Genomic DNA, 143556 nt, shown 5'->3' on the forward strand with positions numbered 1-143556 from the left:
ATGTCTTCATCTCCTTCCCTGGCCACAGAAGACTCTGTGACATCAAAGAGGAGTTCTATAGGATTGCAGGTAAGAGGATCTACAAATTACAGGACAACTGTTAACACATAGTAGGATACTCATTACTTTGTGTGACAGGTTTCCCCAATGTCATTGGTGCAGTGGACTGCACACACATAAGGATAAAAGCCCCCTCAGGTGCCCATGAGGCCGATTTTGTGAATAGGAAATCCTTTCACAGCATTAATGTTCAGGTGAACATAACTTTTTGATATTGTCCATTGACGAACACTCTGCATTGCCAGTGATGTGCATTGATTGGTGTAATATTCCTCATCTTATGATTTCAGATGGTCTGCAATGCTGACTGTGTGATCAGCAATGTTGTGGCAAAATGGCCTGGCTCAGTCCATGACTCCAGAATCTTTCGGGCCTCTGAAATCTATCAGTGCCTATCACAAGGTAAGCCACACAACCCCTATTTATAACCATCATGGCTGTGTCAAGAATATCACTGTGTTTATGAGGTAGTAATGATGAGATTTTGTGTTGACAGGTGAATTCTCTGGTGTGTTGCTGGGAGACAGGGGGTATGGCTGCCAGCCTTTTCTCCTGACACCTTTCACAGACCCCCAGGAAGCACAGCAGGCCTACAACCATGCCCATGCCAGGACCAGGGCCAGAGTTGAAATGACCTTTGGCCTCCTGAAGGCACGCTTTCACTGCCTTCACAAATTAAGGGTCAGCCCTGTTAGGGCATGTGATATTACTGTGGCTTGTGCTGTCCTCCACAATGTGGCCTGCCTGAGGAAGGAGAGGGCCCCCAGAGTGCCACCAGCCATGGACTGGGACAATCCGGCAATCTTCCCTGATGACGACAGTGGTCGGCTGCTGAGGGACCAATATGTGTTGAATTATTTTAGTTAGTATGTGTGCTTTCAATTTTGGTTAAATATGTCCTGCGGTGGCAGAGGAATTTGGGTTTTTTTGGGTTCGTTTTTTGACGCTTTGGCCTCTTATGATGTTTGTGCGGTATACTGTGTGTAATACAAGGCTGCAGGGAGGCTACTGCATCCATTCATTTGTCTGTTCAGTTGATGTGTATGGATTTGTCCTGCATTTATTTTAGTGTGCAGACATGCAGGGTGTGTTATATACAGACCTTTGAATGTGTATGTATCATTTTGTATAATATGCTTGGATTCTGTGCTTTCCATCTTGTAGAGTCACTGTGACTTCAGTTTCGAAAGGAGCTGATGGTTTACCTGCTTTGTTTTGTCCTTATTCAATAAAGGAACATAATGTTACACATTGTGTTTTTATATTCATATGGAATGTGTATTTGTTTATATGACAGAGTACTAGGGCCACACTGAAGAAAAAGGATAAAGTCATAAATTTATGAGGCTGGTTCTTTCTGCAGAAAAGCTACATATTGTTTTTACAGTTTTGATACTTATGACAATGTGATACTTAATATTCTGGCACATCAGCATGTCTTTGTTTATGAAACCATACTGAAGTACAATTTCACGAAATGCCCCACATCTGTCATTTTAACAACTGTCCTCCTTTAAAACAACTGGTTACAATATTATGACTTGTGTTTTTTTCCCCTCTGTGGCCCTAATATTCTATCATTTTATATATAGCCTTATAGTCTATGGGAAACTGTAAATTATCTAATGATAGCAACATCATCTAAAAATCATTTTTTATCCAAAATCATTGAAATTAATGATCACAAACGTTTAAATAATAACAGTGGGTCTAGTTATATGTGATAACAATGTATAGTGAGCAGTGAAATAACTATTGGTTTCCATTTGTGGTGACTGCTGACTGACATTAGGGATGAGATTAAATAGATCCTGGAATTTAGCCTGGTCTGGAGCAGGCTAGCTCCACAGAATAAATCTCCATGGTAATTTATACCATAACATATCCTCCTGCCCCCTATCCATCTTTAGTGCAACCGGATTACGGATCAATTGAGCCAGGATCACCAAGATATCCTGGCTTAATCCCTTATCCTAGTTTTGTGCAACAGGCCCCTGATCTGTCGGACTAACTAAACACAAATGCTCTGTTTGTAAATTATGGGCGTGATCTTAAATTCAATCTGGAGTGTCAGAGTGCGCTTGGGCGTTCGTCAATTCAGAGCGTTGTCAGATTGTCAGTTCGTATCGCTCTCGGGGCGTTCAGAGCCACACTGGACGCTCTGGCGGAGGAGTAGGGTTGATTCAAGCGTTCTGACCTCACAACGGCAGTCAAGCATTTAAGCTAACTGGTTAACATTGGCTAGCTTGTAAGCTACTTCCAGTACAAATGAGAGAACTCTGACCATTTTACTCGCCTTAGCAGACCTGGTAAGGTTGTGTTCGTGTTATCCAGAGCATTAACTGTGCTGCAGGCAACAATTTAATTACGCTTTTTTTGCCGAAGTTTACTGACACCGGCCGTATTCAAGGGGTGTTGAGCGTTCGTTTATCATCAGCTATTAAGCCCTCTGGCACACTCAGACGAGAGTGCATTGAAATCGGAGTATATAGCCAGAGCGAATTTAGGAACGCACGCTATGTCTGAGTGTTGGAGTGTGCCCCTTACATTTAAACTACAATAAAATCGTTCTGTCTGGTTTGCTTAATATAATAAATTAGAAATGTTTTGTACTTTTACTTTTGATATGTAAGTATATTTTAGCAATTACATTTACTTTTGATACTTATGTATATGTTAAACTGGAAACACTTATCTCCCTCACTAGCTTTAAGCACCAGCTGTCAGAGCAGCTCATAGATTACTGCACCTGTACATAGCCCATCTATAATTTAGCCCAAACAACTACCTCTTTACCTACTGTATTTATTTATTTTGCTCCTTTGCACCCCATTATTTCTATCTCTACTTTACACTTTCTTCCACTGCAAACCAACCATTCCAGTGTTTATTTTTATTTATTTATTTTTTATTATTTTTTTACTTGCTATATTGTATTTACTTCGCCACCATGGCCTTTTTTTATATTTTTATTTATATATATATTTTACTTGCCTTCACCTCCCTTATCTCACCTCACTTGCTCACATTGTATATAGACTTATTTTTCACTGTATTATTGACTGTATGTTTGTTTTACTCCATGTGTAACTATGTGTTGTTGTATGTGTCGAACTGCTTTGCTTTATCTTGGCCAGGTCGCAATTGTAAATGAGAACGTGTTCTCAATTTGCCTACCTGGTTAATTAAATAAAGGTGAAATAAAATAAAATAAATAAAAAACTAAATACTTTTAGACTTTTACTCAAGTAGTATTTTACTGGGTGGCTTTCACTTTTACCTTGATAGGAAAGGACTCAAGTATCTTTACTTTTACTCAAGTATGACAAATGGGTATTTTTCCACCACTGCCTGCAATGCTTCCAATGTTAATTCCTGAACTCCCAAAAACCTTTCAGCAGCACGTACAATTAATCTTTAGAATCGGTATCCTTCAACTGGTGAACGACGTTATGAATCTCAACAGGTTGCGGGGCATCCACTGCCATAGCTTCCTCAGCACCAATCGCTCTTTCAACTATTTCCCGCGCCTCCCAGGAGAACTACTGTACAGTTTCTTGATGTGGATGTTCCCATAAATAAGAAAAATGGATACATGCCATTGGTCAGAACTGGTGTTATGAAACTGATGGAGACTATTTGGTAAAAAAAAGATATATTTATTTAACTAGGCACATAGCATACATAACAGGCTAGGATAATTAAAGTGGCAGGTTAGGATAATTAAAGTGGCAGGTTAGGATAATTAAAGTGGCAGGTTAGGTGAATTAGCGTGGCAGGTTAGGTGACAGGTTAAGGTTAGGAAAAGGGTGAGGGTTAGGGTTAGGGATTTGTTTACCATGCAGGTTTGGAAAACTAACGTGTCAGGTTATGATAATTAACGTGGTGGTTAGGAGACTGAGATTAAGGTTAGGAAAAGGGTTATGGTTTAGCTACAATGCTACAGTTGTCAACAACTGTTGTCCCCAACGCAAAAGAAACAGTCACGGACCAATGGGGAGCATCAATTGGTGTAAACTTGATTTCATGAAACACCCGATATCAGAGAACGCCCCTAATAGCGGTCTGCAATTACACCCTTCTCGGATCAAGGGGGCAGGCTTCCAGTCTATAAGCATGCTTTACACTGTGCTCAGAGGGCATTTTCCGTACTGCAGTTCAGCTGAAGCACGGCCCAATTCCCATTGATGGCCCCATAGCGAAGTCACATTTAAAAAAAAAAAAAAAGTTTTTTTATCATCAAGTTTGTTAACAAAACATCTATTGAATTATTCAAGTAATTGCCTTAGAGTCAGATTTTTTCCCATCACTCACAGCCAAAGTTATTAACTATTTTAGATTCATGCTGTGAGGTGGGTGAGCTTATGCCACATGCAGATGTTGAAAGGATAACACACCTCTTGACCTGCGTGTGCATAATGTAGGTTAAGGAGCAGCCTCATCTCATAGACTAGATGTAGTCTAGTAAATATAAATCCGGGACTCTCAAGATAGTGTGATATGTTACGTTTTCATGGTTACATAAGACAGATGGTTACTTAATACATGGAATTTGGTGGTGCTGTACTGTAACAGTGAGCTGAGCCAGTTGAAACTATTGATGCCAGGGATATATTGTTGGTGACTGTGTGTTCCTTTATTAGTTTTGTGTTTTTTATTCATTTATTTCTGGTACTCTCCTACCTGAGAGGCATGAGGCCTGTGTGGCGTTGCACTGTTAAAATCATCCCAGTGTGGAGATGAAACACCTGTGTGTTACAAAGCCACATGCTCTTTCCTCTCTGCTCTACCTAGGTGTTTTAATGTGGGTAATACAGAGATAATACTAATACAGAGATAACCACTGCTCTACCTAGGTGTTTTAATGTGGGTAATACAGAGATAATACTAATACCGAGATAAAACACCTAGGTAGAGCAGTGGTTGTCTCTATTAGTATTACCAACATTAAAACACCTAGGTAGATCAGTGGTTGTCTCGGTATTAGTATTATCTCTGTTTTACCCACGTTAAAACACCTAGGTAGAGCGGTGGTTAACGTGGGTAAAACAGAGATAATACTAATACAGAGATAACCACTGATCTACCTAGGTGTTTTAATGTTAGTAATACTAATACAGAGATAACCATTGAACATGCATTTTCCATTATGTCATTGTGTTTACCATTTCAGAACCTTACATCTGTAGTTTGAAGCATATACAGGGCATTATATAAGAGCCCTTGACTTTTTCCACATTTTGTTAAGTTACAGACTTATTCGAAAATTGATTAAATGCATTTTTTTCCCCCTCATCAATATACACACTATACCCCATAATGACAAAGTGAAAACAGGTTTTTAGCAAATATATAAAAATGAACACCTTATTTATTATTCAGACCCTTTGCTCAGACTCGAAATTGAGCTCAAGTGCATCCTGTTTCCATTGATCATCCTTGAAATGTTTCTATAACTTGACTGGAATCCACCTGTGGTAAATTCAAATGATTGGACATGATTGGAAAAGGATCACACCTGTCTATATAAGGTCCCACAGTTGACAGTGCAAGTCAGAGCAAAAACCAAGCAATGAAATCAAAGAAATAGTCTGTTGAGCTTCGAGACAGGTTTGTGGCGAGGCACAGATCTGGGGAAGAGAACAAAAACATTTCTCAAATCTCTGTTGGCTGGGCTCCCCGCTTGTGCCGTCAAACTCCTGTCCCACGTTGGGCGCAAATATTTTAAGGGTTCCCGAGTGCCGCAGTAGTCTAAGGCACTGCATCACTACACCCCCTGTTCGAATCCAGGCTGAATCACATCCAGCCGTGATTGTGAGTCCCATAGGGAAGAGCACACTTAGCCCAGCATCGTCCGGGTTTGGCCGCCATTTTAAATAACTATTTGTTGTTAACTGACTTGACTAGATAAATAAAGATTAAATAAAATAAAAAATTAAAAGTGGGATGCATTGCCAGCAAAGCCACGACACAACAAGACACTAAACAATACATTAATTGCACTGAAACGGTGCCCACAAACTGTTACATAAAGCTGACCCAACAGCATAGTCCCAACAACTTACCACTGCTACACCTGGCTATCAACGGAGCCTTGTCTGGCAACGAAACAGTTCATTCAGCCTCATTTACTGCTTTAAAAAAAAACATGGCTGGCTTACTTAAACAAATGTGGTTTCTACTGACAATTGAGATGTACAAACTATGGCATAAGGGGATGTAAAGCGGATAAGAGAAAATCTGTAATTTCGAATAAGACATTAATGAGCGAGCTACGATGGACGTAGTCAATATAACTATTTGTGCAGTCCTTTTGAAATGCAAAGCAACAGAATTCAGAACATGGACCGTTCTTACAGTGTTCTCCCTGTACGACCAGTCAGAACCGTAGGATAAATAAAAGGGCAGACACGCAGACAATGAAAATTCTTACAATATTCAATGATTACATTTCTCAAAAACAGGTTATAGGCTACATGTGAACCACCAAGTCAGAACAGGAGACAAAATGAAGAGGTGAAAATAGACCAAATTATTAGGGTGAGGCACATGGGCTACTAACATTTTACTACACAACATACACTACTATTACTTTCTTAGCTACAGTATACATATCTCCCTGGCATATTACATCATTAATGCAGCAGCAGACAAGACATTTTTGGACTCACCTTGTTATGCTGTGCTCACTTGAACAGGAAGGTGGCACGGCAGTCCTTCGTGGGCATATTTTGTCATCAAACTTTGTCATCAAAGTCTGGCATTCTCTGGATTTATGGTGCTTTCAAGACAACTGGGAACTCGAAGGTAAAAAATAATGGAATCATGATGACGTCAGTGATCTTCAGGTAGTAGCTGTAGAAAGAGGCCTGAGTTCCCAATTTACAATTCCGAGTTGGATGAAAGTTTAAAACTTATTTTCCCAGTCGTAGCTTGTTTTTCCCCGAGTTCCCAGTTGTCTTGAACTCACTCAAGTCAGATTTTGCAGAACCGAGTTAAGTTGTTTTGAGCGCGGCACAAATCAAGCTTCATTGACAGCAGGGCCAATGTTGAATGTTTACAATTTTAAACGAGGAAAAGAGCCCCTTAATCTTCGACTTGGGACCACAGAGCCACTCCACTGAATAGCAGGCTAATGATTGCTTTGCAATGCTTGCAGTTAGCCACTGATTCCTTCCAAACCACTCATTGTTGAATTCGCCATTTCCAACTTGTTGTGTAATGTTTGTCCAATGGCCGATGAGCACCGATACGTTTTATCTATAATTTCTCATTATTTCTCTTCATATGACAAAGATTAAAAAGGATTTGCCAGTAGATTGTCAACTTGATTCATGATGATGACTGCTAGCTCAGATTTTGAAAGTAAGATGTTGACATGATCAGTCCAATCAAAGCGACTGTAGATATCACATGATTTGACGTTATTTTATCTGTGGACAATGACCTTGAGCCTTCTTGGATGGGCACTTCTAATGTAACTCTATGGCAGCACCCAAGGGGCTTGAATTTTCAAGTTCTACCCTTAGACTTGGCAGTGACGCATTGTCCCCATGAATGACAGAACACTGAGCCAATCACGGCACAACGCTCCGTATTTTCTGCTGGCTTGCCCCACCTCCACAGAAAGCAATGAGCTAGGCTGAAAGACCTGCATTTTGGAGCTGCCTTACTCAAGAAAACAAAAAAGAGACAATGTTTGTATACTAACATATTAACAACTCAATTACATGTTTTTTAAATTGTTTGAAAAAAAATATCATTTTTTTCTCACTTTTTTATTGCTAAAACTGTGGGGCTCAAAACAGGTGGCTCACCTGCCCTGAATGATGGGTCGCCACTGAACTTATCTAGAACACTGCAGTCCATCTGGGTGTTTAACCTTCCCAAGTTCCCCCATGTCACCCTGCTCCTCCGTACATTCCACTGGCTTCCAGTCGAAGCTCACATCCACTACAAGACAATGGTGTTTACTTACGGTTCAGCAAGAGGACCTGCCCCATCTCTACCTTCAGGCGATGCTCAAACCCTGTATCCCAACCCGAGCACTCAGTTCTGCCACCTCTGGTCTCATGGCCATCCCACTGCTACAGGAAGTCAAACTCCCTCTCAGTCCAGTCTAAGAACTTCTCTGTCCTGGCACCCCAATGGTGGCACCAGCTTCCCTCTGATGGTAGGACAGCAGAGTCCCTGCCCATCTGCCCGAAACCCTACATCTTTAAAGAGTATCCCCCCAAAATAATAATAATAATGTGACACTGACTAATTAAGGAGAAATGTATTTACTGTGATATGTGGTTGTCTCACCTGGCTATCTTAAGATGAATGTACTGGTGACATCACAGGGTCAGAGAGAACTCCTGACTGTAGTCATACAAAAATACTCCAGGCACTCAGCCCATAAGAACCATTCATACTGTCAGATCTAATATGAAGAACTGAATACAACCATAACAACCATTCATACTGTCAGATCTAATATGAAGAACTGAATACTAAAGAGAAGAAGAGGTTGACCAGTACATATTCATGTACTTTATTTTTCATTGGCAGATCAATCAAATTTGCTTCAATGCAGTTATCCAAACACATTCATGATCAGTAAAATAACTCATCTAGTTTTAAAGACAATTAATAAACACATGGATTCATTTCATAAACTGTGTATCATTAAATAAAGTTGTAAAATAATCCCCCCAAACTAATGGTGAAAAGTGATCATCACACCATCTCTATCTGATACATGTTAGGGGCGGAAGGTAGCCTAGTGGTTAGAGCGTTTGGCCAGTAACCAAAATGTTGCTAGATTGAATCCCCGAGCTGGTAAGGTAAAAATCTGTCGTTCTGCCTCTGAACAAGGCAGTTAACCCACTGTTCTTAAGCCAGCATTGTAAGTAAGAATTTGTTCGTAACTGACTTGCCTAGTTAAGTAACGGCTCAATAAAAAAAAGTGTCTACTAACTCATTCCCACAGAATACTGCAGAGGGACAACCTGGTCTCAGAGCAAAACGTATTATATATTACAAAAACATCCGTGCCACTCATTTAGTAGGTTACATTACATTGGCCTACCAATATAAACTGAACTAAAATATAAACTAAACATGTAAAGTGTTGGTTTCATGAACTGAAATAAAAAATTCCAGCAATGTTCCATGTGCAGAAAAAGCTAATGTCTCTCAAATGTTGTGCACAACTTTGTTTATATCCCTGTTAGTAAGCATTTCAGCCTTTGTCAAGATAATCCATCCACCTGACAGGTGTGGCATATCAAGATGCTGATAAAACAGGATGATCATTACACAGGTGCACCTTGTGCTGGGGGACAATAAAAGGCCACACAACACAATGTCACAGTTGTCTCAAGTTCAGGGAATGTGCAATTGTCATGATGACTGCAGGAATGTCCACCAGAGCTGTTGCCAGAGAACTCAATATTTATATCTCTACCATAAGTCACCTCTAACGTCCTTTTAGAGAATTTGGCAGTACATCCAACCGGCCTCACAACTGCAGATCACATGTAACCACGACAGCCCAGGACCTCTTCACCTGCAGGATTGTCTGGGAGGGGGCTGAGTAGTATTTCTGTCTGTAATAAAGACCTTTTGTGGGGAAAAACTCATGCTGATTGGCTGGGCCTGGCTCCCAAGTGGGCTTATGCCCTCCCAAGTCCCACCCATGCCTGAGCCCCTGCCCAGTCATGTGAAATCCATAGATTAGGGCCTCATTTATTACAATTGACTGATTTCCTTATACAAACTGTACATCTTTGAAATTGTTGCGTTTAGATTGTTGTTCAGTATAATACGACTTGTAGGACGTATCGTATGTTATGAATTACAATTCGTATGTTATTTTACGCATTGCTATTCATACAATATGTTACGAACTAGTAATATGTATGATGTGTTACGAATTCCAATTTGTTGTTGCTAACGTTAGCTAGGTTAGGGGTTTAAGGTAGAGTTAAATGGGTTTAGGGGAAAGGTTAGCTAACATGCTAAGTAGTTGCATGCTAAGCTAACATGCTGACATAGCTAAAAAGTAGTAAGAAGTTGCAAAGTTGCTAATTAGCTAAAATGCTAAAGTCCTCCTTGATGAGATTCAAACACGCAGCCTTTGGCTAGACGTTTGACTTACACGCCCACCCCTCCACAGAGCAGGAGTAAGGCTTCTCCCCTGTGTGTATACATTGGTGTGTTAAGTCGCTATGGTGAGAGAAACTCACCCAAAAGTCAGAGAAGACGTAAGCAGGCTTCTCTCATGCGCGTGTTCTCTGATCAACATTTTGCTCAGTTGCTGTTTTGAAGCATTTTACACAGGCAGAGCAGGAGTCTGGCTTCTCTCCTTCATGTATATGTTGGTGTTTTTAAGGTATCCAGTCGAGAGAAACTCACCCCACAGTTAGAACAGGAGTAAAGCTTTTCTCCTGTATGTGTTCTCTGATTAACTTTTAGCTCATTTGATGTTTTAAAACATTTTCCACAGTCAGAGCAGGAGTATGGCTTCTCCCCTGTATGTATTAGTTCATGTGTTTTTAAGTGGGACAATTTAGAGAAACTAGTTCCACAGTCAGAGCAGTAATACGGCTTCTCTCCTGTGTGTGTTCTCTGATGAACTCTTAGCTCAGTTGATGTTTTGAAGCATTTTCCACAGTCAGAGCAGACATAAGGCTTCTCTCCTGTGTGTATAAGTTGGTGTGATTTTAAGGTGCCCAGATGAGAGAAACTCGCCCCACAGTCAGAGCAGAAAAATGGCTTCTCTCCTGTGTGAGTCCTCTGATGAACTTTTAGCTGAGTTGATGTTTTAAAACATTTTACACAGTCAGAGCAGACGTAAGGCTTCTCTCCTGTGTGTGTTCTCTGATGAACTTTTAGCTCATTTGATGTTTTAAAACATTTTCCACAGCCAGAGCAGTAATAAGGCTTCTCTCCTGTGTGTGTTCTCTCATGAACTTTTAGATGAGTTGATGTTGTGAAGCATTTTTTACAGTCAGAGCAGACGTAAGGCTTCTCTCCTGTGTGTGTTCTCTGATGAACTTTTAGCTCAGTTGATGTTTTGAAACATTTTCCACAGTCAGAGCAGGAGTAAGGCTTCTCCCTTGTATGTATACGTTCATGTGATTTTAAGTGGGAAAGTTCAGAGAAACTAGTTCCAAAGTCAGAGCAGAAGAAAGGCTTCTCTCCTGTGTGTGTTCTCTGATGAACCTTTAGCTGAGTTGATGTTTTAAAACATTGTCCACAGTCAGAGCAGTAATAAGGCTTCGCTCCTGTGTGTATACGTTCATGTGTTTTTAAGTGGGAAAATTTAGAGAAACTAGTTCCACAGTCAGAGCAGTAATACGGCTTCTCTCCTGTGTGTGTTCTCTGATGAACTTTTAGCTCAGTTGATGTTTTGAAGCATTTTCCACAGTCAGAGCAGACGTAAGGCTTCTCTCCTGTGTGTGTTCTCTGATGAACTTTTAGCTCATATAATGTTTTAAAACATTTTCCACAGTCAGAGCAGGAGTATGGCTTCTCCCCTGTATGTATACGTTCATGTGATTTTAAGTGGGAAAGTTGAGAGAAACTAGTTCCACAGTCAGGGCAGAAGAAAGGCTTCTCTCCTGTGTGTGTTGTCTGATGAACTTTTAGCTCATTTGATGTTTTAAAACATTTTCCACAGTCAGAGCAGTAATAAGGCTTCTCTCCTGTGTGTGTTCTCTGATGAACTTTTAGATGAGTTGATGTTGTGAAGCATTTTCCACAGTCAGAGCAGATGTAAGGCTTCTCTCCTGTGTGTGTTCTCTGATGAACTTTTAGGTCATATATTGTTTTAAAACATTTTCCACAGTCAGAGCAGGAGTATTGCTTCTCTCCTGTATGTATTTTTAGGTGTATTTTTAGCTTTGAAAGAAATGGGAAAATCTCTTCACAGTGTGGGCAGTGATGAGACCTCTTAGCTCTGTGATCTTCCTGCTGTTGCTCTCTGGATGTAGAGAATGTCTCAACATGGTGTCCTGTATGAACATCAGAACAACCAGTCAGTTGGTGTGATATACATGTTAATCAAATGTATTTTATGAAGCTATTTTTACATCAGTAGTTGTCACAAAGTGCTTAACCTGTCTGGTACAAGTACACACTAGCATCCCACCTCGACAACAGCCAGTGAAATTGCAGGGTGCCAAATTCAAAACAACAGAAATCCCATAATTAAAATTCCTCAAAGATACAAGTATTTTCCACCATTTTAAAGATAAACTTCTTGTAAATCCAGCCACAGTGTCCGATTTCAAATAGGCTTTACGGCAAAAGCACACCAAACGATTATGTTAGGTCAGCACCTAGTCACAGAAAACCATACAGCCATTTTCCAGCCAAGGAGAGGTCTCATAAAAGTCAGAAATAGCGATTAAATTAATAACCTAGCCTCTGATGATCTTCATAGGACTTCATGTTAAACAATAAATGTGTGTTTTGTTCGATAAAGGTAATCTTTATATCCAAAAACCTCATTTGAAATTGGTGTGTTGTGTTCTGAAATGCATTGTCTCAAACAAACATCCGGTGAAAGTGCAGAGAGCCACATCAAATAACAGAAATACTCATCATAAACATTGATAAAAGATACAAGTGTTAAACATACGAATACCAATAAACTTCTCCTTAATGCAACCGCTGTGTCAGATTTCAAAAAGGCTTTACGGCGAAAGCACACTTTGCGATTATGTTAGGTCAGCGACTAGACACAGAAACCCATACAGCCATTTTCCAACCAAGGAGAGAGTCACAAAAAGTCAGAAATAGCATTAAAATTAATCACTTACCTTTGATGATCTTCATCTGGTGGCATTCCCAGGCCTCCATGTTAGACAACAAATGTTCGTTTTGTTCAATAAAGTTCATCTTTATGTCCAAATACTTCCGTTTTGTTGGTGCGTTTAGTTCAGAAATCCAAAAGGCACAATGCGCTCTCTCAACACCAAGAAGAAAAGTCAAAAAAGTACAATAAAAGATAGTAGAAACATGTCAAATGATGTTTAAAATCAATCCTCAGGTTGCTTTTGTCATAAATAATCAATAATATTTCAACCGGACAAAAGCTTCGTCAATGGAAAAAGGTAAACAAGAAATGCGCGCTCCCGATCACGTGCTTGGTTCATGGATGGAAATTTCCACTGTCCTCTCATTGAAAGCTGTGTATCTCTTCATTCTTCAGAGTAAAAGCCTGAAACAATGCCTAAAGATTGGTCACATGTTGGGAAGCCATAGAGATCGTGAACTGGGTCCTAAGTCTTCGTATGGTGGATAGGCTTTCAATGGAAAAACATCCTTTCAAAATAATAGTACTTCCTGGTTGGATTTTCTTCGGGTTTTCCCCTGCCATATCAGTTCTGTTATACTCACAGACATTATTTTAACAGTTTTCGAAACGTTAGAGTGTTTTCTATCCAAATCTACTAATTATATGCATATCCTAGCTTACGGGCCTGAGTAGCAGGCAGTTTAATTTGGGCACGGTTTTCATCCAAAATTCTAAATGCTGCCCCCTACCCTAGTGAAATTAACAAAAACCCAGCCTAAAATCCCCAAAGAGCAAGCAATGCAGATGTAGAAGCACAGTGGCCACAAAAAAAACCCCTAGAAAGCAGGAACCTAGGAAGAAACTTAGAGAGGAACCAGGCTCAGAGTGGTGACCAGTCCTCTTCTGGCCATACCGGGTGACAGGTAGCCTAGTGGTTAGAGCAACTGAAAGGTTGCAATATCGAATCCCCGGGCTGACAAAGTAAAAATCTGTCGTTCTGCCCCTGAACAAGGCAGTTAACCCACTGTTCCTAGGCCGTCATTGAAAATAAGAATTTGTTCTTAACTGACTTGCCTAGTTAACCTGTTTCGGCGCATGTCCAAACGCTAGCGGGACACCTACGACAACATCCGGTGAAATTGCAGAGCGCGAAATTCAAAATACAAAAATCGTAATATTAAACATTCATGAAAATACAAGTGTCTTACATCATTTAAATGCTTCTTGTTAATCCAACTGCGTTGTCAGATTTCAAAAATGCTTTACGGAGAAAGCATACCATGCGATTATCTGAGGACAGCGCCCCACGTCAAAATACTTTTTAAACCAGCACAGGCGTCACAAAATCACAGACAGCAATTAAACAAATCACTTACCTTTGAAGATCTTCCTCTGATTGCAATCCCATGGGTCCCAGCTACACAATGAATGGTCGTTTTGTTCGATAAAGTCCTTCATCATATCCCAAAAATGTCAGTTTAGATGGCGCGCTTGATACAGTAATTCACTCGGTCAACATGCACACAAACCAATCCAAAAAGTTACCAGTAAAGTTTGTCTAAACAAGTCAAATTATGTTTCTAATTAATCCTCAGGTATTCTAATATCTAAATAAACAATAATATTTAAGACGGAGAATAGTGTGTTCAATATCGAAGATAAATAACGAAGAGCACGCTCTCGTTGATGCGCACAACATGACTACTTTTCTAAAGGGGGACACCTTGGAAAAACTACAAATAATTGTTCATTTAAAAAAAAACAAGCCTGAAACCCTTTCTAAAGACTGTTGACATCTAGTGGAAGCCATAGGAACTGCAATCTGGGTCCTATCTATTTGTATATCCCATAGGCAAGCATTGAAAAAACATGTGACCTCAAAAAATAAATATTCCGGATGGATTTTCCTCGAGGTTTTCGCCTGCCATATCAGTTCTGTTATACCCACAGACATGATTTTAACAGTTTTAGAAACTTCAGAGTGTTTTCTATCCAATGCTATCAAGTATATGCATATCCTAGCTTCTGGGCAGTTTACAGGCAGTTTACTTTGGGCACGTCAGTCATCCGAAATTCCGGACAATAACCAGTATGCTAAGGAAGTTAAATAAAGGTTAAAATAAAAAATTAAATAAAAAATACACTACCATTAGTGGTGAAATAAATGAATAAATTCTAAAGTTACAAATGTCCTTATTTTTTTAAAGAAAAGCACATTGTCCATTCAAATAATGTCAAATTGATCAGAAATACAGTGTAGACATTGTTAATGTTGTAAATGACCATTGTAGCTGGAAACGGCTGAAGATCTCGTACAACGCTGTGTACTACTCTCTTCACAGAACAGCGCAAACAGTCTCTAACCAGAATAGTGTCTAGAAGGCCAGCATCCCGGAGTCACCTCTTCACTGTTGACATTGAGACTGGTGCTTTGCGGGTACTATTTAATGAAACTGCCAGTTGAGGACTTGTGAGACGTCTGTTTCTCAAACTAGACACTCTGAAATACTTGTCCTCTTGCCCAGTTGTGCACCGGGGCCTCCCACTCCTCTATCTATTCTGGTTAGAGCCAGTTTTCGCTGTTCTGTGAAGGGAGTAGTACACAGCGTTGTACGAGATCTTCAGTTTCTTGGCAATTTCTCGCCTGGAATAGCCTTCATTTCTCAGAACAAGAATAGACTGACGAGTTTCAGAAGAAAGGTCTTTGTTTCTGGCCATTATGAGCCTGTAATCGAACCGACAAATGACCCAGATACTCAACTAGTCTAAAGAAGGCCAGTTTTATTGCTTCTTTAATCAGCACCACAGTTTTCAGCTGTGCTAACATAATTGCAAAAGGGTTTTGTAATGATCAATTAGCCTTTTAAAATGATAAACTTGGATTAGCTAACACAACGTGCCATTGGATCACAGGAGTGATGGTTGCTGATAATGTGCCTCTGTACACCTATGTAGTTATTCCATAAAAAAAAAAAAAATCAATTTCCAGATACAATAGTCATTTACAACATTAACAATGTCTACACTGTATTAATGGTCAATTTGATGTTATTTTAATGGACAAAGAAAACATACTTTTCTTTCAAAAACAAGGACATTTCTAAGTGACCCTAAACTTTTCAACGGTAGTGTATGTATTCATTTCAGTAGGCTGTATGGGAATGGGAATAAAACTATTCTGAAACTGGGTAGGAGTCAAAAACTAAAAAGAGGCAAAAGTTGTGAAAATGATGAGCTATATCATCCTCCACTCAACATCACAAGGGTGATAGTAGAATTTGTATGTTTAAAGTAATGACTAAAATATTTCACCCTGAAACTGTATCACTGTGTGTGAAATCCATTAGACACATAAGACTATAAGTGGATAATGTGTGCAGCGTAGGCAGGATAGAATTAGAACATTGTGTTCCTTACAGGACATTCTGTCCCCACCCGTGGAGTGGAGAAACTGTTAGGCTAGCAGAAAATTATGAAACATGTTGCAGAATATGATAAACAATGTAAGTGTACAGTGGAACAATACAGCCCGCCTAAAGTGGGGTGGGGTTCTCGACTGATGTGTGTATAAAAGAAGGGCTCTGAACTTGAGAGGGCAGAGCTCGCTGAATAAACAACTGATCATTTGTATGCTGGGACTCTGTTTATTAAACTTAGAGCCTTACAACCTCTAGGATACAGATGGAGTTATAAAATAGTTCAGTTAGAACATTGGGATAGAAATTCTCATGACAAACGGTTAGTAACTACACAGACTCATTTCATAGAACTTCAAAAACACTGGCAGTTTGTCTACTCCACTTCTTTAGTCTACACTCTGAGCACTCCAGATAGCCCAGTGAATAAAACAAATGCTGGCAATACTGGTGTCATCCATACAAGTCTCAGTAGCATGAAATAACATCTACAATGCATTCAAAAAGTATTCAGACCCCTTGACTTTTTGTTTTTGTTACATTACAGTCTTATTCTAAAATTGATTAAATTGTTTTTTTTCCCTCATCAATCTACACACAATACCCATAATGACAAAGCAAAAACAGGTTTTTAGAAATAACTTAAATATGACATTTATGTAAGTATTCAGACCCTTTACACAATAGTTAGTTGAAGCACCTTTGGCAGCGATTACAGCCTTGAGTCTTGTTGGGTATGAAGCAACAAGCTTGGCACACTTGTACTTGGGGAGTTTCTCCCATTCTTCTCTGCAGATCCTCTCAAGCTCTGCCAGGTTGGATGGGGAGCGTCTCTGCTAAGCTATTTTCAGGTCTCTCCGGAGATGTTTGATCGGGTTCAAGTCCGGGCTCTGGCTGGGCCACTCAATGACGTTCAGAGACTTGTACCGAAGCCACTCCCACGTTGTCTTGGCTGTGTGCTAAGGGTCGTTGTCCTGTTGGAAGGTGAACCTTCACCCCAGTCTGAGGTCCCGAGCGCTCTCAAGTAGGTTTTCATCAAGGATCTCTCTATACTTTGCTAAGTTCATCTGTCCCTTGATCCTGACTAGTCACCCAGTCCCTGCCGCTGAAAAACATCCCCACAGCATGCTGCCGCCACCACCATGCTTCACCGTAGGGATGGTGCAAGGTTTGCTCCAGACATGACGCTTGGCATTCAGGCCAAAGAGTTCAATCTTGGTTTCATCAGACCAGAGAATCTTGTTTCTCATAGTCAGAGTCCTTTAAGTGCCTTTTGGCAAACTCCAAGCGGACTGTCATGTGCCTTTTACTGAGGAGTGGCTTCCGTCTGGGCACTCTACAATAAAGGCATGATTAGTGGAGTCCTGCAGAGATAGTTGTCCTTCTGGAAGATTCTCTCATCTCCATAGAGGAACTCTGGAGCTCTGTCAGAGTGACCATCGGGTTCTTGGCCACCTCCCTGACCAAGGCCCTTCTCCCCCGATTGCTCAGTTTGGCTGGGCGGCCAGCTCTTCCATTGAAGAATGATGGAGGCCTCTGTGTTCTTGGGGACCTTTAATGCTGCAGAAATGTTTTGGTACCGGTCCCCAGATCTGTGCCGACACAATCCTGTAACGGAGCTCTACAGACAAATCCTTCAACCTCATGACTTGGTTTTTACTCTGAAATGCACTTTCAACTGTGGGACCTTACATAGACAGGTGTGTGCCTGTCCAAATCATGTCCAATCAATTGATTTTACCACAGGTGGACTCCAAACAAGTTGTAGAAACATCTCAAGGATTATCTCACAGCAAAGGGTCTGAAAACTTACGTAAATAAGCATTTATTATATTTATTTTTTTACATTTGCAAGAATTTCTAAAAACCTGTTTTGGCTTTGTCATTATGGGGTATTGTGTGTAGATTGACGAGGAAAAACATGTAATCAATTTTAGAAAAAAGCTGTAACGTACCAAAATGGGAAAAATGGGAAGGGGTCTGACAGTGCCCTCGGAAAGTATTCAGACCCCTTGACTTTTTCCACATTTTCTTATGTTACAGCCTTATTCTAAAATTAAATAAAAAAATATCCTACACACAATACCCCATAATGACAAAGCGAAAACAGGTTTCGAAATTTTTGCAAATTTATAAAAATAAAAAAAAAACAAGACAGACTCAAAATTGAGTTCAGATGCATCCTTTTCCATTGATCATCCTTGAGATGTTTCTACAACTTGATATATAAATTATTAAATATACACTACCGTTCAAAAGTTTGGGGTCACTTAGAAATATCCTTGTTTTGAAAGAAAATCACGTTGATTGTCCATTAAAATAACATCAAATTGATCAGAAATACAGTGTGGACATTGTTATTGTTGTAAATTACTATTGTAGCTGGAAACGTCAGATATTTTATGGAATATCTACATAGGCGTACAGAGGCCCATTATCAGCAACCATCACTCCTGTGATCCAATGGCATGTTGTATTAGCTAATCCAAGTTGATAATTTTAAAAGGCTAATTGATCATTAGAAACCCCTTTTGCAATTATGTTAGTACAGCTGAAAACTGTGGTGCTCATTAAAGAAGCAATAAAACTGGCCTTTGCAACTCTGCCTAGAAGGCCAGCATCCCGGAGTCGCCTCTTCACTGTTGTTAGGATTTGTGTTTATTGCACTATAACCCAATGCTATATCACATGTGATTGAATATTAGCAACTGTTGGCCTGGGCGCCTGGGTGTCTGTGTGTGTGTGCTGGAAGTAACAGTTAGCCCCAGATAAGTGTGCTGGGAAGCTGTGGTTAGCCTTGAGCGAGAACAGTGTGCTCTGTATGCAGGTGCAAATAGCTCAGACAATGTTGCAGAGCTATCTGATCTCAGTCTCTGGGGTAAGGGAGCGTAATCTACACAGCAACAGCGCCGGGACACCAAAGAGCGCAAAGAGGCTGGGACTAGCCTGAGCGCCGGCGATAGGCTGAGCAGAGTTTAAACCACGCTCAGCCTCTACTGTGATAGGCCAACAGACGGGTTGGAACTAGTCTGTCACAGTATAAGAACAGCTGTTTACTTACATCCTGCCAGTTCTCTGTTCTGCCCTGCGAGGTGATACAGAGAGCCCGTATATACGAAAATTGCATTTACCATTTATCGCTTGAGTTTAATAAAAATACTTAAAGTATATTCGGTGACATTTTGTCCTGATACCAGATTTGAATTGACGCAAATCCCTTATACTGTTGACGTTGAGACTGGTGTTAAGTGACCCCAAACTTTTGAATTGAGCTCAGATGCAGCCTATTTCCATTGATCATCATTGAGATGTTTCTACAACTTGACATATAAAATATGAAATATATATGTATCAGATATAAATCATCAGGATGTGGTAGTCTACTGGTTATGTTCAACACTTCTCCAATCGTTGTTGAGATCTGATATTCTGTGCAGGCCAAAACGAGACGTAGGCCTATATCATATTTCTCAAATCCTTTTCAGGCTAAATTCCAGTCGAACACGGAGAGGACAGTTATGCCTAACTACACTGGAAAAAAATATTAACGTAATATGTAAAGTGTTGGTCCCATGTTTCATGAGCTGAAATAAACAAAATCTCAGAAATGTTCCTACACACAAAAAGCTTATTTCTCTCAAATTGTGTGCACAAATATGTTTACATCCCTGTTAGTGAGCATTTCTCCTTTGCCAAGATAATCCATCCACCTGACAGGTGTGGCATATCAAGAAGCCGATTAAACGGCATAATCATTACACAGTCGCACCTTGTGCTGGGTACAATAAAAGGACACTTTAAAATGGACAGTTTTGTGACACAACACAACGCCACAGATGTCTCAAGTTTTGAGGGAGCGTGCAATTGGCATGCTGACTGCAGGAATGTCGACCAGAGCTGTTTCCTGGGAATTAAATGTTAACTTCTGAAGGATAGGGGGCAGCATTCGGAATTTTGGATGAAAAGCGTGCCCAAATTAAACTGCCTGCTACTCAGGCCCAGAAGCTAAGATATGCATATCATTAGTAGATTTGGATAGAAAACACTCTGAAGTTTCTAAAACTGTTTGAATCATGTCTGTGAGTATAACAGAACTTATTTGGCAGGCAAAACCCCAAAGACAAACCCTTCAGAATTTTCATTTTTGAGGTCACTCTCTTTTCAATGGGTTTTCATTGGGAATCCAGATTTCTAAGCGACTTTCTTGCAGTTCCTATCGCTTCCACTGGATGTCAACAGTCTTTAGAAATTGGTTGAGGTTTTTCCTTTGAGAAATGAAGAAGAAGCACTGTTCAGAATGAGGCTAGAGGGAAGTGTAATCTTTGTTAGAGGAGCTTAACCTGAAAGCTCGCTACACATTGTTTTCCTCCGGTATTGAACACAGTATATCCCGTCTTAAATTTTATCGATTATTTACGTTAAAAAACACCTAAAGTTGTATTAGGAAAGTAGTTTGAAATGTTTGGACAAAGCTTACAGGTAACTTTTGTAGTCATGTTGCACGGGTTGGAACCGGTGTTTTTCTGGATCAAACGCGCCAAATAAATGGACATTTTGGATATATATCGACGGAATTAATCGAACAAAAGGACCATTTGTGATTTTTATGGGACATATTGGAGTGCCAACAGAAGACGCTCGTCAAAGGTAAGGCATGAATTATATCTTTATTTCTGCGTTTTGTGTCGCGCCTGGAGGGCTGAAATATGATGGTCGATGTTTGTTTGCTGGGGTGCTATCCTCATATAATAGCATTGTTTGCTTTCGCCGTAAAGCCTTTTTGAAATCTGACACGTTGGCTGGATTCACAACAAGTGTAGCTTTCATTTGGTGTATTGCATGTGTGATTTCATGAAAGTTTAATTTTTATAGTAATTTATTTGAATTTGGCGCTCTGCATTTTCACTAGATGTTGGCCAGTTGGGACGCTAGCGTCCCACATATCCTAGAGAGGTTAATTCCTCGACCATAAGCTGCCTCCAACATCGTATTAGAGTATTTGGCAGTACGTCCAACCGGCCTCACAATTGTAGACCACGTGTAATAACGTCAGCCCAGGACCTGAGGTGGGTCTGGCTGCCAAGTGGGTGGGCCAATGCCTTCCAAGGCCCACCCATGGCTGCACCCCTGCCCAGTCATGTGAAACCTACAGGTTAGGGCCTAATTCATTTCAATATATATATATATTTTTTATTACATTTAACCTTTATTTAACTAGGTAAGTCAGTTAAGAACAATTCAAACTAACAATGACGGCCTTCCGGGTAACAGTGGGTTAACTGCATTGTTCAGGGGCAGAACGACAGATTTTTACCTTGTCAGCACAGGGATTCGATCCAGCAACCTTTCGGTTACTGGCCCAACGCTCTAACCACTAGGCTACCTGCCGCCCCTTTTATGAACTGTAACTCAGAAAAATCGTTGAAATTGTTGCATGTTGTGTTTATATTTATGTACAATAAACATACAAGAAGCTGGTGAAGAGCTACAAAAGGAAGTAAATAGCCCTATTAGACTGAAAGATGATGGAATTTCATCAAACTTATGAGCTCCCGAGTGGCACAGCAGTTTAAGGCACTGCATCTCAGTGGTGCTTGAGGCGTCACTACAGACACCCTGGTTAGATTCCAGGCTGTATCACAACTGGCCGTGATTGGGAGTCCCATAGGGCGGCGCACAATTGGCCAAGTGTCGTCCGGGTTTGGCCGGTGTAGGCCGCCATTGTAAATAATAATTTGTTCTTAACTGACTTGCCTAGTTAAATAAAGGTTAATAATAATAATTGTGAGGCTCTCCATGAGCATTAGCTGCTACTTCACTCAATCCTGTTTTAAAAAGTCTCCCTGTGTGACATTCCTTGAGACCAACCAGAAATGTTTCCTTGGCCGAATATTCCCAGATTTTCATAAAATCAGCCAAACATGTTCTCTCGTTTCTGCATCACCAAATGTTACGCGAGACAAAAGAGTAGGCTAGGTGAGCATCAATCACTAGTTCTGTGCAGCAGACTGCAGGGGTGTAGTGCTGCAAGAGCGATGAGCCGCCACAATGGTGATTGTTTAGTAAAGTTAGATCAATGTCTTGGACGATCACCTACTGATTAATTAGTAGTCCACATAACCAAATATTATAGCATAACATTACTGTTACAACAAAAACAACACCTAATTTCTTACGAGATTTTAGAATGGTTTGCTGAATCGTCTCAAACTCAACAGCGCGCGCCATTAGGCAGAATGTGCTTTGATTAAAACAAAATACAGGAAGTCTATATAATTTAACACCATCTGCTCTAATTTGCTAACCAAACAGTAATTCAAGAAGATTTAAATGCATATTCCCATGAAATTGATTGAGATCAAACGATTGGCATGCACACGTAGCTTGGTCATTTCACTGGTAAAACGCGAAGAATTATAATTCAATATTGACAGTGATGATGCCATGGCCTATGTTGAAATGAGGTATGCCTAACTTGCTGATTGAGGGTATTAAACATTTTCAACGTTCTTCAGACAATGTGTGGGCAAAGGCAGGCGTTACAAGTTTTAAAATGTTTTGCTTCGCTGTGAAGTCTTGAGTTGTTCATGGATGTGTGATGTCAGAATTACAGAATTCAACCTAGCAATAGACTGGTCATATCTTATGGAGGTCTAATTTATGAAGATAACTTATAGATAGAACCTGCTCTTACCATGACTAACAGTTGTCCTAATCTTCTCCTCCTCTTCTTCTTCTTCTTCTTCATCTTTAATGTTGACATTCAGCTCCAGTGTTTGACTGCAGTTCTCCAGCTTCACTGATGCCATCTCTGGATCCTGCGGTGCAAACTGGGCTCCACTGTCACAATCAGGACCCAGTGACTGTAGGTTTCTACTCAGTGTGGAAGGAGAGTGGCAGGATGGGTTTGTCCTCACTGTTGATGTTACCAGCCTCAGACTTAATCTGAGTCGGCCTGTAGTAATAAAGACAAACAGACACAAAAGTTATTTTCTTGACACTTCTGGCACATTTTTTCTTGTTCAATTATCTAATTTCAGTAGATCAGGTAGCTAATCCTTGACAAAACATTCATTCACATTAGACACAAAGTACACATTTTAAATTGCACAACATAAGTGCACTTAATCTATAGTAGATTTCCTAAATTCACATAAATCCATAAATGACTCAAAAACCATTTAGTAGAAGATTGCAGTATGATTTAGGCAGTACTATGTACCATTTTTATGAATAACCTTGTCTTCACTGTATTATTTCACTCACAAAAACCAATTGTATTTCCAATTCACACCATAGTAAGAATTATCAGGGATCGTACAGTGGCAAGTCATTTATTTACTTTAAGCCCCTTGTGCAAACCCTGAATTATAGATAAATATAGAAACAACTGAATGTGTCTGAATATTAGTACACATGTAAAAAACTGATAATCATTACATTCACGTTCAAAACTGTAGAGCAACTGAAATGTTCTCTCTCTGATGAGGCACTACCTGCACTGAAGTCCGTTGATGCAGACCTCCTATGGTATCATGGCGGTCCGCAAACAAATGTTTAAGGTCCATGTCTGTCTAATTCTGTACTAAGAAAATAAACCAAGAAATCCCTATTAACTTCTACCACACCCTCCCCTTCCCAAAAAACCCTCCCACACCCCCAATAAACTTTATCAATAGATCCCTTTCTGTGTTTGCAAACATTGGGGTCTATATCATGCTGAGACAATCCAGCCCAGGTTATCCAGCTTATCAAAAACCATACCGACAGTAACATCTGTTACCCCCAACAACTCTGCTGCGGTTTACAAGATAACTTTCAAACTGGTATTTCTGCTTCACACAATCCAAGATGTTGATAACCTTACCAATGAAATTTATGAAGTAAATTTGATACACTATTAAAGTATCCTTTGTCACAGCACATTTATGGGCGCAAGATTTCTGAACAGCCCTCGAAACCATGTCAGGACTAGTAGAAAGACCAGTTCTGACAGTAGGTCCTCTTTCTACGGGACCAGCCATGGAAGCTCCATCAGTCTGACAGTAGGTCCTCTTACTACGGGACCAGCCATGGAAGCGCCATCAGTCTGACAGTAGGTCCTCTTACTACGGGACCAGCCATGGAAGCTACATCAGTCTGACAGTAGGTCCTCTTACTACGGGACCAGCCATGGAAGCTCCATCAGTCTGACAGTAGGTCCTCTTACTACGGGACCAGCCATGGAAGCTACATCAGTCTGACAGTAGGTCCTCTTACTACGGGACCAACCATGGAAGCTCTATCAGTCTGACAGTAGGTCCTCTTACTACAGGACCAACCATGGAAGCTACATCAGTCTGACAGTAGGTCCTTTTATTACGGGACCAACCATGGAAGCTCCATCAATCTGCACTGTAGTTCCACCAGTCTGTCTTACAGCCTCTGCATATGATACATCATGACGGATTCTATATCTCTGAGCATCTCTCTGCACCTGGCATCCACCAAATGCTGCTCTGTGTGTCCTCCGCACAATTGCAACAATTAACCGTCACATTGCTCCAACATTCCCCGTAATCATGTTCCCCACCACACTTGGCACATCTTTTCACTCAACAGCTACATGTCCCAATCTTTGGCATTTAAAAACACTGTGATGATTCACTGTTGCTGCTCCAGTTTCAACTGTTCTGCAATGGAACCCTGACCTGTTCACCGGACGTGCTACCTGTCCCAGACCTGCTGTTTTCAACTCTCTAGAGACAGCAGGAGCGGTAGAGAAACTCTCAATGATCGGCTATGAAAAGCCAACTGACATTTACTCCTGAGGGGCTGACCTGTTGCACCCTCGACAACCACTGTGATTATTATTTGACCCTGCTGGTCATCTATGAACATTTGAACATCTTGGCCATGTTCTGTTATAATCTCCACCCAGCACAGCCAGAAGAGGACTGGCCACCCCTCATAGCCTGGTTCCTCTCAAGGTTTCTTCCTAGGTTCTGGCCTTTCTAGGGAATTTTTCCTAGCCACTGTGCTACACCTGCATTGCTTGCTGTTTGGAGTTTTGGGCTGGGTTTCTGTACAGCACTTAGTGACATCAGCCGATGTAAGAAGGGCTTTATAAATACATTTGATTGGTTGATTGATGAGGCTGGGTCAAATTCTCTGACATTGAAGCTACAGAATCCTATTTTATACTTTTCCAGACAAAACCTTCTCAAACCTCAACAGCACCGATAAGCTTTCAGTTCTTTAACCCTCTTTCCTACTGATCAACCTTTAGGCTTCACCCACTCTGTCTCCTTCACATGTTCTTTAACAATATCATCCATGGACATAGAATTTTCAACTGACTTGCACTTTTCAGCGCAATCTTGTTTTTATTTATTTTTAGGGTTTAACAAGGCATCTCACCTATGACGTGTGGCTTGACTTTAGATGCGGCGAGTTCGATTACCCTGCAGACTATAAGAGTGTCTTCAGAATATGGCCATTTTGACATGAATATAAAAATCCCTCAGATAGGACCAAAAAAGTGTCTGGAGCAATCCGTCAGGGTAAGAGTGACAACAGGTCCACATGTCAAAATGGGGGAAATCTTAGCAAAAGGCTTAATGGTTATTCATGAGAATCCTGTTGTTGTATTTTTGAGTGTATCATGGGATCTCACCTGAAATCTGTGGCTTGCCCACAAACCTGTAACCTATGCTACTGTTGCCTATAGAGCTAGAAGGATGGATAACCAGGTGTGTAAATGTGTGAGGTGAGATAGATGGCCTGCAGTCCTATCCCAAATGGACACCTGATCCCTATGTACTTGTGGAGATCTGAGAGGATGTGATTGGTATATGAAACACGAATAAACTTCCACCTCCGGAGGGGTCAAAAAAATGTATTTTCGTTGTCGGCAGGATTCTAACCTGCGCGGGAAGATCCCAATGGATTTCTAGTCCATCGCCGTAACCACTCGGCCACGACAACTGTGACAGTAGAATTTTTTGTTAGAAGTGAAGGGCCCGGCAGGCATAGCCTACAGCAAACGATGATTTAATAACTGAAGGATAATGTAGTAACTCACTATAATGCATTAACTTCATGAAATGTTCCCCTCATTCAGTTGTTATTAAGTACTGCTTTTTCTTATTTTCTTTGCCCAGCTCCAGAAGGTTGAGAGGGTTAATTTACTAATTGTTATTTCACTGTGTGAAGTTGTTATTTCATCTTCTGATTATTACTGCAAAGCAGCATGACTCCTGCGTGAGAGGCGCTAAACAACTGTCAGAAGTGTGATTTGAACCCACGCCTCCAGGGGAGACTGCGACCTGAACGTAGCGCCTTAGACCGCTCGGCCATCCTGACTGCTGGACAGTATCTGGGTTTCGGGTTAAAGAGTAGAAGACCAGTAAATGACCAGTAAAATAAAGACCAGTAAATGCACGATACTGACTTGCACTTTCAATAGTCATTTGTTTTTATCAATTAAAAGCTCCAGTCATTGATTTAACCTCAATATGGCCTTCAATGGGAAACGCGTAGAAAATCGTCATTGATTGAGCGCTAAAGTGGCCTCAGAATATGGACATTCTGATATAAATGATCAAATTGCTCAGATAAGACCGAAAAGGTGTCTGGAAGTATCAGCAACCATCAGGGTAAGAGTGACAACAGGTCCACATGGGGGAAATCTTAACAAATGGCTTAATGGGTATTTGCACCGTAATCTTGTTTTTATTTATTTTTAGGGTTTAACAAGGCAGCTGACCTGTGACCTGTGGCTTGACTTTAGATGCGGCGACTTCGATTATCCTGAAGACTATATTTTTGTTCTTCCCGCCAATACAATCCACTGACAACGACCGACGAGTTGTGCCTTCCGAGATGCCTTTTGTTATTTGCCTGTTTGGGAAACTGCGCGATTCTTGCAATTCTCTTTCAGCCTCTCATCAACTAGCTGTTTTTGCAGAATGTTACAAATACGATAGTTATTCACTAGTCATATTAACTAGGTGTTATTTCCAGTACCGTAAGTCATTTATTTATCAACTGGTTTTCAACAAAGCAGCATGACATGCAGGCGCTAAAGAGTTGTCAGAAGTGGATGTCGAACACACGCCTCCAGGGGAGACTGCGACCTGAATGGCTTAATGGTTATTTTCAACGCAATCGTGTTTTTATTATATTTTTCGGGTTTAACAAGGCATCTCACCTATGACGTGTGGCTTGACTTTAGATGCGGCGAGTTCGATTACCCTGCAAACTACAAGAGAGTCTTCAGAATATGGCCATTTTGACATGAATATAAAAATCCCTCAGATAGGACCAAAAAAGTGTCTGGAGCAATCCGTGACGGTAAGAGTGACAACAGGTCCACATGTCAAAATGGGGGAAATCTTAGCAAAAGGCTTAATGGTTATTCATGAGAATCCTGTTGTTGTATTTTTGAGTGTATCATGGGATCTCACCTGAAATCTGTGGCTTGCCCACAAACCTGTAACCTATGCTACTGTTGCCTATAGAGCTAGAAGGATGGATAACCAGGTGTGTAAATGTGTGAGGTGAGATAGATGGCCTGCAGTCCTATCCCAAATGGACACCTGATCCCTATGTACTTGTGGAGATCTGAGAGGATGTGATTGGTATATGAAACACGAATAAACTTCCACCTCGGAGGGGTCAAAAAAAAGTATTTTCGTTGTCGGCAGGATTCGAAACTGCGCGGGAAGATCCCAATTGATTTCTAGTCCATCGCCTTAACCACTCGGCCACGACAACTGTGACAGTAGAGTTGTTTGTTAGAAGTGAAGGGCCCGGCAGGCATAGCCTACCGCAAACGATAATTTAATAACTGAAGGATAATGTAGTAACTCACTATAATGCATTAACTTCATGAAATGTACCACTCATTCAGTTGTTATTAAGTACTGCTTTTTCTTATTTTCTTTGCCCAGCTCCAGAAGGTTGAGAGGGTTAATTTACTAATTGTTATTTCACTGTGTGAAGTTGTTATTTCATCTTCTGATTATTACTGCAAAGCAGCATGACTCCTGCGCGAGAGGCGCTAAACAACTGTCAGAAGTGGGATTTGAACCCACGCCTCCAGGGGAGACTGCGACCTGAACGCAGCGCCTTAGACCGCTCGGCCATCCTGACTGCTGGACAGTAACTGGTTTTCGGGTTAAAGAGTAGAAGACCAGTAAATGACCAGTAAAATAAAGACCAGTAAATGCACGATACTGACTTGCACTTTCAATAGTCATTTGTTTTTATCAATTAAAAGCTCCAGTCATTGATTTAACCTCAATATGGCCTTCAATGGGAAACGCGTAGAAAATCGTCATTGATTGAGCGCTAAAGTGGCCTCAGAATATGGACATTCTGATATAAATGATCAAATTGCTCAGATAAGACCGAAAAGGTGTCTGGAAGTATCAGCAACCATCAGGGTAAGAGTGACAACAGGTCCACATGGGGGAAATCTTAACAAATGGCTTAATGGGTATTTGCAGCGCAATCTTGTTTTTATTTATTTTTAGGGTTTAACAAGGCAGCTCACCTGTGACCTGTGGCTTGACTTTAGATGCGGCGACTTCGATTACCCTGAAGACTATATTTTTGTTCTTCCCGCCAATACAATCCACTGACAACGACCGACGAGTTGTGCCTTCCGAGATGCCTTTTGTTATTTGCCTGTTTGGGAAACTTGCGCGATTCTTGCAATTCTCTTTCAGCCTCTCATCAACTAGCTGTTTTTGCAGAATGTTACAAATACGATAGTTATTCACTAGTCATATTAACTAGGTGTTATTTCCAGTACCGTAAGTCATTTATTTATCAACTGGTTTTCAACAAAGCAGCATGACATGCAGGCGCTAAAGCGTTGTCAGAAGTGGGTGTCGAACACACGCCTCCAGGGGAGACTGCGACCTGAATGGCTTAATGGTTATTTTCAACGCAATCGTGTTTTTATTATATTTTTCGGGTTTAACAAGGCATCTCACCTATGACGTGTGGCTTGACTTTAGATGCGGCGAGTTCGATTACCCTGCAGACTATAAGAGTGTCTTCAGAATATGGCCATTTTGACATGAATATAAAAATCCCTCAGATAGGACCAAAAAAGTGTCTGGAGCAATCCGTCAGGGTGAGAGTGACAACAGGTCCACATGTCAAAATGGGGGAAATCTTAGCAAAAGGCTTAATGGTTATTCATGAGAATCCTGTTGTTGTATTTTTGAGTGTATCATGGGATCTCACCTGAAATCTGTGGCTTGCCCACAAACCTGTAACCTATGCTACTGTTGACCTATAGAGCTAGAAGGATGGATAACCAGGTGTGTAAATGTGTGAGGTGAGATAGATGGCCTGCAGTCCTATCCCAAATGGACACCTGATCCCTATGTACTTGTGGAGATCTGAGAGGATGTGATTGGTATATGAAACACGAATAAACTTCCACCTCCGGAGGGGTCCCAAAAAATGTATTTTCGTTGTCGGCAGGATTCGAACCTGCGCGGGAAGATCCCAATGGATTTCTAGTCCATCGCCTTAACCACTCGGCCACGACAACTGTGACAGTAGAATTGTTTGTTAGAAGTGAAGGGCCCGGCAGGCATAGCCTACAGCAAAATGATATTAATAACTGAAGGATAATGTAGTAAGCTCACTATAATAGCATTAACTTCATGAAATGTTCCCCTCATTCAGTTGTTATTAAGTACTGCTTTTTCTTATTTTCTTTGCCCAGCTCCAGAAGGTTGAGAGGGTTAATTTACTAATTGTTATTTCACTGTGTGAAGTTGTTATTTCATCTTCTGATTATTACTGCAAAGCAGCATGACTCCTGCGTGAGAGGCAGCTAAACAATCTGTCAGAAGTGGGATTTGAACCCACGCCTCCAGGGGAGACTGCGACCTGAACGCAGCGCCTTAGACCGCTCGGCCATCCTGACTAGCTGGACAGTAACTGGGTTTTCGGGTTAAAGAGTAGAAGACCAGTAAATGACCAGTAAATAAAGACCAGTAAATGCACGATACTGACTTGCACTTTCAATAGTCATTTGTTTTTATCAATTAAAAGCTCCAGTCATTGATTTAACCTCAATATGGCCTTCAATGGGAAACGCGTAGAAAATCGTCATTGATTGAGCGCTAAAGTGGCCTCAGAATATGGACATTCTGATATAAATGATCAAATTGCTCAGATAAGACCGAAAAGGTGTCTGGAAGTATGAGCAACCATCAGGGTAAGAGTGACAACAGGTCCACACGGGGGAAATCTTAACAAATGGCTTAATGGGTATTTTCAGCGCAATCTTGTTTTTATTTATTTTTAGGGTTTAACAAGGCAGCTCACCTGTGACCTGTGGCTTGACTTTAGATGCGGCGACTTCGATTACCCTGAAGACTATATGTTTGTTCTTCCCGCCAATACAATCCACTGACAACGACCGACGAGTTGTGCCTTCCGAGATGCCTTTTGTTATTTGCCTGTTTGGGAAATTGCGCGATTCTTGCAATTCTCTTTCAGCCTCTCATCAACTAGCTGTTTTTGCAGAATGTTACAAATACGATAGTTATTCACTAGTCATATTAACTAGGTGTTATTTCCAGTACCGTAAGTCATTTATTTATCAACTGGTTTTCAACAAAGCAGCATGACATGCAGGCGCTAAAGAGTTGTCAGAAGTGGGTGTCGAACACACGCCTCCAGGGGAGACTGCGACCTGAATGGCTTAATGGTTATTTTCAACGCAATCGTGTTTTTATTATATTTTTCAGGGTTTAACAAGGCATCTCACCTATGACGTGTGGCTTGACTTTAGATGCGGCGAGTTCGATTACCCTGCAGACTATAAGAGTGTCTTCAGAATATGGCCATTTTGACATGAATATAAAAATCCCTCAGATAGGACCAAAAAAGTGTCTGGAGCAATCCGTCAGGGTGAGAGTGACAACAGGTCCACATGTCAAAATGGGGGAAATCTTAGCAAAAGGCTTAATGGTTATTCATGAGAATCGTGTTGTTGTATTTTTGAGTGTATCATGGGATCTCACCTGAAATCTGTGGCTTGCCCACAAACCTGTAACCTATGCTACTGTTGACCTCATAGAGCTAGAAGGATGGATAACCAGGTGTGTAAATGTGTGAGGTGAGATAGATGGCCTGCAGTCCTATCCCAAATGGACACCTGATCCCTATGTACTTGTGGAGATCTGAGAGGATGTGATTGGTATATGAAACACGAATAAACTTCCACCTCCGGAGGGGTCCCAAAAAATGTATTTTCGTTGTCGGCAGGATTCGAACCTGCGCGGGAAGATCCCAATGGATTTCTAGTCCATCGCCTTAACCACTCGGCCACGACAACTGTGACAGTAGAATTGTTTGTTAGAAGTGAAGGGCCCGGCAGGCATAGCCTACAGCAAATGATAATTTAATAACTGAAGGATAATGTAGTAACTCACTATAATACATTAACTTCATGAAATGTTCCCCTCATTCAGTTGTTATTAAGTACTGCTTTTTCTTATTTTCTTTGCCCAGCTCCAGAAGGTTGAGAGGGTTAATTTACTAATTGTTATTTCACTGTGTGAAGTTGTTATTTCATCTTCTGATTATTACTGCAAAGCAGCATGACTCCTGCGTGAGAGCAGCTAAACATCTGTCAGAAGTGGGATTTGAACCCACGCCTCCAGGGGAGACTGCGACCTGAACGCAGCGCCTTAGACCGCTCGGCCATCCTGACTACTGGACAGTAACTGGGTTTCGGGTTAAAGAGTAGAAGACCAGTAAATGACCAGTAAATAAAGACCAGTAAATGCACGATACTGACTTGCACTTTCAATAGTCATTTGTTTTTATCAATTAAAAGCTCCAGTCATTGATTTAACCTCAATATGGCCTTCAATGGGAAACGCGTAGAAAATCGTCATTGATTGAGCGCTAAAGTGGCCTCAGAATATGGACATTCTGATATAAATGATCAAATTGCTCAGATAAGACCGAAAAGGTGTCTGGAAGTATGAGCAACCATCAGGGTAAGAGTGACAACAGGTCCACACGGGGGAAATCTTAACAAATGGCTTAATGGGTATTTTCAGCGCAATCTTGTTTTTATTTATTTTTAGGGTTTAACAAGGCAGCTCACCTGTGACCTGTGGCTTGACTTTAGATGCGGCGACTTCGATTACCCTGAAGACTATATGTTTGTTCTTCCCGCCAATACAATCCACTGACAACGACCGACGAGTTGTGCCTTCCGAGATGCCTTTTGTTATTTGCCTGTTTGGGAAATTGCGCGATTCTTGCAATTCTCTTTCAGCCTCTCATCAACTAGCTGTTTTTGCAGAATGTTACAAATACGATAGTTATTCACTAGTCATATTAACTAGGTGGTATTTCCATTACCGTAAGTCATTTATTTATCAACTGGTTTTCAACAAAGCAGCATGACATGCAGGCGCTAAACAGTTGTCAGAAGTGGGTGTCGAACACACGCCTCCAGGGGAGACTGTGACCTGAATGGCTTAATGGTTATTTTCAACGCAATTGTGTTTTTGTTATATTTTTCGGGTTTAACAAGGCATCTCACCTATGACGTGTGGCTTGACTTTAGATGCGGCGAGTTCGATTACCCTGCAAACTATAAGAGTGTCTTCAGAATATGGCCATTTTGACATGAATATAAAAATCCCTCAGATAGGACCAAAAAAGTGTCTGGAGCAATCCGTGACAACAGGTCCACATGTCAAAATGGGGGAAATCTTAGCAAAAGGCTTAATGGTTATTCATGAGAATCGTGTTGTTGTATTTTTGAGTGTATCATGGGATCTCACCTGAAATCTGTGGCTTGCCCACAAACCTGTAACCTATGCTACTGTTGACCTCAAGAGCTAGAAGGATGGATAACCAGGTGTGTAAATGTGTGAGGTGAGATAGATGGCCTGCAGTCCTATCCCAAATGGACACCTGATCCCTATGTACTTGTGGAGATCTGAGAGGATGTGATTGGTATATGAAACACGAATAAACTTCCACCTCCGGAGGGGTCAAAAAAATGTATTTTCGTTGTCGGCAGGATTCGAACCTGCGCGGGAAGATCCCAATGGATTTCTAGTCCATCGCCTTAACCACTCGGCCACGACAACTGTGACAGTAGAATTTTTTGTTAGAAGTGAAGGGCCCGGCAGGCATAGCCTACAGCAAATGATAATTTAATAACTGAAGGATAATGTAGTAACTCACTATAATACATTAACTTCATGAAATGTTCCCCTCATTCAGTTGTTATTAAGTACTGCTTTTTCTTATTTTCTTTGCCCAGCTCCAGAAGGTTGAGAGGGTTAATTTACTAATTGTTATTTCACTGTGTGAAGTTGTTATTTCATCTTCTGATTATTACTGCAAAGCAGCATGACTCCTGCGTGAGAGCAGCTAAACATCTGTCAGAAGTGGGATTTGAACCCACGCCTCCAGGGGAGACTGCGACCTGAACGCAGCGCCTTAGACCGCTCGGCCATCCTGACTACTGGACAGTAACTGGGTTTCGGGTTAAAGAGTAGAAGACCAGTAAATGACCAGTAAATAAAGACCAGTAAATGCACGATACTGACTTGCACTTTCAATAGTCATTTGTTTTTATCAATTAAAAGCTCCAGTCATTGATTTAACCTCAATATGGCCTTCAATGGGAAACGCGTAGAAAATCGTCATTGATTGAGCGCTAAAGTGGCCTCAGAATATGGACATTCTGATATAAATGATCAAATTGCTCAGATAAGACCGAAAAGGTGTCTGGAAGTATGAGCAACCATCAGGGTAAGAGTGACAACAGGTCCACACGGGGGAAATCTTAACAAATGGCTTAATGGGTATTTTCAGCGCAATCTTGTTTTTATTTATTTTTAGGGTTTAACAAGGCAGCTCACCTGTGACCTGTGGCTTGACTTTAGATGCGGCGACTTCGATTACCCTGAAGACTATATTTTTGTTCTTCCCGCCAATACAATCCACTGACAACGACCGACGAGTTGTGCCTTCCGAGATGCCTTTTGTTATTTGCCTGTTTGGGAAATTGCGCGATTCTTGCAATTCTCTTTCAGCCTCTCATCAACTAGCTGTTTTTGCAGAATGTTACAAATACGATAGTTATTCACTAGTCATATTAACTAGGTGTTATTTCCATTACCGTAAGTCATTTATTTATCAACTGGTTTTCAACAAAGCAGCATGACATGCAGGCGCTAAACAGTTGTCAGAAGTGGGTGTCGAACACACGCCTCCAGGGGAGACTGCGACCTGAATGGCTTAATGGTTATTTTCAACGCAATCGTGTTTTTATTATATTTTTCGGGTTTAACAAGGCATCTCACCTATGACGTGTGGCTTGACTTTAGATGCGGCGAGTTCGATTACCCTGCAAACTATAAGAGTGTCTTCAGAATATGGCCATTTTGACATGAATATAAAAATCCCTCAGATAGGACCAAAAAAGTGTCTGGAGCAATCCGTGACAACAGGTCCACATGTCAAAATGGGGGAAATCTTAGCAAAAGGCTTAATGGTTATTCATGAGAATCGTGTTGTTGTATTTTTGAGTGTATCATGGGATCTCACCTGAAATCTGTGGCTTGCCCACAAACCTGTAACCTATGCTACTGTTGACCTCAAGAGCTAGAAGGATGGATAACCAGGTGTGTAAATGTGTGAGGTGAGATAGATGGCCTGCAGTCCTATCCCAAATGGACACCTGATCCCTATGTACTTGTGGAGATCTGAGAGGATGTGATTGGTATATGAAACACGAATAAACTTCCACCTCCGGAGGGGTCCAAAAAATGTATTTTCGTTGTCGGCAGGATTCGAACCTGCGCGGGAAGATCCCAATGGATTTCTAGTCCATCGCCTTAACCACTCGGCCACGACAACTGTGACAGTAGAATTTTTTGTTAGAAGTGAAGGGCCCGGCAGGCATAGCCTACAGCAAATGATAATTTAATAACTGAAGGATAATGTAGTAACTCACTATAATACATTAACTTCATGAAATGTTCCCCTCATTCAGTTGTTATTAAGTACTGCTTTTTCTTATTTTCTTTGCCCAGCTCCAGAAGGTTGAGAGGGTTAATTTACTAATTGTTATTTCACTGTGTGAAGTTGTTATTTCATCTTCTGATTATTACTGCAAAGCAGCATGACTCCTGCGTGAGAGCAGCTAAACATCTGTCAGAAGTGGGATTTGAACCCACGCCTCCAGGGGAGACTGCGACCTGAACGCAGCGCCTTAGACCGCTCGGCCATCCTGACTACTGGACAGTAACTGGGTTTCGGGTTAAAGAGTAGAAGACCAGTAAATGACCAGTAAATAAAGACCAGTAAATGCACGATACTGACTTGCACTTTCAATAGTCATTTGTTTTTATCAATTAAAAGCTCCAGTCATTGATTTAACCTCAATATGGCCTTCAATGGGAAACGCGTAGAAAATCGTCATTGATTGAGCGCTAAAGTGGCCTCAGAATATGGACATTCTGATATAAATGATCAAATTGCTCAGATAAGACCGAAAAGGTGTCTGGAAGTATGAGCAACCATCAGGGTAAGAGTGACAACAGGTCCACACGGGGGAAATCTTAACAAATGGCTTAATGGGTATTTTCAGCGCAATCTTGTTTTTATTTATTTTTAGGGTTTAACAAGGCAGCTCACCTGTGACCTGTGGCTTGACTTTAGATGCGGCGACTTCGATTACCCTGAAGACTATATTTTTGTTCTTCCCGCCAATACAATCCACTGACAACGACCGACGAGTTGTGCCTTCCGAGATGCCTTTTGTTATTTGCCTGTTTGGGAAATTGCGCGATTCTTGCAATTCTCTTTCAGCCTCTCATCAACTAGCTGTTTTTGCAGAATGTTACAAATACGATAGTTATTCACTAGTCATATTAACTAGGTGTTATTTCCATTACCGTAAGTCATTTATTTATCAACTGGTTTTCAACAAAGCAGCATGACATGCAGGCGCTAAACAGTTGTCAGAAGTGGGTGTCGAACACACGCCTCCAGGGGAGACTGCGAACTGAATGGCTTAATGGTTATTTTCAACGCAATCGTGTTTTTATTATATTTTTCGGGTTTAACAAGGCATCTCACCTATGACGTGTGGCTTGACTTTAGATGCGGCGAGTTCGATTACCCTGCAGACTATAAGAGTGTCTTCAGAATATGGCCATTTTGACATGAATATAAAAATCCCTCAGATAGGACCAAAAAAGTGTCTGGAGCAATCCGTGACAACAGGTCCACATGTCAAAATGGGGGAAATCTTAGCAAAAGGCTTAATGGTTATTCATGAGAATCGTGTTGTTGTATTTTTGAGTGTATCATGGGATCTCACCTGAAATCTGTGGCTTGCCCACAAACCTGTAACCTATGCTACTGTTGACCTCAAGAGCTAGAAGGATGGATAACCAGGTGTGTAAATGTGTGAGGTGAGATAGATGGCCTGCAGTCCTATCCCAAATGGACACCTGATCCCTATGTACTTGTGGAGATCTGAGAGGATGTGATTGGTATATGAAACACGAATAAACTTCCACCTCCGGAGGGGTCCAAAAAAATGTATTTTCGTTGTCGGCAGGATTCGAACCTGCGCGGGAAGATCCCAATGGATTTCTAGTCCATCGCCTTAACCACTCGGCCACGACAACTGTGACAGTAGAATTTTTTGTTAGAAGTGAAGGGCCCGGCAGGCATAGCCTACAGCAAATGATAATTTAATAACTGAAGGATAATGTAGTAACTCACTATAATACATTAACTTCATGAAATGTTCCCCTCATTCAGTTGTTATTAAGTACTGCTTTTTCTTATTTTCTTTGCCCAGCTCCAGAAGGTTGAGAGGGTTAATTTACTAATTGTTATTTCACTGTGTGAAGTTGTTATTTCATCTTCTGATTATTACTGCAAAGCAGCATGACTCCTGCGTGAGAGCAGCTAAACATCTGTCAGAAGTGGGATTTGAACCCACGCCTCCAGGGGAGACTGCGACCTGAACGCAGCGCCTTAGACCGCTCGGCCATCCTGACTACTGGACAGTAACTGGGTTTCGGGTTAAAGAGTAGAAGACCAGTAAATGACCAGTAAATAAAGACCAGTAAATGCACGATACTGACTTGCACTTTCAATAGTCATTTGTTTTTATCAATTAAAAGCTCCAGTCATTGATTTAACCTCAATATGGCCTTCAATGGGAAACGCGTAGAAAATCGTCATTGATTGAGCGCTAAAGTGGCCTCAGAATATGGACATTCTGATATAAATGATCAAATTGCTCAGATAAGACCGAAAAGGTGTCTGGAAGTATGAGCAACCATCAGGGTAAGAGTGACAACAGGTCCACACGGGGGAAATCTTAACAAATGGCTTAATGGGTATTTTCAGCGCAATCTTGTTTTTATTTATTTTTAGGGTTTAACAAGGCAGCTCACCTGTGACCTGTGGCTTGACTTTAGATGCGGCGACTTCGATTACCCTGAAGACTATATGTTTGTTCTTCCCGCCAATACAATCCACTGACAACGACCGACGAGTTGTGCCTTCCGAGATGCCTTTTGTTATTTGCCTGTTTGGGAAATTGCGCGATTCTTGCAATTCTCTTTCAGCCTCTCATCAACTAGCTGTTTTTGCAGAATGTTACAAATACGATAGTTATTCACTAGTCATATTAACTAGGTGTTATTTCCATTACCGTAAGTCATTTATTTATCAACTGGTTTTCAACAAAGCAGCATGACATGCAGGCGCTAAACAGTTGTCAGAAGTGGGTGTCGAACACACGCCTCCAGGGGAGACTGCGAACTGAATGGCTTAATGGTTATTTTCAACGCAATCGTGTTTTTATTATATTTTTCGGGTTTAACAAGGCATCTCACCTATGACGTGTGGCTTGACTTTAGATGCGGCGAGTTCGATTACCCTGCAAACTATAAGAGTGTCTTCAGAATATGGCCATTTTGACATGAATATAAAAATCCCTCAGATAGGACCAAAAAAGTGTCTGGAGCAATCCGTGACAACAGGTCCACATGTCAAAATGGGGGAAATCTTAGCAAAAGGCTTAATGGTTATTCATGAGAATCGTGTTGTTGTATTTTTGAGTGTATCATGGGATCTCACCTGAAATCTGTGGCTTGCCCACAAACCTGTAACCTATGCTACTGTTGACCTCAAGAGCTAGAAGGATGGATAACCAGGTGTGTAAATGTGTGAGGTGAGATAGATGGCCTGCAGTCCTATCCCAAATGGACACCTGATCCCTATGTACTTGTGGAGATCTGAGAGGATGTGATTGGTATATGAAACACGAATAAACTTCCACCTCCGGAGGGGTCCAAAAAATGTATTTTCGTTGTCGGCAGGATTCGAACCTGCGCGGGAAGATCCCAATGGATTTCTAGTCCATCGCCTTAACCACTCGGCCACGACAACTGTGACAGTAGAATTTTTTGTTAGAAGTGAAGGGCCCGGCAGGCATAGCCTACAGCAAATGATAATTTAATAACTGAAGGATAATGTAGTAACTCACTATAATACATTAACTTCATGAAATGTTCCCCTCATTCAGTTGTTATTAAGTACTGCTTTTTCTTATTTTCTTTGCCCAGCTCCAGAAGGTTGAGAGGGTTAATTTACTAATTGTTATTTCACTGTGTGAAGTTGTTATTTCATCTTCTGATTATTACTGCAAAGCAGCATGACTCCTGCGTGAGAGCAGCTAAACATCTGTCAGAAGTGGGATTTGAACCCACGCCTCCAGGGGAGACTGCGACCTGAACGCAGCGCCTTAGACCGCTCGGCCATCCTGACTACTGGACAGTAACTGGGTTTCGGGTTAAAGAGTAGAAGACCAGTAAATGACCAGTAAATAAAGACCAGTAAATGCACGATACTGACTTGCACTTTCAATAGTCATTTGTTTTTATCAATTAAAAGCTCCAGTCATTGATTTAACCTCAATATGGCCTTCAATGGGAAACGCGTAGAAAATCGTCATTGATTGAGCGCTAAAGTGGCCTCAGAATATGGACATTCTGATATAAATGATCAAATTGCTCAGATAAGACCGAAAAGGTGTCTGGAAGTATGAGCAACCATCAGGGTAAGAGTGACAACAGGTCCACACGGGGGAAATCTTAACAAATGGCTTAATGGGTATTTTCAGCGCAATCTTGTTTTTATTTATTTTTAGGGTTTAACAAGGCAGCTCACCTGTGACCTGTGGCTTGACTTTAGATGCGGCGACTTCGATTACCCTGAAGACTATATGTTTGTTCTTCCCGCCAATACAATCCACTGACAACGACCGACGAGTTGTGCCTTCCGAGATGCCTTTTGTTATTTGCCTGTTTGGGAAATTGCGCGATTCTTGCAATTCTCTTTCAGCCTCTCATCAACTAGCTGTTTTTGCAGAATGTTACAAATACGATAGTTATTCACTAGTCATATTAACTAGGTGTTATTTCCATTACCGTAAGTCATTTATTTATCAACTGGTTTTCAACAAAGCAGCATGACATGCAGGCGCTAAACAGTTGTCAGAAGTGGGTGTCGAACACACGCCTCCAGGGGAGACTGTGACCTGAATGGCTTAATGGTTATTTTCAACGCAATCGTGTTTTTGTTATATTTTTCGGGTTTAACAAGGCATCTCACCTATGACGTGTGGCTTGACTTTAGATGCGGCGAGTTCGATTACCCTGCAAACTATAAGAGTGTCTTCAGAATATGGCCATTTTGACATGAATATAAAAATCCCTCAGATAGGACCAAAAAAGTGTCTGGAGCAATCCGTGACAACAGGTCCACATGTCAAAATGGGGGAAATCTTAGCAAAAGGCTTAATGGTTATTCATGAGAATCGTGTTGTTGTATTTTTGAGTGTATCATGGGATCTCACCTGAAATCTGTGGCTTGCCCACAAACCTGTAACCTATGCTACTGTTGACCTCAAGAGCTAGAAGGATGGATAACCAGGTGTGTAAATGTGTGAGGTGAGATAGATGGCCTGCAGTCCTATCCCAAATGGACACCTGATCCCTATGTACTTGTGGAGATCTGAGAGGATGTGATTGGTATATGAAACACGAATAAACTTCCACCTCCGGAGGGGTCCAAAAAAATGTATTTTCGTTGTCGGCAGGATTCGAACCTGCGCGGGAAGATCCCAATGGATTTCTAGTCCATCGCCTTAACCACTCGGCCACGACAACTGTGACAGTAGAATTTTTTGTTAGAAGTGAAGGGCCCGGCAGGCATAGCCTACAGCAAATGATAATTTAATAACTGAAGGATAATGTAGTAACTCACTATAATACATTAACTTCATGAAATGTTCCCCTCATTCAGTTGTTATTAAGTACTGCTTTTTCTTATTTTCTTTGCCCAGCTCCAGAAGGTTGAGAGGGTTAATTTACTAATTGTTATTTCACTGTGTGAAGTTGTTATTTCATCTTCTGATTATTACTGCAAAGCAGCATGACTCCTGCGTGAGAGCAGCTAAACATCTGTCAGAAGTGGGATTTGAACCCACGCCTCCAGGGGAGACTGCGACCTGAACGCAGCGCCTTAGACCGCTCGGCCATCCTGACTACTGGACAGTAACTGGGTTTCGGGTTAAAGAGTAGAAGACCAGTAAATGACCAGTAAATAAAGACCAGTAAATGCACGATACTGACTTGCACTTTCAATAGTCATTTGTTTTTATCAATTAAAAGCTCCAGTCATTGATTTAACCTCAATATGGCCTTCAATGGGAAACGCGTAGAAAATCGTCATTGATTGAGCGCTAAAGTGGCCTCAGAATATGGACATTCTGATATAAATGATCAAATTGCTCAGATAAGACCGAAAAGGTGTCTGGAAGTATGAGCAACCATCAGGGTAAGAGTGACAACAGGTCCACACGGGGGAAATCTTAACAAATGGCTTAATGGGTATTTTCAGCGCAATCTTGTTTTTATTTATTTTTAGGGTTTAACAAGGCAGCTCACCTGTGACCTGTGGCTTGACTTTAGATGCGGCGACTTCGATTACCCTGAAGACTATATGTTTGTTCTTCCCGCCAATACAATCCACTGACAACGACCGACGAGTTGTGCCTTCCGAGATGCCTTTTGTTATTTGCCTGTTTGGGAAATTGCGCGATTCTTGCAATTCTCTTTCAGCCTCTCATCAACTAGCTGTTTTTGCAGAATGTTACAAATACGATAGTTATTCACTAGTCATATTAACTAGGTGTTATTTCCATTACCGTAAGTCATTTATTTATCAACTGGTTTTCAACAAAGCAGCAGGACATGCAGGCGCTAAATAGTTGTCAGAAGTGGGTGTCAAACACACGCCTCCAGGGGAGACTGTGACCTGAATGGCTCAATGGTTATTTTCAACGCAATCGTGTTTTTATTATATTTTTCGGGTTTAACAAGGCATCTCACCTATGACGTGTGGCTTGACTTTAGATGCGGCGAGTTCGATTACCCTGCAGACTATAAGAGTGTCTTCAGAATATGGCCATTTTGACATGAATATAAAAATCCCTCAGATAGGACCAAAAAAGTGTCTGGAGCAATCCGTGACAACAGGTCCACATGTCAAAATGGGGGAAATCTTAGCAAAAGGCTTAATGGTTATTCATGAGAATCCTGTTGTTGTATTTTTGAGTGTATCATGGGATCTCACCTGAAATCTGTGGCTTGCCCACAAACCTGTAACCTATGCTACTGTTGCCTATAGAGCTAGAAGGATGGATAACCAGGTGTGTAAATGTGTGAGGTGAGATAGATGGCCTGCAGTCCTATCCCAAATGGACACCTGATCCCTATGTACTTGTGGAGATCTGAGAGGATGTGATTGGTATATGAAACACGAATAAACTTCCACCTCCGGAGGGGTCAAAAAAATGTAATTTCGTTGTCGGCAGGATTCGAACCTGCGCGGGAAGATCCCAATGGATTTCTAGTCCATCGCCTTAACCACTCGGCCACGACAACTGTGACAGTAGAATTGTTTGTTAGAAGTGAAGGGCCCGGCAGGCATAGCCTAGAGCAAACGATAATTTAATAACTGAAGGATAATGTAGTAAGTCACTATAATGCATTAACTTCATGAAATGTTCCCCTCATTCAGTTGTTATTAAGTACTGCTTTTTCTTATTTTCTTTGTCCAGCTCCAGAAGGTTGAGAGAATCCAAGATGGCGTAGCAGTCGGACGTGTGTTTGTATTGTCCTGTATTGTCCTGTCGCGTGTAAATAGTAAATAGTAAATAGTCTTCGTATTTTTCGTATACATTTCGTATATATTTTAATTTCACTTTCCATCTAGGAACTGAATATACATTCCTACATTCCGCCTCACCCAATGTGGTACGGACCTGCTATTTTTTTTATACTTTAGAACCGTAACCCCAATCAGAAGCTAGCCAGATAACTAGCTACTAGCTAGTAGTCAGTTAGCCACTGCTGCGGTCTTCACCCTCAACTCGGACACAGCCAGCTTCAATACCTGCCAGTCTGCAAGCGCGATATCAACCCAGAGCATATAGGACTGCTTTTTCTCTACCACATCACCGGATTCCTGACGCAAGCTCTGGACAATTACACCGTATCATCACAGCTAGCTAGCTGCAACCGAGTGGCTACTACTGGCTAACACCTCTGTCCCGAAGCAAGCACCAGTTAGCCTTGAGCTAGTCTCGAGCTAGGCCCATCTGCCGGCTAGCTGCAAGCGCGATATCAACCCAGAGCATATAGGACTGCTTTTTCTCTACCACATCACCGGATTCCTGACGCAAGCTCTGGACAATTACACCGTATCATCACAGCTAGCTAGCTGCAACCGAGTGGCTACTACTGGCTAACACCTCTGTCCCGAAGCAAGCACCAGTTAGCCTTGAGCTAGCATCGAGCTAGGCCCATCTGCCGGCTAGCTGAAGAGGTCTACCAGCGAATTCTTGGGCTACAATACCAGCTACAAGCTAATTTAGCCATTTTTTTTATTTTTTATTTTATTTATTTATTTATTTATTTTTGCCGCTGCTAGTAGCTTTTACCTTCTGCACAGACACCAGCCCTGTTATTAGCCTGGATATTACTCACCAATTTACCAGCATCGGACTGTCTCTCGACAACAACGCCGGATTCCTGCCGTAATCCCTGAGCCACTGCTTCTGATCCTCACAGCTAGCTTGCGGCTAGCGCAGCTAGCGCCACTGCCACGAAGCTAGCACCAGTTAGCAAACACAATTCTACAATTCACAACCTCTCTTTCGCCATCGCCATCTGGCTTGGATTCTCTGTCGACACAACCACGTCTGAGCAGACCCCCTCCGTCTGAGCAGACCACCCCCCGGGCTACTAACTTTAAACGCCGCGTGCTAGCTTAGTGGAGGCCTCCTCTGCTCCATCTACGGCTGCCCCCTGGACACTATGATCACTTGGCTACATAGCTGATGCATGCTTGACTGTCCATTAATTCACGGTACTCCATTCTGTTTATTTGTGTTTTATCTGTCGGCTCTGTGCTTTAACTCAGGATCTGTGTGTAGTTAATCCGACCCTCTCTGCCTAGTCGTCGCCATTTTTACCTGTTGTTGCTGTGTTAGACTAGCACCCTGTTATTGCTGCTGTTATCTTACCTGTTGTTTTAGCTAGCTCTCCCAATCAAGACCTGCAATCACTTTATGCCTTATTGTATGTCTCTCTCAAATATCAATATGCCTTGCATACTGTTGTTCAGGCTAGTTTTCATAATCATTGTTTTGGTTTGCAATGGACCCTGTAGTTCCACTCTCCGTACCTCTGATACCCCCTTTGTCCCACCCCCCACACATGCGGTGACCTCACCCATTGAGACCAGCATGTCCAGAGATACAACCTCTCTTATCATCACCCAGTGCCTGGGCTTGCCTCCGCTGTACCCGCGCCCCTCCATACCCCTGTCTGCACATTATGCCCAGAATCTATTCTACCACGCCCATAAATCTGCTCCTTTTATTCTTTGTCCCCAACGCTCTAGGCGACCAGTTTTGATAGCCTTTAGCCGCACCCTCATCCTACTACTCCTCTGTTCCTCGGGTGATGTGGAGGTAAACCCAGGCCCTGCATGTCCCCAGTCACCCTCATTTGTTGACTTCTGCGATCGAAAAAGCCTTGGCCTCATGCATGTCAACATCAGAAGCCTCCTCCCTAAGTTTGCCTTACTCACCGCTTTAGCACACTCTGCCAATCCTGATGTCCTTGCCGTGTCCGAATCCTGGCTTAGGAAGGCCACCAAAAATTCTGAGATTTCCATACCCAACTATAACACTTTCCGTCAAGATAGAACTGCCAAAGGGGGAGGAGTTGCAATCTACTGCAGAGATAGCCTGCAAAGTTCTGTCATACTTTCCAGGTCTATGCCCAAACAGTTCGAACTTCTAATTTTAAAAATTAATCTCTCCAGAAATAAGTCTCTCACTGTTGCCGCCTGCTACCGACCCCCCTCAGCTCCCAGCTGTGCCCTGGACACCATCTGTGAATTGATCGCTCCCCATCTAGCTTCAGAGTTTGTTCTGTTAGGTGACCTAAACTGGGATATGCTTAACACCCCGGCAGTCCTACAATCCAAGCTTGATGCCCTCAATCTCACACAAATCATCAAGGAACCCACCAGGTACAACCCTAAATCCGTAAACATGGGCACCCTAATAGACATTATCCTGACCAACCTGCCCTCCAAATACACCTCTGCTGTCTTCAATCAAGATCTCAGCGATCACTGCCTCATTGCCTGTATCCGCCACGGGTCCGCGGTCAAACGACCACCCCTCATCACTGTCAAACGCTCCCTAAAACACTTCTGCGAGCAGGCCTTTCTAATCGACCTGGCCCGGGTACCCTGGAAGGATATTGACCTCATCCCGTCAGTTGAGGATGCCTGGTCATTCTTTAAATGTTACTTCCTCACCATATTAGACAAGCATGCTCCGTTCAAAAAATGCAGAACCAAGAACAGATATAGCCCTTGGTTCACTCCAGACCTGACTGCCCTCGACCAGCACAAAAACATCCTGTGGCGAACTGCAATAGCATCGAAGAGCCCCCGCGATATGCAACTGTTCAGGGAAGTCAGGAACCAATACACGCAGTCAGTCAGGAAAGCAAAGGCCAGCTTTTTCAAGCAGAAATTCGCATCCTGTAGCTCTAACTCCAAAAAGTTCTGGGATACTGTAAAGTCCATGGAGAACAAGAGCACCTCCTCCCAGCTGCCCACTGCACTGAGGCTAGGTAACACGGTCACCACCGATAAATCCGTGATAATCGAAGACTTCAACAAGCATTTCTCAATGGCTGGCCATGCCTTCCTCCTGGCGACTCCAACCTTGGCCAACAGCCCCGCCCCCCCCGCTGCTACTCGCCCAAGCCTCCCCAGCTTCTCCTTTACCCAAATCCAGATAGCAGATGTTCTGAAAGAGCTGGAAAACCTGGACCCATACAAATCAGCTGGGCTTGACAATCTGGACCCCCTATTTCTGAAACTGTCCGCCGCCATTGTCGCACCCCCTATTACCAGCCTGTTCAACCTCTCCTTCGTATCATCTGAGATCCCCAAGGATTGGAAAGCTGCCGCGGTCATCCCCCTCTTCAAAGGGGGAGACACCCTGGACCCAAACTGTTACAGACCTATATCCATCCTGCCCTGCCTATCTAAGGTCTTCGAAAGCCAAGTCAACAAACAGATCACTGACCATCTCGAATCCCACCGTACCTTCTCCGCTGTGCAATCCGGTTTCCGAGCCGGTCACGGGTGCACCTCAGCCACGCTCAAGGTACTAAACGACATCATAACCGCCATCGATAAAAGACATTACTGTGCAGCCGTCTTCATCGACCTGGCCAAGGCTTTCGACTCTGTCAATCACCATATTCTTATCGGCAGACTCAGTAGCCTCGGTTTTTCTAATGACTGCCTTGCCTGGTTCACCAACTACTTTGCAGACAGAGTTCAGTGTGTCAAATCGGAGGGCATGTTGTCCGGTCCTCTGGCAGTCTCTATGGGGGTACCACAGGGTTCAATTCTCGGGCCGACTCTTTTCTCTGTATACATCAATGATGTTGCTCTTGCTGCGGGCGATTCCCTGATCCACCTCTACGCAGACGACACCATTCTATATACTTCCGCCCCTTCCTTGGACACTGTGCTATCTAACCTCCAAACGAGCTTCAATGCCATACAACACTCCTTCCGTGGCCTCCAACTGCTCTTAAACGCTAGTAAAACCAAATGCATGCTTTTCAACCGTTCGCTGCCTGCACCCGCACGCCCGACTAGCATCACCACCCTGGACGGTTCCGACCTAGAATATGTGGACATCTATAAGTACCTAGGTGTCTGGCTAGACTGCAAACTCTCCTTCCAGACTCATATCAAACATCTCCAATCCAAAATCAAATCAAGAATCGGCTTTCTATTCCGCAACAAAGCCTCCTTCACTCACGCCGCCAAACTTACCCTAGTAAAACTGACTATCCTACCGATCCTCGACTTCGGCGATGTCATCTACAAAATAGCTTCCAACACTCTACTCAGCAAACTGGATGCAGTTTATCACAGTGCCATTCGTTTTGTTACTAAAGCACCTTATACGACCCACCACTGCGACCTGTATGCCCTAGTCGGCTGGCCCTCGCTACATGTTCGTCGTCAGACCCACTGGCTCCAGGTCATCTACAAGGCTATGCTAGGTAAAGTGCCGCCTTATCTCAGTTCACTGGTCACGATGGCTACACCCACCCGCAGCACGCGCTCCAGCAGGTGTATCTCACTGATCATCCCTAAAGCTAAAACCTCATTTGGACGCCTTTCCTTCCAGTTCTCTGCTGCCTGCGACTGGAACGAATTGCAAAAATCTCTGAAGTTGGAGACTTTTATCTCCCTCAACAACTTTAAAAATCTGCTATCCGAGCAGCTAACCGATCGCTGCAGCTGTACATAGTCCATCTGTAAACTACCCACCCAATTTACCTACCTCACCCCCCATACTGCTTTTATTTATTTACTTTTCTGCTCTTTTGCACACCAGTATCTCTTCTTGCACATGATCATCTGATGATTTATCACTCCAGTGTTAATCTGCTAAATTGTAATTTTCGATTTATTGCCTACCTCATGCCTTTTGCACACATTGTATATAGATTCTCTTTTTTTCTACCATGTTATTGACTTGTTTATTGTTTACTCCATGTGTAACTCTGTGTTGTCTGTTCACACTGCTATGCTTTATCTTGGCCAGGTCGCAGTTGCAAATGAGAACTTGTTCTCAACTAGCCTACCTGGTTAAATAAAGGTGAAATAAAAAAATAAAAAAATAAAAAAGAGGGATAATTTACTAATTGTTATTTCACTGTGTGAAGTTGTTATTTCATCTTCTGATTATTACTGCAAAGCAGCATGACTCCTGCGCGAGAGGCGCTAAACAACTGTCAGAAGTGGGATTTGAACCCACGCCTCCAGGGGAGACTGCGACCTGAACGCAGCGCCTTAGACCGCTCGGCCATCCTGACTGCTGGACAGTAACTGGGTTTCGGGTTAAAGAGTAGAAGACCAGTAAATGACCAGTAAATAAAGACCAGTAAATGCACGATACTGACTTGCACTTTCAATAGTCATTTGTTTTTATCAATTACAAGCTCCAGTCATTGATTTAACCTCAATATGGCCTTCAATGGGAAACGCGTAGAAAATCGTCATTGATTGAGCGCTAAAGTGGCCTCAGAATATGGACATTCTGATATAAATGATCAAATTGCTCAGATAAGACCGAAAAGGTGTCTGGAAGTATCAGCAACCATCAGGGTAAGAGTGACAACAGGTCCACATGGGGGAAATCTTAACAAATGGCTTAATGGGTATTTTCAGCGCAATCTTGTTTTTATTTATTTTTAGGGTTTAACAAGGCAGCTCACCTGTGACCTGTGGCTTGACTTTAGATGTGGCGACTTCGATTAACCTGAAGACTATATGTTTGTTCTTCCCGCCAATACAATCCACTGACAACGACCGACGAGTTGTGCCTTCCGAGATGCCTTTTGTTATTTGCCTGTTTGGGAAATTGCGCGAATCTTGCAATTCTCTTTCAGCCTCTCATCAACTAGCTGTTTTTGCAGAATGTTACAAATACGATAGTTATTCACTAGTCATATTAACTAGGTGGTATTTCCATTACCGTAAGTCATTTATTTATCAACTGGTTTTCAACAAAGCAGCATGACATGCAGGCGCTAAAGAGTTGTCAGAAGTGGATGTCGAACACACGCCTCCAGGGGAGACTGCGACCTGAATGGCTTAATGGTTATTTTCAACGCAATCGTGTTTTTATTATATTTTTCGGGTTTAACAAGGCATCTCACCTATGACGTGTGGCTTGACTTTAGATGCGGCGAGTTCGATTACCCTGCAGACTATAAAAGTGTCTTCAGAATATGGCCATTTTGACATGAATATAAAAATCCCTCAGATAGGACCAAAAAAGTGTCTGGAGCAATCCGTCAGGGTAAGAGTGACAACAGGTCCACATGTCAAAATGGGGGAAATCTTAGCAAAAGGCTTAATGGTTATTCATGAGAATCCTGTTGTTGTATTTTTGAGTGTATCATGGGATCTCACCTGAAATCTGTGGCTTGCCCACAAACCTGTAACCTATGCTACTGTTGCCTATAGAGCTAGAAGGATGGATAACCAGGTGTGTAAATGTGTGAGGTGAGATAGATGGCCTGCAGTCCTATCCCAAATGGACACCTGATCCCTATGTACTTGTGGAGATCTGAGAGGATGTGATTGGTATATGAAACACGAATAAACTTCCACCTCCGGAGGGGTCAAAAAAATGTAATTCCGTTGTCGGCAGGATTCGAACCTGCGCGGGAAGATCCCAATGGATTTCTAGGCCATCGCCTTAACCACTCGGCCACGACAACTGTGACAGTAGAATTGTTTGTTAGAAGTGAAGGGCCCGGCAGGCATAGCCTAGAGCAAACGATAATTTAATAACTGAAGGATAATGTAGTAAGTCACTATAATGCATTAACTTCATGAAATGTTCCCCTCATTCAGTTGTTATTAAGTACTGCTTTTTCTTATTTTCTTTGTCCAGCTCCAGAAGGTTGAGAGAATCCAAGATGGCGTAGCAGTCGGACGTGTGTTTGTATTGTCCTGTATTGTCCTGTCGCGTGTAAATAGTAAATAGTAAATAGTCTTCGTATTTTTCGTATACATTTCGTATATATTTTAATTTCACTTTCCATCTAGGAACTGAATATACATTCCTACATTCCGCCTCACCCAATGTCGTACGGACCTGCTATTTTTTTTTATACTTTAGAACCGTAACCTCAAGCAGAAGCTAGCCAGATAACTAGCTACTAGCTAGTAGTCAGTTAGCCACTGCTGCGGTCTTCACCCTCAACTCGGACACAGCCAGCTTCAATACCGGGCCAATACCTGCCAGTCTGCAAGCGCGATATCAACCCAGAGCATATAGGACTGCTTTTTCTCTACCACATCACCGGATTCCTGACGCAAGCTCTGGACAATTACACCGTATCATCACAGCTAGCTAGCTGCAACCGAGTGGCTACTACTGGCTAACACCTCTGTCCCGAAGCAAGCACCAGTTAGCCTTGAGCTAGTCTCGAGCTAGGCCCATCTGCCGGCTAGCTGCAAGCGCGATATCAACCCAGAGCATATAGGACTGCTTTTTCTCTACCACATCACCGGATTCCTGACGCAAGCTCTGGACAATTACACCGTATCATCACAGCTAGCTAGCTGCAACCGAGTGGCTACTACTGGCTAACACCTCTGTCCCGAAGCAAGCACCAGTTAGCCTTGAGCTAGCATCGAGCTAGGCCCATCTGCCGGCTAGCTGAAGAGGTCTACCAGCGAATTCTTGGGCTACAATACCAGCTACAAGCTAATTTAGCCATTTTTTTTATTTTATTTTTTTTTTATTTTTTTTTGCTACTGCTAGTAGCTTTTACCTTCTGCACAGACACCAGCCCTGTTATTAGCCTGGATATTACTCACCAATTTACCAGCATCGGACTGTCTCTCGACAACAACGCCGGATTCCTGCCGTAATCCCTGAGCCACTGCTTCTGATCCTCACAGCTAGCTTGCGGCTAGCGCAGCTAGCGCCACTGCCACGAAGCTAGCACCAGTTAGCAAACACAATTCTACAATTCACAACCTCTCTTTCGCCATCGCCATCTGGCTTGGATTCTCTGTCGACACAACCACGTCTGAGCAGACCCCCTCCGTCTGAGCAGACCACCCCCCGGGCTACTAACTTTAAACGCCGCGTGCTAGCTTAGTGGAGGCCTCCTCTGCTCCATCTACGGCTGCCCCCTGGACACTATGATCACTTGGCTACATAGCTGATGCATGCTTGACTGTCCATTAATTCACGGTACTCCATTCTGTTTATTTGTGTTTTATCTGTCGGCTCTGTGCTTTAACTCAGGATCTGTGTGTAGTTAATCCGACCCTCTCTGCCTAGTCGTCGCCATTTTTACCTGTTGTTGCTGTGTTAGACTAGCACCCTGTTATTGCTGCTGTTATCTTACCTGTTGTTTTAGCTAGCTCTCCCAATCAAGACCTGCAATCACTTTATGCCTTATTGTATGTCTCTCTCAAATATCAATATGCCTTGCATACTGTTGTTCAGGCTAGTTTTCATAATCATTGTTTTGGTTTGCAATGGACCCTGTAGTTCCACTCTCCGTACCTCTGATACCCCCTTTGTCCCACCCCCCACACATGCGGTGACCTCACCCATTGAGACCAGCATGTCCAGAGATACAACCTCTCTTATCATCACCCAGTGCCTGGGCTTGCCTCCGCTGTACCCGCGCCCCTCCATACCCCTGTCTGCACATTATGCCCAGAATCTATTCTACCACGCCCATAAATCTGCTCCTTTTATTCTTTGTCCCCAACGCTCTAGGCGACCAGTTTTGATAGCCTTTAGCCGCACCCTCATCCTACTACTCCTCTGTTCCTCGGGTGATGTGGAGGTAAACCCAGGCCCTGCATGTCCCCAGTCACCCTCATTTGTTGACTTCTGCGATCGAAAAAGCCTTGGCCTCATGCATGTCAACATCAGAAGCCTCCTCCCTAAGTTTGCCTTACTCACCGCTTTAGCACACTCTGCCAATCCTGATGTCCTTGCCGTGTCCGAATCCTGGCTTAGGAAGGCCACCAAAAATTCTGAGATTTCCATACCCAACTATAACACTTTCCGTCAAGATAGAACTGCCAAAGGGGGAGGAGTTGCAATCTACTGCAGAGATAGCCTGCAAAGTTCTGTCATACTTTCCAGGTCTATGCCCAAACAGTTCGAACTTCTAATTTTAAAAATTAATCTCTCCAGAAATAAGTCTCTCACTGTTGCCGCCTGCTACCGACCCCCCTCAGCTCCCAGCTGTGCCCTGGACACCATCTGTGAATTGATCGCTCCCCATCTAGCTTCAGAGTTTGTTCTGTTAGGTGACCTAAACTGGGATATGCTTAACACCCCGGCAGTCCTACAATCCAAGCTTGATGCCCTCAATCTCACACAAATCATCAAGGAACCCACCAGGTACAACCCTAAATCCGTAAACATGGGCACCCTAATAGACATTATCCTGACCAACCTGCCCTCCAAATACACCTCTGCTGTCTTCAATCAAGATCTCAGCGATCACTGCCTCATTGCCTGTATCCGCCACGGGTCCGCGGTCAAACGACCACCCCTCATCACTGTCAAACGCTCCCTAAAACACTTCTGCGAGCAGGCCTTTCTAATCGACCTGGCCCGGGTACCCTGGAAGGATATTGACCTCATCCCGTCAGTTGAGGATGCCTGGTCATTCTTTAAATGTTACTTCCTCACCATATTAGACAAGCATGCTCCGTTCAAAAAATGCAGAACCAAGAACAGATATAGCCCTTGGTTCACTCCAGACCTGACTGCCCTCGACCAGCACAAAAACATCCTGTGGCGAACTGCAATAGCATCGAAGAGCCCCCGCGATATGCAACTGTTCAGGGAAGTCAGGAACCAATACACGCAGTCAGTCAGGAAAGCAAAGGCCAGCTTTTTCAAGCAGAAATTCGCATCCTGTAGCTCTAACTCCAAAAAGTTCTGGGATACTGTAAAGTCCATGGAGAACAAGAGCACCTCCTCCCAGCTGCCCACTGCACTGAGGCTAGGTAACACGGTCACCACCGATAAATCCGTGATAATCGAAGACTTCAACAAGCATTTCTCAATGGCTGGCCATGCCTTCCTCCTGGCGACTCCAACCTTGGCCAACAGCCCCGCCCCCCCCGCTGCTACTCGCCCAAGCCTCCCCAGCTTCTCCTTTACCCAAATCCAGATAGCAGATGTTCTGAAAGAGCTGGAAAACCTGGACCCATACAAATCAGCTGGGCTTGACAATCTGGACCCCCTATTTCTGAAACTGTCCGCCGCCATTGTCGCACCCCCTATTACCAGCCTGTTCAACCTCTCCTTCGTATCATCTGAGATCCCCAAGGATTGGAAAGCTGCCGCGGTCATCCCCCTCTTCAAAGGGGGAGACACCCTGGACCCAAACTGTTACAGACCTATATCCATCCTGCCCTGCCTATCTAAGGTCTTCGAAAGCCAAGTCAACAAACAGATCACTGACCATCTCGAATCCCACCGTACCTTCTCCGCTGTGCAATCCGGTTTCCGAGCCGGTCACGGGTGCACCTCAGCCACGCTCAAGGTACTAAACGACATCATAACCGCCATCGATAAAAGACATTACTGTGCAGCCGTCTTCATCGACCTGGCCAAGGCTTTCGACTCTGTCAATCACCATATTCTTATCGGCAGACTCAGTAGCCTCGGTTTTTCTAATGACTGCCTTGCCTGGTTCACCAACTACTTTGCAGACAGAGTTCAGTGTGTCAAATCGGAGGGCATGTTGTCCGGTCCTCTGGCAGTCTCTATGGGGGTACCACAGGGTTCAATTCTCGGGCCGACTCTTTTCTCTGTATACATCAATGATGTTGCTCTTGCTGCGGGCGATTCCCTGATCCACCTCTACGCAGACGACACCATTCTATATACTTCCGCCCCTTCCTTGGACACTGTGCTATCTAACCTCCAAACGAGCTTCAATGCCATACAACACTCCTTCCGTGGCCTCCAACTGCTCTTAAACGCTAGTAAAACCAAATGCATGCTTTTCAACCGTTCGCTGCCTGCACCCGCACGCCCGACTAGCATCACCACCCTGGACGGTTCCGACCTAGAATATGTGGACATCTATAAGTACCTAGGTGTCTGGCTAGACTGCAAACTCTCCTTCCAGACTCATATCAAACATCTCCAATCCAAAATCAAATCAAGAATCGGCTTTCTATTCCGCAACAAAGCCTCCTTCACTCACGCCGCCAAACTTACCCTAGTAAAACTGACTATCCTACCGATCCTCGACTTCGGCGATGTCATCTACAAAATAGCTTCCAACACTCTACTCAGCAAACTGGATGCAGTTTATCACAGTGCCATTCGTTTTGTTACTAAAGCACCTTATACGACCCACCACTGCGACCTGTATGCCCTAGTCGGCTGGCCCTCGCTACATGTTCGTCGTCAGACCCACTGGCTCCAGGTCATCTACAAGGCTATGCTAGGTAAAGTGCCGCCTTATCTCAGTTCACTGGTCACGATGGCTACACCCACCCGCAGCACGCGCTCCAGCAGGTGTATCTCACTGATCATCCCTAAAGCTAAAACCTCATTTGGACGCCTTTCCTTCCAGTTCTCTGCTGCCTGCGACTGGAACGAATTGCAAAAATCTCTGAAGTTGGAGACTTTTATCTCCCTCAACAACTTTAAAAATCTGCTATCCGAGCAGCTAACCGATCGCTGCAGCTGTACATAGTCCATCTGTAAACTACCCACCCAATTTACCTACCTCACCCCCCATACTGCTTTTATTTATTTACTTTTCTGCTCTTTTGCACACCAGTATCTCTTCTTGCACATGATCATCTGATGATTTATCACTCCAGTGTTAATCTGCTAAATTGTAATTTTCGATTTATTGCCTACCTCATGCCTTTTGCACACATTGTATATAGATTCTCTTTTTTTCTACCATGTTATTGACTTGTTTATTGTTTACTCCATGTGTAACTCTGTGTTGTCTGTTCACACTGCTATGCTTTATCTTGGCCAGGTCGCAGTTGCAAATGAGAACTTGTTCTCAACTAGCCTACCTGGTTAAATAAAGGTGAAATAAAAAAATAAAAAAATAAAAAAGAGGGATAATTTACTAATTGTTATTTCACTGTGTGAAGTTGTTATTTCATCTTCTGATTATTACTGCAAAGCAGCATGACTCCTGCGCGAGAGGCGCTAAACAACTGTCAGAAGTGGGATTTGAACCCACGCCTCCTGGGGAGACTGCGACCTGAACGCAGCGCCTTAGACCACTCGGCCATCCTGACTGCTGGACAGTAACTGGGTTTCGGGTTAAAGAGTAGAAGACCAGTAAATGACCAGTAAATAAAGACCAGTAAATGCACGATACTGACTTGCACTTTCAATAGTCATTTGTTTTTATCAATTACAAGCTCCAGTCATTGATTTAACCTCAATATGGCCTTCAATGGGAAACGCGTAGAAAATCGTCATTGATTGAGCGCTAAAGTGGCCTCAGAATATGGACATTCTGATATAAATGATCAAATTGCTCAGATAAGACCGAAAAGGTGTCTGGAAGTATCAGCAACCATCAGGGTAAGAGTGACAACAGGTCCACATGGGGGAAATCTTAACAAATGGCTTAATGGGTATTTGCAGCGCAATCTTGTTTTTATTTATTTTTAGGGTTTAACAAGGCAGCTCACCTGTGACCTGTGGCTTGACTTTAGATGCGGCGACTTCGATTATCCTGAAGACTATATTTTTGTTCTTCCCGCCAATACAATCCACTGACAACGACCGACGAGTTGTGCCTTCCGAGATGCCTTTTGTTATTTGCCTGTTTGGGAAATTGCGCGAATTCTTGCAATTCTCTTTCAGCCTCTCATCAACTAGCTGTTTTTGCAGAATGTTACAAATACGATAGTTATTCACTAGTCATATTAACTAGGTGTTATTTCCATTACCGTAAGTCATTTATTTATCAACTGGTTTTCAACAAAGCAGCATGACATGCAGGCGCTAAAGAGTTGTCAGAAGTGGATGTCGAACACACGCCTCCAGGGGAGACTGCGACCTGAATGGCTTAATGGTTATTTTCAACGCAATCGTGTTTTTATTATATTTTTCGGGTTTAACAAGGCATCTCACCTATGACGTGTGGCTTGACTTTAGATGCGGCGAGTTCGATTACCCTGCAGACTATAAAAGTGTCTTCAGAATATGGCCATTTTGACATGAATATAAAAATCCCTCAGATAGGACCAAAAAAGTGTCTGGAGCAATCCGTCAGGGTAAGAGTGACAACAGGTCCACATGTCAAAATGGGGGAAATCTTAGCAAAAGGCTTAATGGTTATTCATGAGAATCCTGTTGTTGTATTTTTGAGTGTATCATGGGATCTCACCTGAAATCTGTGGCTTGCCCACAAACCTGTAACCTATGCTACTGTTGCCTATAGAGCTAGAAGGATGGATAACCAGGTGTGTAAATGTGTGAGGTGAGATAGATGGCCTGCAGTCCTATCCCAAATGGACACCTGATCCCTATGTACTTGTGGAGATCTGAGAGGATGTGATTGGTATATGAAACACGAATAAACTTCCACCTCCGGAGGGGTCAAAAAAAAATATTTTCGTTGTCGGCAGGATTCGAACCTGCGCGGGAAGATCCCAATGGATTTCTAGTCCATCGCCTTAACCACTCGGCCACGACAACTGTGACAGTAGAATTTTTTGTTAGAAGTGAAGGGCCCGGCAGGCATAGCCTAGAGCAAACGATAATTTAATAACTGAAGGATAATGTAGTAAGTCACTATAATGCATTAACTTCATGAAATGTTCCCCTCATTCAGTTGTTATTAAGTACTGCTTTTTCTTATTTTCTTTGTCCAGCTCCAGAAGGTTGAGAGGGATAATTTACTAATTGTTATTTCACTGTGTGAAGTTGTTATTTCATCTTCTGATTATTACTGCAAATGACTCCTGCGCGAGAGGCGCTAAACAACTGTCAGAAGTGGGATTTGAACCCACGCCTCCAGGGGAGACTGCGACCTGAACGCAGCGCCTTAGACCGCTCGGCCATCCTGACTGCTGGACAGTAACTGGGTTTCGGGTTAAAGAGTAGAAGACCAGTAAATGACCAGTAAATAAAGACCAGTAAATGCACGATACTGACTTGCACTTTCAATAGTCATTTGTTTTTATCAATTACAAGCTCCAGTCATTGATTTAACCTCAATATGGCCTTCAATGGGAAACGCGTATAAAATCGTCATTGATTGAGCGCTAAAGTGGCCTCAGAATATGGACATTCTGATATAAATGATCAAATTGCTCAGATAAGACCGAAAAGGTGTCTGGAAGTATCAGCAACCATCAGGGTAAGAGTGACAACAGGTCCACATGGGGGAAATCTTAACAAATGGCTTAATGGGTATTTGCAGCGCAATCTTGTTTTTATTTATTTTTAGGGTTTAACAAGGCAGCTCACCTGTGACCTGTGGCTTGACTTTAGATGCGGCGACTTCGATCATCCTGAAGACTATATTTTTGTTCTTCCCGCCAATACAATCCACTGACAACGACCGACGAGTTGTGCCTTCCGAGATGCCTTTTGTTATTTGCCTGTTTGGGAAATTGCGCGATTCTTGCAATTCTCTTTCAGCCTCTCATCAACTAGCTGTTTTTGCAGAATGTTACAAATACGATAGTTATTCACTAGTCATATTAACTAGGTGTTATTTCCATTACCGTAAGTCATTTATTTATCAACTGGTTTTCAACAAAGCAGCATGACATGCAGGCGCTAAAGAGTTGTCAGAAGTGGATGTCGAACACACGCCTCCAGGGGAGACTGCGACCTGAATGGCTTAATGGTTATTTTCAACGCAATCGTGTTTTTATTATATTTTTCGGGTTTAACAAGGCATCTCACCTATGACGTGTGGCTTGACTTTAGATGCGGCGAGTTCGATTACCCTGCAGACTATAAAAGTGTCTTCAGAATATGGCCATTTTGACATGAATATAAAAATCCCTCAGATAGGACCAAAAAAGTGTCTGGAGCAATCCGTCAGGGTAAGAGTGACAACAGGTCCACATGTCAAAATGGGGGAAATCTTAGCAAAAGGCTTAATGGTTATTCATGAGAATCCTGTTGTTGTATTTTTGAGTGTATCATGGGATCTCACCTGAAATCTGTGGCTTGCCCACAAACCTGTAACCTATGCTACTGTTGCCTATAGAGCTAGAAGGATGGATAACCAGGTGTGTAAATGTGTGAGGTGAGATAGATGGCCTGCAGTCCTATCCCAAATGGACACCTGATCCCTATGTACTTGTGGAGATCTGAGAGGATGTGATTGGTATATGAAACACGAATAAACTTCCACCTCCGGAGGGGTCAAAAAAATAGTAATTTCGTTGTCGGCAGGATTCGAACCTGCGCGGGAAGATCCCAATGGATTTCTAGTCCATCGCCTTAACCACTCGGCCACGACAACTGTGACAGTAGAATTGTTTGTTAGAAGTGAAGGGCCCGGCAGGCATAGCCTAGAGCAAACGATAATTTAATAACTGAAGGATAATGTAGTAAGTCACTATAATGCATTAACTTCATGAAATGTTCCCCTCATTCAGTTGTTATTAAGTACTGCTTTTTCTTATTTTCTTTGTCCAGCTCCAGAAGGTTGAGAGGGATAATTTACTAATTGTTATTTCACTGTGTGAAGTTGTTATTTCATCTTCTGATTATTACTGCAAGCAGCATGACTCCTGCGCGAGAGGCGCTAAACAACTGTCAGAAGTGGGATTTGAACCCACGCCTCCAGGGGAGACTGCGACCTGAACGCAGCGCCTTAGACCGCTCGGCCATCCTGACTGCTGGACAGTAACTGGGTTTCGGGTTAAAGAGTAGAAGACCAGTAAATGACCAGTAAATAAAGACCAGTAAATGCACGATACTGACTTGCACTTTCAATAGTCATTTGTTTTTATCAATTACAAGCTCCAGTCATTGATTTAACCTCAATATGGCCTTCAATGGGAAACGCGTAGAAAATCGTCATTGATTGAGCGCTAAAGTGGCCTCAGAATATGGACATTCTGATATAAATGATCAAATTGCTCAGATAAGACCGAAAAGGTGTCTGGAAGTATCAGCAACCATCAGGGTAAGAGTGACAACAGGTCCACATGGGGGAAATCTTAACAAATGGCTTAATGGGTATTTGCAGCGCAATCTTGTTTTTATTTATTTTTAGGGTTTAACAAGGCAGCTCACCTGTGACCTGTGGCTTGACTTTAGATGCGGCGACTTCGATTATCCTGAAGACTATATTTTTGTTCTTCCCGCCAATACAATCCACTGACAACGACCGACGAGTTGTGCCTTCCGAGATGCCTTTTGTTATTTGCCTGTTTGGGAAATTGCGCGATTCTTGCAATTCTCTTTCAGCCTCTCATCAACTAGCTGTTTTTGCAGAATGTTACAAATACGATAGTTATTCACTAGTCATATTAACTAGGTGTTATTTCCATTACCGTAAGTCATTTATTTATCAACTGGTTTTCAACAAAGCAGCATGACATGCAGGCGCTAAAGAGTTGTCAGAAGTGGATGTCGAACACACGCCTCCAGGGGAGACTGCGACCTGAATGGCTTAATGGTTATTTTCAACGCAATCGTGTTTTTATTATATTTTTCGGGTTTAACAAGGCATCTCACCTATGACGTGTGGCTTGACTTTAGATGCGGCGAGTTCGATTACCCTGCAGACTATAAAAGTGTCTTCAGAATATGGCCATTTTGACATGAATATAAAAATCCCTCAGATAGGACCAAAAAAGTGTCTGGAGCAATCCGTCAGGGTAAGAGTGACAACAGGTCCACATGTCAAAATGGGGGAAATCTTAGCAAAAGGCTTAATGGTTATTCATGAGAATCCTGTTGTTGTATTTTTGAGTGTATCATGGGATCTCACCTGAAATCTGTGGCTTGCCCACAAACCTGTAACCTATGCTACTGTTGCCTATAGAGCTAGAAGGATGGATAACCAGGTGTGTAAATGTGTGAGGTGAGATAGATGGCCTGCAGTCCTATCCCAAATGGACACCTGATCCCTATGTACTTGTGGAGATCTGAGAGGATGTGATTGGTATATGAAACACGAATAAACTTCCACCTCCGGAGGGGTCAAAAAAATGTAATTTCGTTGTCGGCAGGATTCGAACCTGCGCGGGAAGATCCCAATGGATTTCTAGTCCATCGCCTTAACCACTCGGCCACGACAACTGTGACAGTAGAATTGTTTGTTAGAAGTGAAGGGCCCGGCAGGCATAGCCTAGAGCAAACGATAATTTAATAACTGAAGGATAATGTAGTAAGTCACTATAATGCATTAACTTCATGAAATGTTCCCCTCATTCAGTTGTTATTAAGTACTGCTTTTTCTTATTTTCTTTGTCCAGCTCCAGAAGGTTGAGAGGGATAATTTACTAATTGTTATTTCACTGTGTGAAGTTGTTATTTCATCTTCTGATTATTACTGCAAAGCAGCATGACTCCTGCGCGAGAGGCGCTAAACAACTGTCAGAAGTGGGATTTGAACCCACGCCTCCAGGGGAGACTGCGACCTGAACGCAGCGCCTTAGACCGCTCGGCCATCCTGACTGCTGGACAGTAACTGGGTTTCGGGTTAAAGAGTAGAAGACCAGTAAATGACCAGTAAATAAAGACCAGTAAATGCACGATACTGACTTGCACTTTCAATAGTCATTTGTTTTTATCAATTACAAGCTCCAGTCATTGATTTAACCTCAATATGGCCTTCAATGGGAAACGCGTAGAAAATCGTCATTGATTGAGCGCTAAAGTGGCCTCAGAATATGGACATTCTGATATAAATGATCAAATTGCTCAGATAAGACCGAAAAGGTGTCTGGAAGTATCAGCAACCATCAGGGTAAGAGTGACAACAGGTCCACATGGGGGAAATCTTAACAAATGGCTTAATGGGTATTTGCAGCGCAATCTTGTTTTTATTTATTTTTAGGGTTTAACAAGGCAGCTCACCTGTGACCTGTGGCTTGACTTTAGATGCGGCGACTTCGATTATCCTGAAGACTATATTTTTGTTCTTCCCGCCAATACAATCCACTGACAACGACCGACGAGTTGTGCCTTCCGAGATGCCTTTTGTTATTTGCCTGTTTGGGAAATTGCGCGATTCTTGCAATTCTCTTTCAGCCTCTCATCAACTAGCTGTTTTTGCAGAATGTTACAAATACGATAGTTATTCACTAGTCATATTAACTAGGTGTTATTTCCATTACCGTAAGTCATTTATTTATCAACTGGTTTTCAACAAAGCAGCATGACATGCAGGCGCTAAAGAGTTGTCAGAAGTGGATGTCGAACACACGCCTCCAGGGGAGACTGCGACCTGAATGGCTTAATGGTTATTTTCAACGCAATCGTGTTTTTATTATATTTTTCGGGTTTAACAAGGCATCTCACCTATGACGTGTGGCTTGACTTTAGATGCGGCGAGTTCGATTACCCTGCAGACTATAAAAGTGTCTTCAGAATATGGCCATTTTGACATGAATATAAAAATCCCTCAGATAGGACCAAAAAAGTGTCTGGAGCAATCCGTCAGGGTAAGAGTGACAACAGGTCCACATGTCAAAATGGGGGAAATCTTAGCAAAAGGCTTAATGGTTATTCATGAGAATCCTGTTGTTGTATTTTTGAGTGTATCATGGGATCTCACCTGAAATCTGTGGCTTGCCCACAAACCTGTAACCTATGCTACTGTTGCCTATAGAGCTAGAAGGATGGATAACCAGGTGTGTAAATGTGTGAGGTGAGATAGATGGCCTGCAGTCCTATCCCAAATGGACACCTGATCCCTATGTACTTGTGGAGATCTGAGAGGATGTGATTGGTATATGAAACACGAATAAACTTCCACCTCCGGAGGGGTCAAAAAATGTATTTTCGTTGTCGGCAGGATTCGAACCTGCGCGGGAAGATCCCAATGGATTTCTAGTCCATCGCCTTAACCACTCGGCCACGACAACTGTGACAGTAGAATTGTTTGTTAGAAGTGAAGGGCCCGGCAGGCATAGCCTAGAGCAAACGATAATTTAATAACTGAAGGATAATGTAGTAAGTCACTATAATGCATTAACTTCATGAAATGTTCCCCTCATTCAGTTGTTATTAAGTACTGCTTTTTCTTATTTTCTTTGTCCAGCTCCAGAAGGTTGAGAGGGATAATTTACTAATTGTTATTTCACTGTGTGAAGTTGTTATTTCATCTTCTGATTATTACTGCAAAGCAGCATGACTCCTGCGCGAGAGGCAGCTAAACAACTGTCAGAAGTGGGATTTGAACCCACGCCTCCAGGGGAGACTGCGACCTGAACGCAGCGCCTTAGACCGCTCGGCCATCCTGACTACTGGACAGTAACTGGGTTTCGGGTTAAAGAGTAGAAGACCAGTAAATGACCAGTAAATAAAGACCAGTAAATGCACGATACTGACTTGCACTTTCAATAGTCATTTGTTTTTATCAATTACAAGCTCCAGTCATTGATTTAACCTCAATATGGCCTTCAATGGGAAACGCGTAGAAAATCGTCATTGATTGAGCGCTAAAGTGGCCTCAGAATATGGACATTCTGATATAAATGATCAAATTGCTCAGATAAGACCGAAAAGGTGTCTGGAAGTATCAGCAACCATCAGGGTAAGAGTGACAACAGGTCCACATGGGGGAAATCTTAACAAATGGCTTAATGGGTATTTGCAGCGCAATCTTGTTTTTATTTATTTTTAGGGTTTAACAAGGCAGCTCACCTGTGACCTGTGGCTTGACTTTAGATGCGGCGACTTCGATTATCCTGAAGACTATATTTTTGTTCTTCCCGCCAATACAATCCACTGACAACGACCGACGAGTTGTGCCTTCCGAGATGCCTTTTGTTATTTGCCTGTTTGGGAAATTGCGCGATTCTTGCAATTCTCTTTCAGCCTCTCATCAACTAGCTGTTTTTGCAGAATGTTACAAATACGATAGTTATTCACTAGTCATATTAACTAGGTGTTATTTCCATTACCGTAAGTCATTTATTTATCAACTGGTTTTCAACAAAGCAGCATGACATGCAGGCGCTAAAGAGTTGTCAGAAGTGGATGTCGAACACACGCCTCCAGGGGAGACTGCGACCTGAATGGCTTAATGGTTATTTTCAACGCAATCGTGTTTTTATTATATTTTTCGGGTTTAACAAGGCATCTCACCTATGACGTGTGGCTTGACTTTAGATGCGGCGAGTTCGATTACCCTGCAGACTATAAAAGTGTCTTCAGAATATGGCCATTTTGACATGAATATAAAAATCCCTCAGATAGGACCAAAAAAGTGTCTGGAGCAATCCGTCAGGGTAAGAGTGACAACAGGTCCACATGTCAAAATGGGGGAAATCTTAGCAAAAGGCTTAATGGTTATTCATGAGAATCGTGTTGTTGTATTTTTGAGTGTATCATGGGATCTCACCTGAAATCTGTGGCTTGCCCACAAACCTGTAACCTATGCTACTGTTGACCTCATAGAGCTAGAAGGATGGATAACCAGGTGTGTAAATGTGTGAGGTGAGATAGATGGCCTGCAGTCCTATCCCAAATGGACACCTGATCCCTATGTACTTGTGGAGATCTGAGAGGATGTGATTGGTATATGAAACACGAATAAACTTCCACCTCCGGAGGGGTCAAAAAAATGTATTTTCGTTGTCGGCAGGATTCGAACCTGCGCGGGAAGATCCCAATGGATTTCTAGTCCATCGCCTTAACCACTCGGCCACGACAACTGTGACAGTAGAATTTTTTGTTAGAAGTGAAGGGCCCGGCAGGCATAGCCTACAGCAAATGATAATTTAATAACTGAAGGATAATGTAGTAAGTCACTATAATACATTAACTTCATGAAATGTTCCCCTCATTCAGTTGTTATTAAGTACTGCTTTTTCTTATTTTCTTTGCCCAAGCTCCAGAAGGTTGAGAGGGATTAATTTACTAATTGTTATTTCACTGTGTGAAGTTGTTATTTCATCTTCTGATTATTACTGCAAAGCAGCATGACTCCTGCGTGAGAGGCAGCTAAACATCTGTCAGAAGTGGGATTTGAACCCACGCCTCCAGGGGAGACTGCGACCTGAACGCAGCGCCTTAGACCGCTCGGCCATCCTGACTACTGGACAGTAACTGGGTTTCGGGTTAAAGAGTAGAAGACCAGTAAATGACCAGTAAATAAAGACCAGTAAATGCACGATACTGACTTGCACTTTCAATAGTCATTTGTTTTTATCAATTACAAGCTCCAGTCATTGATTTAACCTCAATATGGCCTTCAATGGGAAACGCGTAGAAAATCGTCATTGATTGAGCGCTAAAGTGGCCTCAGAATATGGACATTCTGATATAAATGATCAAATTGCTCAGATAAGACCGAAAAGGTGTCTGGAAGTATGCAGCAACCATCAGGGTAAGAGTGACAACAGGTCCACACTGGGGGAAATCTTAACAAATGGCTTAATGGGTATTTGCAGCGCAATCTTGTTTTTATTTATTTTTAGGGTTTAACAAGGCAGCTCACCTGTGACCTGTGGCTTGACTTTAGATGCGGCGACTTCGATTATCCTGAAGACTATATTTTTGTTCTTCCCGCCAATACAATCCACTGACAACGACCGACGAGTTGTGCCTTCCGAGATGCCTTTTGTTATTTGCCTGTTTGGGAAATTGCGCGATTCTTGCAATTCTCTTTCAGCCTCTCATCAACTAGCTGTTTTTGCAGAATGTTACAAATACGATAGTTATTCACTAGTCATATTAACTAGGTGTTATTTCCATTACCGTAAGTCATTTATTTATCAACTGGTTTTCAACAAAGCAGCATGACATGCAGGCGCTAAAGAGTTGTCAGAAGTGGATGTCGAACACACGCCTCCAGGGGAGACTGCGACCTGAATGGCTTAATGGTTATTTTCAACGCAATCGTGTTTTTATTATATTTTTCGGGTTTAACAAGGCATCTCACCTATGACGTGTGGCTTGACTTTAGATGCGGCGAGTTCGATTACCCTGCAGACTATAAGAGTGTCTTCAGAATATGGCCATTTTGACATGAATATAAAAATCCCTCAGATAGGACCAAAAAAGTGTCTGGAGCAATCCGTCAGGGTAAGAGTGACAACAGGTCCACATGTCAAAATGGGGGAAATCTTAGCAAAAGGCTTAATGGTTATTCATGAGAATCGTGTTGTTGTATTTTTGAGTGTATCATGGGATCTCACCTGAAATCTGTGGCTTGCCCACAAACCTGTAACCTATGCTACTGTTGACCTCATAGAGCTAGAAGGATGGATAACCAGGTGTGTAAATGTGTGAGGTGAGATAGATGGCCTGCAGTCCTATCCCAAATGGACACCTGATCCCTATGTACTTGTGGAGATCTGAGAGGATGTGATTGGTATATGAAACACGAATAAACTTCCACCTCCGGAGGGGTCCAAAAAAATGTATTTTCGTTGTTGGCAGGATTCGAACCTGCGCGGGAAGATCCAAATGGATTTCTAGTCCATCGCCTTAACCACTCGGCCACGACAACTGTGACTGTAGAATTTTTGTTAGAAGTGAAGGGCCCGGCAGGCATAGCCTACAGCAAATGATAATTTAATAACTGAAGGATAATGTAGTAACTCACTATAATACATTAACTTCATGAAATGTTCCCCTCATTCAGTTGTTATTAAGTACTGCTTTTTCTTATTTTCAGGAAGCTTAGAATCAACACAGGTAGACCTCATAGTGGCCTGATGGATTGTCATCGAAGACAGGTTCATAAGGCATTATTAACCCACATAGGCTTCAGGTTGAATTTAGGGGAGCAGGCATGTCTCCTATGGGGAGACATGTCATTGTAAACTGTTTGATGTAAACACCTTCTTTTAACTATTAAGGGTTAATGCCACACGGTCAATGTTAGGCTTGCACAGATCGGGAGGACCTTAGGAACGTTCCTGAGGTCAAATTGTGCTTCTAACCTTAACGGTTCTCTCTCTGTCTCCCAAAAGCAAAAGAATATGAAATTGAGGTCAAAGGGTCATTTGGGTCCTTCTTCTTGTCCCTGTCGCTGCACTCAGACCGAGCTAGCTACGGTCAAGCGGGGCATCTCGTTGAACTCGGCACGGCCTGGAGATAATGGCAATGCCATTGCAGGCTTTGTGTGTCTTTAAGCACCGTACTTTTTCACTCCATCCTTTTATCCCCTTTTCTTCGTGGTATCCAATCGCTAGTAATTACTATCTTGTCTCATCGCTACAACTCCCGTATGGGCTCAGGAGAGACGAAGGTCGAAAGCCACGCGTCCTCCGAAGCACAACCCAACCAAGCCGCACTGCTTCTTAACACAGCGCGCCTCCAACCCGGAAGCCAGCCGCACCAATGTGTCGGAGGAAACACCGTGCACATGGCCCCCTTGGCTAGCGCACACTGCCCCCGGCCCGCCACAAAAGTCGCTGGAGCGCGATGAGACAAGGATATCCCTACCGGCCAAACCCTCCCTAACCCGGACGACGCTAGGCCAACGGACCTCCCGGTCGCGGCCGGCTGCGGCAGAGCCTGGGCACAAACCCAGAGACTCTGGTGGCGCAGCTAGCACTGCGATGCAGTGCCCTAGACCACTGCGCCACCCGGGAGGCAGATCTGACCTTTTTAACCCTTCGAAACTGACCCTATGGCACCATTTGAAGGTACTTCCGGTTGACATAGGAAGCTGAAAGTGAACACATATCCTCCTTGGGGTAGGCTCTTATATAATGTTGAGGTTTAAGTCTTTATGTTAAGAACTGACTTATTTACAGAGGGTTAAATGAGTGTGTGTTATTTCATAAAATCACATAAAATCACAGAATTCTGGCAGAGCTTCGAGACCCACTTAAAGAATGTTCGTCTGAACACACTGCAACTGGATCTGTAACTTTTTTTTTTTTTTACTCCTTTTTGTGAACATGACCAATTTGTCAATGTACGATTTCTCTTAAATTACGATAGATAAATGGCTGGTTCTTTTTTTCCTGACACCGTATGCTTATGTACTTTGACGTGAAGCGGTCAAATTAGCACCCTACTTTGCGTTTTTGACCTTTAATCCCAGAAAAATGGCCATAACTCAAAAAGCGTTGAGGCCTCGACGCCATCTTGTTCGGGGCCAACTGTCCATTACGTCTTCGAAATATTTTCCGTTTAGGAGAAAAGGCCACATGCATTTGCAATGTGCTTGTGCATTTGCAATATTATTTATTTTCCCTCTGGTGGGAATTTCCGAGACTGCGGAAAAATGACCAAAATTTGTTATTTTTATAAAACGGAAACCGAACGTCCGAGAGATTTAGTTTGATGACTTCCTGAAAGATGTCTCCCCCGTGCACGGCCCGACGCCGTCCACGAATTTTAGAAACGTTGCAGGACGTCTAGTAAGGGACCTTACATTTGCAAGTGGCGTTTCTCACTAACCATATGGCGAGTGCTAAAATGTTCCCTTAAGGTATGGAAAGGCCTTGGAAAGGCCATAAGTGTAAGCCAACATAATTCATTATTTTACATTCACATGTAATACATGCATTATGAAGAAAATTGTGTAATTTAGGCTCCACGAAATATGAAATGGGTTATGAAGAAAATCGTGTATGGTTGCCTACATGACAAAAAGGCGTTCTGATTACAAGTGCACCAGTATCCAAAGTATTAAGCGAAATCAAGCACAGAAAACAGAGGATAATGTAGTAAGTCACTATAATGACATTAACTTCATGAAATGTTCCCCTCATTCAGTTGTTATTAAGTACTGCTTTTTCTTATTTTCTTTGTCCCAGCTCCAGAAGGTTGAGAGGGATAATTACTAATTGTTATTTCACTGTGTGAAGTTGTTATTTCATCTTCTGATTATTACTGCAAAGCAGCATGACTCCTGCGTGAGAGGCAGCTAAACAATCTGTCAGAAGTGGGATTTGAACCCACGCCTCCAGGGGAGACTGCGACCTGAACGCAGCGCCTTAGACCGCTCGGCCATCCTGACTACTGGACAGTAACTGGGTTTCGGGTTAAAGAGTAGAAGACCAGTAAATGACCAGTAAATAAAGACCAGTAAATGCACGATACTGACTTGCACTTTCAATAGTCATTTGTTTTTATCAATTAAAAGCTCCAGTCATTGATTTAACCTCAATATGGCCTTCAATGGGAAACGCGTAGAAAATCGTCATTGATTGAGCGCTAAAGTGGCCTCAGAATATGGACATTCTGATATAAATGATCAAATTGCTCAGATAAGACCGAAAAGGTGTCTGGAAGTATGAGCAACCATCAGGGTAAGAGTGACAACAGGTCCACACGGGGGAAATCTTAACAAATGGCTTAATGGGTATTTTCAGCGCAATCTTGTTTTTATTTATTTTTAGGGTTTAACAAGGCAGCTCACCTGTGACCTGTGGCTTGACTTTAGATGCGGCGACTTCGATTACCCTGAAGACTATATTTTTGTTCTTCCCGCCAATACAATCCACTGACAACGACCGACGAGTTGTGCCTTCCGAGATGCCTTTTGTTATTTGCCTGTTTGGGAAATTGCGCGATTCTTGCAATTCTCTTTCAGCCTCTCATCAACTAGCTGTTTTTGCAGAATGTTACAAATACGATAGTTATTCACTAGTCATATTAACTAGGTGTTATTTCCATTACCGTAAGTCATTTATTTATCAACTGGTTTTCAACAAAGCAGCATGACATGCAGGCGCTAAACAGTTGTCAGAAGTGGGTGTCGAACACACGCCTCCAGGGGAGACTGTGACCTGAATGGCTTAATGGTTATTTTCAACGCAATCGTGTTTTTATTATATTTTTCGGGTTTAACAAGGCATCTCACCTATGACGTGTGGCTTGACTTTAGATGCGGCGAGTTCGATTACCCTGCAGACTATAAGAGTGTCTTCAGAATATGGCCATTTTGACATGAATATAAAAATCCCTCAGATAGGACCAAAAAAGTGTCTGGAGCAATCCGTCAGGGTAAGAGGACAACAGGTCCACATGTCAAAATGGGGGAAATCTTAGCAAAAGGCTTAATGGTTATTCATGAGAATCGTGTTGTTGTATTTTTGAGTGTATCATGGGATCTCACCTGAAATCTGTGGCTTGCCCACAAACCTGTAACCTATGCTACTGTTGACCTCATAGAGCTAGAAGGATGGATAACCAGGTGTGTAAATGTGTGAGGTGAGATAGATGGCCTGCAGTCCTATCCCAAATGGACACCTGATCCCTATGTACTTGTGGAGATCTGAGAGGATGTGATTGGTATATGAAACACGAATAAACTTCCACCTCCGGAGGGGTCAAAAAAATGTATTTTCGTTGTCGGCAGGATTCGAACCTGCGCGGGAAGATCCCAATGGATTTCTAGTCCATCGCCTTAACCACTCGGCCACGACAACTGTGACAGTAGAATTTTTTGTTAGAAGTGAAGGGCCCGGCAGGCATAGCCTACAGCAAATGATAATTTAATAACTGAAGGATAATGTAGTAACTCACTATAATACATTAACTTCATGAAATGTTCCCCTCATTCAGTTGTTATTAAGTACTGCTTTTTCTTATTTTCTTTGCCCAGCTCCAGAAGGTTGAGAGGGTTAATTTACTAATTGTTATTTCACTGTGTGAAGTTGTTATTTCATCTTCTGATTATTACTGCAAAGCAGCATGACTCCTGCGTGAGAGCAGCTAAACATCTGTCAGAAGTGGGATTTGAACCCACGCCTCCAGGGGAGACTGCGACCTGAACGCAGCGCCTTAGACCGCTCGGCCATCCTGACTACTGGACAGTAACTGGGTTTCGGGTTAAAGAGTAGAAGACCAGTAAATGACCAGTAAATAAAGACCAGTAAATGCACGATACTGACTTGCACTTTCAATAGTCATTTGTTTTTATCAATTAAAAGCTCCAGTCATTGATTTAACCTCAATATGGCCTTCAATGGGAAACGCGTAGAAAATCGTCATTGATTGAGCGCTAAAGTGGCCTCAGAATATGGACATTCTGATATAAATGATCAAATTGCTCAGATAAGACCGAAAAGGTGTCTGGAAGTATGAGCAACCATCAGGGTAAGAGTGACAACAGGTCCACACGGGGGAAATCTTAACAAATGGCTTAATGGGTATTTTCAGCGCAATCTTGTTTTTATTTATTTTTAGGGTTTAACAAGGCAGCTCACCTGTGACCTGTGGCTTGACTTTAGATGCGGCGACTTCGATTACCCTGAAGACTATATTTTTGTTCTTCCCGCCAATACAATCCACTGACAACGACCGACGAGTTGTGCCTTCCGAGATGCCTTTTGTTATTTGCCTGTTTGGGAAATTGCGCGATTCTTGCAATTCTCTTTCAGCCTCTCATCAACTAGCTGTTTTTGCAGAATGTTACAAATACGATAGTTATTCACTAGTCATATTAACTAGGTGTTATTTCCATTACCGTAAGTCATTTATTTATCAACTGGTTTTCAACAAAGCAGCATGACATGCAGGCGCTAAACAGTTGTCAGAAGTGGGTGTCGAACACACGCCTCCAGGGGAGACTGCGAACTGAATGGCTTAATGGTTATTTTCAACGCAATCGTGTTTTTATTATATTTTTCGGGTTTAACAAGGCATCTCACCTATGACGTGTGGCTTGACTTTAGATGCGGCGAGTTCGATTACCCTGCAAACTACAAGAGAGTCTTCAGAATATGGCCATTTTGACATGAATATAAAAATCCCTCAGATAGGACCAAAAAAGTGTCTGGAGCAATCCGTCAGGGTAGACAACAGGTCCACATGTCAAAATGGGGGAAATCTTAGCAAAAGGCTTAATGGTTATTCATGAGAATCGTGTTGTTGTATTTTTGAGTGTATCATGGGATCTCACCTGAAATCTGTGGCTTGCCCACAAACCTGTAACCTATGCTACTGTTGACCTCATAGAGCTAGAAGGATGGATAACCAGGTGTGTAAATGTGTGAGGTGAGATAGATGGCCTGCAGTCCTATCCCAAATGGACACCTGATCCCTATGTACTTGTGGAGATCTGAGAGGATGTGATTGGTATATGAAACACGAATAAACTTCCACCTCCGGAGGGGTCAAAAAAATGTATTTTCGTTGTCGGCAGGATTCGAACCTGCGCGGGAAGATCCCAATGGATTTCTAGTCCATCGCCTTAACCACTCGGCCACGACAACTGTGACAGTAGAATTTTTTGTTAGAAGTGAAGGGCCCGGCAGGCATAGCCTACAGCAAATGATAATTTAATAACTGAAGGATAATGTAGTAACTCACTATAATACATTAACTTCATGAAATGTTCCCCTCATTCAGTTGTTATTAAGTACTGCTTTTTCTTATTTTCTTTGCCCAGCTCCAGAAGGTTGAGAGGGTTAATTTACTAATTGTTATTTCACTGTGTGAAGTTGTTATTTCATCTTCTGATTATTACTGCAAAGCAGCATGACTCCTGCGTGAGAGCAGCTAAACATCTGTCAGAAGTGGGATTTGAACCCACGCCTCCAGGGGAGACTGCGACCTGAACGCAGCGCCTTAGACCGCTCGGCCATCCTGACTACTGGACAGTAACTGGGTTTCGGGTTAAAGAGTAGAAGACCAGTAAATGACCAGTAAATAAAGACCAGTAAATGCACGATACTGACTTGCACTTTCAATAGTCATTTGTTTTTATCAATTAAAAGCTCCAGTCATTGATTTAACCTCAATATGGCCTTCAATGGGAAACGCGTAGAAAATCGTCATTGATTGAGCGCTAAAGTGGCCTCAGAATATGGACATTCTGATATAAATGATCAAATTGCTCAGATAAGACCGAAAAGGTGTCTGGAAGTATGAGCAACCATCAGGGTAAGAGTGACAACAGGTCCACACGGGGGAAATCTTAACAAATGGCTTAATGGGTATTTTCAGCGCAATCTTGTTTTTATTTATTTTTAGGGTTTAACAAGGCAGCTCACCTGTGACCTGTGGCTTGACTTTAGATGCGGCGACTTCGATTACCCTGAAGACTATATTTTTGTTCTTCCCGCCAATACAATCCACTGACAACGACCGACGAGTTGTGCCTTCCGAGATGCCTTTTGTTATTTGCCTGTTTGGGAAATTGCGCGATTCTTGCAATTCTCTTTCAGCCTCTCATCAACTAGCTGTTTTTGCAGAATGTTACAAATACGATAGTTATTCACTAGTCATATTAACTAGGTGTTATTTCCATTACCGTAAGTCATTTATTTATCAACTGGTTTTCAACAAAGCAGCATGACATGCAGGCGCTAAACAGTTGTCAGAAGTGGGTGTCGAACACACGCCTCCAGGGGAGACTGCGACCTGAATGGCTTAATGGTTATTTTCAACGCAATCGTGTTTTTATTATATTTTTCGGGTTTAACAAGGCATCTCACCTATGACGTGTGGCTTGACTTTAGATGCGGCGAGTTCGATTACCCTGCAAACTATAAGAGTGTCTTCAGAATATGGCCATTTTGACATGAATATAAAAATCCCTCAGATAGGACCAAAAAAGTGTCTGGAGCAATCCGTGACAACAGGTCCACATGTCAAAATGGGGGAAATCTTAGCAAAAGGCTTAATGGTTATTCATGAGAATCGTGTTGTTGTATTTTTGAGTGTATCATGGGATCTCACCTGAAATCTGTGGCTTGCCCACAAACCTGTAACCTATGCTACTGTTGACCTCAAGAGCTAGAAGGATGGATAACCAGGTGTGTAAATGTGTGAGGTGAGATAGATGGCCTGCAGTCCTATCCCAAATGGACACCTGATCCCTATGTACTTGTGGAGATCTGAGAGGATGTGATTGGTATATGAAACACGAATAAACTTCCACCTCCGGAGGGGTCCAAAAAAATGTATTTTCGTTGTCGGCAGGATTCGAACCTGCGCGGGAAGATCCCAATGGATTTCTAGTCCATCGCCTTAACCACTCGGCCACGACAACTGTGACAGTAGAATTTTTTGTTAGAAGTGAAGGGCCCGGCAGGCATAGCCTACAGCAAATGATAATTTAATAACTGAAGGATAATGTAGTAACTCACTATAATACATTAACTTCATGAAATGTTCCCCTCATTCAGTTGTTATTAAGTACTGCTTTTTCTTATTTTCTTTGCCCAGCTCCAGAAGGTTGAGAGGGTTAATTTACTAATTGTTATTTCACTGTGTGAAGTTGTTATTTCATCTTCTGATTATTACTGCAAAGCAGCATGACTCCTGCGTGAGAGCAGCTAAACAATCTGTCAGAAGTGGGATTTGAACCCACGCCTCCAGGGGAGACTGCGACCTGAACGCAGCGCCTTAGACCGCTCGGCCATCCTGACTACTGGACAGTAACTGGGTTTCGGGTTAAAGAGTAGAAGACCAGTAAATGACCAGTAAATAAAGACCAGTAAATGCACGATACTGACTTGCACTTTCAATAGTCATTTGTTTTTATCAATTAAAAGCTCCAGTCATTGATTTAACCTCAATATGGCCTTCAATGGGAAACGCGTAGAAAATCGTCATTGATTGAGCGCTAAAGTGGCCTCAGAATATGGACATTCTGATATAAATGATCAAATTGCTCAGATAAGACCGAAAAGGTGTCTGGAAGTATGAGCAACCATCAGGGTAAGAGTGACAACAGGTCCACACGGGGGAAATCTTAACAAATGGCTTAATGGGTATTTTCAGCGCAATCTTGTTTTTATTTATTTTTAGGGTTTAACAAGGCAGCTCACCTGTGACCTGTGGCTTGACTTTAGATGCGGCGACTTCGATTACCCTGAAGACTATATTTTTGTTCTTCCCGCCAATACAATCCACTGACAACGACCGACGAGTTGTGCCTTCCGAGATGCCTTTTGTTATTTGCCTGTTTGGGAAATTGCGCGATTCTTGCAATTCTCTTTCAGCCTCTCATCAACTAGCTGTTTTTGCAGAATGTTACAAATACGATAGTTATTCACTAGTCATATTAACTAGGTGTTATTTCCATTACCGTAAGTCATTTATTTATCAACTGGTTTTCAACAAAGCAGCATGACATGCAGGCGCTAAACAGTTGTCAGAAGTGGGTGTCGAACACACGCCTCCAGGGGAGACTGCGAACTGAATGGCTTAATGGTTATTTTCAACGCAATCGTGTTTTTATTATATTTTTCGGGTTTAACAAGGCATCTCACCTATGACGTGTGGCTTGACTTTAGATGCGGCGAGTTCGATTACCCTGCAAGACTATAAGAGTGTCTTCAGAATATGGCCATTTTGACATGAATATAAAAATCCCTCAGATAGGACCAAAAAAGTGTCTGGAGCAATCCGTGACAACAGGTCCACATGTCAAAATGGGGGAAATCTTAGCAAAAGGCTTAATGGTTATTCATGAGAATCGTGTTGTTGTATTTTTGAGTGTATCATGGGATCTCACCTGAAATCTGTGGCTTGCCCACAAACCTGTAACCTATGCTACTGTTGACCTCATAGAGCTAGAAGGATGGATAACCAGGTGTGTAAATGTGTGAGGTGAGATAGATGGCCTGCAGTCCTATCCCAAATGGACACCTGATCCCTATGTACTTGTGGAGATCTGAGAGGATGTGATTGGTATATGAAACACGAATAAACTTCCACCTCCGGAGGGGTCAAAAAAATGTATTTTCGTTGTCGGCAGGATTCGAACCTGCGCGGGAAGATCCCAATGGATTTCTAGTCCATCGCCTTAACCACTCGGCCACGACAACTGTGACAGTAGAATTTTTTGTTAGAAGTGAAGGGCCCGGCAGGCATAGCCTACAGCAAATGATAATTTAATAACTGAAGGATAATGTAGTAACTCACTATAATACATTAACTTCATGAAATGTTCCCCTCATTCAGTTGTTATTAAGTACTGCTTTTTCTTATTTTCTTTGCCAGCTCCAGAAGGTTGAGAGGGTTAATTTACTAATTGTTATTTCACTGTGTGAAGTTGTTATTTCATCTTCTGATTATTACTGCAAAGCAGCATGACTCCTGCGTGAGAGCAGCTAAACATCTGTCAGAAGTGGGATTTGAACCCACGCCTCCAGGGGAGACTGCGACCTGAACGCAGCGCCTTAGACCGCTCGGCCATCCTGACTACTGGACAGTAACTGGGTTTCGGGTTAAAGAGTAGAAGACCAGTAAATGACCAGTAAATAAAGACCAGTAAATGCACGATACTGACTTGCACTTTCAATAGTCATTTGTTTTTATCAATTAAAAGCTCCAGTCATTGATTTAACCTCAATATGGCCTTCAATGGGAAACGCGTAGAAAATCGTCATTGATTGAGCGCTAAAGTGGCCTCAGAATATGGACATTCTGATATAAATGATCAAATTGCTCAGATAAGACCGAAAAGGTGTCTGGAAGTATCAGCAACCATCAGGGTAAGAGTGACAACAGGTCCACACGGGGGAAATCTTAACAAATGGCTTAATGGGTATTTTCAGCGCAATCTTGTTTTTATTTATTTTTAGGGTTTAACAAGGCAGCTCACCTGTGACCTGTGGCTTGACTTTAGATGCGGCGACTTCGATTACCCTGAAGACTATATTTTTGTTCTTCCCGCCAATACAATCCACTGACAACGACCGACGAGTTGTGCCTTCCGAGATGCCTTTTGTTATTTGCCTGTTTGGGAAATTGCGCGATTCTTGCAATTCTCTTTCAGCCTCTCATCAACTAGCTGTTTTTGCAGAATGTTACAAATACGATAGTTATTCACTAGTCATATTAACTAGGTGTTATTTCCATTACCGTAAGTCATTTATTTATCAACTGGTTTTCAACAAAGCAGCATGACATGCAGGCGCTAAAGAGTTGTCAGAAGTGGGATGTCGAACACACGCCTCCAGGGGAGACTGCGACCTGAATGGCTTAATGGTTATTTTCAACGCAATCGTGTTTTTATTATATTTTTCGGGTTTAACAAGGCATCTCACCTATGACGTGTGGCTTGACTTTAGATGCGGCGAGTTCGATTACCCTGCAAACTATAAGAGTGTCTTCAGAATATGGCCATTTTGACATGAATATAAAAATCCCTCAGATAGGACCAAAAAAGTGTCTGGAGCAATCCGTGACAACAGGTCCACATGTCAAAATGGGGGAAATCTTAGCAAAAGGCTTAATGGTTATTCATGAGAATCGTGTTGTTGTATTTTTGAGTGTATCATGGGATCTCACCTGAAATCTGTGGCTTGCCCACAAACCTGTAACCTATGCTACTGTTGACCTCATAGAGCTAGAAGGATGGATAACCAGGTGTGTAAATGTGTGAGGTGAGATAGATGGCCTGCAGTCCTATCCCAAATGGACACCTGATCCCTATGTACTTGTGGAGATCTGAGAGGATGTGATTGGTATATGAAACACGAATAAACTTCCACCTCCGGAGGGGTCAAAAAAATGTATTTTCGTTGTCGGCAGGATTCGAACCTGCGCGGGAAGATCCCAATGGATTTCTAGTCCATCGCCTTAACCACTCGGCCACGACAACTGTGACAGTAGAATTTTTTGTTAGAAGTGAAGGGCCCGGCAGGCATAGCCTACAGCAAATGATAATTTAATAACTGAAGGATAATGTAGTAACTCACTATAATACATTAACTTCATGAAATGTTCCCCTCATTCAGTTGTTATTAAGTACTGCTTTTTCTTATTTTCTTTGTCCAGCTCCAGAAGGTTGAGAGGGTTAATTTACTAATTGTTATTTCACTGTGTGAAGTTGTTATTTCATCTTCTGATTATTACTGCAAAGCAGCATGACTCCTGCGTGAGAGGCAGCTAAACAATCTGTCAGAAGTGGGATTTGAACCCACGCCTCCAGGGGAGACTGCGACCTGAACGCAGCGCCTTAGACCGCTCGGCCATCCTGACTACTGGACAGTAACTGGGTTTCGGGTTAAAGAGTAGAAGACCAGTAAATGACCAGTAAATAAAGACCAGTAAATGCACGATACTGACTTGCACTTTCAATAGTCATTTGTTTTTATCAATTAAAAGCTCCAGTCATTGATTTAACCTCAATATGGCCTTCAATGGGAAACGCGTAGAAAATCGTCATTGATTGAGCGCTAAAGTGGCCTCAGAATATGGACATTCTGATATAAATGATCAAATTGCTCAGATAAGACCGAAAAGGTGTCTGGAAGTATGAGCAACCATCAGGGTAAGAGTGACAACAGGTCCACACGGGGGAAATCTTAACAAATGGCTTAATGGGTATTTTCAGCGCAATCTTGTTTTTATTTATTTTTAGGGTTTAACAAGGCAGCTCACCTGTGACCTGTGGCTTGACTTTAGATGCGGCGACTTCGATTACCCTGAAGACTATATTTTTGTTCTTCCCGCCAATACAATCCACTGACAACGACCGACGAGTTGTGCCTTCCGAGATGCCTTTTGTTATTTGCCTGTTTGGGAAATTGCGCGATTCTTGCAATTCTCTTTCAGCCTCTCATCAACTAGCTGTTTTTGCAGAATGTTACAAATACGATAGTTATTCACTAGTCATATTAACTAGGTGTTATTTCCATTACCGTAAGTCATTTATTTATCAACTGGTTTTCAACAAAGCAGCATGACATGCAGGCGCTAAACAGTTGTCAGAAGTGGGTGTCGAACACACGCCTCCAGGGGAGACTGCGAACTGAATGGCTTAATGGTTATTTTCAACGCAATCGTGTTTTTATTATATTTTTCGGGTTTAACAAGGCATCTCACCTATGACGTGTGGCTTGACTTTAGATGCGGCGAGTTCGATTACCCTGCAGACTATAAGAGTGTCTTCAGAATATGGCCATTTTGACATGAATATAAAAATCCCTCAGATAGGACCAAAAAAGTGTCTGGAGCAATCCGTGACAACAGGTCCACATGTCAAAATGGGGGAAATCTTAGCAAAAGGCTTAATGGTTATTCATGAGAATCGTGTTGTTGTATTTTTGAGTGTATCATGGGATCTCACCTGAAATCTGTGGCTTGCCCACAAACCTGTAACCTATGCTACTGTTGACCTCAAGAGCTAGAAGGATGGATAACCAGGTGTGTAAATGTGTGAGGTGAGATAGATGGCCTGCAGTCCTATCCCAAATGGACACCTGATCCCTATGTACTTGTGGAGATCTGAGAGGATGTGATTGGTATATGAAACACGAATAAACTTCCACCTCCGGAGGGGTCAAAAAAATGTATTTTCGTTGTCGGCAGGATTCGAACCTGCGCGGGAAGATCCCAATGGATTTCTAGTCCATCGCCTTAACCACTCGGCCACGACAACTGTGACAGTAGAATTTTTTGTTAGAAGTGAAGGGCCCGGCAGGCATAGCCTACAGCAAATGATAATTTAATAACTGAAGGATAATGTAGTAACTCACTATAATACATTAACTTCATGAAATGTTCCCCTCATTCAGTTGTTATTAAGTACTGCTTTTTCTTATTTTCTTTGCCCAGCTCCAGAAGGTTGAGAGGGTTAATTTACTAATTGTTATTTCACTGTGTGAAGTTGTTATTTCATCTTCTGATTATTACTGCAAAGCAGCATGACTCCTGCGTGAGAGGCAGCTAAACATCTGTCAGAAGTGGGATTTGAACCCACGCCTCCAGGGGAGACTGCGACCTGAACGCAGCGCCTTAGACCGCTCGGCCATCCTGACTACTGGACAGTAACTGGGTTTCGGGTTAAAGAGTAGAAGACCAGTAAATGACCAGTAAATAAAGACCAGTAAATGCACGATACTGACTTGCACTTTCAATAGTCATTTGTTTTTATCAATTACAAGCTCCAGTCATTGATTTAACCTCAATATGGCCTTCAATGGGAAACGCGTAGAAAATCGTCATTGATTGAGCGCTAAAGTGGCCTCAGAATATGGACATTCTGATATAAATGATCAAATTGCTCAGATAAGACCGAAAAGGTGTCTGGAAGTATCAGCAACCATCAGGGTAAGAGTGACAACAGGTCCACACTGGGGGAAATCTTAACAAATGGCTTAATGGGTATTTGCAGCGCAATCTTGTTTTTATTTATTTTTAGGGTTTAACAAGGCAGCTCACCTGTGACCTGTGGCTTGACTTTAGATGCGGCGACTTCGATTATCCCTGAAGACTATATTTTTGTTCTTCCCGCCAATACAATCCACTGACAACGACCGACGAGTTGTGCCTTCCGAGATGCCTTTTGTTATTTGCCTGTTTGGGAAATTGCGCGATTCTTGCAATTCTCTTTCAGCCTCTCATCAACTAGCTGTTTTTGCAGAATGTTACAAATACGATAGTTATTCACTAGTCATATTAACTAGGTGTTATTTCCATTACCGTAAGTCATTTATTTATCAACTGGTTTTCAACAAAGCAGCATGACATGCAGGCGCTAAAGAGTTGTCAGAAGTGGATGTCGAACACACGCCTCCAGGGGAGACTGCGACCTGAATGGCTTAATGGTTATTTTCAACGCAATCGTGTTTTTATTATATTTTTCGGGTTTAACAAGGCATCTCACCTATGACGTGTGGCTTGACTTTAGATGCGGCGAGTTCGATTACCCTGCAAACTACAAGAGAGTCTTCAGAATATGGCCATTTTGACATGAATATAAAAATCCCTCAGATAGGACCAAAAAAGTGTCTGGAGCAATCCGGTAAGAGTGACAACAGGTCCACATGTCAAAATGGGGGAAATCTTAGCAAAAGGCTTAATGGTTATTCATGAGAATCGTGTTGTTGTATTTTTGAGTGTATCATGGGATCTCACCTGAAATCTGTGGCTTGCCCACAAACCTGTAACCTATGCTACTGTTGACCTCATAGAGCTAGAAGGATGGATAACCAGGTGTGTAAATGTGTGAGGTGAGATAGATGGCCTGCAGTCCTATCCCAAATGGACACCTGATCCCTATGTACTTGTGGAGATCTGAGAGGATGTGATTGGTATATGAAACACGAATAAACTTCCACCTCCGGAGGGGTCAAAAAATGTATTTTCGTTGTCGGCAGGATTCGAACCTGCGCGGGAAGATCCCAATGGATTTCTAGTCCATCGCCTTAACCACTCGGCCACGACAACTGTGACAGTAGAATTGTTTGTTAGAAGTGAAGGGCCCGGCAGGCATAGCCTAGCAGCAAATGATAATTTAATAACTGAAGGATAATGTAGTAAGTCACTATAATACATTAACTTCATGAAATGTTCCCCTCATTCAGTTGTTATTAAGTACTGCTTTTTCTTATTTTCTTTGTCCAGCTCCAGAAGGTTGAGAGGGATAATTTACTAATTGTTATTTCACTGTGTGAAGTTGTTATTTCATCTTCTGATTATTACTGCAAAGCAGCATGACTCCTGCGCGAGAGGCAGCTAAACAACTGTCAGAAGTGGGATTTGAACCCACGCCTCCAGGGGAGACTGCGACCTGAACGCAGCGCCTTAGACCGCTCGGCCATCCTGACTGCTGGACAGTAACTGGGTTTCGGGTTAAAGAGTAGAAGACCAGTAAATGACCAGTAAATAAAGACCAGTAAATGCACGATACTGACTTGCACTTTCAATAGTCATTTGTTTTTATCAATTACAAGCTCCAGTCATTGATTTAACCTCAATATGGCCTTCAATGGGAAACGCGTAGAAAATCGTCATTGATTGAGCGCTAAAGTGGCCTCAGAATATGGACATTCTGATATAAATGATCAAATTGCTCAGATAAGACCGAAAAGGTGTCTGGAAGTATCAGCAACCATCAGGGTAAGAGTGACAACAGGTCCACATGGGGGAAATCTTAACAAATGGCTTAATGGGTATTTGCAGCGCAATCTTGTTTTTATTTATTTTTAGGGTTTAACAAGGCAGCTCACCTGTGACCTGTGGCTTGACTTTAGATGCGGCGACTTCGATTATCCTGAAGACTATATTTTTGTTCTTCCCGCCAATACAATCCACTGACAACGACCGACGAGTTGTGCCTTCCGAGATGCCTTTTGTTATTTGCCTGTTTGGGAAATTGCGCGATTCTTGCAATTCTCTTTCAGCCTCTCATCAACTAGCTGTTTTTGCAGAATGTTACAAATACGATAGTTATTCACTAGTCATATTAACTAGGTGTTATTTCCATTACCGTAAGTCATTTATTTATCAACTGGTTTTCAACAAAGCAGCATGACATGCAGGCGCTAAACAGTTGTCAGAAGTGGATGTCGAACACACGCCTCCAGGGGAGACTGCGACCTGAATGGCTTAATGGTTATTTTCAACGCAATCGTGTTTTTATTATATTTTTCGGGTTTAACAAGGCATCTCACCTATGACGTGTGGCTTGACTTTAGATGCGGCGAGTTCGATTACCCTGCAGACTATAAAAGTGTCTTCAGAATATGGCCATTTTGACATGAATATAAAAATCCCTCAGATAGGACCAAAAAAGTGTCTGGAGCAATCCGTCAGGGTAAGAGTGACAACAGGTCCACATGTCAAAATGGGGGAAATCTTAGCAAAAGGCTTAATGGTTATTCATGAGAATCCTGTTGTTGTATTTTTGAGTGTATCATGGGATCTCACCTGAAATCTGTGGCTTGCCCACAAACCTGTAACCTATGCTACTGTTGCCTATAGAGCTAGAAGGATGGATAACCAGGTGTGTAAATGTGTGAGGTGAGATAGATGGCCTGCAGTCCTATCCCAAATGGACACCTGATCCCTATGTACTTGTGGAGATCTGAGAGGATGTGATTGGTATGCTTCCAATGTTAATTCCTGAACTCCCAAAAACCTTTCAGCAGCACGTACAATTAATCTTTAGAATCGGTATCCTTCAACTGGTGAACGACGTTATGAATCTCAACAGGTTGCGGGGCATCCACTGCCATAGCTTCCTCAGCACCAATCACTCTTTCAACTATTTCCAGCGCCTCCCAGTAGGAGAACTACTGTACAGTTTATTGATGTGGATGTTCCCATATATAATATAAATGGATACATGCCATTGGTCAGAACTGGTGTTATGAAACTGATGGAGACTATTTGGTAAAAAAAAAAATATATATATTTAACTAGGCACATAGCATACATAACAGGCTAGGATAATTAAAGTGGCAGGTTAGGATAATTAAAGTGGCAGGTTAGGTGAATTAGCGTGGCAGGTTAGGTGAATTAGCGTGGCAGGTTAGGAGACTGAGGTTAAGGTTAGGAAAAGGGTGAGGGTTAGAGATTTGTTTACCATGCAGGTTTGGAAAACTAACGTGTCAGGTTATGATAATTAACGTGGTGGTTGGAGACTGAGATTAAGGTTAGGAAAAGGGTTATGGTTTAGCTACAATGCTACAGTTGTCAACAACTGTTGTCCCCAACGCAAAAGAAACAGTCACGGACCAATGGGGAGCATCAATTGGTGTAAACTTGATATCATGAAACACCCGATATCAGAGAACGCCCCTAATTGCGGTCTGCAATTACACCCTTCTCGGATCAAGGGGGCAGGCTTCCAGTCTATAAGCATGCTTTCCACTGTGCTCAGAGGGCATTTTCGGTTCTGCAGTTCAGCTGAAGCACGGGCAAATTCCCATTGATGGCCCCATAGCGAAGTCACATTTAAAAAAATAATAATAATTTATCATCAAGTTTCTTAACAAAACATCTTTTGAATTATTCAAGTAATTGCCTTAGAGTCAGATTTTTTCCCATCACTCACAGCCAAAGTTATTAACTATTTTAGATTCATGCAGTGAGGTGGGTGAGCTTATGCCACATGCAGATGTTGAAAGGAAAACACACCTCTTGACCTGCGTGTGCATAATGTAGGTCAAGGAGCAGCCTCATCTCATAGACTAGATGTAACATAGTAAATATAAATCAGGGACTCTCAAAATAGTATGATATGTTACATTTTTATGGTTACATAAGACAGGTGGTTACTTAATAAATGGAATTTGGTGGTGCTGTACTGTAACAGTGAGCTGAGCCAGTTGAAACTATTGACGTCAGGGATATATTGTTGGTGACTGTGTGTTCCTTTATTAGTTTTGTGTTTTTTTATTATTTTATTTCTGGTCCCCTCCTACCTGAGAGGCATGAGGCCTGTGTGGCGTTGCACTGTTAAAATCATCCCAGTGTGGAGATGAAACACCTGTGTGTTACAAAGCCACATGCTCTGTCCTCTCTGCTCTACCTAGGTGTTTTAATGTGGGTAATACAGAGATAATACTAATACAGAGATAACCACTGCTCTACCTAGGTGTTTTAATGTGGGTAATACAGAGATAATACTAATACCGAGATAAAACACCTAGGTAGAGCAGTGGTTGTCTCGGTATTAGTATTATCTCTGTTTTACCCACGTTAAAACACCTAGGTAGAGCGGTGGTTAACGTGGGTAAAACAGAGATAATACTAATACAGAGATAACCACTGATCTACCTAGGTGTTTTAATGTTAGTAATACTAATACAGAGATAACCATTGAACATGCATTTTCCATTATGTCATTGTGTTTACCATTTCAGAACCTTACATCTGTAGTTTGAAGCATATACAGGGCATTATATAAGAGCCCTTGACTTTTTCCACATTTTGTTAAGTTACAGACTTATTCGAAAATTGATTAAATGCATTTTTTTTCCCCCTCATCAATATACACACTATACCCCATAATGACAAAGTGAAAACAGGTTTTTAGCAAATATATAAAAATGAACACCTTATTTATTATTCAGACCCTTTGCTCAGACTCGAAATTGAGCTCAAGTGCATCCTGTTTCCATTGATCATCCTTGAGATGTTTCTATAACTTGACTGGAATCCACCTGTGGTAAATTCAAATGATTGGACATGATTGGAAAAGGATCACACCTGTCTATATAAGGTCCCACAGTTGACAGTGCAAGTCAGAGCAAAAACCAAGCAATGAAATCAAAGAAATAGTCTGTTGAGCTTCGAGACAGGTTTGTGGCGAGGCACAGATCTGGGGAAGAGAACAAAAACATTTCTCAAATCTCTGTTGGCTGGGCTCCCCGCTTGTGCCGTCAAACTCCTGTCCCACGTTGGGCGCAAACATTTTAAGGGCTTAAGGGAGTCCCATAGGGAAGAGCACACTTAGCCCAGCATCGTCCGGGTTTGGCCGTCATTTTAAATAACTATTTGTTGTTAACTGACTTGACTAGATAAATAAAGATTAAATAAAAATAAAAAATTAAAAGTGGGATGCATTGCCAGCAAAGCCACGACACAACAAGACACTAAACAATACATTAATTGCGCTGAAACGGTGCCCACAAACTGTTACATAAAGCTGACCCAACAGCATAGTCCCAACAACTTACCACTGCTACACCTGGCTATCAACGGAGCCTTGTCTGGCAACGAAACAGTTCATTCAGCCTCATTTACTGCTTTAAAAAAAAACATGGCTGGCTTACTTAAACAAATGTGGTTTCTACTGACAATTGAGATGTACAAACTATGGCATAAGGGGATGTAAAGCGGATAAGAGAAAGTCTGTAATTTCGATTAAGACATTAATGAGCGAGCTACGACGGACGTAGTCAATATAACTATTTGTGCAGCCCTTTTGAAATGCAAAGCGACAGAATTCAGAACATGGACCGTTCTTACAGTGTTCTCCCTGTACGCCAAGTCAGAACCGTAGGATAAATAAAAGGGCATACACGCAGACAATGAAAATTCTTACAATATTCAATGATTACATTTCTCAAAAACAGGTTATAGGCTACATGTGAACCACCAAGTCAGAACAGGAGACAAAATGAAGAGGTGAAAATAGACCAAATTATTAGGGTGAGGCACATGGGCTACTAACATTTTACTACACAACATACACTTAGTATTACTTTCTTAGCTACAGTATACACATCTCTCTGGCATATTACATCATTTATGCAGCAGCAGACAAGACATTTTTGGACTCACCTTGTTATGCTGTGCTCACTTGAACAGGAAGGTTGCGCGGCAGTCCTTCATGGGCATATTTTGTCATCAAACTTTGTCATCAAAGTCTGGCATTCTCTGGATTTATGGTGCTTTCAAAACTGGGAACTCAAAGGTAAAAATAATGGAATCAGTGATCTTCAGGTCGTAGCTGTAGAAAGAGGCCCGAGTTCCCAATTTACAATTCCGAGTTGGAGGAAAGTTCAAAACGTATTTTACCAGTTGTAGCTCATTTTTCCCCGAGTTCCCAGTTGTCTTGAACTCACTCAAGTCAGATTTTGCAGTACAGAGTTAAGTTGTTTTGAGCGCGGCACAAATCAAACTTCATTGACAGCAGGGCCAATGTTGAATGTTTACAATTTTAAACGAGGAAAAGAGCCCCTTAATCTTCGACTTGGGACCACAGAGCCACTCCACTGAATAGCAGGCTAATGATTGCTTTGCAATGCTTGCAGTTAGCCACTGATTCCTTCCAAACCACTCATTGTTGAATTCGCCATTTCCAACTTGTTGTGTAATGTTTGTCCAATGGCCGATGAGCACCGATACGTTTTATCTATAATTTCTCATTATTTCTCTTCATATGACAAAGATTAAAAAGGATTTGCCAGTAGATTGTCAACTTGATTCATGATGATGACTACTAGCTCAGATTTTGAAAGTAAGATGTTGACATGATCAGTCCAATCAAAGCGACTGTAGATATAACATGATTTGAAGTTATTTTATCTGTGGACAATGACCTTGAGCCTTCTTGGATGTGCACTTCTAATGTAACTATGGCAGCACCCAAGGGGCTTGGATTTTCAAGTTCTACCCTTAGACTTGGCAGTGACGTATTGTCCCCATGAATAACAGAACACTGAGCCAATCACGGCACAACGCTCCGTATTTTCTGCTGGCTTGCCCCACCTCCACAGAAAGCAATGAGCTAGGCTGAAAGACCTGCATTTGAGCTGCCTAACTCAAGAAAACGAAAAAGAGACCATGTTTATATACTAACATATTAACAACTCAATTACATGTTTTTTACATTGTTTGCAAACAGATCATTTTTTTCTCACTTTTTTATCGCTAAAACTGTGGGGCTCAAAACAGGTGGCCAACCTGCCCTGAATGATGGGTCGCCACTGAACTTATCTAGAACACTGGAGTCCATCTGGATGTTTAACCTTCCAAAGTTCCCCCATGTCACCCTGCTCCTCCGTACATTCCACTGGCTTCCAGTCGAAGCTCACATCCACTACAAGACAATGGTGTTTACTTACGGTGCAGCAAGAGGACCTGCCCCATCTCTACCTTCAGGCGATGCTCAAACCCTGTATCCCAACCCGAGCACTCAGTTCTGCCACCTCTGGTCTCATGGCCATCCCACTGCTACAGGAAGTCAAACTCCCTCTCAGTCCAGTCTAAGCACTTCTCTGTCCTGGCACCCCAATGGTGGCACCAGCTTCCCTCTGATGGTAGGACAGCAGAGTCCCTGCCCATCTGCCCGAAAAGGTCTGAAACCCTACATCTTTAAAGAGTATCCCCCCAAAATAATAATAATAATAATAATGTGACACTGACTAATTGAGGAGAAATGTATTTACTGTGATATGTGGTTGTCTCACCTGGCTATCTTAAGATGAATGTACTGGTGACATCACAGGGTCAGAGAGAACTCCTGACTGTAGTCATACAAAAATACTCCAGGCACTCAGCCCATAAGAACCATTCATACTGTCAGATCTAATATGAAGAACTGAATACAACCATAACAACCATTCATACTGTCAGATCTAATATGAAGAACTGAATACAACCATAACAACCATTCATACTGTCAGATCTAATATGAAGAACTGAATACAACCATAAGAACCATTCATACTGTCAGATCTAATATGAAGAACTGAATACAACCATAAGAACCATTCATACTGTCAGATCTAATATGAAGAACTGAATACAACCATAAGAACCATTCATACTGTCAGATCTAATATGAAGAACTGAATACAACCATAACAACCATTCATACTGTCAGATCTAATATGAAGAACTGAATACAACCATAACAACCATTCATACTGTCAGATCTAATATGAAGAACTGAATACAACCATAACAACCATTCATACTGTCAGATCTAATATGAAGAACTGAATACAACCATAACAACCATTCATACTGTCAGATCTAATATGAAGAACTGAATACAACCATAACAACCATTCATACTGTCAGATCTAATATGAAGAACTGAATACAACCATAAGAACCATTCATACTGTCAGATCTAATATGAAGAACTGAATACAACCATAACAACCATTCATACTGTCAGATCTAATATGAAGAACTGAATACAACCATAACAACCATTCATACTGTCAGATCTAATATGAAGAACTGAATACAACCATAAGAACCATTCATACTGTCAGATCTAATATGAAGAACTGAATACAACCATAACAACCATTCATACTGTCAGATCTAATATGAAGAACTGAATACAACCATAACAACCATTCATACTGTCAGATCTAATATGAAGAACTGAATACAACCATAACAACCATTCATACTGTCAGATCTAATATGAAGAACTGAATACAACCATAAGAACCATTCATACTGTCAGATCTAATATGAAGAACTGAATACAACCATAAGAACCATTCATACTGTCAGATCTAATATGAAGAACTGAATACAACCATAAGAACCATTCATACTGTCAGATCTAATATGAAGAACTGAATACAACCATAAGAACCATTCATACTGTCAGATCTAATATGAAGAACTGAATACAACCATAACAACCATTCATACTGTCAGATCTAATATGAAGAACTGAATACAACCATAAGAACCATTCATACTGTCAGATCTAATATGAAGAACTGAATACAACCATAACAACCATTCATACTGTCAGATCTAATATGAAGAACTGAATACAACCATAAGAACCATTCATACTGTCAGATCTAATATGAAGAACTGAATACAACCATAACAACCATTCATACTGTCAGATCTAATATGAAGAACTGAATACAACCATAAGAACCATTCATACTGTCAGATCTAATATGAAGAACTGAATACAACCATAAGAACCATTCATACTGTCAGATCTAATATGAAGAACTGAATACAACCATAAGAACCATTCATACTGTCAGATCTAATATGAAGAACTGAATACTAAAGAGAAGAAGAGGTTGACCAGTACATATTCATGTAACTTTATTTTTCATTGGCAGATCAATTAAGTTTGCTTCAATGCAGTTATCCAAACACATTCATGATCAGTAAAATAACTCATCTAGTTTTAAAGACAATTAATAAACACATGGATTCATTTCATAAACTGTGTATCATTAAATAAAGTTGTAAAATAATCCCCCCAAACTAATGGTGAAAAGTGATCGTCACACCATCTCTATCTGATACATGTTAGGGGCGGAAGGTAGCCTAGTGGTTAGAGCGTTTGGCCAGTAACCAAAATGTTGCTAGATCGAATCCCCGAGCTGGTAAGGTAAAAATCTGTCGTTCTGCCTCTGAACAAGGCAGTTAACCCACTGTTCTTAAGCCAGCATTGTAAGTAAGAATTTGTTCTTAACTGACTTGCCTAGTTAAGTAAAGGCTCAATAAAAAAAAGTGTCTACTAACTCATTCCCACAGAATACTGCAGAGGGACAACCTGGTCTCAGAGCAAAACGTATTATATATTACAAAAACATCCGTGCCACTCATTTAGTAGGTTACATTACATTGGCCTACCAATATAAACTGAACTAAAATATAAACTAAACATGTAAAGTGTTGGTTTCATGAGCTGAAATAAAAAATTCCAGCAATGTTCCATATGCACAAAAAGCTAATGTCTCTCAAATGTTGTGCACAACTTTGTTTATATCCCTGTTAGTGAGCATTTCAGCCTTTGTCAAGATAATCCATCCACCTGACAGGTGTGGCATATCAAGATGCTGATAAAACAGCAGTATCATTACACAGGTGCACCTTGTGCTGGGGGACAATAAAAGGCCACACAACACAATGTCACAGTTGTCTCAAGTTCAGGGAATGTGCAATTGTCATGATGACTGCAGGAATGTCCACCAGAGCTGTTGCCAGAGAACTCAATATTTATATCTTTACCATAAGTCACCTCTAACGTCCTTTTAGAGAATTTGCCAGTACATCCAACCGGCCTCACAACTGCAGATCACATGTAACCACGGCAGTCCAGGACCTCTTCACCTTTAGGATTGTCTGGGAGGGGGCTGAGTAGTATTTCTGTCTGTAATAAAGACCTTTTGTGGGGAAAAACTCATGCTGATTGGCTGGGCCTGGCTCCCAAGTGGGCTTATGCCCTCCCAAGTCCCACCCATGCCTGAGCCCCTGCCCAGTCATGTGAAATCCATAGATTAGGGCCTCATTTATTACAATTGACTGATTTCCTTATACAAACTGTACATCTTTGAAATTGTTGCGTTTAGATTGTTGTTCAGTATAATACGACTTGTAGGACGTATCGTATGTTATGAATTACAATTCGTATGTTATTTTACGCATTGCTATTCATACAATATGTTACGAACTTGTAATATGTATGATATGTTACGAATTCCAATTTGTTGTTGCTAACGTTAGCTAGGTTAGGGGTGAGGGGTTTAAGGTAGAGTTAAATGGGTTTAGGGGAAAGGTTAGCTAACATGCTAAGTAGTTGCATGCTAAGCTAACATGCTAACATAGCTAAAAAGTAGTAAGAAGTTGCAAAGTTGCTAATTAGCTAAAATGCTAAAGTCCTCCTTGATGAGATTCAAACACGCAGCCTTTGGCTAGATGTTTGACTTACATGCGCACCCCTCCACAGAGCAGGAGTAAGGCTTCTCCCCTGTGTGTATACATTGGTGTGTTAAGTTGCTATGGTGAGAGAAACTCACCCAAAAGTCAGAGAAGACGTAAGCAGGCTTCTCTCATGCGCGTGTTCTCTGATCAACTTTTAGCTCAGTTGCTGTTTTGAAGCATTTTACACAGGCAGAGGAGGAGTATGGCTTCTCTCCTTCATGTATATGTTGGTCTTTTTAAGGTATCCAGTCGAGAGAAACTCACCCACAGTCAGAACAGGAGGAAGGGCTTTTCTACTGTATGTGTTCTCTGGTGAACTTTTAGCTCATTTGATGTTTTAAAACATTTTCCAAGGTCAGAGCAGGAGTATGGCTTCTCCCCTGTATGTATACGTTCATGTGATTTTAAGTTGAAAAGTTGAGAGAAACTAGTTCCACAGTCAGGGCATAAGAAAGGCTTCTCTCCTGTGTGTGTTCTCTGATGAACTTTTAGCTGAGTTGATGTTTTAAAACGTTTTCCACAGTCAGAGCAGACGTAAGGCTTCTCTCCTGTGTGTATACGTTGGTGTGTTTTTAAGGTGCCCAGACGAGAGAAACTCGCCCCACAGTCAGAGCAGGAGTATGGCTTCTCTCCTGTATGTATACGTTCATGTGTTTTTAAGTGGGAAAATTTTGAGAAACTAGTTCCACAGTCAGAGCAGTAATACGGCTTCTCTCCTGTGTGTGTTCTCTGATGAACTTTTAGCTCAGTGGATGTTTTGAAGCATTTTCCACAGTCAGAGCAGACGTAAGGCTTCTCTCCTGTGTGAGTCATCTGATGAACTTTTAGCTGAGTTGATGTTTTAAAACGTTTTCCACAGTCAGAGCAGACGTAAGGCTTCTCTCCGGTGTGTATAAGTTGGTGTGTTTTTAAGGTGCCCAGATGAGAGAAACTTGCCCCACAGTCAGAGCAGAAGAAAGGCTTCTCTCCTGTGTGAGTCCTCTGATGAATTTTCAGCTCATTTGATGTTTTAAATTTTTTTCCACAGTCAGAGCAGTAATAAGGTTTCTCTCCTGTGTGTGTTCTCTGATGAACTTTTAGATGAGTTGATGTTGTGAAGCATTTTCCACAGTCAGAGCAGGAGAATGGCTTCTCCCCTGTATGTATACGTTCATGTGACTTTAAGTGGGAAAGTTGAGAGAAACAAGTTCCACAGTCAGCGCAGAAGAAAGGCTTCTCTCCTGTGTGTGTTCTCTGATGAACTTTTAGTTCATTTGATTTTTTAAAACATTTTCCACAGTCAGAGCAGGAATAAGGCTTCGCTCCTGTGTGTATAAGTTGGTGTGTTTTTAAGGTTCCCAGACGAGAGAAACTCGCCCCACAGTCAGAGCAGAAGAAAGGCTTGTCTCCTGTATGTATACGTTCATGTGTTTTTAAGTGGGAAAATTTTGAGAAGCTAGTTCCACAGTCAGAGCAGTAATACGGCTTCTCTCCTCTGTGTGTTCTCTGATGAACTTTTAGCTCAGTTGATGTTTTGAAGCATTTTCCACAGTCAGAGCAGACGTAAGGCTTCTCTCCTGTGTGAGTCTTCTGATGAACTTTTAGCTCAGTTGATGTTTTGAAGCGTTTTCCACAGTCAGAGCAGACGTAAGCCTTCTCTCCGGTGTGTATAAGTTGGTGTGTTTTTAAGGTGCCCAGATGAGAGAAACTCACCCCACAGTCAGAGCAGAAGAAAGGCTTCTCTCCTGTGTGTGTTCTCTGATGAACTTTTAGCTCATATAATGTTTTAAAACATTTCCCACAGTCAGAGCAGGAGTATGGCTTCTCCCCTGTATGTATACGTTCATGTGATTTTAAGTTGGAAAGTTGAGAGAAACTAATTCCACAGTCAGAGCAGAAGAAAGGCTTCTCTCCTGTGTGTGTTCTCTGATGAACCTTTAGCTGAGAGTATGTTTTAAAACATTTTCCACAGTCAGAGCAGTAATAAGGCTTCTCTCCTGTGTGTGTTCTCTGATGAACTTTTAGCTCAGTTGATGTTTTGAAGCATTTTCCACAGTCAGAGCAGGAGTAAGGCCTCTCTCCTGTGTGTATTTTTAGGTGTATTTTTAGCTTTGATAGAAATGGGAAAATCTCTTCACAGTGTGGGCAGTGATGAGACCTCTTAGCTCTCTGATCTTCCTGCTGTTGCTCTCTGGATGTAGAGAATGTCTCAACATGGTATCCTGTGTGAACATAAGAAGAACCAGTCAGTTGGTGTGATATACAGTGGGGAGAACAAGTATTTGATACACTGCCGATTTTGCAGATTTTCCTACTTACAAAGCATGTAGAGGTCTGTAATTTTTATCATAGGTACACTTCAACTGTGAGAGACGGAATCTAAAACAAAAATCCCGAAAATCACATTGTATGATTTTTAAGTAATTAATTAGCATTTTATTGCATGACATAAGTATTTGATACATCAGAAAAGCAGAACTTAATATTTGGTACAGAATCCTTTGTTTGCAATTACAGAGATCATACGTTTCCTGTAGTTCTTGACCAGGTTTGCACACACTGCAGCAGGGATTTTGGCCCACTCCTCCATACAGACCTTCTCCAGATCCTTCAGGTTTCGGGGCTGTCGCTGGGCAATACGGACTTTCAGCTCCCTCCAAAGATTTTCTATTGGGTTCAGGTCTGGAGACTGGCTAGGCCACTCCAGGACCTTGAGATACTTCTTACGGAGCCACTCCTTATTTGCCCTGGCTGTGTGTTTCGGGTCGTTGTCATGCTGGAAGACCCAGCCACGACCCATCATCAATGCTCTTACTGAGGGAAGGAGGTTGTTGGCTAAGATCTCGCAATACATGGCCCCATCCATCCTCCCCTCAATACGGTGCAGTCGTCCTGTCCCCTTTGCAGAAAAGCATCCCCAAAGAATGATGTTTCCACCTCCATGCTTCACGGTTGGGATGGTGTTCTTGGGGTTGTACTCATCCTTCTTCTTCCTCCAAACACGGCGAGTGGAGTTTAGACCAAAAAGCTCTATTTTTGAATCATCAGACCACATGACCTTCTCCCATTCCTCCTCTGGATCATCCAGATGGTCATTGGCAAACTTCAGACAGGCCTGGACATGCGCCTGCTTGAGCAGGGGGACCTTGTGTGCGCTGCAGGATTTTAATCCATGACGGCGTAGTGTGTTACTAATGGTTTTCTTTGAGACTGTGGTCCCAGCTCTCTTCAGGTCATTGACCAGGTCCTGCCGTGTAGTTCTGGGCTGATCCCTCACCTTCCTCATGATCATTGATGCCCCACGAAGTGAGATCTTGCATGGAGCCCCAGACCGAGGGTGATTGACCATCATCTTGAACTTCTTCTATTTTCTTCTATTTTCTAATAATTGCGCCAACAGTTGTTGCCTTCTCACCAAGCTGCTTGCCTATTGTCCTGTAGCCCATCCCAGCCTTGTGCAGGTCTACAATTTTATCCCTGATGTCCTTACACAGCTCTCTGGTCTTGGCCATTGTGGAGAGGTTGGAGTCTGTTTGATTGAGTGTGTGGACAGGTGTCTTTTATACAGGTAACGAGTTCAAACAGGTGCAGTTAATACAGGTAATGAGTGGAGAACAGGAGGGCTTCTTAAAGAAAAACTAACAGGTCTGTGAGAGCCGGAATTCTTACTGGTTGGTAGGTGATCAAATACTTATGTCATGCAATAAAATGCAAATGAATTACTTAAAAATCATACAATGTGATTTTCTGGATTTTTGTTTTACATTCCGTCTCTCACAGTTGAAGTGTACCTATGATAAAAAATTACAGACCTCTACATGCTTTGTAAGTAGGAAAACCTGCAAAATCGGCAGTGTATCAAATACTTGTTCTCCCCACTGTACATGTTAATCAAATGTATTTTATGAAGCCCTTTTTACATCAGTAGTTGTCACAAAGTGCTTAACCTGTCTGGTACAAGTGGGATGCTAGCATCCCACCTCGACAACAGCCAGTGAAATTGCAGGGCGCCAAATTCAAAACAACGGAAATCCCATAATTAAAATTCCTCAAACATACAAGAATTTTACACCATTTTAAATATAAACTTCTTGTAAATCCAGCCACAGTGTCCGATTTTAAATAGGCTTTACGGCGAAAGCACACTAAACGATTATGTTAGGTCAGCACCTAGTCACAGAAAACCATACAGCAATTTTCCAGCCAAGGAGAGGTCTCATAAAAGTCAGAAATACCGATTAAATTAATCACTAACCTTTGATGATCTTCATCAGATGGCACTCACAGGACTTCATGTTACACAATAAATGTTTGTTTCGTTCGATAAAGTTAATCTTTATGTCCAAAAACCTCATTTGAAATTGGTGTGTTGTGTTCAGAAATGCATTGTCTCAAACAAACATTTGGTGAAAGTGCAGAGAGCCACATCAAATAACAGAAATACTCATCATAAACATTGATAAAAGATACAAGTGTTAAACATACGAATACCGATAAACTTCTCCTTAATGCAACCGCTGTGTCAGATTTCAAAAAGGCTTTACGGCGAAAGCACACTTTGCGATTACGTTAGGTCAGCGACTAGACACAGAAACCCATACAGCCATTTTCCAACCAAGGAGAGTGTCACAAAAGTCAGAAATAGCATTAAAATTAATCACTTACCTTTGATGATCTTCATCTGGTGGCACTCCCAGGTCTCCATGCTAGACATCAAATGTTCGTTTTGTTCGATAAAGTTCATCTTTATGTCCAAATACCTCCGTTTTGTTCAGAAATCTAAAGGCACAATGCACGCTCTCAAAACCAAAAGTACAATAAAAGATAGTAGAAACATGTCAAACGATGTTTAAAATCAATCCTCAGGTTGCTTTTGTCATCAATAATCAATAATATTTCAACCGGACAAAAGCTTCGTCAATGGAAAAAGGTAAACAAGAAATGCGCGCTCCCGATCATGTGCTTGGTTCATGAATGGAAATTTCCACTGTCCTCTCATTGAAGCGGTGTACCTCCCTAATTTTTCTGAGTAAAAGCCTGAAACAAAGCCTAAAGACTGGTCACATGTTGAGGAAGCCATAGAGATCGTGAACTGGGTCCTAAGTCTTTCTATGGTGGATAGGCTTTCAATGGAAAACCAGCCTTTAAAAATAATAGTACTTCCTGGTTGGATTTTCCTCAGGTTTTCACCTGCCATATCAGTTCTGTTATACTCAGACATTATTTTAACAGTTTTGGAAACTTTAGAGTGTTTTCTATCCACATCTACTAATTATATGCATATCCTAGCTTATGGGCCTGAGTAGCAGGCAGTTTAAATTGGGAACGCTTTTCATCCAAAATTCCAAATGCTGCCCCCTACCCTAATGAAGTTAACAGATACCCAGCCTAAAATCCCCAAAGAGCAAGCAATGCAGATGTAGAAGCACAGTGGCCGAAAGAAACTCCCTAGAAAGCAGGAACCTAGGAAGAAACCAGACTCAGAGTGGTGACCAGTCCTCTTCTGGCCATACCGGGTGACAAGTAGCCTAGTGGTTAGAGCAACCGAAAGGTTGCAAGATCGAATCCCCGAGCTGACAAGGTAAAAATATGTCGTTCTGCCCCTGAACAAGGCAGTTAACCCACTGTTCCTAGGCCGTCATTGAAAATAAGAATTTGTTCTTAACTGACTTGCCTAGTTAACCTGTTTGGGCGCATGTCCAAACGCTAGCGGGACACCTACGACAACATCCGGTGAAATTGCAGAGCGCGAAATTCAAAATACAAAAATCGTAATATTAAACATTCATGAAAATACAAGTGTCTTACATCATTTAAATGCTTCTTGTTAATCCAACTGCGTTGTCAGATTTCAAAAATGCTTTACGGAGAAAGCATACCATGCGATTATCTGAGGACAGTGCCCCACGTCAAAATACTTTTTAAACCAGCACAGGCGTCACAATATCACAGACAGCAATTAAACAAATCACTTACCTTTGAAGATCTTCCTCTGATTGCAATCCCAAGGGTCCCAGCTACACAATGAATGGTCGTTTTGTTCGATAAAGTCCTTCATTATATCCCAAAAATGTCAGTTTAGATGGCGCGCTTGATTCAGTAATTCACTCGTTCAACATGCACACAAACCAATCCAAAAAGTTACCGGTAAAGTTCGTCCAAACAAGTCAAACGAGGTTTCTAATTAATCCTCAGGTACTCTAATATCTAAATAAACAATAATATTTAAGACGGAGAATAGTGTGTTCAATAGCGAAGATAAAAAACGAAGAGCGCACTCTCGTTGATGCGCGCAACATGACTACTTTTCTAAATGGGGGACACCTTGGAAAAACTACAAATACCTGAAACCCATTCTAAAGACTGTTGACATCTAGTGGAAGCCATAGGAACTGCAATCTGGGTCCTGTCTATTTGTTTATCCAATAGGCAAGCACTGAAAAACCTGTGACCTCAACAAACAAAAAAATTCTGGGTTGGATTTTCCTCAGGTTTTCGCCTGCCATATCAGTTCTGTTATACTCACAGACATCATTTTAACAGCTTTTAGAAACTTCAGAGTATTTTCTATCCAATGCTATCAAGTATATGCATATCCTAGCTTTTGGGCAGTTTACAGGCAGTTTACTTTGGGCACGTCAGTCATCCGAAATTCCGGACAATAACCAGTATGCCAAGGAAGTTAAATAAAGGTAATAAAAATTTTAATAAATACACTACCATTAGTGGTGAAATTAATGAATAAATTCAAAAGATTGGGGTCACTTACAAATGTCCTTGGTCTTGAAAGAAAAGCAAATTTTTTGTCCATTCAAATAATGTCAAATTGATCAGAAATACAGTGTAGACATTGTTAATGTTGTAAATGACTATTGTAGCTCGAAACGGCTGAAGATCTCGTACAACGCTGTGTACTACTCCCTTCACAGAACAGCGCAAACTGGCTCTAACCAGAATAGTGTCTAGAAGGCTAGTATCCCGGAGTCGCATCTTCACAGTTGACGTTGAGACTGTTGTTTTGCGTATACTATTTAATGAAGCTGCCAGTTGAGGACTTGTGAGACGTCTGTTTCTCAAACTAGACACTAATGTACTTGTCCTCTTGCCCAGTTGTGCACCGGGGCCTCCCACTCCTCTTTCTATTCTGGTTAAAGCCAGTTTGCGCTGTTCTGTGAAGGGAGTAGTACACAGCGTTGTACGAGATCTTCCGTTTCTTGGCAATTTCTCACATGGAATAGCCTTTATTTCTCAGAACAAGAATAGACTGACGAGTTTCAGAAGAAAGGTCTTTGTTTCTGGCCATTTTGAGCCTGTAATCGAACCGACAAATGACCCAGATACTCAACTAGTCTAGTGGTTAGAGCATTGGGCTCATAACCGAAAGGTTGCAAGTTCGAATCCCCAAGCTGACAAGGTACAAATCTGTCGTTCTGCCCCTGTTCCTAGGCCATCATTGAAAATAAGAATTTGTTCTTAACTGACTTGCCTAGTTAAATAAATAAAAGAAGGACCGTTTTATTGCTTCTTTAATCAGCACCACAGTTTTCAGCTGTGCTAACATAATTGCAAAAGGGTTTTCTAATGATCAATTAGCCTTTTAAAATGATAACCTTGGAGTAGCTAACACAACATGCCATTGGATCACAGGAGTGATGGTTGCTGATAATGGGCTTCTGTACACCTATGTAGATATTCCAATAAAAGAAAATCACCCGTTTCCAGCTACAATAGTAATTTACAACATTAACAATGTCTACACTGTATTAATGATCAATTTGATGTTATTTTAATGGAGATTTTTTTTCCATTTTTTATTTTTTACTTTTCTTTCAAAAACAAGGACATTTCTAAGTGACCCTAGATTTTTCAACAGTAGTGTATGTATTCATTTCAATAGGCTGTATGGGAATGGGGGAAAAAACTATTCTAAAACTGGGTAGGAGTCAAAAACTAAAAAGAGGCAAAAGACGTGAAAATTATGAGCTATATCATCCTCCACTCACTATCACAAGAGTTAGTAACTATACAGACTCATTTCATATAACTTAAAAACACTGGCAGTTTGTCTACTTCACTTCCTTAGTCTACACTCTGAGCACTCCAGATAACCCAGTGAATAAAACAAATGCTGGCAATACTGGTGTCATCCATACAAGTCTTAGCAGCATGAAATAACATCTACAATGCATTCAAACGTATTCAGACCCCTTGACTTTTTCCACATTTTGTTACATTACAGCCTTATTCTAAAACTGATTAAATTGTTTTTTCTTCTTCTCATCAATCTACAAACAATACTCCATAATGACATCACAATACCCCATAATGACAAGGGCAAAAACAGGTTTTTAGAAATAACTGAAATATTACATTTACGTAAGTATTCAGACACTTTACACAATAGTTAGTTGAAGCACTTCTGGCAGCGATTACAGCCTTGAGTCTTCTTGGGTATGAAGCTACAAGCTTGGCACACTTGTATTTGGGGCGTTTCTCCCGTTCTTCTCTGCAGATCCTCTCAAGCTCTGTCAGGTTGGATGGGGAGCATTTCTGCAAAGCTATTTTCAGGTCTCTCCAGAGATGTTAGATCGGGTTCAAGTCCGGGCTCTGGCTGGGCCACTCAATGACATTCAGAGACTTGTATCGAAGCCACTCCTACGTTGTCTTGGCTGTGTGCTTAGGGTTATTGTCCTGTTGGAAGGTGAACCTTCACCCCAGTCTGAGGTCCCGAGCGCTCTCAAGTAGCTTTTCATCAAGGATCTCTCTATACTTTGCTACATTCATCTGTCTCTTGATCCTGACTAGTCACCCAGTTCCTGCCGCTGAAAAACATCCCCACAGCATGCTGCTGCTGCCACCATGCTTCACCGTAGGGGTGGTGCCAGGTTTGCTCCAGACATGACGCTTGGCATTCAGGCCAAAGAGTTCAATCTTGGTTTCATCAGACCAGAGAATCTTGTTTCTCATGGTCAGAGTCCTTTAGGTGCCTTTTGGCAAACTCCAAGCGAACTGTCATGTGCCTTTTACTAAGGAGTGGCTTCCGTCTGGGCAATAAAGGCATGATTAGTGGAGTACTGCAGAGATGGTTGTCCTTCTGGAAGATTCTCTCATCTCCATAGAGGAACTCTGGAGCTCTGTCAGAGTGACCATCAGAGTGGCCCTTCTCCCCCGATTGCTCAGTTTGGCTGGGCGGCCAGCTCTAGGAAGAGTCTTGGTGGTTCCAATCTTCTTCCATTGAAGAATGATGGAGGCCTCTGTGTTCTTGGGGACCTTTAATGCTGCAGAAATGTTTTGGTACCGGTCCCCAGATCTGTGCCGACACAATCCTGTCACGGAGCTCTATGGACAAATCCTTCGACCTCATGACTTGGTTTTTACTCTGACATGCACTGTCAACTGTGGGACCTTACATAGACAGGTGTGTGCCTGTCCAAATCATGTCCAATCAATTGAATTTACCACAGGTGGACTCCAATCAAGTTGTAGAAACATCTCAAGGATCATCTCATAGAAAAAGGTCTGAAAACTTACCTAAATAAGCAATTATTATACACACTGCTCAAAAAAATAAAGGGAACACTAAAATAACACATCCTAGATCTGAATGAATGAAATATTCTTATTAAATACTTTTTTCTTTACATAGTTGAATGTGCTGACAACAAAATCACACAAAAATTATCAATGGAAATCAAATTTATCAACCCATGGAGGTCTGGATTTGGAGTCACACTCAAAATTAAAGTGGAAAACCACACTACAGGCTGATCCAACTTTGATGTAATGTCCTTAAAACACGTCAAAATGAGGCTCAGTAGTGTGTGTGGCCTCCACGTGCCTGTATGACCTCCCTACAACACCTGGGCATGCTCCTGATGAGGTGGCGGATGGTCTCCTGAGGGATCTCCTCCCAGACCTGGACTAAAGCATCCGCCAACTCCTGGACAGTCTGTGGTGCAACGTGGCGTTGGTGGATGGAGCGAGACATGTCCCAGATGTGCTCAATTGGATTCAGGTCTGGGGAACGGGCGGGCCAGTCCATAGCATCAATGCCGTCCTTTTGCAGGAACTGCTGACACTCCAGCCACATGAGGTCTAGCATTGTCTTGCATTAGGAGGAACCCAGGGCCAACCGCACCAGCATATGGTCTCACAAGGGGTCTGAGGATCTCATCTCGGTACCTAATGGCAGTCAGGCTACCTCTGGCGAGCACATGGCGGGCTGTGCGGCCCCCCAAAGAAATGCCACCCCACACCATGACTGACCCACCGCCAAACCGGTCATGCTGGAGGATGTTGCAAGCAGCAGAACGTTCTCCACGACGTCTCCAGACTGTCACATGTGCTCAGTGTGAACCTGCTTTCATCTGTGAAGAGCACAGGGCGCCAGTGGCAAATTTGCCAATCTTGGTGTTCTCTGGCAAATGCCAAACTTCCTGCACGGTGTTGGGCTGTAAGCACAACCCCCACCTGTGGACGTCGGGCCCTCATACCACCCTCATTGAGTCTGTTTCTGACCGTTTGAGCAGACACATGCACATTTGTGGCCTGCTGGAGGTCATTTTGCAGGGCTCTGGCAGTGCTCCTCCTTGCACAAAGGCGGAGGTAGCGGTCCTGCTGCTGGGTTGTTGCCCTCCTACGGCCTCCTCCACGTCTCCTGATGTACTGGCCTGTCTCCTGGTAGCGCCTCCATGCTCTGGACACTACGCTGACAGACACAGCAAACCTTCTTGCCACAGCTCGCATTGATGTGCCATCCTGGATGAGCTGCACTACCTGAGCCATTTGTGTGGGTTGTAGACTCCGTCTCATGCTACCACTAGAGTGAAAGCCCCGCCAGCATTCAAAAGTGACCAAAACATCAGCCAGGAAGCACAGGAACTGAGAAGTGGTCTGTGGTCACCACCTGCAGAACCACTCCTTTATTGGGGGTGTCTTGCTGATTGCCTATAATTTCCATCTGTTGTCTATTCCATTTGCACAACAGCATGTGAAATTTATTGTCAATCAGTGTTGCTTCCTAAGTGGACAGTTTGATTTCACAGAAGTGTGATTGACTTGGAGTTACATTGTGTTGTTTAAGTGTTCCCTTTATTTTTTTGAGCAGTGTATATTTTTTACATTTGCAAGAATTTCTAAAAACCTGTTTTGGCTTGGTCATTATGGGGTATTGTGCGTAGATTGATGAGGAAAAACATGTAATCAATTTAGGAAAAGGCTGTAACGTACCAAAATGGGAAAAATGGGAAGGGCTTTTTCCACATTTTGTTATGTTACAGAATTATTCTAAAATTAAATAAAAAAATATCCTCAGCAATCTACACACAATACCCCATAATGACAAAGCGAAAACAGGTTTAGACATTTTTGCAAATTTATAAAAACTTAAAAAACAGTAAAACAAGACAGACTCAAAATTGAGTTCAGATGCATCCTGTTTCCATTGATCATCCTTGAGATGTTTCTACAACTTGATATAAAAAATATTAAATATACACTACTGTTCAAAAGTTTGGGGTCACTTAGAAATATCCTTGTTTTGAAAGAAAAGCACATTGTTTGTCCATTAAAATAACATCAAATTGATCTGAAATACAGTGTGGACATTGTTATTGTTGTAAATTACTATTGTAGCTGGAAACGGCAGATATTTTATGGAATATCTACATAGGCGTACAGAGGCCCATTATCAGCAATCATCACTCCTGTGATCCAATGGCACGTTGTGTTAGCTAATCCAAGTTTATCATTTGAATTGAGCTCAGGTGCATCCTGTTTCCATTGATCATCCTTGAGATGTTTCTACAACTTGATATATAAAATATTAAATATATATGTATCAGATATAAATCATCAGGATGTGGTAGTCTACTGGTTATGTTCAACACTTCTCCAATCGTTGTTGAGATCTGATATTCTGTGCAGCGCAAAACGAGATGCAGGCCTATATCATATTTCTCAAATCCCTTTCAGGCTAAATTCCAGTCGAACATGGAGAGGACAGTAATGCATAACTACACTGAAAAAAATATAAACGTGTTGGTCCCATGTTTCATGAGCTGAAATAAAAAAATCTTGGAAATCTTCCTACACACACAAAAAGCTTATTTCTCTCAAATGTGTGCAGAAATATGTTTACATCACTGTTAGTGAGCACTTCTCCTTCGCCAAGATAATCCATCCACCTGACAGGTGTGGCATATCAAGAAGCTGATTAAACGGCATAATCATTACACAGTCGCACCTTGTGCTGGGGACTATAAAAGGACACTTTAAAATGTACAGTTTTGTTACACAACACAACGCCACAGATTTCTCAAGTTTTGAGGGAGCGTGCAATTGGCATGCTGACTGCAGGAATGTCGACCAGAGTTGTTTCCAGAGAATTGAATGTTAATTCCTCTACCATAAGCTGCCTCCAACGTCGTATTAGACAATTTGGCAGTACGTCCAACCGGCCTCACAATCGTAGACCACGTGTGATAACGTCAGCCCAGGACCTGAGGTGTGTCTGGCTGCCAAGTGGGTGGGCCTATGCCTTCCAAGGCCCACCCATGGCTGCACCCCTGCCCAGTCATGTGAAATCTACAGGTTAGGGCCTAATTCATTTCAATTGACTGATGTCCTTATTATATATATATATATATTAGAAATTACATTGAACCTTTATTTAACTAGGCAAGTCAGTTAAGAACAATTCTTACTAACAATGACAGCCTTCCGGGTAACAGTGGGTTAACTGCATTGTTCAGGGGCAGAACGACAGATTTTTACCTTGTCAGCTCAGGGATTCGATCTAGCAACCTTTCGGTTACTGGCCCAACGCTCTAACCACCAGGCTACCTGCCGCCCCTTATATGAACTGTAACTCAGTAAAATCTTTGAAGTTGTTGCATGTTGTGTTTATATCTATGTACAATAAACATACAAGAAGCTGGTGAAGAGCTACAAAAGGAAGTAAATATCCCTAATAGACTGAAAGATGATGGAATTTCATCAAACTTATGAGCTCCTGAGTGGCGCAGCGGTCTAAGGCACTGCATCTCAGCGCTAGAGGTGTCACTACAGACACCCTGGTTAGATTCCAGGCTGTGTCACAACCGGCCGTGATTGGGAGTCCCATAGGGCGGCGCACAATTGGCCAAGTGTCGTCCGGGTTTGGCTGGTGTAGGCCGTCATTGTAAATAATAATTTGTTCTTAACTGACTTGCCTAGTTAAATAAAGGTTAATAGTAATAATTGTGAGGCTCTCCATGAGCATTAGCTGCTACTTCACTCAATCCTGTTTTAAAAAGTCTCCCTGTGTGACATTCCTTGAGACCAACCAGAAATGTTTCCTTGGCCAAATATTCCCAGATTTTCATAAAAACAGCAAAACATGTTTTCTAATTTCTGCATCACCAAATGTTGAGCGCGACAAAAGAGTAGGCTAGGTGAGCATCAATCACTAGTTCGGTGCAGCAGACTGCAGGGGTGTAGTGCTGCAAGAGCGATGAGCCGCCACAATGGTGTTTTGTTTAGTAAAGTTAGATCAATGTCTTGGACGATCACCTACTGAATAATTAGTAGTACACATAACCAAATATTATGGTTATGTGGTTTTTGTTGTAACATTACTGTTACAACAAAAACAACACCTAATTTCTTACGAGATTTTAGAATGGTTTGCTGAATCGTCTCAAACTCAACGGCGCACGCCATTAGGCAGAATGTGCTTTGATTAAAACAAAATACAGGAAGTCTATATAATTTAACACCATCTGCTCTAATTTGCTAACCAAACAGTAATTCAAGACGATTTAAATGCATATTCCCATGAAATTGATTGAGATCAAACGATTGGCATGCAGACGCAGCTTGGTCATTTCACTGGTAAAACGCGAAGAATTATAATTCAATATTGACAGTGATGATGCCATGGCCTATGTTGAAATGAGGTATGCCTAACTTGGTGATCTTCAGACAATGTGTGGGCAAAGGCAGGCGTTACAAGTTTTTAAATGTTTTGCCTCGCTGTGAAGTCTTGAGTTGTTCAGGGATGTGTGATGTCAGAATTACAGAATTCAACCTAGCAATAGACTGGTCATAACTTATGGAGGTCTAATTTATGAAGATAACTTATAGATAGAACCTGCTCTTACCATGACTAACAGTTGTCCTAATCTTCTCCTTCATCTTTAATGTTGACATTCAGCTCCAGTGTTTGACTGCAGTCCTCCAGCTTCACTGATGCCATCTCTGGATCCTGCGGTGCAAACTGGGCTCCACTGTCACAATCAGGACCCAGTGACTGTAGGTTTCTACTCAGTGTGGAAGGAGAGAGGCAGGCTGGGTTTGTGCTCACTGTTGATGTTACCGGCCTCAGACTTAATCTGAGTCGGCCTGTAGTAATAAAGACAAACGGACATAAAAGTTATTTTCTTGACAGTTCTGGCACTTTATTCTGTAAAAATATTTTTTCTTGATCAATTATCTCATTTCAGTAGATCAGGTAGCTAATCCTTGACAAAACATTCATTCACATTAGACACAAAGTACACATTTTAAATTGCACAACATAAGTGCACTTAATCTATAGTAGATTTCCTAAATTCACATAAATGCATAAATGACTAAAAAAACATTTATTACAAGATTGCAGTATGATTTATGTACTATTATCCTGAATAACCTCGTCTTCACTGTATTATTTCACTCACAAAAAACAATTATATTTCCTGTTCACAACATAGTAAGAATTATCAGGGGTCGTACAGTGGCAAGTCAAATTCAAGGACTTTTTCAGGAACTAATATTTATTTACTTTAAGCCCCGTGTGAAAACCCTGAATTACAGATAAATATAGAAACAACTGAATGTGTCTGAATATTAGTACACATGTAAAGGACTGATAATCATTACATTCAGCTTCAAAACTGTAGAGCAACTGAAATGTTCTCTCTCTGATGAGGCACTACCTGCACTGAAGTCCGTTGATGCAGACCTCCTATGGTATCATGGCGGTCCGCAAACAAATGTTTAAGGTCCATGTCTGTCTAATTCTGTACTAAGAAAATAAACCAAGAAATCCCTATTAACTTCTACCACACCCTCCCCTTCCCCAAAAACCCTCCCACACCCCCAATAAACTTGATCAATAGATCCCTTTCTGTGTTTGAATACATTGGGGTCTATATCATGCTGAGACAATCCACCCCCAGGTTATCCAGCTTATCAAAAACCATACTGACAGTAACATCTGTTACCCCCAACAACTCTGCTGCAGTTTACAAGATAACTTTCAACCTGGTATTTCTGCTTTACACAATCCAAGTTGTTGATAACCTTACCAATGAAAGCTATGAAGTACATATTATTCAATATTAAAGTATCCTTTGTCACAGAGCATTTATGGGAGCAAGATGTCTGAAAAGCCCTCAAAACCATGTCAGGACTAGTAGAAAGACCAGTTCTGACAGTAGGTCCTCTTACTACGGGACCAGCCATGGAAGCTCCATCAGTCTGACAGTAGGTCCTCTTACTACAGGACCAGCCACTTGGCACATATTTTCACTCAACAGCTACATGTCCCATTCTTTGGCATTTAAAAACACTGTGATGATTCTCCGTTGCTGCTCCAGTTTCAACTGTTCTGCCTGCGGCTATGGAAGCCTGACCTGTTCACCAGACGTGCTGTTTTCAACTCTCTAGAGACAGCAGGAGCGGTAGAGATACTCTCAATGATCGGCTATGAAAAGCCAACTGACATTTACTCCTGAGGTGCTGACCTGTTGCACCCTCGACAACCACTGTGATTATTATTATTTGACACTGCTTGTGTTCTATGAACATTTGAACATCTTGGCCATGTTCTGTTATAATCTCCAGCCAGAAGAGGTCTGGCCACCCCTCATAGCCTGGTTCCTCTCAAGGTTTCTTCCTAGGTTCTGGCCTTTCTAGAGAGATTTTCCTAGCCACTGTGCTTCTACACCTTGCTGTTTGGGGTTTTAGGCTGGGTTTCTGTAAAGCACTTTGTGACATCAGCTGATGTAAGAAGGGCTTTATAAATACATTTGATTGGTTGATTGATGAGGCTGGGTCAAAATCTCTGACATTGAAGCTAAGGAATCCTATTCTGTACTTTTCCAGATAAAACCGTCTCAAACCTCAACAGCACTGATAAGCTTTCACTTCTTTAACCCTCTTTCCTACTGATCAACGTTTAGGCTTCAACCACTCTGTCTCCCTTCACATGTTCTTTAACAAGATCATCCATGGACATAGATATTGGGACCTCAGATTACTCCCTTCAATTTAGCATGGCTTCTGAGCTTCGTCCCATTATGATTTTCCAATTGAAGAATCTTCCCTTGCTGAACCTGACTAGCACAAGATATTAACAATCTACCATTTAAAATGTTTTATTTCACCTTTATTTAACCAGGTAGGCTAGTTGAGAACAAGTTCTCATTTACACGGATCCGGCCCAGTTCAACTACACCTCTCTTTTATGGCCTTGGTTAATCAAATAGGGTGTAAATGAGGCCCTGTGGTCTCCTCAAAAACCATCCCAACTTTCCACTGTGACACATTATTACTCTAGCTCCCTACCTTGGGCCTCTTTAGAGTTTCTATACTACATGTGCCACTGCTTCCAGTATCATTATCTCTGTTCTTCCACTACAGACCATTCACATACTAGGCCCTCATCCTCCCGCTCCATATCATCACAACTGTCCCCCACATTGATCGCATTCCAGCACAGCTGTTGCTTCTCAAACTCTCCCCATTTCCATTGTTTCAGGGGTGTCAAACTCACTCCATTGAGGACCGAGTCTCCGCGGGCTTTATTTTTTTCCTTTCAATTAAAATCTAGACAATCAGATGAGGGGAGTTCCTTACTAATTAGTGACATTAATTCATTAATCAAGTACAAGGGTGGAGCGAAAACCCGCAGACACTTGGTCCTCCATGGAATGAGTTTGATACGTGCTCCGATTCATCCACAGTAATCGACGCCATTCCATGCAGTTGGCCTCTCTCTCCAAATGGTGAAGGAAAACTTTAGTTAGCTTCCCTCTATTTTGACACTCCATCACACAGCCTCATGTCGCCATTTCACCGCGAGCAAACTCCTAGAAAGACGACCGAAACCGTTGAAGCCGCCATTTGACTAGCCTCGTCCGAACCATCCTGATCTCGTAAGCTTACATTAACGAAACAGTGTATGTAAACTCGCGAGATCAGGACGGTTCGGATGAGGCTATATACCAGCTCATAAACAACATTTTACACAAAACCAAGAACTCAAATAAGTGGAATCTTTACGAAATGACTTTGACGAAATTATGTACATACACTCAGACAAACCCAAAGTATAGCTAAGTGACTTGTAAAATCGTTTTTAATCACGTTCTTCACTCACTCGGTTTGACTCCAAAATAACGCATACAATTAAAACCTTTACCAAACGTGATAATACTTGACGGATTTGTTACCTAGCATATTATATATTCTTTCGACATTAGGAAGTTTAAACATGCTATTACATACCTACAATTATACAGTTGAAACGGACACAACCACTATCGACATAACACAGTTCTGTAGTTTTCTACCCGGAACTTCCTGTTCCCCTCTACGACAGTGCAACAGCGTCATCTTCTTCTCTGGTATACTGACATTTACACAAATATAACGTGTCTGCCGTCACCTACTGTACGGTTAGTAAACGGTAGAAAAAAAGACTTCATAAAAAAAAATCATAAATAGATAAATAAAAACATCCCACTCCTTCAGTCACTGTACTATTCAAATCACATCCCTACACAGTCTCATGGTTCTCGTAGGGAGGAACATCTTAAGTCAGTATTCCCTGCAATCAGTGGTGTAAAGAGATCTGTCGGACTCACTAAACACAAATGCTTGGTTTGTAAATTATGGGTGTGATCTTAAATTCAATCTGGAGTGCCAGAGTGCGCTTGGGCGTTCGTAAATTCAGAGCGTTGTCAGATTGTCAGTTCGTATCGCTCTCGGAGCGTTCAGAGCCACACTGGCGGAGGAGTAGGGTTGATTCAAGCGTTCTGACTAGCTTGCTAGCTACTTCCAGTACAAATGAGCGAACTCTGACCATTTCACTCGCCTTAGCTGAGCTGGTTAGGTTGTGTTCATGTTATCCAGAGCATTGGGGACTTTAACTGTGCTACAGGCAACAATTTATTTACGCTTTTTTTATCGACGTTTACTGACACCGGCCGTTTTCAAGGGGTGTTGAGCGTTCGTTTGTCATCAATTATTCTGCCCTCTGGCACTCACACGAGAGTGCTCTGAAATCGGAGTGTATATAGCCAGAGCGAATTTAGGAACGCACGCTATGTCTGAGTGTTGGACTGTGCCCCTTACATTTAAACTACAATAAAATCGTGCTGTCTGATTTGCTTAATATAAAGAATTTGAAATGATTTGTACTTTTACTTTTGATACTTAAGTATATTTTAGTAATTACATGTACTTTTGATAATTATGTATATGTTAAACTAAATACTTTTAGACTTTTACGCAAGTAGTATTTTACTGGGTAGCTTTCACTTTTACCTTGATAGGAAAGGACTCAAGTATCTTTACATTTACTCAAATATGACAATTGGCTACTTTTCCACCACTGCCCGCAATGCTTCCAATGTTAATTCCTGAACTCCCAAAAACCTTTCATCCGCACATACAATTAATCTTTACAATCGGTATCCTTCAACTGGTAAACGACATTATGAATCTCAACAGGCTGCGGGGCATCCACTGCCATAGCTTCCACAGCACCAATCACTCTTTCAACTATTTCCCGCGCCTCCCAGTAGGAGAACTACTGTACAGTTAATTGATGTGGATGTTCCCTGATATAATAAAAATTATACAAGTTCCGGTGTTATGAAACTGATGGAGACCATTTGTTTAAAAAACTATTTATTTAACTAGGCACATAGCATACATAACAGGTCAGGATAATTAAAGTGGCAGGTTAGGATCATTAAAGTGGCAGGTTAGGATAATTAGCATGGCAGGTTAGGTGACTGAGGTTAAGGTTAGGAAAAGGGTGAGGGTTAGGGATTTGTTAACCATGCAAGTTTGGATAACTAACGTGGCGGTTAGGAGACTGAGATTAAGGTTAGGAAAAGGGTTAAGGTTAGGCTTAGCTACAATGCTACATTTGTCAAAAACTGTTGTCCCCAACGCAAAAGAAACGGCCACGGACCAATGGGGAGCATCAATTGGTGTAAACTTGATTTCATGAAACACCCGATATCAGAGGACGCCTGTAATTGTTTGTAAACCAAACAAAGACTCTAACTTAGTTTGTAAACAATACATCTATTGGATTATTCAAGTAATTGCCTTAGAGTCTGATTTTTCCCATCATTCACAGCCAAAGTTAACTATTTTAGATTCATGCAGTGAGGTGGGTGAGCTTATGCCACATGCAGATGCTGAAGGGAAAACACACCTCTTGACCTGCGTGTTTATAATGTAGGTCAAGGTGCAGCCTCGTCTCATAGACTAGATGTAACATAGTAAATATAAATCCGGGACTCTCAAAATAGTGTGATATGCTATGTTATTATGGTTACATAAGACAGATGGTTACGTAAAAGTTCTTATGGCTGAGATCCCGCTAACGGGATCGATATGACAACAGCCAGTGAAAGTGCAGGGCGCCAAATTCAAACAACAGAAATCTCATAATTAACATTCCTCAGACATACAAGTATTTCACACCATTTTAAAGATACACTTCTTGTTAATCCCACCACAGTGTCCGATTTCAAATAGGCTTTACAGCGAAGCACCACAAACGATTATGTTAGGTCAGAGCCAAGTCACAGAAAAACACAGCCATTTTTCCAGCCAAAGAGAGTAGTCACAAAAAGCACAAATAGAGATAAAATGAATCACTAACTTTTGATGATCTTCATCAGATGACACTCATATACACTTCATGTTACACAATACATGTATGTTTTGTTTGATAAAGTTCATATTTATATAAAAAAATCTCAGTATACATTGGCGCTTTATGTTCAGTAGTTCCAAAAACATCCAGTGATTTTGCAGAGCCACATCAATTTACAGAAATAGTCATTATAAATGTTGATGAAAATACAAGTGTTATGCATGGAACTTTAGATACACTTCTCCTTAATGCAACCGCTGTGTCTGATTTCAAAAAGCTTTACGGAAAAAGCAAACCATGCAATAATCTGAGTACGGCGCTCAGAGCCCAAACCCGCCAAAAAGATATCCGCCATATTGTGCAGTCAACAGATGTCAGAAATAACATTATAAATATTCACCTACCTTTGATGATCTTCATCAGAATGCACTCCCAGGAATCCCAGTTCCACAATAAATGTTTGTTTTGTTCGATAATGTCCATCATTTATGTCCAAATAGCTTCTTTTGTTAGCGCGTTTGGTAAACAAATCAAAACTCACGAAGAGCGTTCACTAGTTGCAGACGAAATGTCAAAAAGTTCCGTTACAGTCCGTAGAAACATGTCAAACGATGAATAGAATCAATCTTTAGGATGTTTTAATCATGAATCTTCAATAATGTTCCAACCGGAGAATTCCTTCGTCTGTAGAAAAGCAATGGAATGCGAGGTCGCTCTCACGTGAACGAGCGTCACAGGCTCTCTGGCAGACCTCTGACTCATTCCCCTCTCATTCATTCCCCCTTCACAGCAGAAGCCTGAAACAACGTTCTAAAGACTGTTGACATCTTGTGGAAGCCTTAGGAAGTCAATAGGGGCTGAGTTGAAAAACGACCAACCTCAGATTCCCGCTTCCTGGTTGGATTTATTTCTCAGGTTTCTGCCTGCCATATGAGTTCTGTTATACTCACAGACATCATTCAAACAGTTTTAGAAACTTCACAGTGTTTTCTATCCAAATATACTAATACTATGCATATATTAGCAACTGGGACTGAGTAGGAGGCAGTTTACTCTGGGCACCATATTCATCCAAGCTACTCAATACTGCCCCAATAACAAGTTAATAAATGGATTTTGGTGGTGCTGTACTGTAACAGCGAGCTGAGCCAGTTGAAAGTATTGTCACCAGGGATACATTGTTGGTGACTGTGTGCTCCTTCATTAGTTTTGTATTTCTTATTAATTTATTTCTGGTACTCTCCGACCTGAGTGGCATGAGACCTGTGTGGCGTTGCACTGTTAAAATCATCCCAGTGTGGAGATGAAACACGTGTGTTGCAAAGCCACATGCTCTGTCCTCTCTACTCTACCTAGGTGTTTTAATGTGACTAATACAGAGACAATACTAATACAGAGATAACCACTGGACATGCATTTTCCATTATGCCATTGTGTTTACCACTTCAGATCCTTAAATTGTAGTTTAAACCATATACAGGGCATTATACAAGACCCCTTGACTTTTTCCACATTTTGTTACTTTACAGCCTTATTCGAAAATTGATTAAATGCATTTTTTTACCCCTCATCAATATACACACAATACCCCATAATGACAAAGCGAATATTTTAGCAAATTTATAAAAAATAAATACCTTATTTGGTAAGTATTCAGACACTTTACTCTCAGACTCAAAATTGAGCTCAAGTGCATCCTGTTTCCATTGATCATCCTTGAGAATTTTCTACAACTTGACTGGAATCCACCTGTGGTAAATTCAAATGATTGGACATGATTGGAACAGGAGCACACCTGTCTATATAAGGTCCCACAGTTGACAGTGCATGTCAGAGCAAAAATCAAGCAATGAGGTCGAAGAAATTGTCCGTCAAGCTTCGAGACAGGTTTGTGGCGAGGCACAAATCTGGGGAAGAATACCAAAACATTTCTCAAATCTCTGTTGGCTGGGCTCCCCGCTTGTGCCGTCCAACTCCTGCCCCACGTTGGGCGCAAACCTTTTAAGGGCTCCTGAGTGGCGCAGCTGTCTAAGAAACTGCATCTCAGTGCAAGAGACATCACTACAGTCCCTGGTTCGAATCCAGGCTGAATCACATCCGGCCGTGATTGTGAGTCACTTAGTATTACCTTCTTAGCTACAGTATACATATCTCCCTGGCATATTACATAATTTATGCAGCAGGAGACAAGACATTTTTGGACTCACCTTGTTATGCTGTGCTCACTTGAACAGGAAGGTGGCGCGGCAGTCCTTCGTGGGCATATTTTGTCATCAAACTTTGTCATCAAAGTCTGGCATTCTCTGGAGTTATGGTGCTTTTAAGACAACTGGGAACTCAGAAAAAAATTCTGACGTCAGTGATCTTCAGGTCGTAGCTGTAGAAAGAGGCCCGAGTTCCCAATTTACAATTCCGAGTTGGATGAAAGTTCAAAACGTATTTTCCCAGTCGTAGCTTGCTTTTCCCTGAGTTCCCAGTTGTCTTGAACTCACTCAAGTCAGATTTTTCAGTGCCGAGTTAAGTTGTTTTGAGCGCGGCACAAATCAAGCTTCATTGACAGCTTGGCCAATGTTGAATGTTTACAATTTTAAACTACGAAAAGAGCCCCTTAATCTTAGACTTGAGACCAAAGAGCCACTCCACTGAATAGCACGCTAATGATTGCTTTGCAATGCTTGCAGTTAGCCACTGATTCCTTCCAAACTACTCATTGTTGAATTTCTAACTTGTTGTGTAATGTTTATGTCCAATGGCCGATGAGCACCGATACATTTTATCTACAATTTCTCATGATTTCTCTTCATATGACAAAGATTAAAAAGGATTTGCCAGTAGATTGTCGACTCGAATCATGATGACTGCTAGCTCAGATTTTGAAAGTAAGATGTTGACATGATCAGTCCAATCAAAGCGACTGTAGATATAACATGATTTGACGTTATTTTATCTGTGGACAATGACCTTGAGCCTTCTTGGATGGGCATTTCTAATGTAACTCTATGGCAGCACCCAAGGGGCTTGAATCTTCAAGTTCTACCCTTAGACTTGGCAGTGACGTATTGTCCCCATGAATGACAGAACACTGAGCCAATCACGGCACAACACTCCGTATTTTCTGTGGGCTTGCCCCACCTCCACAGAAAGCACTGAGCTAGGCTGAAAGACCTGCATTTGAGCTGCCTAACTCAAGAAAACGAAAAGAGACCATGTTTATATACTAACATATTAACAACTCAATTACATGTTTTTTACATTGGTTGCAAACAGATCATTTTTTTCTCACTTTTTTATTGCTAAAACTGTGGGGCTCAAAACAGGTGGCTCACCTGCCCTGAATGATGGGTCGCCACTGAACTTATCTAGAACACTGCAGTCCGTCTGGATGTTTAACCTTCCCAAGTTCCCCCATGTCACCCTGCTCCTCCGTACATTCCACTGGCTTCCAGTCGAAGTTCACATCCACTACAAGACAATGGTGTTTACTTACGGTTCAGCAAGAGGAACTGCCCCATCTCTACCTTCAGGCTATGCTCAAACTCTGTATCCCAACCCGGGGACTCAGTTCTGCCACCTCTGGTCTCATGGCCGTCCCACTGCTACAGGAGGTCAAGCTCCCTCTCAGCCCAGTCTAAGCACTTCTCTGTCCTGGCACCCCAATGGTGGCACCAGCTTCCCTCTGATGCTAGGACAGCAGAGTCCCTGCCCATCTGCCCGAAAAGATCTGAAACCCTACGTCTTTAAAGAGTATCCCCCCCAAAATACAAATAATACTAATACTAATAATAATAATGTGACACTGACTAATTAAGGAGAAATGTATTTACTGTGATATGTGGTTGTCTCACCTGGCTATCTTAAGATGAATGTACTTAATGTGCTGGTGACATCACAGGGTCAGAGAGAACTACTGACTGTAGTCATACAAAAACACTCCAGGCACTCAGCCCATAAGAACCATTCATACTGTCAGATCTAATATGAAGAACTGAATACAACCATAAGAACCATTCATACTGTCAGATCTAATATGAAGAACTGAATACTAAAGAGAAGAAGAGGTTGACCAGTACATATTCATGTAACTTTATTTTTCATTGGCAGATCAATAAAGTTTGCTTCAATGCAGTTATCCAAACACATTCATGATCAGTAACTAAAATAACTCCTCTAGTTTTAAAGACAATTAATAAACACATGTATTCATTTCATAAACGATGTCTCATTGAATAAAGTTGTAAAACAATCCCCCCAAACTAGTGGTGAAAAGTGATCTCTATCTGATACATGTTAGGGGCGGAAGGTAGCCTAGTGGTTAGAGCATTGGGCCAGTAACCAAAAGGTTGCTAGATCGAATCCCCGAGGTGACAAGGTAAAACTCTGTTGTTCTGCCTCTGAACAAGGAAGTTAACCCACTGTTCCTAGGCCATCATCTTAAATAAGAATTTGTTCTTAACTGACTTGCCTAGTTAGATAAAGGTAAAAAAGAAGTGTCTACTAACTCATTCCCACAGAATACTGCAGAGGGACAACCTGGTCTCAGAGCAAAATGTATTATATGTTACAAAAATATCTGTGCCATTCCATTTAGTATGTTACATTACATTGGCCTACCAATATAAGCTGAACAAAAATTTAAACGAAACATGTAAAATCTTGGTTTCATGAACTGAAGTAAAAAATTCCAGAAATGTTCCATTTGCACAAAAAGGTTATTTCTCTCAAATGTTGTTAACACATTTGTTTATATCCCTGTTAGTGAGCATTTCAGCCTTTGTCAAGATAATCTTGTGCTGGGGGACAATAAAAGGCCACACAACACAATGTCACAGATGTCTCAAGTTTAGGGAATGTGCAATTCTCATGATGACTGCAGGAATGTCCACCAGAGCTGTTGGCAGAGAACTCAATATTTATATCTCTACCATAAGCCACCTCTAACATCCTTTTAGAGAATTTGCCAGTACATCCAACCGGCCTCACAACTGCAGATCACATGTAACCACGGCAGTCCAGGACCTCTTCACCTTTAGGATTGTCTGGGAGGGGGCTGAGTAGTATTTCTGTCTGTAATAAAGACCTTTTGTGGGGAAAAACTCATGCTGATTGGCTGGGCCTGGCTCCCAAGTGGGCCTATGCCCTCCCAAGTCCCATCCATGGCTGAGCCCCTGCCCAGTCATGTGAAATCCATAGATTAGGGCCTCGTTTATTTATTTCAATTGACTGCTTTCCTTATAAAAACTGTAAATCTTTGAAATTGTTGTGTTTAGATTGTTGTTCAGTATAATACGACTTGTAGGACGTATCAAATGTTACGAATTACAATTTGTATGTTATTTTACGCATTGCTATTCATACAATATGTTTCCGAACTTGTAATATGTATGAAATGTTACGAATGCCAATTTGTTGTTGCTAACATTAGCTAGGTTAGGGGTGAGGAGTTTAAGGTAGAGTTAAATTGGTTTAGGGGAAAGGTTAGCTAACATGCTAACATAGCTAAAAAGTAGTAAGTAGTTGCAAAGTTGCTAATTAGCTAAAATGCTAAAGTCATCCTTGATGAGATTCAAACACGCAGCCTTTGGCCAGACGTTTGACTTACACTCCCACCCCTCCACAGAGCATGAGTAAGGTTTCTCCCCTGTGTGTATACATTGGTGTGTTAAGTTGCTATGGTGAGAGAAACTCACCAGAATGTCAGAGGAGACGTAAGCAGGCTTCTCTCATGTGTGTGTTCTCTGATGAACTTTTAGCTCAGTTGCTGTTTTGAAGCATTTTACACAGTCAGAGCAGGAGTATGGCTTCTCTCCTTCATGAATATGTTGATGTCTTTTTAAGGTATCCAGTCGAGAGAAACTTGCCCCACAGTCAGAACAGGAGTAAGGCTTTTCTCCTGTATGTGTTCTCTGATGAATTTTTAGATCAGTTGATGTTTTGAAATATTTTACACAGTCAGAGCAGGAGTAAGGCCTCTCTCCTGTGTGTGTTCTCTGATGAACTTTTAGATGAGTTGATGTTTTAAAACATTTTACACAGTCAGGGCAGAAGAAAGGCTTCTCTCCTGTGTGTGTTCTCTGATGAACTTTAAGCTCATTTGATGTTTTAAAACATTTTCCACAGTCAGAACAGTAATAAGGCCTCTCTCCTGTATGTGATCTCTGATGAACTTTTAGATGAGTTGATGTTGTGAAGCATTTTCCACAGTCAGAGCAGACGTAAGGCTTCTCTCCTGTGTGTGTTCTCTGATGAACTTTTAGCTCATTTGATGTTTTTAAACATTTTCCACAGTATGAGCAAGAATAAGGCTTCTCTCCTGTGTGTGTTCTCTGATGAACTTTTAACTCAGTTGATGTTTTGAAGCAAATTATACAGTCAGAGCAAACGTAAGGCTTCTCTCCTGTGTGTGTTCTCTGATGAACTTTTAGCTCAGATGATGTTTTGAAATATTTTACACAGTCAGAGCAGGAGTAAGGCTTCTCTCCTGTATGTATACGTTCATGTGAATTTAAGTTTGAAAGTTGAGAGAAACTAGTACCACAGTCAGGGCAGAAGAAAGGCTTCTCTCCTGTGTGTGTTCTCTGATGAACTTTTAGCTCAATTGATGTTTTGAAATATTTGACACAGTCAGAGCAGGAGTAAGGCTTCTCTCCTGTATGTATACGTTCATGTGAATTTAAGTGGGAAAGTTGAGAGAAACTAGTTCCACAGTCAGAGCAGTAATACGGCTTCTCTCCTGTGTGTGTTCTCCGATGAACTTTTAGCTCAGTTGATGTTTTGAAGCATTTTCCACAGTCAGAGCAGACGTAAGGCTTCTCTCCTGTGTGTGTTCTCTGATGAACTTTTAGCTCATTTGATGTTTTGAAATATTTGACACAGTCAGAGCAGGAGTAAGGCTTCTCTCCTGTATGTATACGTTCATGTGAATTTAAGTGGGAAAGTTGAGAGAAACTAGTTCCACAGTCAGAGCAGTAATACGGCTTCTCTCCTGTGTGTGTCCTCCGATGAACTTTTAGCTCAGTTGATGTTTTGAAGCATTTTCCACAGTCAGAGCAGACGTAAGGCTTATCTCCCGTGTGTATACGTTGGTGTGTTTTTAAGGTGCCCAGATTAGAGAAACTCGCTCCACAGTCAGAGCAGGAGTAGGGCTTCTCTCCTGTGTGTATACGTTGGTGTGTTTTTAAGGTGCCCAGATTAGAGAAACTAGTTCCACAGTCAGAGCAGTAATACGGCTTCTCTCCTGTGTGAGTCTTCTGATGAACTTTTAGCTGAGTTGATGTTTTAAAACGTTTTCCACAGTCAGAGCAGTAATAAGGCTTCTCTCCTGTGTGAGTCTTCTGATGAACTTTTAGATGAGTTGATGTTTTGAAGCATTTTAAACAGTCAGAGCAGGAGTAAGGCTTCTCTCCTGTGTGTATTTTTAGATGTATTTTTAGCTTTGATAGAAATGGGAAAATCTCTTCACAATGTGGGCAGTGATGAGACCTCTTATCTCTCTGATCTTCCTGAGGTTGCTCTCTGGATGTAGAGAATGTCTCAACATGGTAACCTGTGTGAACATCAGAAGAACCAGTCAGTTGGTGTGATATACATGTCAATCAAATGTATTTTATGAAGCCCTTTTAACATCAGTAGTTGTCACAAAGTGCTGAACAGAAACCCAGCCTAAAATCCCCAAAGAGCAAGCAATGCAGATGTAGAAGCACAGTGGCCACACAAAAAACTCCCTAGAAAGCAGGAACCTAGGAAGAAACCTAGAGAGGAACCAGGCTGAGTGGTGACCAGTCCTCTTCTGGCCATACCGGGTGACAGGTAGCCTAGTGTTTAGAGCAACCGAAAGGTTGCAAGATCGAATCCCTGAGCTGACAAGGTTAAAATCTGTCGTTCTGCCCCTGAACAAGGCAGTTAACCCACTGTTCCTAAGCCGTCATTGAAAATAAGAATTTGTTCTTAACTGACTTGCCTAGTTAACCTGTTTGGGCGCATGTCCAAACGCTAGTGGGACACCTACGACAACATCCGGTGAAATTGCAGAGTGCGAAATTCAAAATACAAAAATCGTAATATTAAACATTCATGAAAATACAAGTGTCTTACATCATTTAAAAGTTTCGTGTTAATCTAACTGCGTTGTCAGATTTCAAAAATGCTTTACGGAGAAAGCATACCATGCGATTATCTGAGGACAGCGCCCCCGTCAAAATACTTTTTAAACCAGCACAGGCGTGACAAAATCACAGACAGCAATTAAATAAATCACTTACCTTTGAAGATCTTCCTCTGATTGCAATCCCAAGGGTCCCAGCTACACAATGAATGGTCGTTTTGTTCGATAAAGTCCTTCATTATATCCCAAAAATGTCAGTTTAGATGGTGCGCTTGATTCAGTAATTCACTCGTTCAACATGCACACAAACGAATCCAAAAAGTTACCAGTAAAGTTCGTCCAAACAAGTCAAACGAGGTTTCTAATTAATCCTCAGGTACTCTAATATCTAAATAAACAATAATATTTAAGACGGAGAATAGTGTGTTCAATAGCGAAGATAAAAAACGAAGAGCGCACTCTCGTTGATGCGCGCAACATGACTACTTTTCTAATGGGGGACACCTTGGAAAAACTACAAATACTTGTTCATTTTTCAAAAAACAAGCCTGAAACCCTTTCTAAAGACTGTTGATATCTAGTGGAAGCCATAGAAACTGCAATATGGGTCCTATCTATTTGTATATCCCATAGGCAAGCATTGAAAAAACCTGTGACCTCAAAAAATAAAAATTTCGTATGGAATTTCCTCAAGGTTTTCGCCTGCCATATCAGTTCTGTTAAACCCACAGACATTATTTTAACAGTTTTAGAAACTTAAGAGTGTTTTCTATCCAATGATATCAAGTATATGCATATCCTAGCTTCTGGGCAGTTTACAGGCAGTTTACTTTGGGCACGTCAGTCATCCGAAATTCCGGACAATAACCAGTATGCTAAGGAAGTTAAATAAAGGTTAAAAAAAAAATAATAATAATAAATACACCAACATTAGTGGTGAAATAAATGAATAAATTCTAAAGTTTGGGGTCACTTACAAATGTCCTTGTTTTTGAAAGAAAAGCAAATTTTTTGTCCATTCAAATAATGTCAAATTGATCAGAAATACAGTGTAGACATTGTTAATGTTGTAAATGACTATTGTAGCTGGAAACGGCTGAAGATCTCATACAACGCTGTGTACTACTCTCTTCACAGAACAGCGCAAACAGTCTCTAACCAGAATAGTGTCTAGAAGGCCAGCATCCCGGAGTCGCCTCTTCACTGTTGACATTGAGACTGGTGCTTTGCGGGTACTATTTAATGAAACTGCCAGTTGAGGACTTGTGAGACGTCTGTTTCTCAAACTAGACACTCTAAAATACTTGTCCTCTTGCCCAGTTGTGCACCGGGGCCTCCCACTCCTCTTTCTATTCTGGTTAAAGCCAGTTTGCGCTGTTCTGTGAAGGGAGTAGTACACAGCATTGTACGAGATCTTCAGTTTCTTTGCAATTTCTCACATGGAATAGCCTTAATTTCTCAGAACAAGAATAGACGGACTAGTTTCAGAAGAAAGGTCTTTGTTTCTGGCCATTATGAGCCTGTTATCGAACCAGCAAATGACCCAGATACTCAACTAGTCTAAAGGACTGTTTTATTGCTTCTTTAATCAGCACCACAGTTTTCAGCTGTGCTAACATAATTGCAAAAAGGGTTTTGTAATGATCAATTAGCCTTTTAAAATGATAAACTTGGATTAGCTAACACAACATGCCATTGGATCACAGGAGTGATGTTTTCTGATAATGGGCCTCTGTACGCCTATGTAGATATTCAATTTTAAAAAATCATCAGTTTCCAGCTACAATAGTCATTTACAACATTAACGTCTACACTGTATTAATGGTCAATTTGATGTTAGTTTAACCTTTCTAGGACACACGTTCCGCTAGCGGAACTCCTCGACAACATTCCGCTGAAATTATATGAAAAAATATATATATTTTTGAAATATGTAACTTTCACACATTAACAAGTCCAATACAGCAAATGAAAGATAAACATCTTGTTAATCTACCCATCGTGTCCGATTTTAAAAAAATGCTTTACAGCGAAAACACAACATATGATTATGTTAGATCACCGCCAAGTCCAAAAAACACACAGCTATTTTCCCAGCCAAAGATAGGAGTCACAAAAGGCAGAAATAGAGATAAAATGAATCACTAACTTTTGATGATCTTCAGATGACACTCATAGGACATCATGTTACACAATACATGTATGTTTTGTTCGATGATGTGCGTATTTATATCCAAAAATCTCAGTTTATATTGGCGCCATGTTCAGAAATGCCTCCAAAATATCCGGAGAAATTGCAGAGAGCCACATCAAATAACAGAAATACTCATCATAAACCTTGATCATCATAAACCTTGAAAGATACATGTTTTACAAAGAATTAAAGATACACTTGTTCTTAATGCAACCGCTGTGTCAGATTTCAAAAAAACTTTACGGAAAAAGCACACCATGCAATAATCTGAGACGGCGCTCAGATATAAACAACATTTCTCCGCCATGTTGGAGTCAACAGAAATATGAAATTACATGATAAATATTCCCTTACCTTTGATGATCTTCATCAGAATGCACTCCCAGGAATCCTAGTACCACAATAAATTGTTGTTTTGTTCGATAATGTCCATTATTTATGTCCAAGTAGCTACTTTTGTTAGCGCGTTTAGTACACACATCCAAACGCTTGTGCAGGTCCAGGCGAACGTCGGACGAAAACTTAAAAAAGTTATATTACATGTCGAATAAACTTCTCAAACTAACTATAGAATCAATTTTTCCGATGTTGTTATCCTAAATATTCAATAACGTTCCAACCGGAGAAATCCTTTGTGTCTGTAGAAATAATGGAACGCAAGTCGATATCATTTGGAATGCGCTTGACCAGGACCTGGCTCTCTGCCAGACCAATGACTGAAACACCTCCCATCCGGCTCAACATCCCCGTAGAAGCTTCATTCAACGTTCTACAGACTGTTGACATCTAGTGGAAGGCGTAGGAAGTGCAAACAGATCCATATCCCACTGGGATTTCAATAGGCGATGAGTTGAAAATCGACCAGCCTCAGAATTCCCACTTCCTGTTTGGGTTTTTGCCTGCCATATGAGTTCTGTTATACTCACAGACATCATTCAAACTGTTTTAGAAACGTCAGAGTGTTTTCTATCCAACAGTAATAATAATATGCATATATTAGCATCTGGGACAGAGTAGGAGGCAGTTCACTTTGGGCACGCTATTCATCCAAAGTGAAAACGCTGCCCCCTATCTCTAAAAAGTTAATTGACAAAAAAAACGTACTTCTCTTTCAAAAACAACGACATTTCTAAGTGACCCTAAACTTTTCAACAGTAGTGTATGTATTCATGTCAATAGGCTGTATGGGAATGGAAATAAAACTATTCTAAAACTGGGTAGGAGTCAAAAACTACAAAGAGGCAAAAGTCGTAAAAATGATGAGCTATACCATCCTCCACTCAACATCACAAGGGTGATCGAATAATTTGTATGTTTAAAGTAATGACTAAGATATTTCACCCTGAAACTGTATCACTGTGTGTGAAATCCATTAGACACATAAGACTATAAGTGGATAATGTGTGCAGCGTAGGCAGGATAGAATTAGAACATTGTGTTCCTTACAGGACATTCTGTCCCCACCCGTGGAGTGGAGAAACTGTTAGGCTTGCAGAAAATTATGAAACATGTTGCAGAATATGATAAACAATGTATGTGTACAGTGGAACAATACAGCCCGCCTAAAGCGGGGTGGGGTTCTCGACTGATTTGTGTATAAAAGATGGGCTCTGAACTTGAGAGGGCAGAGCTCTCTGAATAAAGCAGGGGGGCCGCACAGCCCTCCATGTGCTCGCCAGAGGTAGCCTGACTGCCATTAGGTACCGAGATGAGATCCTCAGAGCCCTTGTGAGACCATATGCTGACACATGCACATTTGTAGCCTGCTGGAGGTCATTTGCAGGGCTCTGGCAGTGCTCCTCCTTGCACAAAGGCGGAGGTAGCGGTCCTGCTGCTGGGTTGTTGCCCTCCTACGGCCTCCTCCATGTCTCCTGATGTACTGGCCTGTCTCCTGGTAGCGCCTCCATGCTCTGGACACTACGCTGACAGACACAGCAAACCTTCTTGTCACAGCTCGCATTGATGTGCCATCCTGGATGAGCTGCACTACCTGAGACACTTGTGTGGGTTGTAGACTCCGTCTCATGCTACCACTAGAGTGAGAGCACCGCCAGCATTCAAAAGTGACCAAAACATCAGCCAGGAAGCATAGGAACTGAGAAGTGGTCTGTGGTCACCACCTGCAGAATCACTCCTTTATTGGGGTGTCTTGCTAATTGCCTATAATTTCCACCTTTTGTCTATTCCATTTGCACAACAGCATGTGAAATTTATTGTCAATCAGTGTTGCTTCCTAAGTGGACAGTTTGATTTCACAGAAGTGTGATTGACTTGGAGTTACATTGTGTTGTTTAAGTGTTCCCTTTATTTTTTTGAGCAGTGTATTAAATGGGTAGAAGTGTTCCCAACTTACTTGGCGGACATGATGACGGTAGCTAAAGTATTGGGTCAAGATATTATCCCTAGATTTGGTTTACTAGAATCTATTTCTTTAGACAATGGATTACAGTTTTTGCTAATCAGGTAAAAGATAGTATAGGCCAGAAATTGAACATTAAATAGGAAAAGAAATACGGTTCATATTACCTACAATCGGCAGGATTAATTGAACACAGGAGCGATATGGTTAACTTTCTTGGGATAGGGGGCAGCATTTTCACTTTTGGATGAATAGCGTGCCCAGAGTGAACTGCCTCCTACTCTGTCCCAGATGCTAATATATGCATATTATTATTACTATTGGATAGAAAACACTCTGAAGTTTCTAAAACTGTTTGAATGATGTCTGAGTATAACAGAACTCGTATGGCAGGCGAAATCCTGAGAAAAAATCCAAACAGGAAGTGGGATATCTGAGGCTGGTCGATTTTCATCTCATAGCCTATTGAAAACACAGTAAGATATGGATCTGTTTGCACTTCCTACGCCTTCCACTAGATGTCAACCGTCTGTAGAACGTTGAATGAAGCTTCTACTGTGATGTTGAGCCGGATGGTAGCTGTTTGAGTCAGTGGTCTGGCAGAGAGCCAAGTCCTGGTCACGCGCATTTCACATGGTAGTGACTTGCGGTCCATTACTTCTACAGACACAAAGGAATTCTCCGGTTGGAACGTTATTGAAGATTTATGATAACAACATCCTAAAGATTGATTCTATAGTTAGTTTGACAAGTTTATTCGACCTGTAATATAACTTTTTGAAGTTTTTGTCCGAAGTTATGCGGGGACCTGCACGAGCGTTTGGATATGTGTACTAAACGCGCTAAAAAAGTAGCTACTTGGACATTATCGAACAAAACAACAATTTGTGGAACTAGGATTCCTGGGAGTGCATTCTGATGAAGATCATCAAAGGTAAGGGAATATTTATATTGTAATTTCTGATTTATGTTGACTCCAACATGGCGGATAAAAAACATTTTTTTCTGAGTGCTGTCTCAGATTATTGCATGGTTTGCTTTTTCCGTAAAAAAAAATTGAAATCTGACAGCGGTTGCATTAAGGAGAGGTATATCTATAATTCCATGTGTATAACTTGTATTATCATCTACATTTATGATGAGTATTTCTGTTGTTTGATGTGGCTCTCTGCAATTTCTCAGGATATTTTGGAGGAATTTCTGAACATGGCGCAAATGTATACTGAGATTTTTGGATATAAATATGCACATTATCAAACAAAACATACATGTATTGTGTAACATGATGTCCTATGAGAATCATCTGATGAAGATCATCAAAGGTTAGTGTAGTAACCTGGTATATTTATGTTTACCAATAGATGGCAGTATTGACTCAAGACGGGGGTTTGCTTCCCGCTATCCGTAGCTATTTCCTATGTCTGCCTATATAACTATGATTAAGAAAGCTTCAGGTAGTTTAAGCCAGGTGCATAAGAGAATGTAAATCTAAGTTACCATTAAATACTAAACCGTACTTAAGTCTCATGAGTCGTAACTCTAAGAAGCCTTTAAGGATACTACATATTTGGCGATGAGGATAACTATGGAGAACTGCGTTGGATTTTTTTTGCCACGAAGTTAACGGAGTCGACGCGGGAGGTGAGACTCAAGTGAGCGGTGGAAGATTCTGAAGGATTGATTCCCTGGATACGGGTAGGACAAATTATTGACTGTGTGAGGGGAGAAAGAATTGGAAAAGATGGCTTTGGCAACAATAGGCTCGCTACCACCATTTGATCCTAAAAATCAGGAATGGGAGGAGTACTGTGAAATAATGGAACATTTATTTGCTGCTAATGAAATAACTGATGCCGCTAAACAGAAATCCATACTCATAAGCGGTCGGTGCACAGACGTACAGCTTAATGAGAAACCTGTTGAGCCCAGATAAGCCAGGAGAAAAGTCATTCATAGATTTAGTCGAGCTATTAAAAATTCACTTCAACCCCAAACCCAGTGAGATAGTACAAAGATTCAAGTTTGATTCACGCATGAGAAAACCTAACGAATCAGTGGGGGAATATGTGGCTGAGTTGAGAAAACTAGCATTGGACTGTAACTATGGGAATACATTATCGCAAATGCTACACGATCGGCTGGTGTGTGGGATTAATGATGACAGGATACAAATACGATTGTTATCAGAGCCTAATCTCACGTTTGAGAATGCACTTAAACTGGCTCAGGCCATGGAGTCCGCGAATAGAAATGCACTGGATTTGCAGGCAAGGGGCGCAACTGCGTGCCATACAATAAAAGAGAGCAGAACTGAGCGCGTAGAATTTCAAAGAACAGAAAGCCGTGGGGCAGCAGCCAATAGAGACTGTTATCGTTGCAAAGGCAAACACGCAGCGTTTGACTGTAAATTCAAACACGAAAAGTGTTATGCATGTGGGATAATAGGCCACATTGCGAGGGCGTGCCACAATAAAAAAAAGCCACGGGATGCAGAAAAGAGGACGGACAGAAAACCGAATACCTCCGGACGCTCTAGCTACCGCTCTAATCAAGTGATAGAAAGTGAAAGAGAGTGCGCAGACGCAGAGCAAGCATTCTCAATGTACAGTGTACAGGGGGTGAATATGAAGAAGGTGGAGCCTTTCATTGTGGAAATGGGAATAAATGGATTGAACTAGACACAGGATGTAGTGTCACACTGATGAACAGTGTGAGACACCCCCATTAAACTCAAAACGTACACAGGGGAGAAGATCACTGTGATTGGAGTTACTGATGTTCAAGTGGAATATCATGGACAAAATAAAAATCTGCCTCTCTTAGTAGTGGAAGGTACTGGCCCCAGCTTACTAGGAAGAGGGTGGTTGGAGGAAATAAAATTGAACTGGGATGAAATCAAACATGTCACCACAGAGACATTGACACTACAGCAGGTGCTTTCAAAGCATGAGTGTGTTTTCAAAGAAGAGCTCGGGACATTAAAAGGGGTCCAAGCTACCATTCATGTTGCTGCTGATGCTACTCCCAGATTCTATAGGCCAAGATCCGTTCCATATGCCATGAAGCCTAAAGTGGATGTGGAAATTGACAGACTCTTAGCAGAGGATATAATTGTACCTGTCAAGTTTTCTGAGTGGGCAGCACCAGTTGTTCCCATACTAAAACCAGATGGTTCAATCAGATTATGCGGTGACTATAAGCTGACTGTAAATAGAGTTTCCTCTCTGGAGCAGTACCCCATACCCAAAGTGGAGGATTTGCTTTCAACGTTAACCGGAGGGCAACAGTTTACAGAACTGGACATGAGTCACGCATATCAGCAAGTGCTAATGGATAAAGCTTCACAGAAGTACCTGACCATAAACACCCACAGAGAGATGTTTACCTATAAACGCTTACCTTTCGGGGTGTCTTCTGCACCAGCTATCTTCCAAAGAACTATGGAGGGAATTCTGCAGGGGATACCCAAGGTAGCAGTTTACCTCGACGACATTCTTGTCACGGGAGTCACGAAGGAGGAACATCTCAGAAACTTAGGTGAAGTTTTGAGGAGGATGGAGGACGCCGGTCTCCGGCTGAAGAGGAGCAAGTGTACACTGTTAGCTGATGAAGTACAGTACCTGGGTCACAAGGTGGATGCCAAGGGGTTACACACTGTCAAAGCTAAAGTGAGGGCTGTTGTGGAAGCTCCAGCTCCGACAAACGTTACAGAGCTGAAAGCCTATCTAGGCTTACTGAACTATTACAATCGCTTCCTCCCGAGCCTCTCTACCCTCTTAGCTCCTCTACATCAACTGCTAAGGAAGGATGTGGCCTGGAAATGGTCAGAAAGACAGGAAGAAGCTTTTGCAAAGTCAAAGGTGTTACTGCAATCAGCTGAAGTGCTAGTGCACTACTCAGCAGACAGAGATCTCATCTTATCGTGTGATGCCTCATCGTATGGTGTGGGGGCGGTGCTATCCCACCGGATGGAGAATGGTGCCGAGAAACCTATCGGGTTCATGTCAAGAACGTTGTCGCCAGCGGAGAAAAGTACTCTCAGCTGGACAAGGAAGGACTGGCTGTCATATTCGGAATACAGAGATTCCACAAGTACTTGTATGGGAGAACATTCACTATTGTGACCGATCATAAGCCTCTGATCTCTCTGTTCCATGAACAAAAGCCAGTACCACAAATGGTCTCTCCAAGAGTTCAACGTTGGAATGTGTGGCTCAGGGCCTACGAGTACAGAATCATTTACAAACCAGGTAGATACCATGGGAATGCTGATGCTCTGAGTAGGCTGCCCGTTCCAGAAATCATCATTCAGGAAGAAGAAAATGACCAGGTTTTGATGATCGATGTGTTGGATGATGCACCGGTGAACACAGCACAAATTAGGCAATGGACTTCAAAGGATGTGACGTTATCACAAGTGCATGAATTTATCCTGAAAGGATGGCCTACAGTGACAGAGCCTCAGATCATGCCTTACTACACTCGCCGCTTGGCATTGAGTGTTCGAGATGGATGTGTTCTGTGGGGTTCAAGAGTAGTTATCCCACCACAAGGGCGGGGGTTGCTACTGAAGTTGTTGCATCAGTCGCATCCAGGTATGTCGAGAATGAAATGCCTAGCGAGGTCATATGTCTGGTGGCCAAAGATGGACCACGATGTGGAAAATGAGGTTAGCCGGTGTGAAGATTGTCAGAGTAACAGGAAGTCACCCCCCACCGCGCCATTACATCCATGGGAATGGCCAGAAAAACCATGGACACGACTACATGTGGACTACGCTGGACCTTTCCTAGGAAAAATGTTCCTTGTGCTGATTGATTCTCATTCAAAGTGGATGGATGTTTACCCCATGAACACGTCAACATCGTACGCTACGATTGAGAAGTTGAGACAAAGCTTCAGTGTTATGGGATTGCCTCAAATGTTGGTTAGTGACAATGCTACTTGTTTTACAAGCACTGAATTCACAATTTCATGAAACAAAATGGAATTCAGCATGTAACGTCGGCCCCTTTTCACCCATCTTCAAACGGATTAGCAGAACGTGCGGTTCAGACCTTGAAGGAGGGGATGAGGAAGATGCAAGGGCCCAGCATTGAAACAAATGTCTCAAGATTCTTGTTTAGCTACAGGATTACTCCTCAAGCTACGACTGGGTTGTCACCTGCAGAAATGTTGATGTCAAGGAGGTTAAGGTCAACCTTGGATCTCATCAGACCAGACCTGAAAATGAAAATACAACAAAAGCAATGGAATCAAAAATGGAATCATGACACCCGAGCCAAACTCAGAAGTCTCTCACCTGGAGATGATGTCTATACAAGAAACTATGGGTTTGGTCCTAAATGGATTCCAGCTACCATTGAGGATTGCTCAGGACCAGTATCTTATACTGTGATCATCGGAAGTGGACAAAGACTAAGGAGACACGTGGATCAGATCCGAGCTCGAATTCCAGTTCCATCCGGAGATCTGGATCAATTCTTAAACGAGCAGGACAGGACATTGGAACGTTCCCAAGAGTTGCAGTTGGACAAACCACCTGAGACCAACAATGCTCAACTTCCTGAGACCACCAGTCCGGGACGACCTCCTCCTGTGAAGTCTCCACAAAAGGACTTTCTTTCACCATCAAGGGGTGAAGATCTGGAGGCACCAGCTACACCACCTCTGAGACGCTCTATTAGAGAGAGACGTCCGCCAGACTTTTTCAGATCCAAAAGGAGATCATTTTTGAAAAAAATGTAAATAAGAATATAGCATAGCTCAGAAATGAATTACATTGGGTTATTAGCTTTAACGAGGGGGAATGTAGTAACCTGGTATATTTATGTTTACCAATAGATGGCAGTATTGACTCAAGACGGGGGTTTGCTTCCCGCTATCCGTAGCTATTTCCTATGTCTGCCTATATAACTATGATTAAGAAAGCTTCAGGTAGTTTAAGCCAGGTGCATAAGAGAATGTAAATCTAAGTTACCATTAAATACAAAACCGTACTTAAGTCTCACGAGTCGTAACTCTAAGAAGCCTTTAAGGATACTACAGTTAGTGATTCATTTTATCTCTATTTGGGCTTTTTGTGACTCCTATCTTTGGCTGGAAAAATGGCTGTTTTTCTGTGACTTGGCTCAGACCTAACATAATCGTTTGGTGTGCTTTCGTCGTAAAGCCTATTTGAATTCTGCCATGTTGGCTAGATTCACAACAAGTGTAGCTTTAATTTGGTGTCTTTCATGTGTGATTTAATGAAAGTTTGATTTTTATAGTAATTTATTTGAATTTGGCGCTCTGCATTTTCACTGGCATTTGACCAAGTGGGACGCTTGCGTCCCGCCTATCCCAGAGAAGTTAAGGAAAACACACATGAGCACAGGTATAAATTGGTTACAATGCTTATCAATAGTATTAATGACTATTAGGATAACCCCAGATAAAAATGGACTGTCCCCATTCGAGAAAGTGTTTGGTAGATTATATAGAATCCCCGAACTGGGGAGACCAGAATAAGCCGATATAGAAGTAGAGCATACCCTAGTAGAACACATGAGGAGATTATTTGTTAACCACACCCGTATGTCAAAGCTTTTGTGTCCCACAGGTAAATTACAGAAGGTGATTCACTCAATCCAACCAGGAGACTGGGTGTGGATCCAATCCCTGAGGAGAAAAGACTGGAAGAAGCCCCGTTGGGAAGGCCCATACCAGGTTTTGTTGGTAACCGCTTTTGCCATTAGAATAGCTGAGAGAGCCACTTGGGTCTACGTTACCCACTGCGAAAAGGTAGGAACACATACAAACACCGGTGAAAACACACAGAGTTAGGGAGCAGAACCAAGTGCAAATAGGGACCGGGATTTACCTCCCTGACGAAGATTCCCTATCCTGACCTATCATCACTGTGTGCGCTCATAGAGGTGTGGGTATGGGGTGGTTCCTAGCAGATCAACCAAGGGCAGGAGAGGGTTGGCGGTTTTTGGGAAAGACCCTGAGCTGCATCATAGTCTTGGTAATTTTCCTGATATATCCAGATCTACCACCTCCCGGCACCAATTATACTACGTCCCCACAATTGCTAAGAAGTAAAAGACTAACGACCCAACATACCGACCGTCAAGGACGAGTGACCTACAAAATAGGAATCAGAGAGGGGCAGAATGTAGGTGATTTTAATGGCTGTAAAACGGTAGTTAATGTGACTGCACAGGAGAAAATTCTGAACCTCACAGCCCCTATAACGGATGTATGGTGGGCTTGTAACAGCAAAGGACGTATCTGACAGATACTACCAAAAGGGTGGGTAGGTACTTGTGCCTGTTATTTGTCCAACCAGTTAGAATTAGTCATCAGAGGCCAGTTATAGGAGGCCAAAGTAGGCACAGGAGGAGTTTTGACCAGGATGGGAGTAGCCCTGTCTAGATGGATGCTATTGGCATCCCCAGGGGAGTTCAAGATGAATACAAAGCTATGAATCAAATAGGTGAAGGATTTACCACCACGTTCTTTTGGTGGGTGACGATAAACAAACATGTGGATTGGGTCAATTATATATATTATAATCAACAACGATTTGTTAACCAGACTAGAGATGCGGTGAGGGGAATCTCAACTCAGCTATCCACCACCTCCCTCATGACTTGGCAAAATAGGCTGGCTCTCGATATGTTACTGGCAGAAAAGGGCGGGGTATGTAGAATGGTGGGTGTTCATTGCTGTACTTTCATTCCAAATAATACAGCACCAGATGGAAGTGTCACAAAGGCACTGGCAGGGTTGACTGCTTTAAGTGATGAATGGGCTGAGAACTCAGGGGTGAACACATCTGTGACAGGGTGGTTTGATGAAATGTTTGGAAAATGGAAAACCATAGGAGCTACCATCTTGGGGGCTGCTATTGTTTGTATGGGTATGCTCGTATTATGTGGTTGTTGTTTTATTCCTTGTGTCCGAGGCTTGGTGAGCAAGGCGTTGGAGAATGCTGTGAGAATCCAGCAGTTGGTGAGGTATGGACCAATTCCTAACTCAGACCAATGGAATGAAGAATACATGCCTCCAGGACTGGCGGACGATGATGACCAATTAGATCCTGATGATCTGCAACTGGATAAAAAATGTCTTAGTTCTTACGCGTGAAGGTTATAGTGAAAATCTTGAAAATGAAGAGCTATAACTGGAAGTAGTGATAGAACTAACCCCTGACATTGAGTTATCTTGTGTGTAATATTTAGTCAAAGGGTGGATTGATAGAAGAATTTGTATGTTTAAAGTAATGACTAAGATATTTCACCCTGAAACTGTATCACTGTGTGTGAAATCCATTAGACACATAAGACTATAAGTAGATAATGTGTGCAGCGTAAGCAGGATAGAATTAGAACATTGTGTTCCTTACAGGACATCCTGTCCCCACCCGTGGAGTGGAGAAACTGTTAGGCTTGCAGAAAATTATGAAACATTGTTACGGGATTTTCGTGTTTAATGACTAAAATATGTATACATTTGACTTAGAATTATAACTAAATAGAATACTACTATGTTACTGTATGGATGAATGAATCTTATTATAATCATAATGCTGAATATAATATGTTCCTTGTTAGAAAGAATGGAGTTATCTTCAGACAGGCTGGAATGATGTGTTCCTTACAGGACATTCTGTCTCCACCCAGGGAGGGGAAAGACCTTGGGCCGGTTGTAGATTGTTTAACAGGTGGCAGACAACGTAATGAGGCTGTGAACTGTATTGCCATTGTATCCGAGAGGAGGAAGGACATTTTAAAACCTATGACGTCATTATTATTATATAACCTGATGTAAATTGTACTATGATCAGTACTCTCGAGAATAAACGCTATTGATTGATTGATTTTGAGACTGGTTTCTGTCCATTTAATGCTGATAAGTATCTTACAAATTCTTATGTATGGGCAGAGTGTTTTAATTGAATTGGTTGATAAACATATAGGAATTAAATTCTTTTAACAAACATGTTGCAGAATATGATAAACAATGTATGTGTACAGTGGAACAATACAGCCCGCCTAAAGCGGGGTGGGGTTCTCGACTGATGTGTGTATAAAAGAAGGGCTCTGAACTTGAGAGGGCAGAGCTCTCTGAATAAAGAACTGATAATTTGTATGCTGGGACTCTGTTTATTAAACTTAGAGCCTTACAACCTCTAGGATACAGATGGAGTTATAAAATAGTTCAGTTAGAATATTGGGATAGAAATTCTCATGACAAAGGGTTAGTAACTACACAGACTCATTTCATAGAACTTCAAAAACACTGGCAGTTTGTCTACTTCTTTAGTCTACACTCTGAGCACTCCAGATAACCCAGTGAATAAAACAAATGCTGGCAATACTGGTGTCATCCATACAAGTCTCACTAGCATGGAATAACGTCTACAATGCATTCAAAAAGTATTCAGACCTCTTGACTCTTTGTTTTTGTTACATTACAGTCTTATTCTAAAATTTATTAAATTGTTTTTTTCCCCTCATCAATCTACACACAATACCCATAATGACAAAGCAAAAACAGTTTTTTAGAAATAACTGAAATATTACATTTACGTAAGTATTCAGACCCTTTACACAATAGTTAGTTGAAGCACCTTTGGCAGCGATTACAGCCTTGAGTCTTGTTGGGTATGAAGCTACAAGCTTGGCACACTTGTACTTGGGGAGTTTCTCCCATTCTTCTCTGCAGATCCTCTCAAGCTCTGCCAGGTTGGATGGGGAGCGTCTCTGCAAAGCAATTTTCAGGTCTCTCCAGAGATGTTTGATCGGGTTCAAGTCCGGGCTCTGGCTGGGCCACTCAATGACATTCAGAGACTTGTACCGAAGCCACTCCCACGTTGTCTTGGCTGTGTGCTTAGGGTCGTTGTCCTGTTGGAAGGTGAACCTTCACCCCAGTCTGAGGTCCCGAGCGCTCTCAAGTAGGTTTTCATCAAGGATCGCTCTATACTTTGCTACGTTCATCTGTCCCTTGATCCTGACTAGTCACCCAGTCCCTGCCGCTGAAAAACATCCCCACAGCATGCTGCTGCCACCACCATGCTTCACCGTAGGGATGGTGCCAGGTTTGCTCCAGACATGACGCTTGGCATTCAGGCCAAAGAATTGAATCTTGGTTTCATCAGACCAGAGAATCTTGTTTCTCATGGTAAGAGTCCTTTAGGTGCCTTTTGGCAAACTCCAAGCGGACTGTCATGTGCCTTTAACTGAGGAGTGGCTTCCGTCTGGGCACTCTACCATAAAGGCCTGATAGGTGGAGTCCTGCAGAGATGGTTGTCCTTCTGGCCAGCTCTAGGAAGAGTCTTGGTGGTTCCAAACTTCTTCCATTGAAGAATGATAGAGGCCTCTGTGTTCTTGGGGACCTTTAATGCTGGAAAAATGTTTTGGTACCGGTCCCCAGATCTGTGCCGACAGAATCCTGTCTCGGAGCTCTACGGACAAATCCTTCGACCTCATGGCTTGGTTTTTGCTCTGACATGCACTGTCAACTGTGGGACCTTACATAGACAGGTGTGTGCCTGTCCAAATCATGTCCAATCAATTGAATTTACCACAGGTGGACTCCAATCAAGTTGTAGAAACATCTCAAGGATTATCTCATAGCAAAGGGTCTGAAAACTTAAAAAACATAAATAAGCAATTATTATAATTTTTTTTACATTTGCAAGAATTTCTAAAAACCTGTTTTCGATTTGTCATTATGGGGTATTGTGCGTAGATTGATGAGGAAAAACATGTAATCAATTTTATAAAAAGGCTGTAACGTACCAAAATGGGAAAAATGGGAAGGGGTCTGACAGTGGCCTCGGAAAGAATTCAGACCCCTTGACTTTTTCCACATTTTGTTATGTTACAGCCTTAGTCTAAAATTAGATACAAAAATATAATCAGCAATCTACACACAATACCCCATAATGACAAAGCTAAAAAAGGTTTAGACATTTTTGCAAATTTATAAAAAAAGAAGAAAAAAGAAAAACAAGAGACTCAAAATTGACTTCAGATGCATCCTGTTTCCATTGATCATCCTTGAGATGTTTCTACAACTTGATATATAAAACATATTAAATATACACTAGTGTTCAAAAGTTTGGGGTCACTTAGAAATGTCCTTGTTTTGAAAGAAAAGCACATTGTTTGTCCATTAAAATAACATCAAATTGATCAGAAATACAGTGTAGACATTGTTATTGTTGTAAATGACTATTGTAGCTGGAAACGGCAGATATTTTATGGAATATCTACATAGGCGTACAGAGGCCCATTATCAGCAACCATCACTCCTGTGATCCAATGGCATGTTGTGTTAGCTAATCCAAGTTTATCATTAGAAAACCATTTTGCAATTATGTTAGCACAGCTGAAAATTGTGGTGCTCATTAAAGAAGCAATAAAACTGGCCTTTGCAACTCTGCCTAGAAGGACAGCATCCCGGAGTCACCTCTTCACTGTTGACGTTGAGACTGGTGTTAAGTGACCCCAAACTTTTGAATTGAGCTCAGATGCATCCTGTTTCCATTGATCATCCTTGAGATGTTTCTACAACTTGATATATAAAATATTAAATATATATGTATCAGATATAAATCATCAGGATGTGGTAGTCTACTGGTTATGTTCAACACTTCTCCAATCGTTGTTGAGATCTGATATTCTGTGCAGCGCAAAACGAGACGTAGGCCTATATCATATTTCTCAAGTCCTTTTCAGGCTAAATTCCAGCCGAACATGGAGAGAACAGTAATGCCTAACAACACTGAAAAAATATATAAATGCAACATGTAAAGTGTTGGTCCCATGTTTCATGAGCTGAAAAAAACATCTCTGAAATTTTCCAACAAGCATATTTCTCTCAAATTGTGTGCACAAATATGTTTACATCCCTGTTAGTGAGCATTTCCCTTTACCAAGGTAATCCATCCACCTGACAGGTGTGGCATATCAAGAAGCTGATTAAACGGCAGAATCATTACACAGTTGCAACTGCACCTTGTGCTGGGGACAATAAAAGGACACTTTAAAATGTACAGTTTTGTCACACAACGCCACAGATGTCTCACGTTTTGAGGGAGCGTGCAATTGGCATGCTGACTGCAGGAATGTCGACCAGAGTTGTTTCCAGAGAATTGAATGTTAATTCCTCTACCATAAGCTGCCTCCAACGTCGTATTAGACAATTTGGCAGTACGTCCAACCGGCCTCACAATCGTAGACCACGTGTGATAACGTCAGCCCAGGACCTGAGGTGGGTCTGGCTGCCAAGTGGGTGGGCCTATGCCTTCCAAGGCCCACCCATGGCTGCACCCCTGCCCAGTCATGTGAAATGTACAGGTTAGGGCCTAATTCATTTCAATTGACTGATGTCCTTATTATATATACACTGCTCAAAAAAATAAAGGGAACACTTAAACAACACAATGTAACTCCAAGTCAATCACACTTCTGTGAAATCAAACTGTCCACTTAGGAAGCAACACTGATTGACAATACATTTCACATGCTGTTGTGCAAATGGAATAGACAAAAGGTGGAAATTATAGGCAATTAGCAAGACACCCCCAATAAAGGAGTGATTCTGCAGGTGGTGACCACAGACCACTTCTCAGTTCCTATGCTTCCTGGCTGATGTTTTGGTCACTTTTGAATGCTGGCGGTGCTCTCACTCTAATGGTAGCATGAGACGGAGTCTACAACCCACACAAGTGGCTCAGGTAGTGCAGCTCATCCAAGATGGCACATCAATGCGAGCTGTGGCAAGAAGGTTTGCTGTGTCTGTCAGCGTAGTGTCCAGAGCATGGAGGCGCTACCAGGAGACAGGCCAGTACATCAGGAGACGTGGAGGAGGCCGTAGGAGGGCAACAACCCAGCAGCAGGGCCGCTACCTCCGCCTTTGTGCAAGGAGGAGCACTGCCAGAGCCCTGCAAAATGACCTCCAGCAGGCCACAAATGTGCATGTGTCTGCTCAAACGGTCAGAAACAGACTCCATGAGGGTGGTATGAGGGCCCGACGTCCACAGGTGGGGGTTGTGCTTACAGCCCAACACCGTGCAGGGCGTTTGGCATTTGCCAGAGAACACCAAGATTGGCAAGTTCGCCACTGGCGCCCTGTGCTCTTCACAGATGAAAGCAGGTTCACACTGAGCACATGTGACAGACGTGACAGAGTCTGGAGACGCCGTGGAGAACGTTCTGCTGCCTGCAACATCCTCCAGCATGACCGGTTTGGCGGTGGTTCAGTCATGGTGTGGAGTGGCATTTCTTTGGGGGGCCGCACAGCCCTCCATGTGCTCGCCAGAGGTAGCCTGACTGCCATTAGGTACCGAGATGAGATCCTCAGACCCCTTGTGAGACCATATGCTGGTGCGGTTGGCCCTGGGTTCCTCCTAATGCAAGACAATGCTAGACCTCATGTGGCTGGAGTGTGTCAGCAGTTCCTGCAAGAGGAAGGCATTGATGCTATGGACTGGCCCGCCCGTTCCCCAGACCTGAATCCAATTGAGCAATTCTGGGACATCATGTCTCGCTCCATCCACCAACGCCACGTTGCACCACAGACTGTCCAGGAGTTGGCGGATGCTTTAGTCCAGGTCTGGGAGGAGATCCCTCAGGAGACCATCCTCCACCTCATCAGGAGCATGCCCAGGCATTGTAGGGAGGTCATACAGGCACGTGGAGGCCACACACACTACTGAGCCTCATTTTGACTTGTTTTAAGCACATTACAACAAAGTTGGATCAGCCTGTAGTGTGGTTTTCCACTTTAATTTTGAGTGTGACTCCAAATCCAGACCTCCATGGGTTGATAAATTTGATTTCCATTGATCATTTTTTGTGTGATTTTGTTGTCAGCACATTCAACTATGTAAAGAAAAAAGTATTTAATAAGAATATTTCATTCATTCAGATCTAGGATGTGTTATTTTAGTGTTCCCTTTATTTTTTTGAGCAGTGTATATTTTTTTATTTTATTACATTTAACCTTTATTTAACAAGGCAAGTCGGGTTAAGAACAAATTCTTATTTACAATGACGGCCTACCGGGGAACAGTGGGTTTAACTGCCTTGTTCAGGGACAGAACGACAGATTTTTTTTTACCTTGTCAGCTCGGGGATTTGATCGAGCAACCTTTCGGTTACTAGCCCAACGCTCTAACCACTAGGCTACCTGCCGCCCCTTATATGAACTGTAACTCAGAAAAATCGTTGAAATTGTTGCATGTTGCGTTTATATTTATGTACAATAAACATTGAAGAAACTGGTGAAGAGCTACAAAAGGAAGAATATAGCCCTATTAGACTGAAAGATAATGGAATTTCATCAAGCGTATGAGCTCCTAAGTGGCGCAGCGGTCTAAGGTACTGCATCTCAGTGCTAGAGGCGTCACTACAGACAGCCTGGTTAGATTCCATCATATCACAACCGGCCGTGATTGGGAGTCCCATAGGGCGGAGCACAATTGACCAAGTGTCGTCCAGGTTTGGCCGGTGTCGGCCGTCATTGTAAATAATAATTTGTTCTTAACTGACTTGCCTAGTTAAATAAAGGTTAATAATAATAATTGTGAGGCTCTCCATGAGCATTAGCTGCTACTTCACTCAATCCTGTTTTAAAAAGTCTCCCTGTGTGACATTCCTTGAGACCAACCAGAAATGTTTCCTTGGCTAAATATTCCCAGATTTTCATAAAAACAGCCAAACATGTTTTCTCGTTTCTGCATCACCAAATGTTGCGCGAGACAAAAGAGTAGGCTAGGTGAGCATCAATCACTAGTTCGGTGCAGAGCGATCAATGTCTTGGACGATCACCTAATGATTAATTAATTAGTAGTCCACATAACCAAATATTATAGCATAACATTACTGTTACAACAAAAACAACACCTAATTTCTTACGAGATTTTAGAATGGTTTGCTGAATCGTCCCAAACTCAACAGCGCGCCATTAGGCAGAATGTGCTTTGATTAAAACAAAATACAGGAAGTCTATATAATTTAACACCATCTGCTCTAATTTGCTAACCAAACAGTAATTCAAGAAGATTTAAATGCATATTCCCATGAAATTGATTGAGATCGAAAGATTGGCATGCAGAAACAGCTTGGTCATTTCACTGGTAAAACGCGAAGAATTATAATTCAATATTGACAGTGGCCTATGGCCTATTTTGAAATGAGGTATGCCTAACTTGATGATTGAGGGTATTAAACATTTTCAACGTTCTTGAGACAATGTGTGGGCAAAGGCAGGCATTACAAGTTTTACAAAGTTTTGCTTCGCTGTGAAGTCTTGAGTTGTTCAGGGATGTGTGATGTCAGAATTACAGAATTCAACCTAGTAATAGACTGGTCATAACTTATGGAGGTCTAATTTATGAAGATAACTTATAGAGAGAACCTGCTCTTACAATGACTAACAGTTGTCCTAATCTTCTCCTCCTCTTCTTCATCTTTAATGTTGACATTCAGCTCCAGTGTTTGACTGCAGTCCTCCATCTTCACTGATGCCATCACTGGATTCTGAGGTGCAAACTGGGCTCCCCTGTCACAATCAGGACCCAGTGACTGTAGGTTTCTACTCAGTGTGGAAGGAGAGAGGCAGGCTGGGTTTGTCCTCACTGTTGATGTTACCGGCCTCAGACTTAATCTGAGTCGGCCTGTAGTAATAAAGACAAACGGACACAAAGGTTATTTTCTTGACAGTTCTGGTACTTTATTCTGTATAATTATTTTCTATTTTTTCTTCTTCAATTATCTAATTTCAGTAGATCAGGTAGCTAATCCTTGACAAAACATTCATTCACATTAGACACAAAGTACACATTTTAAATTGCACAACATAAGTGCACTTAATCTATAGTAGATTTCCTAAATTCACATAAATGCATAAATGACTCAAAAACCAATTAGTACAAGGTTGCAGTATGTTGTAGGCAGTACTATGTAAACATTTCATGAATAACCAGGTCTTCACTGTATTATTTCACTCACAAAAAACAATTGTATTTCCCATTCACACCATAGTAAAAATTATCAGGGATCGTACAGTGGCAAGTCAAATTCAAGGACTTAAGTACTTTTTCAAGCACTAATATTTATTTACTTTAAGCCCCTTGTGAAAACCCTGAATTATAGATAAATATAGAAACAACTGAATGTGTCTGAATATTAGTGCACATGTAAAGGACTGATAATCATTACATTCAGCTTCAAAACTGTAGAGCAACTGAAATGTTCTCTCTCTGATGAGGCACTACCTGCACTGAAGTCCGTTGATGCAGACCTCCTATGGTATCATGGCGGTCTGCAAACAAACGTTTAAGGTCCATGTCTGTCTAATTCTGTACTAAGAAAATAAACCAAGAAATGCCTATTAACTTCTACCCCCCCCCCCCCCCCCCCCCTTACCCAAAAACCCTCCCACACCCCCAATAAACTTTATCAATAGATCAAGTTCTGTGTTTGCAAACATTGGGGTCTATATCATGCTGAGACAATCCACCCCCAGGTTATCCAGCTTACCAAAAACCATACGGACAGTAACATCTGTCACCCCCAACAACTCTGCTGCAGTTTTGAAGATAACTTTAAACCTGGTATTTCTGCTTTACACAATCCAAGTTGTTGATAACATTACCAATAAAAGCTATGAAGTCATTTGTCACAGCGCATTTATGGGCGCAAGATTTCTGAACAGCCCTCGAAACCATGTCAGGACTAGTAGAAAGACCAGTTCTGACAGTAGGTCCTCTTACTACAGGACCAGCCATGGAAGCTCCATCAGTCTGACAGGTCTTCTTACTACGGGACCAACCAAGGAAGCTCCATTTAGCATAAACTCCAGGATCATGGCTTCTGAGCTTCGTCACATTATGATTTTCCATTTGAAGAATCTTACCTTGCTGAACCTGACTAGCACAAGATATTAACAATCAACCATTTTCAATTCTTTATTTAACCAGGTAGGCTAGTTCAGAACAAGTTCTCATTTACACGGATGCGGCCCAGTTTAACTTCACCTCTTTTTATGGCCTTGGTTAATCAGATAGGGTGTAAATGAGGCCCTGTGGTCTCCTCAAACACCATCCCAACTTTCCACTGTGACACATTATTACTCTAGTTCCCTACCTTGGGCCTCTTTAGTGGGCCTCTTTAGAGTTTCTATACTACATGAGCCTCTGCTTCCAGTATCATTATCTCTGTTCTTCCACTACAGACCATTCACATACTAGACCCTCATCCTGCCGCTCCATATCATCAGAAATGTCCCCCACATTGATCGCATTCCAGCACAGCTGTTGCTTCTCAAACTCTCTCTCCATTTCCATTGTTTAGAGGGGTGTCAAACTCATTCCATTGAGGGCCGAGTCTCCGCGGGTTTAATTTTTTTTCTCCATTTCAATTAAAACCTAGACAATCAGATGAGGGGAGTTCCTTTCTAATTAGTGACCTTAATTAATTAATCAAGTACAAGGGTGGAGCGAAAACCCGCAGACACTTGGTCCTCCATGGAATGAGTTTAATACGTGCTCTGATTCATCCGCATTAATCGACGCCATTCCATGCAGTTGGCCTCTCTCTCCAAATGGTGAAGGATAACTTCAGTTAGCTTCCCTCTATTTTGACACTCCATCACACAGCCTCATGTCGCCATTTCATCACGAGCAAACTCCTAGAAAGACAACCGAAACCGTTGAAGCCGCCATTTGACTAGATTCGTCCGAATCACCCTGATCTTGCGAACTTACATTAACGAAACAGTGTATGTAAACTCGCGAGATCAGGATGGTTCGGACGAGGCTATTTACCAGCTCATAAACAACATTTTACACAAAACCAAGAACTCAAATAAGTGGAATCTTTATGAAATGACTTTGACGAAATTATGTACATACACTCAGACAAACCCAAAGTCTAGCTAAGTGACTTGTAAAATCGTTTTTAATCACGTTCTTCACTCACTCGGTTTGACCCCAAAATAACACATACAATTAAAACCTTTACCAAACGTGAAAATACTTTGACGGATTTGTTACCTAGCATATTATATATTCTTTCGACATTAGAAAGTTTAAACGTGCTATTACATACCTACAATAATACAGTTGAAACGGACACAACCACTATCGACATAACACAGTTCTGTCGTTTTCTACCCGGAACTTCCTGTTCCACAATACGACATTGCAACAGCGTCATCTTCTTCTCTGGTACACTGACATTTACACAAATATAACGTGTCTGCCGCCACCTACTGTACGGTTAGTAAACTGTAGAAAAAGATACACGTCCAAAGCGGATAAGGGGAGGGGGAACAACGACATCAAAACAACATTCAAAAATAGATAAATAAAAACATCCCACTCCTTCATTCACAGTCCTATTCAATTCACATCCCTACACAGTCTCATGGGCCTCGTAGGGAGGAACATCTTCAGTCACAGTCCTATTCAAATCACATCCCTACACAGTCTCATGGGCCTTGTAGGGAGGAACATCTTCAGTCAGTATTCCCTGCAATCAGTGGTGTAAAGTACTATTTTAGGTATTACGTAAGTCGTTTTTTGGGGTATCTGTACGTTACTTTTGATATTTTTGACAACTACTTTACTCCACTACATTCCTAAAGAAAATAATGTACTTTCTACTCCATACATTTCCCTGGCACCCAAAACGACTCGTTACATTTTGAATGATTAGCAGGACAGGAAAATTGTTAAATTCACCTATCCCTACTGCATCTGATCTGGCGGACTCACTAAACACAAATGCTTTGTTTGTAAATGATGGGTGTGATCTTAAATTCAATCTGGAGTGCCAGAGTGGCCTTGGGCGTTCGTAAATTCAGAGCGTTGTCAGATTGTCAGTTCGTATCGCTCTCGGAGCGTTATTTATTACATTATTTATACTTTTACTTTTGATACATAAGTATATTTTAGCAATTACATTTACTTTTGATACTTATGTATATGTTAAACCAAATACTTTTAGACTTTTACTCAAGTAGTATTTTACTGGGTGGCTTTCACTTTTACCTTGATAGGAAAGGAATCAAGTATCTTTACTTTTACCCAAGTATGACAATTGGGTACTTTTTCCACCACTGCCAGCAATGCTTCCAATGTCAATTCCTGAACTCCCAAAAACCTTTCAGCCGCACGTACAATTAATCTTTACAATCGGTATCCTTCAACTGGTAAACGACGTTATGAATCTCAACAGGTTGCGGGGCATCCACTGCCATAGCTTCCTCAGCACCAATCGCTCTTTCAACTATTTCCCGCGCCTCCCAGTAGGAGAACTACTGTACAGTTTCTTGATGTGGATGTTCCCTGATATAAGAAAAATGTATTAATGCCATTGGTCAGAACTGGTGTTATGAAACTGATGGAGAATATTTGTAAAAAAAAAGATATATATTTTATTGAAGTAAGCACATAGCATACATAACAGGTTATGATAATTAAAGTGGCAGTTAGGTGAATTAGCATGGCAAGTTAGGAGACTGAGGTTAAGGTTAGGAAAAGGGTGAGGGTTAGGGATTTGTTTACCATGCAGGTTTGGATAACTAACGTGGCGGTTAGGAGACTGAGATTAAGGTCAGGAAAAGGGTTAGGCTTAGCTACAATTGTCAACAAGTGTTTTCCCAACGCAAAAGAAACGGCCACGGACCAATGGGGAGCATCAATTGGTGTAAACTTGATATCATGAAATACCCGATATCAGAGAACGCCCCTAATTGCGGTCTGCAATTACACCCTTCTCGGATCAAGGGGCCAGGCTTCCAGTCTATAAGCATGCTTTCCACTGTGCTCAGGGGGCATTTTCGGTACTGCAGTTCAGGTGAAGCACGGCCAAATTCCCATTGAAGGCCCCATAGCGAAGTAAAAAATAATAATAAAAGACAATTTAGTTATCACGTTTGTAAATAAAACATCCTTTGAATTATTCAAGTAATTGCCTTAAGAGTCAGATTTTCTCCCATCACTCACAGCCAAAGTTAACTATTTTAGATTCATGCTGTGAGGTGGGTGAGCTTATGCCACATGCAGATGTTGAAGGGAAAACACACCTCTTGATCTGCGTGTTTATAATGTAGGTTAAGGTGCAGCCTCGTCTCATAGACTAGATGTAACATAGTAAATATAAATCTGGGACTCTCAAAATAGTGTGATAGGTTTTCTGGTTACATAAGACAGATGGTTACTTAATAAATGGAACTTGGTGGTGCTGTACTGTAACAGCGAGCTGAGCCAGTTGAAACTATTGACGCCAGGGATATATTGTTGGTGACTGTGTGTTCCTTCATTAGTTTTGTGTTTTTTATTAATTTATTTCTGGTACTCTCCTACCTGAGAGGCATGAGGCCTGTGTGGCGTTGCACTGTTAAAATCATCCCAGTGTGGAGATGAAACACCTGTGTGTTGCAAAGCCACATGCTCTGTCCTCTCTGCTCTACCTAGGTGTTATAATGTGGGTAATACAGAGATAATACTAATACAGAGATAACCACTGCTCTACCTAGGTGTTTTAATGTGGGTAATACAGAGATAATACTAATACCGAGATAACCACTGCTCTACCTAGGTGTTTTAATGTGGATAATACAGAGATAATACTAATACCGAGATAACCACTGCTCTACCTTGGTGTTTTAATGTGACTAATACAGAGATAATACTAATACAGAGATAACCACTGCTCTACCTAGGTGTTTTAATGTGGGTAATACAGAGATAATACTAATACCGAGATAACCACTGCTCTACCTAGGTGTTTTAATGTGGGTAATACAGAGATAATACTAATACCGAGATAACCACTGCTCTACCTAGGTGTTTTAATGTGGGTAATACAGAGATAATACTAATACCGAGATAACCACTGCTCTACCTAGGTGTTTTAATGTGGGTAATACAGAGATAATACTAACACAGAGATAACCACTGCTCTACCTAGGTGTTTTAATGTGGGTAATACAGAGATAATACTAATACAGAGATAACCACTGCTCTACCTAGGTGTTTTAATGTGGGTAATACAGAGATAATACTAACACAGAGATAACCACTGCTCTACCTAGGTGTTTTAATGTGGGTAATACAGAGATAATACTAATACAGAGATAACCACTGCTCTACCTAGGTGTTTTAATGTGGGTAATACAGAGATAATACTAATACCGAGATAAAACACCTAGGTAGAGCAGTGGTTGTCTCGGTATTAGTATTATCTCTGTTTTACCCACGTTAAAACACCTAGGTAGAGCGGTGGTTAACGTGGGTAAAACAGAGATAATACTAATACAGAGATAACCACTGATCTACCTAGGTGTTTTAATGTTAGTAATACTAATACAGAGATAACCATTGAACATGCATTTTCCATTATGTCATTGTGTTTACCATTTCAGAACCTTACATCTGTAGTTTGAAGCATATACAGGGCAGTATATAAGAGCCCTTGACTTTTTCCACATTTTGTTACGC

The 143556-nt window shown here is 41.8% G+C and overlaps 3 protein-coding genes, 1 long non-coding RNA gene and 48 other non-coding genes across 52 annotated transcripts; all 52 read right to left on the minus strand.

The window, feature by feature from the left end:
• Positions 1-10587: 10587 nt before the first annotated feature.
• Positions 10588-11901, minus strand: LOC120033650 (zinc finger protein 585A-like; the record flags this gene model as incomplete). The annotated part of the gene is made up of 2 exons (XM_038980084.1): positions 10588-11215; positions 11300-11901. Coding segments are annotated over 2 exons (1230 nt in total), but the record flags the coding sequence as incomplete, so codon positions are not given.
• Positions 11902-26150: 14249 nt separating this feature from the next.
• On the minus strand, positions 26151-26232 carry trnas-aga. Its single transcript has one exon. It is a non-coding gene; the product is annotated as a tRNA-Ser (tRNA).
• A 295-nt stretch (positions 26233-26527) lies between these two features.
• trnal-cag lies at positions 26528-26610 on the minus strand. Its single transcript has one exon. It is a non-coding gene; the product is annotated as a tRNA-Leu (tRNA).
• A 1331-nt stretch (positions 26611-27941) lies between these two features.
• Positions 27942-28023, minus strand: trnas-aga. Its single transcript has one exon. It is a non-coding gene; the product is annotated as a tRNA-Ser (tRNA).
• A 295-nt stretch (positions 28024-28318) lies between these two features.
• Positions 28319-28401, minus strand: trnal-cag. Its single transcript has one exon. It is a non-coding gene; the product is annotated as a tRNA-Leu (tRNA).
• Positions 28402-29736: 1335 nt separating this feature from the next.
• Positions 29737-29818, minus strand: trnas-aga. The gene has a single exon. It is a non-coding gene; the product is annotated as a tRNA-Ser (tRNA).
• Positions 29819-30116: 298 nt separating this feature from the next.
• trnal-cag lies at positions 30117-30199 on the minus strand. Its single transcript has one exon. It is a non-coding gene; the product is annotated as a tRNA-Leu (tRNA).
• Positions 30200-31536: 1337 nt separating this feature from the next.
• trnas-aga lies at positions 31537-31618 on the minus strand. The gene has a single exon. It is a non-coding gene; the product is annotated as a tRNA-Ser (tRNA).
• Positions 31619-31913: 295 nt separating this feature from the next.
• trnal-cag lies at positions 31914-31996 on the minus strand. The gene has a single exon. It is a non-coding gene; the product is annotated as a tRNA-Leu (tRNA).
• Positions 31997-33316: 1320 nt separating this feature from the next.
• trnas-aga lies at positions 33317-33398 on the minus strand. The gene has a single exon. It is a non-coding gene; the product is annotated as a tRNA-Ser (tRNA).
• Positions 33399-33693: 295 nt separating this feature from the next.
• Positions 33694-33776, minus strand: trnal-cag. Its single transcript has one exon. It is a non-coding gene; the product is annotated as a tRNA-Leu (tRNA).
• A 1320-nt stretch (positions 33777-35096) lies between these two features.
• Positions 35097-35178, minus strand: trnas-aga. Its single transcript has one exon. It is a non-coding gene; the product is annotated as a tRNA-Ser (tRNA).
• A 295-nt stretch (positions 35179-35473) lies between these two features.
• Positions 35474-35556, minus strand: trnal-cag. The gene has a single exon. It is a non-coding gene; the product is annotated as a tRNA-Leu (tRNA).
• A 1321-nt stretch (positions 35557-36877) lies between these two features.
• Positions 36878-36959, minus strand: trnas-aga. The gene has a single exon. It is a non-coding gene; the product is annotated as a tRNA-Ser (tRNA).
• A 295-nt stretch (positions 36960-37254) lies between these two features.
• trnal-cag lies at positions 37255-37337 on the minus strand. Its single transcript has one exon. It is a non-coding gene; the product is annotated as a tRNA-Leu (tRNA).
• Positions 37338-38657: 1320 nt separating this feature from the next.
• On the minus strand, positions 38658-38739 carry trnas-aga. Its single transcript has one exon. It is a non-coding gene; the product is annotated as a tRNA-Ser (tRNA).
• Positions 38740-39034: 295 nt separating this feature from the next.
• Positions 39035-39117, minus strand: trnal-cag. The gene has a single exon. It is a non-coding gene; the product is annotated as a tRNA-Leu (tRNA).
• A 1321-nt stretch (positions 39118-40438) lies between these two features.
• trnas-aga lies at positions 40439-40520 on the minus strand. The gene has a single exon. It is a non-coding gene; the product is annotated as a tRNA-Ser (tRNA).
• Positions 40521-40815: 295 nt separating this feature from the next.
• trnal-cag lies at positions 40816-40898 on the minus strand. Its single transcript has one exon. It is a non-coding gene; the product is annotated as a tRNA-Leu (tRNA).
• Positions 40899-42217: 1319 nt separating this feature from the next.
• trnas-aga lies at positions 42218-42299 on the minus strand. Its single transcript has one exon. It is a non-coding gene; the product is annotated as a tRNA-Ser (tRNA).
• Positions 42300-47766: 5467 nt separating this feature from the next.
• trnal-cag lies at positions 47767-47849 on the minus strand. The gene has a single exon. It is a non-coding gene; the product is annotated as a tRNA-Leu (tRNA).
• Positions 47850-49180: 1331 nt separating this feature from the next.
• Positions 49181-49262, minus strand: trnas-aga. The gene has a single exon. It is a non-coding gene; the product is annotated as a tRNA-Ser (tRNA).
• A 5471-nt stretch (positions 49263-54733) lies between these two features.
• Positions 54734-54816, minus strand: trnal-cag. Its single transcript has one exon. It is a non-coding gene; the product is annotated as a tRNA-Leu (tRNA).
• Positions 54817-56148: 1332 nt separating this feature from the next.
• Positions 56149-56230, minus strand: trnas-aga. Its single transcript has one exon. It is a non-coding gene; the product is annotated as a tRNA-Ser (tRNA).
• A 289-nt stretch (positions 56231-56519) lies between these two features.
• Positions 56520-56602, minus strand: trnal-cag. The gene has a single exon. It is a non-coding gene; the product is annotated as a tRNA-Leu (tRNA).
• Positions 56603-57934: 1332 nt separating this feature from the next.
• On the minus strand, positions 57935-58016 carry trnas-aga. The gene has a single exon. It is a non-coding gene; the product is annotated as a tRNA-Ser (tRNA).
• A 294-nt stretch (positions 58017-58310) lies between these two features.
• Positions 58311-58393, minus strand: trnal-cag. The gene has a single exon. It is a non-coding gene; the product is annotated as a tRNA-Leu (tRNA).
• A 1331-nt stretch (positions 58394-59724) lies between these two features.
• trnas-aga lies at positions 59725-59806 on the minus strand. The gene has a single exon. It is a non-coding gene; the product is annotated as a tRNA-Ser (tRNA).
• Positions 59807-60101: 295 nt separating this feature from the next.
• On the minus strand, positions 60102-60184 carry trnal-cag. Its single transcript has one exon. It is a non-coding gene; the product is annotated as a tRNA-Leu (tRNA).
• A 1330-nt stretch (positions 60185-61514) lies between these two features.
• Positions 61515-61596, minus strand: trnas-aga. The gene has a single exon. It is a non-coding gene; the product is annotated as a tRNA-Ser (tRNA).
• Positions 61597-61892: 296 nt separating this feature from the next.
• On the minus strand, positions 61893-61975 carry trnal-cag. Its single transcript has one exon. It is a non-coding gene; the product is annotated as a tRNA-Leu (tRNA).
• A 1333-nt stretch (positions 61976-63308) lies between these two features.
• trnas-aga lies at positions 63309-63390 on the minus strand. Its single transcript has one exon. It is a non-coding gene; the product is annotated as a tRNA-Ser (tRNA).
• A 298-nt stretch (positions 63391-63688) lies between these two features.
• trnal-cag lies at positions 63689-63771 on the minus strand. The gene has a single exon. It is a non-coding gene; the product is annotated as a tRNA-Leu (tRNA).
• A 1336-nt stretch (positions 63772-65107) lies between these two features.
• Positions 65108-65189, minus strand: trnas-aga. Its single transcript has one exon. It is a non-coding gene; the product is annotated as a tRNA-Ser (tRNA).
• Positions 65190-67575: 2386 nt separating this feature from the next.
• On the minus strand, positions 67576-67658 carry trnal-cag. Its single transcript has one exon. It is a non-coding gene; the product is annotated as a tRNA-Leu (tRNA).
• Positions 67659-68990: 1332 nt separating this feature from the next.
• On the minus strand, positions 68991-69072 carry trnas-aga. Its single transcript has one exon. It is a non-coding gene; the product is annotated as a tRNA-Ser (tRNA).
• Positions 69073-69367: 295 nt separating this feature from the next.
• trnal-cag lies at positions 69368-69450 on the minus strand. Its single transcript has one exon. It is a non-coding gene; the product is annotated as a tRNA-Leu (tRNA).
• A 1328-nt stretch (positions 69451-70778) lies between these two features.
• On the minus strand, positions 70779-70860 carry trnas-aga. The gene has a single exon. It is a non-coding gene; the product is annotated as a tRNA-Ser (tRNA).
• Positions 70861-71155: 295 nt separating this feature from the next.
• trnal-cag lies at positions 71156-71238 on the minus strand. The gene has a single exon. It is a non-coding gene; the product is annotated as a tRNA-Leu (tRNA).
• Positions 71239-72559: 1321 nt separating this feature from the next.
• trnas-aga lies at positions 72560-72641 on the minus strand. Its single transcript has one exon. It is a non-coding gene; the product is annotated as a tRNA-Ser (tRNA).
• A 296-nt stretch (positions 72642-72937) lies between these two features.
• Positions 72938-73020, minus strand: trnal-cag. The gene has a single exon. It is a non-coding gene; the product is annotated as a tRNA-Leu (tRNA).
• A 1322-nt stretch (positions 73021-74342) lies between these two features.
• On the minus strand, positions 74343-74424 carry trnas-aga. The gene has a single exon. It is a non-coding gene; the product is annotated as a tRNA-Ser (tRNA).
• A 294-nt stretch (positions 74425-74718) lies between these two features.
• Positions 74719-74801, minus strand: trnal-cag. Its single transcript has one exon. It is a non-coding gene; the product is annotated as a tRNA-Leu (tRNA).
• A 1322-nt stretch (positions 74802-76123) lies between these two features.
• On the minus strand, positions 76124-76205 carry trnas-aga. The gene has a single exon. It is a non-coding gene; the product is annotated as a tRNA-Ser (tRNA).
• Positions 76206-76502: 297 nt separating this feature from the next.
• Positions 76503-76585, minus strand: trnal-cag. Its single transcript has one exon. It is a non-coding gene; the product is annotated as a tRNA-Leu (tRNA).
• A 1320-nt stretch (positions 76586-77905) lies between these two features.
• Positions 77906-77987, minus strand: trnas-aga. The gene has a single exon. It is a non-coding gene; the product is annotated as a tRNA-Ser (tRNA).
• Positions 77988-78283: 296 nt separating this feature from the next.
• Positions 78284-78366, minus strand: trnal-cag. Its single transcript has one exon. It is a non-coding gene; the product is annotated as a tRNA-Leu (tRNA).
• Positions 78367-79695: 1329 nt separating this feature from the next.
• trnas-aga lies at positions 79696-79777 on the minus strand. Its single transcript has one exon. It is a non-coding gene; the product is annotated as a tRNA-Ser (tRNA).
• A 297-nt stretch (positions 79778-80074) lies between these two features.
• Positions 80075-80157, minus strand: trnal-cag. Its single transcript has one exon. It is a non-coding gene; the product is annotated as a tRNA-Leu (tRNA).
• Positions 80158-89379: 9222 nt separating this feature from the next.
• On the minus strand, positions 89380-91540 carry LOC120033638 (zinc finger protein 585A-like; the record flags this gene model as incomplete). Its single annotated transcript, XM_038980073.1, has 1 exon — positions 89380-91540. A coding segment is annotated over one exon (1779 nt), but the record flags the coding sequence as incomplete, so codon positions are not given.
• Positions 91541-91566: 26 nt separating this feature from the next.
• On the minus strand, positions 91567-103641 carry LOC120033660. Its single transcript, XR_005473975.1, has 2 exons — positions 103612-103641; positions 91567-91692 (listed from the first exon to the last, which is right to left on the minus strand). It is a non-coding gene; the product is annotated as an uncharacterized LOC120033660 (long non-coding RNA).
• An 11020-nt stretch (positions 103642-114661) lies between these two features.
• LOC120033636 (zinc finger protein 585A-like) lies at positions 114662-116974 on the minus strand (the record flags this gene model as incomplete). The annotated part of the gene is made up of 1 exon (XM_038980071.1): positions 114662-116974. A coding segment is annotated over one exon (1860 nt), but the record flags the coding sequence as incomplete, so codon positions are not given.
• Between the last annotated feature and the right edge of the window lie 26582 nt (positions 116975-143556).

The sequence above is a fragment of the Salvelinus namaycush genome, chromosome 40 (genome assembly GCF_016432855.1).
Source record: "Salvelinus namaycush isolate Seneca chromosome 40, SaNama_1.0, whole genome shotgun sequence".
Classification (NCBI taxonomy): domain Eukaryota; kingdom Metazoa; phylum Chordata; class Actinopteri; order Salmoniformes; family Salmonidae; genus Salvelinus; species Salvelinus namaycush.